Genomic DNA, 128,557 nt, shown 5'->3' with positions numbered 1-128,557 from the left:
AACAAACGGAAAGTAGGTTAATGCAGGAGAAATATCAGATTTCTCCTGTGTTAATCCCTTCATAAATTAAGTGAAGTCCTGTGACATTCTCCATTTTTGGGCTATCATAATTTGTTAAACAGACCCCAAAGTGAACTTAAGACGCCCTCACACACTGGCAGCGGCCTAACTACACATTTGTGGGCCTCATAATCAAATGTTGTAAGTGCCCCTATGTGATGCCAACTAGTGATAACTTCACATATATAAATGGGTCTTTGACATGGATGGCAGGCCCCCTTAGCTATGACTTCCTCCCCAGCAGCTGCTGCACCCCCTGCCCTTATATTACTTACACCATTGCACACTGTGATTTTGATGATGAATGAAGCGGTTTTAGTCCTAAATGGCTGTAAATCACAGTCTGTACTAGTGCAAAAACACTGCTGGTTCCTGTGTTGCTTTTTTAATAAATATGAGAAATAGTTCAATCCTTATCAATGCGATAAGGATTGAAAAGTATTTTTCATTTTATGCGGTGGTTGATAAATGTGCCCCTAAATCTAGATTGTGTGTGAGTACTGTTACACAGGAATCTGATGTGTTCATGTAAAAATTACTTCCCTGACAGTAACAGGTTTATCTACTAATAATGAATTTACCTGAAAGATATTTATTTATTCCTACTCTTAACAGCTAATTTACATAAGACCACCTTTATTCAGTAAACATTTAAAGGACATTAATCTTATTTAGTTGAAAGGGTCAGTGGAAGTAGTGGTGGGTAATAGGTATTTGCTTACAAAGAAGAAAAACATTTGGACTGCATTATATCATTTTTATATATTAAAATGCAAATGTTCTCTTTTCTTGAAAAAAATCTGAAATGTTAAGAGGTGTTTTGAATGTATATAGTTACAAGTAGTAGTCTAAGGGCTAGATTTACTAAGCTGCGGGTTTGAAAAAGTGGGGATGTTGCCTATAGCAACCAATCAGATTCTAGCTTTCATTTATTTAGTACTTTCTACAAAATGACAGCTAGAATCTGATTGGTTTCTATAGGCAACATCCCCACTTTTTCAAACCCGCAGCTTAGTAAATCTAGCCCTAATAAGAGTTATGCCACTAATGTCTATTTATTAAAAGAGTGTGATCAACTAAGTAACCCCGTTTGGTGTTGATGGTCATATATCCCTATCTAAGTAATGTAAATAGACATCACACACCAACTGATTGCCATTAAAATCCTAGTTTATGCATTAAAGATTCAGGGTCCAGTTTTTTTCAAGACAGCACTTTTGAAAAACGGAACCACTGTGTTACCAAATCTTGTTGTATTAAACAGCATTTTCATTGCATTCAGACTGGTATACAGTGGGTTGCTACATTGTTTAAATATCTATTTTTTTTATCAAAAATAATAAAAAACAAAATCAATGCATCAAGAGGAGCACTTGAACTCAGTAGACAGTATCATAATATAATTTTAGATATCTGACTTGCTAAACAAAGGTACACTAGCTATTTGGTTTTGTGCAAGTTTTAATACGACTTGCAGTAGATGTGTATGACAGTGGAAAGTATGCAGTGTTGTCACATGAATACAGTGCACTACAGCATTATAGGACAATTATAGCACACCCTGGATTTTTCCATTGTCTCATGATAGATCTTCATTGAGTAAAGCATACCTATTACATTCTAACTTTCTTACTTAATTTAAGTTGCTAGCTAGAGTTTGTTCTCTGTTTATCACATATCCAGATCTTAGAAGCACTGTTTATACAGCATTACAATTGACAATGTTACATTTCATTACATTGTGCTTGTTGTCGTTTGTTTTCACTGGTTGGCATATGCCAGCTGCCAATGTGTTTAGCTGAAACTTCGTAGCAGGTGGTTTGGTCAGTATAACTTGGACATGAGTACTAGGCAAGGCTAGAAATCCTTCTGAGTACTGTTTTGATTGCTGTGAGTATTCCTCCATAAAGAACAAGTTACTCTTCAGGTGTAAGCTGTGTCCAGCAAACAGTTACCATACTACAGACAAAGAGTATCACAAGAAAATGTAGGGTTGAAGCAACTCATAATTTATCCATAGTATGTCAAATCTATAATATATAGATTAAAGGATCATTCCATACAAAATAACATTTCCGTTTTGGGTGGCATATTCCAAGTAAGACCAGGTCCCAAATGGTTGCTTACCAGAGGTCCAGCGTTCAGGTTACTGGCAGGTAACCTGAACGCTGGACTACTGGTAGCCTTAGATAAGCAAGAACCCGAAAAGACTATTTTGAAAAAGAATACAGAGATTTATATTGAGATTCTAAAGGAAATCAAATGAAGCGGAGTGCAGGGACTGGCCAAATTAGATTGGATTCTGATGTTAGTTGGCAAGTTTAACATGTACTGCAACTGCCAATCCCTGTTTTGATAGAGATGAGAGCATTCTAAAGTACTTACACAGCATGTGACATGTCTCAAGGTCAATTCTGGATTTAACGTTTGCCCTCATAACCTGCATCTCTGTGCTCCCTACCCCAGTCCTTGCTACAGAGTTACTGCACATGGTCCTAACTTTGCCACAACTCATGCACTGTCTATATAAAAGATATAAATGGATAATATCAATATTATATTTTTTTTATGTTGTCATAAGTAAAAAGTGATAAAATAAGAGGAAGCCTGTTACTCTTCCTATTCTTTTTGGAACATTTAGCCATCCACTTACTGTACCCAAATTTTATATGAGCATGTCTCACATCTGTCTTGATTTAAGAGGGACAATCCTAAAGAATCGTACAAAAAGTAAATCAACATTTTATAGTAGCTTTATTTTATACATGGAATTAAAGTCATTCTTTTAAGCAATAAATAAGTTGGATACACATGTATGCAATCATACTTCAGATGCAAGAAATCTTTTCTTCCAGCGTGAAAAACCCAAATAATCCACCGGAACATGCAGGGCAACATAAAAAAACCCTCACAGAAGACAAACACTAGCTCCTGGCTGCAGGAACTCCCATCACATATTGAAAAAATGACACCCGCTTGGTCTATTTATAACCTGACACTTTCCTAGGTTATAAAAGTCCATGTTATAAATAGACCTAGCAGCTGTCATTCCATTATGTGCCAGGAGTTTATATTGCTAAGCATGTTACAGTGGATTAATTGGGTTTATCAAGATGGAAGAAAAGAAGATTTTTTTGGCCAAACTGGAATTAATTTTATAAACATTTTTTATGGACAACAACAGAGCATTGGGATAACTTTTTTTTATTTTTTTTAAGATTAAAATATTGGAATTCTTACAGATGAAGAACCAGATGACTAGTGAGAATTACTGTTTGTTTTTAAAAAAATATATTGGTGAAACAAGGTGTGTGGTTTATTTAAATTTTGTGTTGGGGCAATACAGGTCGCAACGGGCCATGGATGGCATGGGCATGCAGGCACTTGGGGTACTCTAAGTGCTAGCATGTCCTGGCAGCCATGGGTATCATATCATCATCGCACTGTGGGTTCCCCTGCTATAGGGCCACCCGCCAAGTGCTGGTTTTAGTAAAATTGTGGGGTCCCCAATCTTTTTGTGCCTAAGATTTTGCTGATTATATTTATGTTTAACCATTTGCCAGCACAGGTTTTCATGTGTTTTGAGAGGGGGGGGTGGGGGGTAGTTGTAAGCTTTATTTGTGTTTGCAGTTGTTTTTTATTGCCGTTTTGTGCCGGCGGGTCTGCCTGTGTTGCTTGTTTAATATTGACATTGAGACTGTAGACAGTCACAGTCTTAATATTTTAAACATGTGGATATAATGAATCTGTCGATATTTACCCTGTCACCATTCTGATGTCGACTGGATAAGTGTCTACAGATTCTCCGTCGGAAAATCGTGCCCAACCCCATTGACACAGAGTCAAAAGTTCAGAGAGGTAAGAAGATACAGGCCTGGTAGACAGTACCTCAGACAGCCAGGAACATATTTACCCAGGCAGTCCTTTCGACGATCTAGAGACAAAGAAAGAATGTTTAGACCCGAATATTGCCAATAATTCAAAAATGACTCACTTATCAGAGTCAGTGGTATGGGGCAGGATATCACATTTTTTATAGTATTGGATCTTAACAATCCAGAATCAGAAACAACCTGTAAGAAGAATTAAGGAACTTCTCTCTCAGAACCAGTGTGACTGGTATTAACAACGGACACCAGCATCAGAGGCTGGGGAATACAGATGACACAGGGTACCTGGGATAGTGAAGAAAAGGATCTTGCTATAAACATTTTAGAGATGAGAGTGGTCTGGAAAGCAATTTTATTTTTTCAGCCATCCCTGCAACAAAAATGTCTCAAAGTGTCCTCAGACAACCAAACAGTTGTTGCATTCTTAAACAAACAAGGAGGTACCAGGAGTACTTTTATCATGAGGGAGTTGACACCAATAATGCATTTGGCAGAAATCTACCTTTGTTCTCTATCAGCTTTTCAAGTAGCAGGCAAGGATAATATACTGGCAGATTATCTTGGTTGACATCAAGACAATCCAATAGAATGGGCTCTGTAAAAGGAAAAGTTACTAGTCGTTCAATCCGTGTGGTTCCAAAGCTCAAAAAGTTTATTTTGCAAACAAAAGGAAGTTAAAAAGTACCGCCAATACAGTACGCACGTGCGGCTAGTAGTAGCAAGACAGCTTCAATGAGAACACTCCTGCACAATCCAAAGTGTGGTATTTTTATACAGTACAATACAATGAATTACAGTAAGGTTACAGGTTATTGGTCAAAAGGTTGAGACCTCTTAATAACTTGACGCTCAATAGGTCAAACAGTCTGTTATTGTATTACATGTTACAGTGAATCTTCTTCATCTTCAGACATATATTCCTTCGGGCCCCTGCCACTGGGTCTTATTCAAACATACAATACATTATTGAGAAACTTACATTTAATACACTGGTAAAAAATAACTTATAATTACACATTTAATAAACAATGGGATGCAATGGGGTACATCCCATTGTTTAGGGCTTCCGGGGAGTCCGAAGAGGAAATAGGCAAATTTTATTTACCTGCTAATTTAATTTTCTCAAAGGACTCCATGGCATCCCTAATATTCCGACCCTTGTGTTGTATTATGTTTTCAGAAGCAGCTTAGGACGTTACTCAAAGACACAGAGTAAGAAGAGGAGTTAAATTCTATGCCTCAGGTGTTCTTCTTTCCTGTCTATACTCAGCTGAGTAGGATGTTAACCCCTTGGGGCTGCCATGGAGTACTTTAAGGTAAAAAAAAATGAACAGGTAAATATAGTTTGCCTCTTTTCCTAACACATTTCAGAAAATAAAGACAAATATCTGATTCCTATAGGTTACACTTTCCTCTGCACCAGATTTTGCAAATGCCCCCAGTATATTTTATAAGCTTTTCATCTTACATTTTGTTTTAACGTCTTTGAGTGTGAGCATAAAAGCCCCTTAGCCCTTAAAACCTGCTAAAACTGCAGTTTTTGCTCAGTTAAAGCAATATATATATTTATTTATTTTTAAACATTTTTATTGAAGACATTCAGACATCAATCATGGATTACTGTTCGTTTCATAAAGGAAGAGATACATTCCATTGTAGATATAATCAATATACATGTACATAAATATTGTTATATTCTTTCTGGGTTCCACTTAGTTAAAGCAATATTTAAGTATCCTAGGTATATAAAATTACTGTAACGCAAGAGATATCCGACATATTTCCTGTGTTCACTCAAAAAATGTTCACAAGAGCCTTCCCCGGAGCTTTTCGCAGCTTGTCTCAGATAGCGTTAGCATCTCTTTTCTACAGTAAAAGCCCAGCCAGAGAGGAATATTCAGACCTCGCGCCTGAGCAGTGAATAGACCAGGACAGAAGCCGGAAGTATATCTTTTGCCGCTGTTATCAGCAAGCAGCGAAAATATGACACTATTTGGTGGGACAGCTGCTTATCGAAACAGATGTCCCGGCATGCCTTAATTAGTAAACAGATCTGCTACTGTGAATGGTGGCAATAAAAAAATGTTGGTTAATAGAATAAAATTAGACCCCTTTATCCCCTGCATCTCCATGTGTCACCAGTTTGAATGTGGATGGGGACAGAACAACCTGTGGACAATTAGACCACTGGAATGCTCGCTACACCACATAGTATTTCATGCTGGTAGTCTGAGAATGGAAGGACAAAGTGCTTAAACAGTACAGGGTAGGGATGTGAGGTTCTTGTCAACTGGGGTAGGAACATGGTGGTGTCAAACACAGCTATACATGACACAAAGTTCAAAAAATTAACTTCTTAATGCTGTAAAAAAAAAGAAGCAACAAATAGTCTGTAATGTAATGAATCAACTATATCAACACTAACAGCCGTAAACTTCACTTAAACTAAAATAACATGTAACATGTATCTGTATGTAAGTTGTAATCAGGCATGAAGCTGGAGAGAGGCCCAGAAGGTCCAGTGGCAAAACTACTGTCATTACAGGGTATGTGGTGGCTATGGGGCCTGGAGTGAAGGTCCATCAGCCCCTGCTTTCCCCTTCTGAGCATGTGTAAGGGCCGGTGATGGGCAGTGACGTCCCATTTGGGCTTTATAGTTCCAGAAAAGAAAGCCTAAAACGGGGCTTCATTGCATATGCGATGGATCAAGCGCATGCTCAGGTGAGCAGAGTGGGGGCCTCAGGGATGGACCAGCACATTATATTTATTTTTAGTGGTCTACATGAAGAATTATTGACCATATTTCATGCTACAATGTATTTACATTACTGTACTTGATGTCACATTTCCCCAATTTTTAAAATATTATTCCAATAACATTTGCTGCTGAGCAACATTCTAAAGCATATTCAGCATCCAACAGTTTGGACACAATAAACTATGTAGCTGGAGGACTACATTACTATTCACAAGACTAATTTCCTCCAGTTACTAAGGGCTAGGTCACACTGTGGTTTTAGAATGCCATAATATTCTGACCAGCAAACCACTGCACTCTAAAGTGAGAAGAGTCTGAATTAAGCTCCCTCAGCATCAAAGGCGGAACAAGTGAGTTGTGGGCGACAGTACAGGCAAGCGGGGAGAAGGGAACTGGGGCCCACAGCTCGCTAGTTTCCCGTGCTCCATTTTCTCCATGGGCCCTGGTGCATCTCACCTGCTGCACCAATGGTAGTTACGCCACTGCTCAGCGTAACATGGACGTAAATGGGGAACACTATTCACCTTTCTCTCCTTAGAAATTCCGCTCTCAAACCACTGCATGAGACCCTATAAGATTAGTTGATATTCCAGTGATAGGATCCACAGTTTCCCACACTGAATAGCACAGAAGTGCAGTTACAGGGTTTAATGAACCTAATATCTGTATAATATTCAGAAAGGTTTGCTCACCATGTGTCCTGTCTAGAACACAGCATGAGCAAATTCTTACTGAACGCTTATTAAGCGCTCGTCTGAACAAGCCCAAAATGTGTCATCAATGCTGCATAGAAGTAGATCAACTTGTTTAGAGCTGTGGTAAATGCAACGTGCCTATAATATCCTTGCCTACAATGATATTATAATAATAGTATTTAGTGGTTATTAAAATCATTTTCCCCTTTGGTATTATTCTCATTGTACTTTCTTATATGAATTTCTCTAAAAATGTGTTATTTTGCTAGTGATATGTTTTGTAGGTGTGATCCGTGTAATCAGAAAGGATAATTTCTGGAAGTGCAAGTCTATTTTTGACATGATTCTTCTTTTGTCTTTTTGATGTAGGAGTATATTTGTTTTTTAGGTAAGCACATGAATTTACAGGCCAAGATGACAGTCTGTGGAGGAGAAAAATTATGCATGTTCTGAATGGAAGGGCTGGAAAATTCGTAGTGTTTGGTGCTGAATGTAGGCTAAGCTCATGAATGATCCTTATTATGAAAAAATAAGTTTTTGTGCTGTGGTATATGATAAGATGCAACTGAACAGGTGCACTTAGAGGAGAGCATTTAGAGAGCATTTCTCTCCCCACAAAAGAACATGATTTTTTATCCATCCTCGGAGGAGGTGAAGGCTAGGCCTCCACCTATAGTTTCAATGGGACACATTTTTATATCAGAAAGTTCATTTTGAACATTGTTATAAAACATACACATAAAGTGACACATAATAAAGACATTATTAAGTCTTGATGATGACTCCCTTTTAGATCTTAATGAGATGCCACAGAGCAGTATTTTAGGACGAAAATTGAAACAGTGAAATTAAAGGGGTGGTCCTAAAGTGTGATATTATAGACTTTTAAATTACATTTTTACTCTTTGCACCATGCATGTTTCCTGCAGGGCACACAGAAAGTTGCACTTTTATGGGGCAGTTCCAAAAGCTTGCGGGGATCGGTTTTGGAATGAAAGCATTTTTTTTCAATTATGCATAAGGCAGACATTTAAGCACATTTGCACATGTATAAATGTGTTGTACAAATAAAATAAACACAGAGGAAAAGGCAAATGCAAAAATATAGAGGCTGATTCAATTTGCTCAAGGTTCCGTAATAAGCTTACAGCTACGTCTATACGCACATTACCAGCAACTGCAACTAAAAGTGATTCAAAGCATGACGCAGTGACACCACATGATGCTACTGCGGCACTTTGCTGCTAATGGAATTGGAAATAGTGTAGTAAGTATATAATTAAAATTGCAAACACATCCAAAATAAAAACATTGCCAACATATCTGTTGCACCACGTGTAATGTCCATGTTCTGACTATTTAGCTCTGGCTTTTATTTGGACTTCTCTTTTTTACCAAACAGATAGCTAAATGGCACATTAATTTCCCACAGCAGAAGAAAATATTTTGAATACTACAGTCTTGTTATTATTTGCAATGTTGTTTGAATAAAGAACCAAGTGTTCCCTTACTGAGTGCTCATATTTCAGCAGTAGCATCAGTGGGCTCCTGGTACTGAGGTGTGCACTTAAGGAGGTTTTCTGTTGTCCCTCCTGCCAGACTGCATCCTGGCATCCTGTTGTGGAAGTGAAATATCTGGATGAAGTCAGCTAAATTAATTAATATTGGTTTAGCGTGTGATTGCAATTAGTACGGAACGTCTAATGACGCATTCACATGTTTAAATAACTCGCACACTTACATATACACTTGGAAATAGTACACATTTTCTAAGAGTTCCAATCCAAACTCGATTATTTAATAAATTAATTAAAGGTTATTTATACACAGATAATATTACAGTAAAGGCATTTATGGTTCAGGTCCTGAAAAATATACAGAGTTTGGTCTCAAATTAATCAATATTTCATCAGCAGTAAGCCTGGTTTCAACAGAGTAACGATCGCATCTAGCGTTCTCTATTTATGAGCAATATGAGATTAATATATTTAAAAGCACTTCTCTTATTGGTCAGTTTAAACCGGTTCTTTGGCGGGAAGACACGTAGGCAACAGTTGGAGTGAGTTGCCCTCACCCTTGGAAAAGATCAAATGAACTGACCCATGACCAGCAGTCTACTGGAATATCGTAAACTCTGGACCAATGAAGACCTCTCATAGTGTTATCTGTGCATATTTGTGACATCATCACTGTTTTTGTAAACTTAACAACATAAAAGCAGCCTCGGATACAGGAATAGTCTTTGTCTCTGCCAACAGACATCAGGATTGATGCACTGTTCCTGGATCAAGGGGTTGCGCAGCGTATGTAATGGTTGTACTTTGTATTATTATTGTGTTCTGCTAAATTTTGCTATTAAATCTCTTTTGTGCTTTGGAGCCACATTAATCGCATTGGACAATATTTATTGGTAGCGACAATATGGACACAAGACTGTGATCAAAGTTGCCAAACTCAAAGAAATCTTGACAGCAACAATCTGATAATTTAGCTGAGCATCACTACCAATTCAACACCCAGTACACAATTTCACCACCTAGAAAGAGGGTCAAGAAATCCAAAATTCAATATTTGTAGTGATGGGGTAGTCTGAGAAAATCTCTATCTAACTCTATCTTGTACAGTATGGGGTCAAAAATGAATGTAGGTAATGCAGAAAAAATCCAGCCAAGAGCTATCTTATTATACAAAGAGCCTACACTCAAGGGAGAGCCAGTGATCATTATCATCAGCTATTTATATAGCACCACTAATTCCGTAGCACTGTACAGAGAACTCACTCACATCAGTCCCTGCCCCATTGGAGTGTATAGTCTAAATTCCCTAAGATACACACACAGACCGAGATAGATTAAGGTCAATTTAATAGCAGCCAATTAACCTACTAGTATGTTTTTGTAGTCTCCAATATCATGGGATAACCATTTTTCTGTTATGTGTTTGTGATAAGAAAAGAGAATTTCTCGCAGAAGTACCTAGGTATTATAAGAGAAATTTAGATGAGAGACCACAGACTTTAGGGTTAAGAGAATAAAGAAATTCTGTAAAGAATGAAGTAGAGACCATGCATCATTCCAAAACAGGTGAATGCCACTATCTAAATAATACAAGTTTTTTTACTGCATTCAATATATGGCATATATACTATATCTAAAGTATACTGTATCTAAAGCTGCTATACAATGTTAAACACACAAATGCTTTGATGTTCTGGACTTTTCTATTCACTGGGAATTGTATGAACTACAGTATTTGTAAATGTATAATATTATATGCAATGTAAATTCTTTCTTGTAAGCTTATAAAATAAAATGAATTATGTATGCGACAATCTAAATGCTTTTTTAGCATAAAGGAATTGCAGTCAAGAAAAAAGCGCCAAAAGTTTGACAGAGGACATGGAGAGATTCATAAAAGCTGTCAGTTCCATTACATAAGAAATGCTTAAATTTGGTTAGTCCTGCAACCTATCAATTCACTAGGAACAAGTCACGTTACTGATTCATAAAGCACACAAATCTACCATATGGGCTTTAAAAATATACTTTTTTTAACAAATGGTCCGTCTTTTTCCTATCTGTAAATATTAAATTATTTAATATGTCACTGGCATAGTGCTTTCCACAAGAGCATTTCAATACAAAAGTAAATTCAATTTAAGTTTATTTTCTATCCTATTGATATTTTGAATATGTCTGTTCTTTACCCACTACTATTTCCTAACCATGCACTCCACCAATGGACTACGGATAGCCAACAGACTCTTGCTGAAGAATTACACGCAATCAATGAATGGTGATTGTTTTTCTCTGTCACTATCAGCTGCATAAGTAGGAATAAACTCTTAAGCAATGCTTACATTTGTGCAATGAATATTTACATTTCTCACACATAACATGATTTTATTTTAGTAAAAATGTTATTTTGCTATAGTTTTATTATACAATGTATAAGGCATACAATATCCACTCATGACAGGTTTTTGTTTAATTTGTAATGCTGTGAGAGAGAGCACTAAAATACAAAAAGCATGTGAACGTTACATTTTATGTCATTGGCACATCTGTATAGTTAGTAAGTGAAAAAATATTTAAAGAGTACCTGTTGCCTACATAAAATGGAGGCAGCCATTTTGAGGGTTGACCCAATATTCCTGGTCATACAGCTTACCAATTTACAAGAACCAATGACATCATGAGGTCTGATTAATATGCACAAAGCACTCTGTGTGTGGATGACAGTTTTTCAATGACATTGGGTGATTTTTCCAACAGTGCAAAACTCTTCAGACTTATTGAGTAGACATTGTACTGAAAGCTTTCAAAGCAACACAATAGGAAGAATTAACAGACTATTACATTAGTTTTAAGTATTACAAATGGTTATACAAACTAAACAATAAATTAGATAGGCTTTAACCTGTCCGCCATAGTATAAATGGTTACAGCCTAACGCCATCAAAATTATTTTATATACATACATATGCACAATACTCTACTGTAGTGGTAAACAAAGCAAACTCCACAACCTGCTCCATTCACTTATTTGAGATATAAAAATCTACATTATCTCACCGTTAATTCCTTTTCCTCAAAGTACCCCAAGGCATCCATTAATATGGGTATACTTCTGTTTTGTTTAGCTTTATCTATCTCTGAGTTTTCCCAGGCTATTGGAAAATAAGGACGCCTTGGCCAAAATAAGAGAAAAGCTATTACTTCTACTTTCTCCATCTTGATTTTCCTAAGGACATGAGGAATGAGAGGAAATGGAGGGAAGATATATCCCAGTTGGAACATCCATGTGACAAATCAATAATTACAATTCTATACAAAGGAACTTTAGAAAAAGTATATAAAGTTTATTTAACAAAACAAACGATTGCGCTGTGATAAAATAATCATCAGTTCTGAAAACTTTCTGACGACAAAGCAGACCTTTTAACAGAGGAAAAAATAGGTTGCATTATAATGCAAATAGCATATTACAATTGGTTGAGGTAGCATATATGGGCATTCCTTGGTCCTTTGAGTTCTCAAGACTGCAATGGGGTGGTTTTAAGAAACTTGGAATGTCCACTACAAATTAGGAACATCTGTACTTTGAATTAACTCTTCCACTGCTGCTTACATTACTCTCCTCAGCTCACACGAAAGGAACCAATTGACATAAAAAAACATCAAATAAAATGATACAATTAAACTAATATAAAACAATCTAATATATTTCATGCTAATATATTGGCTTTACCCAAAAATAACTTTGACTCATGGAATTGCTAAAGCTTTTATTCCTTTTGTTCCTGGAACTTTATGATTGTAAAGAAATCTGGATGCATTAGCATTCTGATTTATCTCCATTATGTCTACTTGTGGAAGTCCGAATTTGTTTACTACTAATTAGAATATGGGACAATTTTAACTTATTCTGAATAAAAGTTACATTTTATTTAATTTTCATCCATTATGGTTACATTGGGAATCCTAGTGCACCTTATTTATTAACTTCTAGTCTTCTCTCTTTAGTAATTAGAATACCTCCTGAATTAGACTCTACTCTCCTTGAAGGTTTTGTGTGCAGCTGAGAAAGTCAGCTAGTATGTTCTGCTTGCCTGTTACATGAAATGCTAACCGTACCTTTATATTCCTTAATGCCCAATACATAGTTTTTGCTATCTCTGCTATCATTGCTCTGCTTCTGGTTCCATCCTTACGATTTTTGAAGGCCACCAGGGTTCTGTTTTCTGAGAATACACTTACATGTTTTCACTGTAACTGATACTGGAAATGTTGGATTGCTTTCCAAACCACTCTTGTTTCCAAGATGTTTACTTGCAATTTATTGTCTCTGACAATTTTATGATTTGATCCCACGAAAACATTCTATGATCCCACTTCTTCAAGAGTTCCAGTTGGAGATCCCTCATGGTTTTGTCCACGGGACTACTCCAATTGCCGACACAAACACTCATAGCAGCCACAGTCCTTTCTTTATCGTTGTGTGATAATGGATCTTCAAATTCAATGCCAAATATAGAATTTTGGCACATCTTTTTTCTGCCGACGATATTGTCACAGAATTGCAGAGATGGCCGCTAACACGGGTCGCGGTTCTCCAAGACTGTCACCGGTGTAGCGACAGTAGTAGACAGGCATAGTCAGGCAATCCAGGTCAGAGCCAACCGAGAGGTGCAGTACACAGGGAGGATCCAGAGAGGAGTCAGGTCAAGCCAAAAAGTCAAACCAGCCGGGCAGCGAGGTACCAAAACGAAACACAGGAGAGTAGTCACAGGAAGCCGAGTCAGAACCAAAGAACACACTGGATAAGAAGTTCAGGAAACGCTGGAGGAGTGAACAAATACTCTGGTACTAGACATGTGTCAGAGGCTGTTTTATATACCCTAAGGTGCATCCTGATTGCGTTAGGGAGATTTTGGCGGTCAGACATGCTGGCTGCCAACAGGTGAGCAGTGATAGCGTCCCGCTGCTAGGCAACAGGACGTGGTTGCTGATAAGGTGCTGGCGTCCGTCTCCTGCACCAAGTGTCAGTGCGGAGACAGCGCCTGACAGATATCTTGTTTGATATGATGTATATTTGGACTCCTAGAAACTTTATATGTTGTGTTGATACAAGATTACTCTTTTTCTTGCTCATCACCCATTCATGTTGTTGCAGAAAACTTATCACCTGGGTTGTTCTGAGGCTGACCCTAATCTCTGATTCACCCACTACAAGAATATCTTCCAGATACGGCCGTATCTTGACTCCTTTTTTTCTTAGTTCTGCTACTAATGTAACTAATATTTGAGCAAAGTTCTCGTGGATGTCACCAGCTCGAAAAGTAGGCAGGTAAACTGAAATTGGTGCCCCATTATCCAGAATCTGAGAACTTTGCTGTGCTTTATTGCAACAGGAACATGAAAGGTCTATGGATGTCATAAAGTCCCCTTCACTGATGGCCCTTACAATGGAATTCACTGATTCCATTTGAAAATGGAAAAGAAGTCTTCTCAAATACAAAACTGTGCAAAAAGTTCCTGAAGCTATCCTGACAAGGGACAGTCTGCCTTCTTGCTCTGGGAAAACTTGACAAACTGCTTAGATTTTGATTAGACATTGAAGACTTTCTTTTCTGAGTGGACAAAGAAATTTCCTCTGGAATAATGACTGAAGTCAATTCTGTATCCCATCTTTATAATGTCCAACGCCCACAAATCTGAAATTAATTAGGTCCAAACTGATGAAAAAGTGAATTTCTGCCCCCTATTAATGATATTGGAGGCTACCCCTGACAATAGTCATTGTTGTGAAATATGATTTGTTCTGGCTTTCTTAGGTCTGAACGGTGGAAAGAACTGTCTATGTGCAATATAGAAATTTGTTTATAATTTGGTCTTCCTGGGATTATTATTATCGTAGATTTGTAAGGTACAAGTGCCCACAGTGCTGTATAGTAGGGGAAACAGTTCATACATACAACTGGGACATACAAGGTAGACAAAATAAATGCAGACATGAAAATAAATGGTATGGAGGACCTGCTCATTAGAGAGCTTACATTCTAAGTGGAAGAGGGAACCGCTGGAACAAGGGGAATGAGTGTGGCTCAAAGTAAAGATTGGGACAGTTGTGAGGATGCATTAGTGTGAGTAGTATCATCAGGAAAAGGGTAAGTTATAAAAAGAGATGGGTTTTTGGAGAGTTTTTGGAAAAACAGCACAGGAGACGTCTTGTAAAAAAAAAAAAACAAGTTTATACCTTTTGATCCTTTGATTCGTCAATGTGAGTGGTGACTAAAGGAACTTCCAGTACCAAAAGAAAATTTCTGCACTTTGGATTCATTCATTAAAGTACTTCAAAGCAGACAACTGTGTTTAATTAATGCTATAATTACCTTATTCTATTGAATTCAAGCTGAGCCGGGAGATTGCAAGTCGGATGTCATATGACAAATTTATTATACAATAGTCATGTACTGGTCATATTAAACCGCTGGCTACTGCACAAGAGAAGTTATAGTCACCCATTGCATGTGTATATACTGCCTCTCCCCTTCCCTCCTCCAAGCTGCCCCTCCCTTCCCCATAGGCTCCTTACTTTATTTTTTGTTTTCTGTGCCCCTTAATTGAAAAACCATAATAAAAACTACTGTTTAAAAAAAAAATAGAGGAGGAGAGTTCACCAACCGCTGCAGCCATAAGGCCCTTTGGGACAAGTATCTTCAGGCCCATTTTCGCACAAGCTTCCCCTCATGGAAAAAGTCACCTTTTTCCATGAAGGGAACCTTATCATCAGTCCTTTAAATGGTGACTTGCTCTCCCAGACCAAACCTGAAGACAAAAGACAAGAAAAAAGTGCTATATGCTATAAGTGGTTGAATATTTTAAGCGCCCAAAGGCCCCAGGCTTCTGGCTGGAATTTATAAATAATACAAAAAAATCTTCCTGGCCAGCAAAAGGCTAGGTAAAAAAGAAGTAGTGTAGTAAAGAGAAATTGTGCATGTATCATAAATCAGTGTGCACCTCCGTATACACCATGATTGTCAAGCATCCTCAAATTGTTCCTCCGGGGAGACATTGTACTGGGCTTTCCTGTTGTTGGTCTCCTGGCCAGAGAACCAAAGCCTCCTAGGACCAACACTACACTTGATCTTAACCTAAAGAAGTTGTTTTATTTTTCAGGTGCTTGCTTTCTACCCCCCCATACAAAAACTAAATGCTTACACTCAAAAAGTACACCAGGGTGCAGTCATTCAAGGTGCTCTCTCAAAGGTGAAGGGTCCCTATATCCCAGATGCCAGGGCCAAAGGGCCCCCATGAAGGCAGGTGTTTTCAGACTGCCCTTCACTGCAAGGCTAGGGGTCCCTATACGCTGGGTTTTTGCCAAAGCTTACCCTAAGGCCTAAACCTTCATATCTCTCCCATGGGAGAGATTCATAGAGATTTAAGTGAGTGTATACCAGAAAGCTATAGATTAACGTGGACAGGGTCCAGAAGGGTCCATCACACCCCCTAAAATCTAAAAGAATTAAAAAAAATAAAGTGACACATGCGTGAGTAAAAGTTAAACAAACATGCAGGACCTGATTCATCAAGACACATATCTGCCGATTTTGAGCATATCGTACGCAAAATCACTCTGCGCATGCCCAGATCTGGGATATACGGTTGTGAACGCAGCCCTGTCCGCTCAGTCTTCGGGCGCAAAGGACACTTACTACAGCCTATGATTTTGGGGAGTGAACAGGGTCGTTTTGCCAGTCACTGTACAGTAAGGACGTGCCAAACTCAGGCACACGCAGCCACATCCGAATCCAGCTCTGGCCATCTCAAAGTTACTTGTTTCCCTGCCCAGTGGCGTACACAGGGGGGGTTTCTGAGTCTCTAGAAATCCCCCCCCTGCGCTAAGTGGCCACTGTCCTATACAGCAGCCGCGGCGCTGTCAAAGAAGCGTCCGCGGCGGTGCTGTATTGTATACAGCACCGCCGCAGACGCCTCTTAGACAGCGCAGCGGCTGCTGTATAGGACAGCACTGGCGAAACGGAGCTGCTGCGCATGCGCCCGCGCAGCAGCTCTCTCTCGTGTTTTTGTTTTTTTTCGGTCGGCGGGGAGAAACCTCCCCCCCCCCGACAATCCTCTGTGTGCCCCTGCTGCCGTATCTCTTGCTACAGCTACAGGGCTACTCTAAGTCCTGATCAGTAGTGATGACAGTCTAGTATGCATGCTATAAAATGTGTTGCAATCACGAGCACCTGTAGAAATGTATTTTATGCTCAGTAGACATTGAGAACATTCTAATTAATGTATTTCATGGGGGAGGGGGGGTTGAGCTAAAAAAATACCACTTTTTTATCGTAACTGTTTTATCATTAATGCCGATATTATTAACAGGTGGCAATAATTACTTTTTTTTTTCTGTGCGTTCTTTTGCGAATTTATTATACACATTGCTATTAGACATATCCTGCAGCTTCATGTGTAGTAGAGCACAGCAGACCTACACCCGATTTCAACAGCACATGTATCTTGAGATCCGTACCTTCATGAATTCGGGAGTGCGCAAAGCCTAAACACGTGTTTAATACTAAACGCAGGTTGCGCTCAGTATGCATGCCTTGATGAAACAGCCCGCAGTGTATAAGGTCCCAGCCTTCATCTAGAATATAAAAACCCTGCTCAGACAGATGGAAAAAAAAATGCTGCATATGTGCAGGGAAGGAAAATTAAAGTGCAGTGCAAAGTGGCGTACTAGTTAAATGTTATTGAATGCATTCCCAGTCATTGGCTGCAATTCTTAAACTTTGTCCCTATCATGAACGCCCAGCCTATCTCAGATACAGCAATCTAAACAGCTGGCCGTGACTAGCGTCGCCTTAGTCACTTAGCAATGAATACACCTTTTCTGCCACCACAAAGGATTTATTATGGTGTCCTTATGTTCACCAGAACGACTTATTAATATTTCACACTTAAATCACTTACACATGTAGCATGAGCCTCCCTGGGCTTTGTAAGTTCACAAAGAATCACTTAGACTCTATACATATTTTATCTAGCATACTCTATGTCATAGAGTATGCTAGATAAAATATGTTTAATCTGAGAAATGTTTCCAAAGCTTATTTATAGAAAGGTAATAAACAGACATAGAATAGGTTTGCACAGATGAGTTTCAGAAAATAATATAGGAAATAAAACCAGAATCCCTACTTACAAGTTCAGGAATTGGCTTGTGAGGAGTACACATTGAGAAGAATGACACATTTCAGTCGTGGTAGACCCTCCTCAAAGAAATGGACAATCTGAGGGTAAATGTATCAAGCTGAGAGTTTTCTGGCAGGTTTAAAAAACCAATCAGATTCTAGTTATCATTTATTTAGTACATTTTACAAAATTCTAGCTAGAATCTGATTTGTTGCTATAGACAACATCTCCACTTTTCAAACCCACCGGAAAACTCTCAGCTTGATACATTTACCCCTTGATGCTTAAAACAAGGGATTTTTAAACCATTTCTTGTTGGGCTCTTCATCCCCCACCTTAGGAATTTTATTTTTCATCTAAGTTAGATGGATGCCCAAAATGACATGGAGTTTTCCCCAAAGTAAATTATCTATCACTAAGATATATGTTGGGCACCTCAGAGAATCTCTCAACTCTGATCTTTCTGCCTGGCTAACTCCTCTGCATACACAAACTACTGAGAGATCTGTCTCTGGACCTGGCTAGTTTCAAAAGACCATTGACACTTGCCTAGGTCAGACAGGTCAGTTAACAAAATGCACTTTGAAAGGTTACATAAAATATTCAGAGTGTTATATATAAATTCAACAGAAAATAACAATCAGCCATTAGATATACTACATAATCGCCACAGTCCCTCTCAACCAAAAGGCTATGGCAAAAGAAGCATAGTGCAGGAGAAAAAAACAAATTAAAAACATACATATGACTTAGGACAGTCAAATGTTGTGGAAGGGAACATAAATTAGGCATAAATTATAAGACAATACATGACATACAGCATATGTAATGGTACCCTACACCATTCGTCATACACTGCACTATTCAGTTAACAACATTTTCAGCAAAGGTCTGGTTTGGGAAAGGGGAGAACACTTCTTTTAAAAAATAAATAAACTGAACTCAATGTGCAGGCACCAATCACCCAGTGTAAGTGTAGAAACACAGCGCAAAGTGGGTGTCTTTGGATGCTCCCTAATCCCCCATAACTATGAAGTGCTGGGGGATTACCCCAATCTTTTGTCTGGACGTACACAAATTGTCTTTATCTTACCCAAATGGCCAAGGAAAAAGAAAAAAGTGTTGCTACTGAATACTGTGCGAGTGTGCTAATCCTCATTTTGTGCAACATGCTTTCCCATCACATGTGCCTTTTTTGGGCACAAAGCTTATAGCACCCAGGCCTTCTAGAAACTGGCCTTCTGGTCTTAGGACCAAGCTAGCCTGTTTATTATGAGAGGGGATACCAAGCCCTTGTAGAACAGATATTACAAAAAAAAACCAACACAAAAATGTAAAAACTAAAAAAAATGACAGGGGTGCAGTGGAACTTTAGTCCCCCCCCTTAAAAGAGAAAGTGCCTTTTTGTCACCAGCACCGGAGCCATAAGGCCAATAGGGGGCAAAGGTTGTCAGACCCTCTTCAGCGCAAGGCTAGGAGGGCCTCTTTTCCCTGGGATCTGCTGAAGCTTCATCCACAGACCCAAATCATCTCTCATAAAGGTGAATCTCTGGATCCCTTAGAACCAGTGAAAAAAAGAAAAAGAAGTGCGGTTGACAAAACAGAAGGTATAATAAATAAATAAAGCCAAGTGAGTATGGCCCCAGAAAATTAAATTAAATAAAGATATAAAATTCTCTCACACAGCCAAAGGAGGCAGGTGCAACAAAAGAAGAGTGTGCAATAAAATTCACATTGCAGTGTTCTTTCACAGTGCGAGTTCCACTTCCCTGTGTGATTTTCAGGCAACCCCGGCTGTCTCTGCTGCCTCTGTCCAGAGGGCTAAGGCAGTAAGGCAGTAAGTTAGAAACTACACTTGAATGTAGCCAAAAGGGTTAAATAAGAGGTTAAATTATAAAAAAATAGAACTTATAAAAATATTTTTTATTATTTTATTGAAAGCCCAGAACAGCAATTGTTTTTATATAACACACATTTAACTACCTTTTTACGTCAATTTAGCCTGTAATGCATACTTGCCAACTCTCCCGGAATGTCCGGGAGACTCCCGCATTTTGCAAGAGTCTCCCGGACGAGTGTGGCAATCTCCCTGATAGGAAGTGGGCAGAATTCGGTTTAAACGCCGCGATTCACCCGGAATCGCGGTGTTTAGCCTTGCCCCCACTGTAAAATGACGCGATTTGCGTCATTTCGTCACGGGGGGCGGGGCCAAAATGACGCGATTTCGGCGCCCCGCCCCCTGCCCGCTACGTCCCAGCCGGCATCTCCCGGAAAAAGAAATACAAATATTGGCAAGTATGCTGTAATGTAATTTTTTTTTACAGGCTTTTCATATTCTATTTTTATGATTGTCAGATTATGCGCAAGGCCCTCTTACCTCTATGTCTATATCTACTGTTCTTGTATTACTGTGCATGTTCCCAGTTGTAAAAGTGCTGTGGAGTATGCTGATGCTATATAACTATAAGTTAATAAATTATTATTATACAGTATTTTATGCATGGAATTGCAGCCACTAGAGGGCACACCTGCCACCACTTCAACAGCCAGAGCATGCATTATCATTGAAAGGCTGCTGCAAAAACCTAAATGATAGGGAGAATTTAGACTAGAAGTACCAGTGGGTCAGGGACTGATGTGAATAATTATTCTCTGTACAGCACTGCATAACATGGTGGTGTTATATAAGTGACTGGTTATAGTACTATACAGTATATTATAAGAGGAAAGTAAAGGAAATGTAGGGGGAATGGTATATAAATTAAAGAAAGCTGGCTCAAAAACAAAGAATTAGACTATCTACACTCTTTGGGGCATATTCAATTAGCTTTTGGATTCGCGGTAACGCGCCGGAACAGCCGCGAAACGTAATACACGGTACCGCAATAACGTGGATTTTCGTTCGCAGCCCATAGGGTTGCGAACGAAAATCCGCGTTAATGCGGTACCGTAATACCCGCAAGAACGCGCACTTTTCGCGGCAACACGCGTTACCGCGAATCCAAAAGCTAATTGAATATGCCCCTTTTTATTTAAATTATGAATTCAGAGCAGGATGAATTACAAGTAACATAACAGTCTTTATAATAAAACTTTAGCAGTATCCTCCTGTAATTATTTTTGTGGACACAGGGTGGAGTCAGTAGAACATACAGTGAACGTATGTGGAGGAGGTTAAAGTAGCAGGAATGAGCAGAAGGATTGGCTTTTAAAGTTCTCAATTAACATTTTCACAGCTATTTGAGACTACCATGGACCAGGACCTCTCCTCGGCATAGTTGTGTCTACTGAGGTGTATTTTAATTTTAGCAACATAATCTCTGCAGCTTCATTTCTGTTCTTACCACACACTATGCTGCCCTGTCTCTTGGCATGTGGAGAGACTCCCAATGCTAGAAAAAGCAAAATAAAACTGCTATAAGATCTGGTAGCATGAAAAGCACTTTAATATTCAATATGAAGTAAAGAAGGCATGACTTAAGTTGCCTGCACTCTGTGCATTCAGGCAGGTGGCAGCATATGTGCCCCAAAATTGAACTTGATAAGCTTATTATTGGGCATGGCAGAAATGGTCACAATGGAGCTAAAACTGATCCCTCAGATTGTCTCTCATGATCAAACTTAATGTTGATCCTATCAAAAGCCTGGGTCAGTCTGTTTGTGGCCACCTTAAGATCGCCTCTCTGTCAGCTGCAGCGAGTAACTGCACAGTCATGCCCTATAATGAACTTCAGTTAGGGACAGTTTCATCTCTAGCAGCTGTATACACTGGTGCTGCAATAGTCTGGCTTTAGAGCTGTTCAATCAACATGAATATGTGTATATTTATATAAAATGTTAGATTCAAAATATTTGTTGGAGATTTAATGCTGTGCCAGCTCTTAATTCAGGAAGCAAGGACAGATAACCTGTGACCTACAGAACATATTTGGGTACAACAAGGACTGCCTAAAATGGAGAGATCCAGGGGAATGACTCTAAAGACTAAAAGAAAAAAACATGTAAAAAGCAGTAGAAAGTTGTTGCTGCTTTGGTGCCTACTGATGACACAGTGAGCCAATATACATTTCAAGGAGTACATCTAAGAGGGCTGGATCTCTGAAGCCTAATCTTAGGGACACCAAAGACTGTCTTCAACTTCGACACCATAATGTTAAACAAACGGACATTGAGCATCTGATGGAGTGTCTAGAAAAAACAGAGATCTCCACTTCAAAAATAGAGCAAAGAAATGCAAACTGACTTTTGCGTAGTCCAACAGCAAAATGAACATATTTAGAGAGAACACAGTGCTCAAAGGAGTAGACTGTAACCTGGCCTCCACTAGTGTAGTGTTAAATTAAAAATTGCATGGGATTCAATCGTGGCCCTGTGGAGCTCAGAGACTAGCTGTCATCTTGAGACAAGCAATCCAAAAGGCTATTATTATGGTTAGATTTTTAAAAACGGCATGAAAGGATGTACACTGAGGGGAGTTCAATTACCTCAGAAATCCAGTCGGAGCCTTCGGTATTACGGTAAGTTAAACCTTGTTGATCTTTGCTCACATCTCTATGAGGTGCAAGCAGAAGTCATGGATGTTTTACTACTCTAACATCCCACAGAGTCTTATTGCGTCAGGCTCCGACTGAACTTTGCAGGTAATTAAATTTCCCCCTGCAACTTAAAGCAAATCGGATGTATGAACTTGGCTTTATTATAGAGGTGCGCGTGACACCATAATCTTCTGGCCTCAATTTGAGATCACATCCCTAGTCTGTGCTCTTGGAATACGCTTCCGCTATCTCTTAGTCTGTGGCTTCCTACTTGCCTCCATTGCCCTAATCATACCCAGGAGTGTTACATAGCAATGCTCTGGGCACAATAGCAAAACTTAGGGGAGGGCTTAGCGGTGTCAGTACACCCTCCTAATGCCCCCATTACGCTCTTCTGAGCATGTGGGGTGGGCAGCTGGTGCATGTGCAGTGAAGCCCCAAACAGAAAAACAGAACCGCTGCCTCGGGGGGGGTGGACTGACATTGCTGGACCCCCTCATTTCTGGGCCCGTAGTGGACACATCCCCTACAGTGGCAGTAGTTCAGCCACTGCCCACATCACAGTACTGTGACCTGCACTCTTGTCTTCACACCACCAAACAAATGGACAAGGAGCACAAACTCAACCTCTGAATCTGCTTCTGTAAACATTCTGATGATCTGATTGAATACAGGTTGTTGGATCGCTCTCCTCTTCAACACTGCGAGCATCTTGCTGAGCAGGAGATGAAGATAAATACCAAGAGGTGTGCTAAACCTAAATGGACTTTAAAAATGAGAAAAAATGGTATTATACATCAATGTAAAGTAGAATATGGGTAATAATACACTTAAATAGTTATGTTGCCTAACTAGAAATATATTACACTGAGGAGTGCCACTCATTATAACCAGCTATGCCCATATGTTATATTGACAGGGGCGCACGCAGGATTCCCCCCCGCCCCCAAAGAAAAACATGTGAGAGAGCTGTTGCGCATGCGCAGAAGCTCCGTTTCGGCAGCACTGTACTATACAGCAGCCGTGGCGCTGTCAAAGAAGCGTCTGCGGCGGTGCTGTATACAATACAATACAATACAATACAATACAATACAATACAGCACCGCCGCAGACGCTTCTTTGACAGTGCCGCGGCTGCTATATAGTACAGTGCCGCTATGTAGGGGCACTTCTTTAGCGGAGGGGAGGGGTTTCTGGAGACCCAGAAACCCCCCCTGCACGCGCCCCTGATTGAGGAATACCAGCTATACATATACAACTGTACATTATACCCAGGGCCATCTTTTCCATTGGGCACGATGGGCAGGTGCCCGGGGGCCCCACGAGCAAGGGGGCCCCATAGGCAAGGCTCTTAATAAGAATAAATAATCCTGCAAAAAAAAATCCTGCAAAAGAAAAACTTCAAGGGTCACTGAGCAAGTACATTTAAAAAAAGCAGTGCATAGAGGCCCCTATATATATATCTTTATCTATATAACTATATCTATATATATATATATATATATATATATATATATATATATTATATATATATATATATATATATATATAGGGGCCCTGATGCACTGCTTTGCCCGGGGGCCCGTAATGTTAAGATGGCCCTGATTATACCCAGCATTTATACCCAACAGTGCCAAATACAATACAACCTGCCATGCCCATATATTATATGAAGCAGTGAAAGGATAATATTTTTCAGGAATGACAAACACATTATAATTAGCCATAACTAACACATTATAGCCAATAACAATTTATGTAGAGGCACAAAGGAGAGAACAGGGGAAAAAATTGAAATTATTCTAGGACACATTTATAACAAAAAAAGGGGGACATACCTTCTAAGTTTCTCAGTTTACCAAGTAAAGTACCACATTTTCATTATTGGAACATTGAACCCTAATTTTCTTTGGGTTCAGTTGCAAAGCACCAAAAATAAAATAGTGTAATTTTATTATATAGTAAATATTACTCTTCAATAAATATTATCTTTATACTAGGCAATAAGAACTGATTGCAATATTATAATTTCCCAGGGACACTGGGCATCTCTAGAGACAGTGTCAGTTTTTAAATATTAACCAAATGTACAGTGTAATTCTTATTCTGTGTATAAGATACAATTCAAATCATCTATTGTTGTCATCACAGCTTTATAATCTATTATCTATTCAATTAGTGTTTAAAATACATAGTACTGCGGCACTTTTTATAAGCTCCAAGAGCCCCTAAAGTGTATAAGTGTATGACTGATTTACACCGTACCCCATGTAGCACTCAGGTTCACCTGCTCAGCAGCAAGGAAATTATTCTAAAATCTCGGTATAATTGCATCCATATATATAATACTTTATAATTACATTTGGTGAATTTTGAGAAACAGAGACAGTGTTATGGTCACACATTTCAGGGGCGCATCTTTGAAGATCCCAGTGAATTGCGGACAGTGCACAACTATGTAAAATGAGCCTTCTTTACCTTGCCCTTAAATAAAATGGCCTCTACTGTTCCCCTTCCTGCCTTACGTACAGACGTCTTTTCTTGTGCTGCCAGGTCTGCACTGAGCTTTGAGTACCCGGATGTGACAGTGTTCCAGCCGGGCCGCCGTAGAGCCGTTACGTGGCACTAGCTGCTCGCACCCCGGCTGCCTGGAGAGGTGACGCCTCTTTAGGAGTGAGGCCCAGACTCCGCACAAAGCTTCCTGGTCGGTGCTCGCTCGTCTCCCAGCATCTTGTCGCCATGTTTACGATATCGGAGCTCGTAGCCCTGGTCGCCTTCTTCTCCGCCACGGCCTCAGGTTACTTCGTGAGCATCGACGCTCATGCAGAAGAATGCTACTACGAGCATGTGACGTCCGGGACCAAGATGGGCCTGATCTTCGAAGTGGCGGAGGGGGGCTTCCTGGACATCGATGTGGAGGTAAGAGTGGCCTGACATAATACAGCACATGTCATAGAGGTGATGTGCCGGCCCCCACTGGTGTATGGGAGACTGGACCTGTCTGTGTCACCGAACCTGTGCGGTGCTGGATACCTGGATACACAGAGCAGGATCCATCTCTAGAATGGTACAGAGTTTCAGGTCACTTGAGATATATATATATATATATATATATATATATATATATATATATATATATATTATCGCCAGTCTTTGTGGTGGGACTGTCAGAATATCCAGCTGTCACTCTGTCAGCCACCGTCATTGGTCTTTATGTAAAAGGAATTATTTGAACTACGAAATAGTATTCCTTAATTTTTTTTAATGTGCTACTGTATAATTAGTTTTTAAGAAATGTTATTGTTCATGATATTACCTTGGTAGCATCAGTTAAGCTCTTGTGTTGTACAGAGCCAGATGATCATAAAATAATACAATCAAATAAGTTTTTTTTTTTTGTATTTTCTAAATTTAAGTATAACAAGGATATTCTCAAGACCAGTTGACAGTTATGTTGAAAATGTGTTTTGTGGAGAGCACTGTACAAGGAAACATCTGTTCTCATGTGTTCAGTGAAGGGAACTTACTGCAGTTGCGCCCCATGCAATATTTAGGTCATTTTTAAAATAAGCTATTTCCATCCACTTTTATCTTAAATATGAGAAGTCTGAATAGGTTGTATATGCTGATTTACATTACTACTGCTAGTTTTACTGACAAAAGCAGCAGTAGTTTTGTATAAATTGAGATAAAATAAACAACATTTGTTTAGATTGCCTGTCTAGTCTTAAAAAATGTGTAATATGCTGATTTATACCATGCATTGCTGATAGGTTAGTTTAGTCACTGATCAATGTTGGTGATATGGTTGTCTTTGGTAAATATGTAAATGTTTTTACCATTTGCTATGACAATGAAAGAGGTTAAATATGGACATGAAGCAGTCTAAAGCTGGGTACACACTACAGAAATTTCGACCAACTTTTAATGCCGAGCGATTTTACATGCGATTGATAGTCCGATCGCTCGGTCCATGGACTGCATACACACTAGCCTTGTTTAGGACGATAAAGGGAAGAGCGGACGTCCATTTAGCGACTTTTTACAGACATGTTGTCGTGAGCAATGACTGTAATTTCGTACTCACTGTTGTGGATCGGTCGGAAGTTTATACACACTACACAGCGGAAACGAGATTGGATCGAAAATATTAAACGGTACGACCAACCAAATGAGGCGAAAATCGTCCATTTGGGCAGACTTTCGACCATCGTGTCACTGCACACACTGACCCGACTTATTTTGAGCCGATTATTGGACGAAAACAGTGTAGTGTGTACCCAGCTTTAGAGGCATATCTTGGATACCATTCGCCAGCTCATGTTAGGCCATTTTTTATTTAGACCAGGCTTAACTATGTTAGGAGTCTATCATTTTATTTATCAATGCATATAATAGCCCTTAAATGTAAATGTGTTTGTCACATCTGAAACCAACATCATTGTATGCAAAACAGTTACTTATAACCTAATCCTGCTGTTATTGTTACTGAGAGCATTCATTATTTCAGAAAACAAAAGAAAAACTGCCTTTTTATTTCAGATTACTGGTCCTGACAATAAAGGAATATATAAAGGAGACAGAGAGTCCAGTGGAAAGTACACCTTTGCTGCACATATGGATGGAACTTACAAATTTTGTTTCAGTAACAGAATGTCAACAATGACTCCAAAGATAGTGATGTTCACTATTGATATAGGAGAAGCCCCGAAAGGCCAGGATATGGAAACAGAAGGTGGGGATTTTTTTTCATGATATACGTCATGGAATATAGTGTATATATAATCTTATTATGAAAAGTTTGCATAGTTATAAAAAAATCTATATATACTATATTTTAGCCCTAATTGGCCTAAGCGCTTATAGAGGAATATAAAATTTCTATATACCTGTTGCCTGAGCCACGAGCAAAAATTAGCGTTGAAATTACCATACAAACTGTAATAATGCGCACTATTACCGTAGTAGTAATATGCTGGCCACGTTACTCTTGAGAGCAACGCTGTCAATTGAGTCTGATCCATACAAAAAGTCCCTTGGCTTGACAGAATGTAAGGCATTTACAATTGTATGTAAACTTCATATAGGTGAGTGTTGCCTAATTTCATTTTCAGCTTTAAAATCCATGCTTAGGGGCAGATTCAATTGTCTGTGATTTTCCGAAGAACAACATGGATGCGCTGTTTTACTGGTATTACGGTAAAAACCAACACCGATCTTTGCTCGCACCTCTATGGGGCGCAAGCAAAAATCAGCGTTACGTCTATTTTAAAAACGAAAAAAAATTTGCACAAGGTGTCTCGCAGCTGTTCCGGAAGCACCTCCCACAAATCTTTTTATTAGTTGAATCTGCCTCTTCGTGTCTTCAATATCACCCGTAAGCTAATGTTTTGTTTTTCAGCCATCTGGGTAACACAGAATAATGGGATATAGCAACTCCCCTCATCAAACCCCCCTTCATCAGCAGAATTGTGAGGGTCCCTTTCCAAGGACCCCTGCAATTTTGGAGTAATCGCGATTCACTAGCTGCACAGGATCCTCTACCCGATTCGATGTGTTGTTCGTGTCTAACAAGTGCCAATTACACAGAAACTCAGCTCTGTCTATTCAGGGCCTGTATTAGAAATGAACACAGCACTGTTTGACAATGCAGGATATTTAAATAGCAATGTGATTATCAGGTAAAGTGCCGGTGGGAGCGAGTACTTCTGAACTGTTGGGGTCCCTGGCATGGGATACTGTAACTCTGTTTGTTGGGAGAGGTGCTGGTGAACATTCTAATTTGTGTGTGGACATATCCTTTTAAGTCCCACCCTCAAGAGGCAGCACACTACAAGGAAAAATATGACACCCCCCACGTGACCACCTTAAGCCTAATTAATATTTTTGTCAATCACTTTTTTAAACTATCTACCCAAGCACCCTTTACCTGCATTGTGCAGAGCTGCAGCAAGAGGCCCTGCTGGGGTAAAACATTTACACTTTTAAAACTGCAGTCCATCTCTGACTATGTAATCCAGAAAGTGTGGGGGGGGGGGGGGTCATTTTAACACTAGAAATACATCTGTGAAGTCCTGCATCAGCATAGTGACCTTCTCCATGCTGTTCTTCCTTCTGGTTTAAAAACCAGAAGGAGGACAGGCTGGTCGATTTGGCTTCCTAAATTTCAACCACTATTGACGTTTTGTTGTGTTGAGAGCGCAGACTGAATTGTTGGATTACTGAAATTCAAAATTCTCCTACCTCCTCCAACAGGAGAGATCACCTTTTGATTAGGCATGGGGTGCTAAGTATTTCACAAATGGTGGTGATCCGTATACTTTACCCCCACAGTTCTGCTAGTTGTGGGGAGGGATTTTTTTACCGTACAATTTTCAGTTCTGGGTAGCGTTTCATGGTAGTAAGAAAGAATCAAATTCTCAAAGATAGTGTTTTCGTTAGTCACTAAAGTCCAATTTCCTCAGTGAAGGTAATTGTTGAAACCCAATGCCTTATCCCATTAGCAGATACGTCATTCTGGTTTAACAAGTTCTACACATGGGCATTCGCTTAAACTCCATTAATCACACACGTGCTTTTATCTGTTTTTATCTCTCATAATTCTCCTAGGTGGTGGAGATACATGGGATGGTATGTCTTTTGCTGGCTGAAAACTGATTAGTTCCTCTACTGTTTTGTGTAGAGAGTAACATTGTTCTGTGCTTTCCTTTTCTAACCCCTCCTCTGTGTTGGCATGGCAGTGATGTGTGTTGATGCAGACACTGGGAGAATAAGCTTGGTAACTTACCTAACAAAGACCTAACTTTGAGGTTCCTGGAATATAGCAGTGTGTTACTGAAAACTGGCATGCCGTTTGATTTGTTTTCTTCTGACAGTATTTTAGAGGGCAAGTCCTAACTGGATACTCCCGTTGCTCACTTTATTAAAATATGGAAAATCAAAACTTAAGACTTTATTCTGTTAAACTTGTATAACTTTTAATTTTTTCCCCCTACTTTATTAAATTTCGTTTTAAATACCTTGACTTTAACCAACCCCCTCTATTCCCTATAATGGTATCTTGGTGGTGAGACCCAAGTAGCTTCTAAGATAAACAGAGTCGACAGAGGTCTCAGCTAAGTATAGCAAATTGTGGGGGTTCCCAAGTGAGAGACACCCACTAAAGTAAAGTACTCTCATAAGGGAGAGAGGTTGGCTGCTTACATTTAATATTAAACCCAAAAAAACCTTTAAAGCTTTATTTTACTTAAGCGTTCTTTTTTGCCTGTGTTTGAAGATGGTGGTTATATGCAGAACTCTGCACATTAAAATTACAGCATGCACCCATGTAAAGCAAAAATAGAAGTTAAACTACATATTAGATATACATAATAAGCACTATACTGTTCAGCATTTACACCTGTACTAGAGCTACCACTTCCTCAACCAATCGTATAATTATAGTCTCTCTGTTTGCAGGTTCTATACATGCATTTCATTTAATACATTATTTGTGTGGTTTATTACATTTGAGTTTTCTTTGAGATTTTGATTCATTTTTAAGTAAATGATCAAATTTGCTCAGAGCATGTCTTGAATTGTTTTACTGTATTTGGCCCATTAACATCAAGAAGACAACATAGTTTCTGTTCTCCATACAGTGGTTGAAAAGATACTTTAATTCATGCATGCCCATGGCTGCCTCTTGGGTTATGTGCTGATTGTTTGGGATTTTAAACTGTATCATGTTTGTGCACTTGTCATGCAGCACACCAGAACAAGCTGGAGGAGATGATCAATGAACTTGCGGTGGCCATGACTGCTGTGAAGCATGAGCAAGAATACATGGAAGTGCGGGAAAGAATACACAGAGCAAGTGAGTCATCACTATGGTTTCTTTAGTGACCTTACCGGGGGAAAAAAAAAAAAAGTTTTAAATATATTGATTTATGTTACAATTTATTTTCTGAAACACTGGAGATTGTCTGTCTTTATGGAAGGCATCATTCACAGGTTTCTAACTTCAGTCAGCAGACACACACACAAATATTACAAGTTTTCACTTGTATCAGGCAGTGGATGAGTCATTCTGACACACCTGGATTGTCTAATGGATTATTAAACCATTCTAGGTGACAAGCCCTGATGTGAAAACGTAAAAATCCAATAAGACAGATGTGCCATGAGCTACATTATAGCTACTTTATTACAATTGTTTGTTGCTGTTAGAGATGCTACAACTGGCAGCATAGTGTTTGCCAAATCAGTTAGACAAATCCGTAAGAAAATTCACTGTTGAGTCTTGAATTTTTGACCAAGTAAAAAAAACAAAAAAAAAACAAGATCAAGCTAAATTTGAGAAAGTCAAACAGGTTTGACCATGTGAGAACGGAACCATCTTGAACATTTTAACCTTTTTTTTTTCTCAATGACAAAGCTCTGATACAGTCAACGAATGTCAAACATTGTAGTGTTCACATTAAAAAAAAGTAAATTTTTTTTTTTTTTTATTTAAAAAATCTTATTTAAACAGTGTTTACAAAAAAATATAAAATGCCACAGATTTTAAAGAGAACTGCGAACGAAAGCCGCAAATTTTGATCCCCAAATTCGAACATGAGTCATTTGCAATTGTACCGTGAACGTGTTTGCGGCCTCTGCACTGGTGAAATTCTGTCGACTTTCAAAACCGTGCAAAATTTGTCTCCGACTGCATATGTTCTAAGCTGGTGCTTTTCCACATGTTTGCTAGAGTGTAAAACCCTTTGTAATGCTTACAAAACTGAGGACTTCTGAAGAAAATATTTGTTAAGCTTGTCTTCCTTCCAGGAGATATGCACTTGTGTTTGTCAGTCTTATCAATTACCTGGGTATAACTGCATTATGCAACCACCAGCATTTTTCCACTGGTTGAAGGAAAAATGTTCAGCTGTCAGCCGGTCAGTTGTGGATGCCAACATCACAATGATGGACAGTTCCAGTGCTGTTACAGATATTAGTACCGGGCCTATCAGCATTCACTAACTGTAGGTGACAGTAAGTACAAGGGAGACAAGGCAAAGCTTGAATATAAAGAAATGTAAAAGTTTAACTGGGATATTCCTCTACATCAAACTATGAAGAACTACTTTTGTTCTTTAAATTTACTGGTTGATCTGCTACCATAGGGGCAGTACTAGAAATGTAGAGACTATTAATATGGATGTGTCTGGTCTGGTTTATATTGACTTGTTTCTGTTTTTCCAACAGTTAATGACAACACGAACAGCAGAGTGGTGCTCTGGTCATTTTTTGAGGCCCTTGTACTTGTTGCTATGACACTGGGACAAATCTATTACCTGAAGAGATTTTTTGAAGTCCGACGAGTGGTTTAAGAAGTTATTTTTTTGTGGGGGCATTTTTTTATTATTATTTTTTTTCCCCCTGATGAGCCCAAACTTGTTTTTTTTTTTCCCCCCCTTCTTTTCAACTTTTATTTTGCAGGTTTTTTTTTTTTTACTTTTTAAACACGCGTTGTAGCATAAATAAACATCATGCTGCATTTGTTCAGGAAAGTCCCCAAGAAATCACAACTGAAGTGACATTTTTGGAAAGATTCTAGAGCACTCTGTGGTACCTGTCCGGATTGGAAGTAACTAGTTACATTTGTTTTTCTTCCCACTTTATTTTTGCAAGGAGGCTGTTTTGGGTTTATGGAGACTAAGAGCCAAAGAGGTCCCTACATGAGATGGCTGAGAATAAACCACAAAAATGTAACCTGCAAATTAACATCTCTCTAAACTGTAAACAATAATATTGACTCCTCTATTGTACATTGTCTGTAGTTTCTAATAATTCATAACCTAACAAGTTCTGCCGACAAGAGAGTCTTGCGCTTCATTGTTAAAAGTCGCGCACAAAGATGCACCGAAATCTGGATTTTAATTATGGCAAAATCAAGTGGCCTTTTAGCCTTAAGCTAAGACAATTAATCCTTTTATTTTTCAGAAGCACTTCTGTCACAGAAAGGGTTAATGCTCTCTAAAAGATAAAGTTGCTTTAAGGCAGCCTATATTTGCATCTTACTGCTGCCTTATTGCTACCTGTCATGCAAATACAATTTTATTTTAAGCATCATTGAGGGTGCACTGCCTTTGCTAGGTGTTTAAAGACTCTGCTTTTAGCTGACCAACTTGTAAAGGGATTTTCCACTTGATTTGTTTTCTCTGTCCCACCTCCTTTCCAGAGTAGTATAGTATTATTTAAGAAACAAACCTTTTTTAATAACTGATTCATCGCTGAATGTCTGAAATTTTGCTGTAAAATGTTTACCTTATACAGCCATTGATTGAGTTCCTAGGATCCATTTGCTCCACGTACCCCCTGCCAATTATAATGGATTACAGTGTGTTATAGTGTGACTACACATAATGAGCTATTCTAGAATGTGTTTACTTTGCTGTGTAGCTTACTGCAGACTATTGTGCTATCTTATCAACCAGCAGTTGATAACATTGATGGTGCTGCCTGCTCTATTCACTCACTTCAAATGTATCCTCCATTGCTGCCCTCTCCAACCACAAGCCCACTGGGGTAAACACCCTTAATAGGGTTACTGGACTGGAAGTCTCCTGTGCATTAGGAAAATATTACGCTCCACATCACAGCATCTTCTGTATCTTCAGTTCTGTCTCCTGAAACTTTTTCCATATGTATTTGTGAAGCTCTTAAAGCCATCTTTTCCTTAAGTTTAGTCCTTTAAAACATACTACTCTGAAAAGGGGGTGAAAGAGGCAAGATCACATATTTAAAAGGAAAAATCCTTTAAAGAAGCAGCTGCTTTCTAAGCTAGAGACAAAAGACAAAAAGTTGACAAATTAACAATCATCCTCCGATTTATTGGTTAGTTCCAGTCTTTTTTGTTTTTGTAAAACTGCTGTAATAAATCCCTAAGTAAAACAGAGGAATTTGTTGATTGATCGATTTCCATTTTAATAATGGGGGGGGGGATTAAATGGTTTCTGGTGTTGGTGCAGATCAAGATTAAGTTGTGAATTATGTAATTTAGCTGTTTGTATTTCTTCTCTTCTCCCTCTCGACACAGAAGCAATCTTTACAAGCAACCAAACTGTTTTGTACAATTAAGTTGTTTTCATATGGGTTTCCATGTTTAAATAATGTTTTCAGCCCTGGGCAACACTTCTCACGCAGCAGGTTTAAGAAGAATGATATAGTCCTTTTGTTAGGACTGTTGCTTGCTGATTTTGACTTCAAAATTGATTTGAAAGATGTACATTTAAGAAAAAAAGCTTGTCTAAATATTTCCCAGGTCCAGTGAAAAAATAAACACATTCTTTAACAAAAATGGTGCATTTACTGTGCTTTGTGCAGTGTAACACATCCATCTATTAAAGGTAAAATTTCAGGTTAGGTTTTCTTGTTTCACATAATATGAAAGGCACACTTTATTCTGCACAGAACATTGGTTTTCTTTGTGTTTTCTGGCGTCTGTTGTGATTAGAGTCCAAGACCAGGTCTGTAAGGATTGGCCTCTCTCCAAGTTGGAATGGGACGTCCACCAGACAAGGGATAGCCTTGTGGGTGTGGACAGACGAACAATCTGTTTGTCTAAATTCTTCTGAGACCCTGACCACTTTCGCAAGATCTCTGCCTGAAGGGGATGGGAGTGAAACTGCGCAAAAGGAACTGCCTCGAATACCGAGACCATTGTCCCCAGAAGCTTCATGCAACTGAGTACCGAGACTCTCTTTTGCAATAGCATGGCTCTGGTCCTTTTCTGCAGAGCTAAGACTTTTTCTGTTGGAAGAAAAACTCTCAGAGACTGAGTATCGAAAAGCAGACTCAAGAAGCGCATCTATTGAGTTGGCACCAGCGATGACTTGGGTAAATTCAACACCCAGCAGTGACTCTGAAGAAACTGCATAACAGTCTGAATCTGTTGGGATAGAAGAATCGCAGACGGTGCCTTCAACAAGAGGTCGTCTAGATAAGGGATACTTGTTATACCCTTCTGGCGCAAAAGACTGGCTATGACTGCCATAATCTTGGTAAAGACTCTGGGGGCGGTAGCCAGGCCGAAGGGGAGATCCCTGAACTGAAAATGCGCCTCTCCTACTGCGAACCGAATGAGACTTTGGTGTCCCTCCCAAATAGGTACATGCAGGTAGGCTTCCTTGATGTCTAACGATGCCAAAAACTCCCCTTTTTCTATCCCTGCTATCACTGAGCGTAGGGATTCCATGCGAAATTTCTGAATCTTCAGCTGCTTGTTTAGTGACTGAAGATTCAGGATGGGCCGGAAGGATGCATCTGACTTTGGCACCAGGAAGAGGTTTGAATAAAAACCTAGACCCTTTTATAGAGGAGGGACCTGAACTATTACCTGTGCAGTAAAAAGCTTTTGAATAGTTTCCTGAAGTGCAACACGTCTGAGGGGACAAGAGGGGAGAGGCGTGACGAAGAATCTGTGACGGGGGGAGAGTGGGCTAGATCTATGACATAACCCCGGGACACAATTCCTCGAAACCCAGAGATCCGTCATGGACATCCACCACTGATCCCTGAATTGAAAAAGTCGTGCTCCCCCCGAAGAACTATGTCACGCGGAGGGCTTGTCTGCTGGACGAGCAGAACCTCTCCTCGCTGCACCTCTACCTCCTCTGCTTCTATTAGCGGATGCCCAAGACACTGAGAACTGTCCTCTACTAAAAGAACCTCCCCCTCGGGAAAAATTCCGAAAGGAGCGAAACCTACCCTGACGGGGCCTGTTTGAGACCGTGGGAAGACAAGTGCTCTTTCCCCCCCGTAGTCTCCTGAAAAACCCTTTTGAGCTCTGTCCAGAATAGAATTAATCCGTCAAAGGGTAAATTCTCTAAAGCTCTTTTAGTGTCTGCGTCCACTGACCAAGTCCGTAACCATAGGTTACGACGAAATGCTACAATAAGAGCAGAGGCCTTAGCATTCACTGATACTGCATCCATGGCAGCGTTCGCTACATACTCCGAAGTTTCTAGTACATGCTCAGCTAGATTAACGAGCTCTGTACGCGGAGTGTTATCTCCAAGACCTTTAATCAAAGCCTCCATCCATAATTGCACCGCTTTGTTAGCCCAGGCTACAGCCATATTAGGTCTAAACATACTTCCCACAGCGGTGTACGCTGAGCGAGGAGCTAGATCACACTTCTTATCAGTGTAGTCCTTAAGGGCTATTCGTTCTTGAACAAGAAAAGCCGAAGATGAAGCTAACTGGGCTACCGGAGTGTCCACCCTAGGCAAAGACTCCCATTTTACTGTGTCCTCAGGAGGCAGAGGATAAAGGGTCTTAAATTTTCCCGCAATCATAAACTGCTTATTTGGCTTCTGCCAAGCTTCAGAAATAATCTCCAACATTTCTGCAGAATGCGGGAATATTGCTAACTGTGCATTAGGTCTTTTAAATAAAGAGATACCCTTTGGTGCTGAGGGCTCCGGATCAGCCAACCCTAAGGTATGCCCGATTCCTAAAATAAGACTATCCACACTCGTGGAGACTGAGTCAGAATCCTAGAGAGCCTCCCCTTCCGGGTCTAAATCTACCTCACTGAGGAGAGATCAGAGAGCTGATCTATGTCCAGACCTGCATCAGTAATGGCTCTCTTACTCCTCTGGGAAATAGAAACTAACCTATCTTCCCTGTGGGTAGACCCTGCCTGTGGTGTGGAAGCATTCTCGTCAGACTGACTGCCTGCAAGTGTAAGTGGGGTAGTATTCTTACGTACCTCTGTTACCCGCAGCATTATGGCCGTCAGTTTCTCCACAGCCGAAGAAAAGGACTGCATCCAGGGCGGTTCTACCACTGCAGAAGACCCCTCCTGGGCTGAGCTGTCTCGCCTCTGAGCGTCCGCAGTACAAGCTGCGCAAAGGGTGTTTCGGTCTGTGTGTCCAACAGAAAGTTTTGTGTTCCATTTAGAACAGGCATAATACATTACAGAAGGCACAGAGTGACCCTTGCCTTTAGCTGTCCCCTTCTCCGCCATTGTCCTGCTTCTTAAAATTATTATTAAAAGTAAGGCAGACAAACAGAGAGAATAATAAGTACTGGAGACTCCTAAACTAGAAAGTCTCTCACACTATAGGCACTCCTCACCAATGCAAAAGCCTGTAAAGTACTGTCTGTGAAAGTTTTTACCTCAAATAATTCACAAAAACAGATATAAACCTCCACACTGACTATTATAATACAAGCCTGTATCAAGTAGAAAACAAATAATGGCGCTGGGGAGAAAGTGGTAAATCATCTAGAAATAAACTATAAAAATGACATACATAAAATATAAAATTCAATTTATTGTGACACAATCACTACATCAAACAAAATATCCCCAAGGGAAATACATAAAAAAAGCTGGTATAGATGAGAATAGACTCCTTAGTGACTTAAATGGAGGAACATGGATAAAAATAAACTCATACCATACTATATCTATTGTATAGTCACACAGATTTAACTGTATAGGGCTCAAAAAATCATAATGCCCAATCAGAAAAGTATTGGTAGACGTTTCCAATTAGATAGACCTCCAGAATTGACCAAATAATGAACAAACAGCGAGGAGTGTTTATATATGTTGACAAATAATCCTCTGTCCAGGCAGCGCTGAACTTCAGAGAAAATTCTCACTCTCTGGAAGTAGACCTTACCCACATCTATAGTAAGATAAAACTTCCGTGGGATGTAGATGATAAGTGCGGTGCAGTGAGAATCCACGGGCTTTGCCCGTTAGATGGTAAAATATATATAATAGTACTCACTGTTCTTGCCGCATCATGTATTCAACAGGTCTCTGTACAGATCGTATAGGTGCACCTACTAAATCAGTTGTCCGGAAACGGCTGCAGTAAACAACGTTCCTCCTCAAACTTTAGTTTCTATCTCCACAGTGCATATAGGAGAGTCTAGGTTCTCAAAAAGTATCCCAGATGACTGATAGCTGACACGTTTCGTCCCTAGGGTGGGACTTTTTCAAAGCCTGTATCAAAAAGTCTGTCCGCAGAGGAAAGGCACAGCAGAGACTAGAGAACCGTTAAACCGCTGTCTCTTCAGTTTCCCCTCACCAACTGACAGAGCTGCGCGCTGGAAAAGAGCCTTGAAGGAAGGGGGATATCTAGTATCAACTCCTCCTTCCTTCTGTTTCTGCCCGCACTGCTGGCCTCCGCTGTCTGGGTCCCATAAAGACCTGGCAAAATGACCACCCAGCAGCGCTGGAAGCCCAGAAGCACTTATTCCTTGAAGCGGTCCGACTCACCTGCTACGATAGTGAGCGCCGCTGTATTCCCCTTAAATGAAAGCTCGTTGTCTAGAGGCGAGCGGGAAAACTGCCGGCATGGATGGCGGCGGGGGAGGAGAGGCTGTTACAGCATTGCTCCCTCTGACCGCTATGGAGGCATCTTACCTGTCGCGGATATCCCGCTAAACTGTCTACACCAAACATAATTGCACAGCCTTGTTTCTATTAAATTACACAGCCCCCCTCCTATGTATGGAAATGCCGGCAGTAGGTACAAGGTAACAGAGCACTAGGCTTCTGATACCTGCGCTGGGGTCCCCAGAGAGCAGAGCTAGGTCTTACTCACTGTTTTCCTGGGTCTTGTATTGAACCCTGCGCTGTACCTGTATAAGGAAGAAAATAAAAACATGAAAACCTATAACTAAACAGGTATATGCAGGAGCCTATACCTCAGTGACCTAACTCCAAGTCACTTAAAAAAAACTGAGGATCTCTTGGGAGAGGAGGGGCATAGCAGGGGAGGAGTCTAAAGACTTAGCAGTTAAAGTGAGAAGACTCCTGAGCCCACTACTACACCCCAATGTCTTGCAGTGTCCCCCAATGGCAGGAAAGAGAAAACAGTATTAATCAATATAGTTTCTTTCATCCAATTATTTGACTTCAACAGCTCCACCCTTTGGGAATATACCTAACACTCTCACCCCCAAACAAACTTTATTGCAGGATCTCAGTAATACGTTTCATTGTTCTGTAATGTATGTCCCCCTTTACGTATGACCACACTCTCTTTTATGGTAACCTGACTGATACAGTCACAAAATCCTAGAAACAATTTTCTTTTCCTATGGAACATATACTTTTGGAGCTCAGAGATACCTTTTTGTATACCTTCCACCCACACATGTAATACATTATCTGGATGGATACAAGGTACGATAAAATATGTAACGACAATGTAGAGTATTCTATTAAAGTTCTTCATGTCTAACATGTTCATCTGTCCAAAGCATATCATTAAGCTTAGATGACATTTAAATAATATATTTTCACCAATAACATCATCCTATGTCTGTCAACAATGTCATTTATGATCTCCTACAACCTATGTCAGTAAATACACTCTAATAATATTAACAGTTTTTCGTCAACACTGGTGGGTCGGGCTGTTCTATCTTCCCAATCTCCCAATACTCAAGCTTCTTTGTACGTGAAACAGTGATTGGCCTGCCGAATATAGGGAGACACCAAACTAGCTGTATTACCTTTCCCCTACTGACCTCCCACCTCATAATTCAGGTACCTTAGGAGGGAATATTTAGTGGAAAGAGAACTAGTCCTACTTAATATAATCTCTGAGGTACGTGAGAGCACACCCAGCACTCAGTTTGGTCTAAAACCTCACCCACCCAAGAATGATAATCATTCTCAAGGATGCCCGCTGAGGTCCGAATTATTACTGGACTGGTATTGCTAAATGCACCTCTCCAACTATGGGGTCTAAGTACTTACGGAAGTAATATTCCTCAGACAATAGCCCCTCACAGTGTCTGTCTGCTACTCCTAAGGACGTGTTGCTGGTCGTCAACACTTGGTACCTGTCTATCAAACAACCCAAGTGTAGGAAATTACAGTTCCACAACATACTCTCACAGTCCAACATCATTACAGTGTAACACCTCAGGAGACAGTGTTTCAAACTTTCTCTGTTTCTCTGTTGCTGTCTCACTATTTGCTTTTCCTTTCAAGATCTAGAACAGTCTCTTCATTACAAACTCACCACAGGAAAAGTCAAAAGTATTTCAAAAGGTGACAGGTTAAGAGGCAGCTTAGGAGTGATTCTGATGATATGGGGGACTAGTGGTCAAAGCTACCAGCCACTCCAATCTAGTCTCAACCGTCATTCTATTCAATTCGTTCTAGCTCGTACTGTTTTACTCTATTTTTCCACTGGTTTGTGGCTGATCAAAAGTATGTAACTTACTATCACTGCTCATACATTATACAGTTGTTACCAATAAAATGAATACCCCTATCACTTTCTATAACTCTAGGGATACCACATCTACTAACAAAAACCCTGAGTATGACACAGCAATATTAGAAACATTTCAATAAACCTTTACCCAGATATATTTCATCAGTAGATACTTGAGAATCCTGCAAGGTGGCAATTTGATGAAGTTGATTTGTTTTACCTGGAGAAAGTCCATCTGAAGGAGGGGTATGGCTCTATTGGTATTAACTTCCTGACATTTTCTCTCGATCAAGTAAGGCAGGACATTGCCTTCCTACTAGCTTGAGAAGAAATGTCTGATGCACAACACTATGCTATTATCAGCTTGCACATACCTTCTTTACCCAGCTGAGTCTGACCATGTGTTGCTTCAACTAGGCCTGGAAGATACACTCTGGGAGCCACAGGCGTACCTTGTCCATCTCTCCAGAGTCCAGAGGACTCCTGACCACATCCCTCTACTTCCAGGCCGCTCTTTCCTCAGGTAACACAAATCTCATATATTAACTAATTTATGTGTGTGTACATTTTAAAACGATACAAAGAAACAAAACAAAACATTGATTTGTCCGTTGTCATGTAAAAACCCTGCTGCCCAATTGACAGCTATGTCCGCCCTGTTATATCATGTACAGTTGTGTGTAAGTTTTAACTTAAATAACCGCTACTTCAGTTGGTAACTGTGTCACTGTCACAAGTCCTTCATGTAATGTGAGTGTTCTACTTATGTACTGCCTGTTACGGCTAACGGTCTTATCATAAACCAGTAGAACCAAATGGACAGGTCTTCACCTATAGCAGCCTCCTTTCCCATAGAGCTCGTTATGCTCACAGGTACTCGGATGCCCCCAGGTCTTATACTTAAAGTAGTTCAGGTTTATGAACGTACCGTAGCGCAGAGTAGCGGGGTGTAGAATAAGCGTAATCAGGAAACAGGCCAAGGTCGTAGGTCCGAAGAAGGTAACGTGGTTAGAAACAGGCAAGATGTCAGGGCTGGCAGTGATCAAGGGAGGTCCGGGTCACAAAGCAAAGGTCAGGGCAATGAGCAATCAATCAAGGTCCAGGTTCCAGGCAGAGGGTCAAAAACACAGAAGTAAATCCAAAGGTCAGCAAACAGCACAGGAGTAGGCAAGCAGACTGGCTATAACCAGCAGAGAAGCTAATCCCTCCCTGCCTTAAATACTTTGATGGGCAAATTGGAAAGGAGGAGGACTAGCTGACAATCAGCCTCAGGAGGCTGCTAATTAATTACTAGCTTAGAACTAGCACAGGTAATATCTAAAACCAGGAACATGTATAAATATATAAATGAACAAATTAAAATCATACGAGAGCTCCCCCCGGAGTTGGTGGATGTCCCTACACCCTCCTACTCTATGCCACAAAGATAACCCCAAAGAATAATAACAGTGCATTGTAACTAATGCACGTGCCCAGCTGCTACATAACGCCAGGATGCGGCGTACTGCCGCGGCTTGTGACACTGCCATTGTCATAAAAATTCCTCAGTCACCTCAATGTCGCCCCCTATCCTGGGAAAACACTGAAAACCAATGTATATCAATTGATTTTCCCTCCGCCAACTCACATACCATTATTAATCCCATAAGTTCAGCTACCTGGCTAAGTGAGGAGGGCATAGGGGTCAATTTTTATAGCACCTTCGTCAATTATAACAATATCCAGTACATGTACATGTCTATCTAACGGTGAAAAATATAAAACATGAAAATGTTACATTTTCTAAAGGGTTTCACTTATGTCAGGTCTTGTGGCAAAAATCTTACTCCAATGTTCTACACAGAGATGCATATCTTTATGTCTACCTAATTTACCTTCAGCGAGTCTCCTGTCTCCTTCCACCCTTTGTGCATCTAGAGACACACTTTGTACATGAGACAAAAAGGCAGATACCACATGCAATCTATAAAACACGAATCATATTTCCACAACAAAACTTCTGCTTAAAATGAGCAGCTTCTATAAATATAAGACAAACCCTTCCGTGACTATGTCAGTGTAGTGTGTACACCTGATTCTGTCCGATGTCACAAATGTCTTAGCCCCACGAGTGTCTATGTGTTTTTTGTATCTCTTTATGAGAAAATAATGAGATACTGACAGAGATGTAAAGGATGAGCAATAGGACAGCAAAGAATAATAATAACAAAAGGATTTGCAGACAAACAGAAAAGCAATGAAGGAGATTTTACAGCAAAATGACAGCTGGATTGGACACTATGGAAAAATGGCCCTATTATTCCACTAATCCCCTTAGCTATTCACTAATATATGACCCCTTCCCATTCTTATCAAGTTTAACAGGGAGTTACATCACCCATCCAATCCAGTGTCATCCATCGTTAGCTCTTATGGAACTTGGTATCTTATGATCACAATAACTATATACCTTTGCAATGGACTCGTGACTATAATAGAAAAGTGCAAAATTAACCCTTTGTGACGCATACTCTGTATCTCCAATGTGTGTCTTCCTGGAATACATAAATCAACATTAGAGCAGAATATGTACACACTTTATTATAAATAATGAATCTCAGCCACATAAGTTATCATAGACCACTGCACCAAGAAGAAAGAGTGTTTTAATGACCCATTGTTAACTTGTCTTTCAAGGGAAATTTTGTACCTCTCCTGTAATCCCCATTCTTACTAAGTATATATTTCTTTGTCTATCCTTATCTACAGAAAAAAGGAATAAAACAAAGTTTGTTTCAAATAACAAAGAAAAACAAACATTTTCATTCCTTATCAACGTCCAGCGACAGGAAAGTAAACACAAGACAACAGAGGACAAACAAACAACAAAAAGAAAATATACATTTAAGTTAATTTCTCTTTAAACCTGAACAATTACACTTACCACAGATTAACATTTACACCTGCCTGGTTGTAGGATTACAAGTATGACCTTACCCCTTGTGTTGTCTACTGTTCTCCCGCAAAGTATTTGCTGCTAAGATGTGTGCGGGTAACTGTCGTAAAATTTCTAAACCTTGTGTGTGTCTACTTTGTGAGTATCTATGTGATTCCCCCTTAGGTGGCCCAAATCTCTTTGCTTCCTCTCTTGTTCTTTCTGTACAGTCCTTTGCTAGGTGTCCTGTTTTAGTGCATCTAAAACACTTCCTCAACTCACGTTGTTTCCTTTCCTTATACAAAGTGTTATTATACTGTGGTCGTGTGTGCAGTCCATCTAGTGCTTGGATACTTACCGTCATTAACCTATCACTTTATGCCTCTTTCTGTTTATTTATATTTCTATCATGTTCTATAGCTGACTCTCTGAGAGCATCTGCTGTGATCCCTCTCCAGTTAGGTAATGAAGTTTGCACCCTGATTTTCAAATTTTCCTTGAGGCCATCCATTAAAACTGAAACAGCTAGCTCCCGGTAGTGCACATCATCCTTTATGTCTGATAACCCAGTGTATTTGGCCATCGCTATCAGAGCTCTAGAAAAATAGTCTGCTGCATTTTCACTATCCTTTTGTTTGATAGTAAAAATTTTACTCCAGTTTACTACCACTGGAAATTATATGGCCAAGTGTGAGATTATATGTTTAATATTTTCCTGATTATCATCATCTGTTAAGGACTTATCTTCCTCTAATATACAATCCTTAATAAACTTTTGTAAATCAGTATTGAGAAGAAGACAGTCCCTCAGCACCACTCGACAATCTTTATTAGTTGGCTCATGTGCATTACCAAAATCTCTAACAAATTTCGGACATTTGGACAAATCTTTCCTAGGTTCAGGGAAATCAGACATAATTGAACACAGGTAGGAAGAGGAAAGGACAGAAGTTTCTTTATTTAGGTGCACAGAATCCTCTATAATTAGTTATTCTACTACATATGTATTCGATTCATCCTTTTGTTAAAATATAACCTTTACTGAAGTTGATTTAAAAAGCGAAAATGTGGATTAAAAAGTATACTTATAAAAAGTGATCTTGATAATAAAAGCTGGAAACACTACCATCCTGTACCTATATACTCCTGCTTCATGGACTATATGGTATGAAGATGTTAATTAATTTAACCTGCAGTGCTATGGAGAGGTCAATTCAATATATGACCTGCAGTAGCAAAAAGGTGTTGGTCTATTTTATTGATTTACATACATATATATATATATATATATATATATTTATATATATATATATATATATATATATATATATATATATATAATGTATGGATAGTATATGCCAGTCTACATAATAATAGCTCTGGATATCTAATTGCAAAGGATTGAATAGTGTTAGCCGTCCAATTCTTCTAATATCTTCTATAATTGTCAAATCAAAATACACACACCCTGCATTGAGTATGAATGGTAGTATAATCAACTCTCTCACTACAGCTGTTTGAGGTCTAATAAGACTATTCTCAATATTCTCCGCGAATCTCGCTTCTGAATACACTAAAGTTACGGGGTGTGATTTGCTATCTGCCTCTTAGTCCCCTCTATCTTTGGGTATAATGGGGTATAGATTGCAAAGTTAAATTTCTTCAGGTATGAGGATTGAGTGGTTCCAGCGGTAACGCCGACGTGCGTTTCGCTATGTTGCTTATTCAAGGCAAAAAAATAATTGAACACAGCACAGAACTAGTTCATGGACAATGCATTGCTACATGTTTTATGGGAACTACACCATCTTTGTCCGCTTTCCCATTGGGAACTGCTATTGTGCGGACAGGATGTAAACTGTTTCAGTACAATGAATGTTCCCCCGCCTATTACTTTCTCCACTCCTCTCACCAATTTCAGCCACTGCCCCTGCTGGTGGGACCGCTCCCTTTCCTTGAATAGCATGGGCAACGGCTGCAACAACAGTGGGTTCATCATCTTCTTCAGAAACATTACAGTTAAAATAGCTTATCACAGGAGATAAATTACTGGATTTATTTTTATCATTTCTGGTATCGACTTTATTTACTCCCTCAACTGCATAAGGCGTCAGGATTTCCCAGGTATGACCACGGAGAGAGCGTAAGTGGTTAAAGTGGCTTTATTAAGAACACAAATAACAGTCCACCATGGATTGTGGCACAGATATACAGAAATGAAAAGACAGAGCAACAGTTCAATGGGAACAACAATATAGAAGACTTAACAGATCCGTAGATGGTATTCAGCGCAGCAGGTGTAGAGAGAGCAACAATAGCTTGATCTTGGAATAGCGGTGCACTACAACCATGGGTAAGTCTCACAAAGGAAGTCCAGTCCTGATGAGAGACCTGAACTCACAGAACTTGGTAATGCAGACAGGAGCTGACAACTTGGTAATGCAGACAGTAGCTGACAACTTGGTAATGCAGACAGTAGCTGACAACTTGGTAATGAAGACTGGAGCTGACAACTTGGTAATGCAGACTGGAGCTGAGCACATGGAAATGCAGACTGGAGCTGAGCACATGGAAATGCTCACAGGAGTGACCTGATGATCTGGTCCAGACTGTTTGAAGCAGGCAGGTTTGTATAGGCCTCATGCAACTGAAACCACTCTCAGTGATCAAGGAAAATAATCAAAGTAGCACAGTGACCCCTTTGGTGGGCAGTGGTACTACACGTAGAATACATAACAAATCCAATAAAGTCACTGCAGAATGCAAATCGTGACAGCGGGGACGCGTTTGTGCTCACCTCTCCTCGCTTCGCAGCGCTTCCTTCCGGTGTGCACGCGCTGCCTTGCCACATGTTCCCTTCCAGTTGCCACAACTTTAAGCAGTCGTTTTCAATTCTCGTTTTTGATGATCTAATCAAACATACTTTATCTCTAACATTATTTAACACCTCTGAATCGAAGCTACCAATCTTTGGAAAAGGTCTCACACAATCCTTGGTCATCTTGACCCATTTGTCGCAGTACGCCGTTGCGTACGCACCATATTTCTAAAACATAAGAAACCTTGTCAAACCAATTGGCCCTTCCTTAGCCAGCAACTCATCGACCATCTCTAAAGTTTGCTTAGAAACTGGGAGAAAAAATATCAACCCTTGCAAATCCTGTTTAAGTACTTTAAGACTGGGAAAACTGAATATTGAAGAATATCAGCCTTTCCAGCTAATTTCCCCTACACCGTCTACAATTGGCAAAATCAAGTGGTTATACCAGGGTTTCCCAAACCCAGTCCTCAGGGCAATACTATAGATATATAACAGACTATCAAAACTATCAAAACGACTGGCAACAATACCGGAAATACACATATGCAATGCAGGAAATTAACATACACTATGCAAAATTAATCACATTTAAAATGCAAAATGACAATAAAAGAAACAGTTATTTTTCTTGTCCCTAGATTCAAGTTAGCACTCCTTGGATTACACAAAAACGGACATTCGATTTCACAACACAGAATGATAAACAGGTTTTGAACACATTGCATTCTTACCTTTGTTGAGGAACCGAAATCCATAGGCTTTGCGAATCTTCCGGTAGCGTAATCTCCGCTGCAAGCCCCCAAATTTAGTTATTTTATTGTTTACTAATAATCATTGTCTGCTGCGATTTGTGTGGTTCCAACTCACAAAGCGGTTTATTAGCAAAAGAATAACAATTAAATAAATAAGTGCAGCCGATACATACGCCGCGCTCTGCTGGATCCAGCTTTGATTGAAACCAGCTGGATTCAATCCTGAAGTCTGTGGTCAAAGAGACTGAATGCTGGTTCCAGAGAGCAATATATATACATTTGGTGTTACAGTAAATACAATACAGAATACTTGGCATGTTTCCATAGGTTTAGGCTCCAGGACAGTCCAGTATAGTGTAGTTCATAGTTCACCCTCCAAGGGTGAGGGTCAGCTCTCCAAGGGTGGGGGTCAGCTCTTCAACAGCTGCATACTAATCTTCCCGCCGAAGATTAGTTTTTCTAGTATTTTCTGCGCAGCTAGTTCAAACTGGTCCACTCTATTTACATTACACACACACACACAATACCATTCTGATCATTTATTCCCTATAGTCCAAATCTTGAATACACAAAGTACGATCCTTTATGCGATTGAACCGGATCACTAAGGATAAAAAGGGATTAGAATGACACCAAACATGATATGTTTCCTGTAACCTGAACCATAGATCTCAATAAAGTACTTCTAACATTATCATATGTAACTATAAACTCAATAACATTTGTTCAAAAACATCTATGGGTTGGAACTATTATAAAATGAACTATGTACAAGTGAATGTGTAAGTGTATGTGTGCGTTGTTTATCATGTGATTGCGTCATAACACGTGGCGTGCTTATCGCAATTGCACGGTAAAACAATATTAATCAATATAGTTTCTTTCATCCAATTATTTGACTTCGACTATGTTATAATCATTTGTGTTTGGCATGCCTTTCTCCAGCAGTTCACTTTTGCTGAGGCCACATACTAAACAAGTATATTGTACCTAATGTCTCCTGCCTGATGAATACTTATTCTGGTTTTCTGTATTTAGTACCAAAAGAATCTAGGGGGTATATTTACTAAACTTTGGGTTTGAAAAAGTGGAGATGTTGCCTATAGCAACCAATCAGATTCTAGCTGCTATGTTTTACAATGTAAATAAATTACAGCTAGAATTTGGTTGCTATAGGCAACATCTAGACTTTTTCAAACCCGCACTTTAGTAAATATACCCCTAGAAGTTTGAATCCCTAGTAATGCAAGACAGAAAGTGCAGTGGGGTTGGAGGACCAGACACAATGGCCTCTTCAGGACAATTATTTTAGACATGGGGCTAGATTTACTAAACTGAGGGTTTGAAAAAGTGGAGATGTTGCCTATAGCAACCAATCAGATTCTAGCTGTCATTTATTTAGTGCACTCTACAAAATGACAGCTAGAATCTGATTAGTTGCTATAGGCAACATCTTCACTTTTTCAAACCCGCAGTTTAGTAAATATACCCCATGGTCTCTGATTTGCTTGAAACCTAGGATAAACATTAACCAGCCATCAGCTGTTGCATACACTTCAAAAACTTAAAAATGAATCCAGTATTTGTTTATCTGCTATTTGATCATTGTTCCTCTGGATCATTAAAGTGATCTTGTGAATTGGTGTTCAACCAAGCCGATGGGCGCAATGCCGAATGCTATAGTCTGGCAATGCTCTCCTCGCTCGTGCCGGCAGCATGTTGAGCAGCAACACACTTGCCTGTATGTAAAAGTGTGCAGTGGGGAGGGCACTGGGGAAAATCACTGCATTTGGTGAAACTCTGCTATGGATATGTGTAACTTGTAAAATTATGGAATTAGCCGTTAATATATATTAGTCGTTTATCTGACCATTTAAAAGGGACAGGTTGTCTTGTGTTATGTTACCTGTTTAGGTGATAAGAATACCCTACATTAAATGGCTTTAACAAGTATTTTTCACATTTTATTTCCTTTTAATCTTGGAATCAAAACATAGTCACGACTTGTGCCACTGACCATCATAATGTAAGATACTAAAACTAAAGCTTTTTCTAAATTACAAATAAAAACACAATAGTTCATTACATAAGTATTTGCAGCTTTTGCCAAGATATGGCTAAATAAATCAGTAGTTTTCAGAGATCACATAATTTATTGATGAGTCCACAAGTGTTTCATAATAAATATACCTATATGTGAGAGGTTCCACAGCTGATTAGTGCATTTCCAACAACCTTCATTATGAAAATCAAAGAACATTCAAAGCAAATCTGGTGCCTTTCAATAATTCCACAATCAGGAGCAGGATATTATAAGATTCCAAAGCTCTAATATCCCCTCAGGATCCTGTTGAGTTAATCATAATAAAAATGAAAAGGCTATGGCATAGAAGTGAAGTAGTCTAGTCCAGAACATCAACAGTAAGGACAGCACTTTTAAATAAGCCCCAGAAATCCATATGGCAGCTCTGACAATACTGTCTTTCATAGCAGAGATATTGGAGAAACTACATAGGAAAATAGCCCAGGATGCACAAAAAGAAAACCTATCTGGAAAGATATGGGGGATATCTCCCAGAAGACTGTCAAGTATATTATCAAAAACTGAGAGAAAATGGCATAACTGAATTTTTCTAAACCATCCTCCCAAACTGAGTGAGTGAGAAGGGCATGTGTTAGGGGCACTCCACAGACCTTCCCTTTAGGGAGACAAACAAATAGAAACTCTCATGAAATTTCACCTAATATAAGACCCACGATTCAACATCTTGGCCTCCCCTAAGCACTGTTCCCCAGATGTTCTAAATGTCATTATGTAAGGGTCTTTAGGGGCACCTTACGAAGAGATGTTAAAAAAAGTGTATGCATGCAGTGGTGATGATGGAATGGCTCATTATGATAGGAAGGCATTAAAAGAGGGGAAGTGGGATGATTATGAGAGAAGAGCGAAAGAGGATGAAGGGGGGAATTAGAATTCTGAGGGGAAAGGGGATGATGATGATGGGGATGGATGAGCAGAGTAATGCTCTCAGTTCCATTATTCTAACACATAAAATAGGGTAGGAATTTTCACAAACATAACAGTGCTGTGTGTATATCTACAGTTAAAAGAAAATCAGACAGATATCAATCTGCTAACATACACATGTAGAAAATGTATTTATTTTATTTTGTTCGGGTGTGTATTTATAAAGGCAAGGAGCAGTATTAGCTATTTATATATATATATATATATATATATATATATATATAATATATAAATGTCTAGTGGCGTGTGTTAGTCTGTCTGTGTGTGGAAAAAATAAAACCAAGCTGCAGCGCCACCTGCTGGGCAGAGTTATACACTGACCTACTAAATTCTTAGTGTGTGTGGGGAAAAAAATTCAAAAAGGGCTGAAATTTGGTAGGGCTCAAACTCATTTTCGTGAGGTAATTTTACCTCATGAACACACATGTGTAGAGGCGTGCGTTAGTGTGTGTGTGTGTGTGTGTGTGTGTGTGTGTGGAAAAAACTATTTTCTCAGAAAGGGCTCATCCAATTGACCTGAAATTTGGTATACTGACATTATTTGATAAAAAAATTAGAATAGTCAAGTCAGTTAACTTCCATCATCCCCCCTTCCCCCAGTGGGAGGGGTAGTAAAGGCTAAATTTACGAGTTGAAGGGTCAAACTAATTTTCGTGAGGTAATTTTACCTCATAAACACACATTAAAAAGGGCGCTTGCGTCGGGAAGTAACGCTTTCCCCTGAGGAGGCCTGGGCTAGGCCCAAATGCATGACAAGGACCTTTTAAAGACCTTAAGTAGCTTGATTTGACTAGAATGCATGAGTATCAATTAATTGAATGCTGAAATCCAGGTACTGTGCCAGGGATAATAAGTTCCAGGGGGCACATATTTAAACATGGGACTATTTTGGGAAATTATAGACCTTAGGCATAATAAATACTGCAGCCCCTCCTCTATTTACAAGGTTAAATAGTAAGTGTATCTGTCCCGCTGATGGGACCACGATGCCGTATTGCAGCGTTACAATTAACAAACTATTTTGTCTTATCTTAGCCGGAACCAGGAACTACTAGCTTAGGTTGCTGAGGGGACTCTTTAGAGGAGCGCACTGGACACACGTGTTGATCCTTTAGTTGCAGAAAGATGGAGAATGCTACAGAGGGGACATGGGACTCTCTACCTCAGAAATTAAACGCCAAAATCCGACAGACACTGCGAGACCTGCGCTTCACATGCATGACACCAGTACAGGTAAAGTAGGAGACCTTTATTTAGACCCCTCGTCCTTCTTAATTGGGGATTTGAGCTTTTAGTAAGAGAGTCCCTTTTATACTTGCTAAATACTTAGCTTTCCAAATAATACTGGATAGAATTGAACGGAAGTGGTTATGTGCAAATGGTTTAATTGTTGTATAAGTGGCAGGAAGAGCTGTCTTACTCAGACATACCATGACCGGGCTCTGCTTTACAGATCTTGGTTGGAAAAATACATCCATTTGTCTGATTAAACATGACCACTGTTTATTTGGTGTCGTATTGTCCAGTGACAGGATTCATGCTTCATTGGAGAGGCTTATTTGCATGTTGTACCTGGAAGTATAGCTGCAAATCTCTTTTCATTGTTTAGTGAGTTTCTAATGATCAGTCTGCAATGGCACAGAGCATGAAAGCAGCATTTATAGTGAAGTGGAAGCCAGAGATTGTAAACAATTGGTTCAGTACCTCACAATAATGATGTGACCCTTATGCTGGAATTTTGTTGTCAGGAACTGACAGCATTTACTGACAAGTTGTGTCTTTTTTTTTTTTTCTTACTGGGGAAAATAATACTGTTTTTTTTTTTTTTTGTGGTCAGTAAATTTATTGACTGTTGGTAATCCTGATTTATACCAATTTTTAAGTAATTGACCCGGTCTATCCATGTGGCCAAACATAGATAGTATGAATATCCACTATCTGTTTATGCAATTTTCCTGTGAAGCACTGAGTGCAACAAGTAGGACTCCCATACATTTGAGACAGAATACAGGTATGTAAGATTTGGACACCAATATATGACAAAAAATAAGTCGCTCCTAGCTTTTTTTTGTAGGTGTCAAATGCAGTAAAAAAAAAATCACAGGATCCAGTCACTGCATATCAATGTACATAAAAAAATTGAAGTTTGTTTCTGTTTTGCTACTGGGGAAATGTGTATTTTATGATTTACATAGTATCATAACTCCAAGAAACAAGCCATAAATAGAAATGTGAAAAGAACACTCGACTTTGAAAACAGTGAATAAATATTTATTGTAAATATTTCAAAGGACCGGGTACATTTGGTATAACAATTAAAAAGTATTAAAACTTCACGTAAAATAATGAAGAAAAACACAGTAATTTGTTGTTTTAAATAGTTGGTTGCAGGATATAAACTGTCTACACATGGTGGACTTTCTGTGACTAAAAGTAATACACCTGTGCAGTATGTATGCTGGCTTGAGGGGAGAAGAAAAATATATTATCCTAATTTGAGCAACATCACCATTCCTATATACTGTATGTACAGTATTTTGGTAGTTTTGTATTACCAAAACAAACACCTATACTGTACTGAATATTTGCAGTAATAAACAATAAGAGAGAAAAACTGATATACAGTTCAAACTAGGCTTACGATGGGAACATCTTGTACTTTAAAATCAGAGAAATTTGCCCTTTGAAACTAAATAAGCGATGAGTGGACTGTGAAAGAAGTGTAAATTATTTTAGATGACAATAATTAAATACCTTATTCTATTTATGTTAATAGCATGTTGCTGGTCTGTACAGAAACAAGTTCTGCAATACCAGTACCACTTTGTTTAAGGTAGTATAATTTAAAAAAAGGCAAAATAAAATTAAATTTTTTTTTATTTTTTTTAGTTCAAACATAATGCAAAGTTTTAATTATTTTATTATATTTTCCTTTTACAAATCCTAACTCAGTTGATATGCTCACAGATTAGTGAGTGATGCTCTGCCTCTGTGTCTAATCTGAGTTATGCCTTAAACATATGAGTGAGTCCTGCACATGTGTATGTCAGTAAATACATGTGGGTGCTTTTACCCGGGATTGAACACTTCTTCTTTTTGAAACAGAATCATTCTGCTAAATATTGACACTAATGAATTAGCATGAATTAATAGAATTATATTGCCATCTGCAAGTACAAGCATGGTAGCAGATCAAATCACAATACCTTTATTTAGAGGGGGTTTCCACCTTTTAGAAGGCTTTAAATTCTTGGATTGTGCTTTGCCAATGGATATGGGACTAAGCACCTTTCTAGATGTAGCTGTATCCAGTGCAGAAAGCTCAGGAAAACTGTCATATGGGGTAACACAAATGATGGAAAATTGTATTTTGATTCTTGCCATTTACTTGGCGATTCCTTTTGGCAGGATACTACCCTTAATATAAAAAATAAAATCCTATCGTTCTGTTGTGTTCTGCATGACTAGATGAAACAATAGGGTGAGAAATTAAGCTGCAATATTAAGCTGTCACAAGTACCAGGGAAGAAAAAAACGACAGTACACATGTATACAATGTTCAATTATTTTATTACCCAACCCCTATATGACTTTTTTCTTATTCTGAACTGGATATCTACTCTATCCACAGCGTGAACCAAATTTGAACAGACCAGCACAGGCATACAAAATGGTTTAACATTTAATGAAGAAAAAGATATGTTACAAAGTCATACCAAACAATTGTTTCAGTGTCTCAAACCTCAGGGTCCCTGAAGAAAGTTTCAGGCACTGAAACTTTGTTTCATGTAGAGTTGCATTTGACAGCACAGGTTTCCTGAAGCCCCACATTACTATTCAGTTCTTCTGGAGTAGTGCCATGTGCAGGCTGTCCTCATTATCATAATCACATCATTGGACAGTTCACTGCCTCCCATGAATATACTGATGTACTGCCTCCACCCGCTGCAAAGCAGGGTACACGATAACGAATAGGAGACCAATAATGATAATAAAAAGGTGCTCAGACCCTATTTAAACACACTTGCAAATTAAAATTTACATTAGTTTTTAAGTAGATCTCTGAAGCTTTAAACAGTGAAATTCAAATGTTTATTTTTTGTTTGTTTATTTCTTTCAAGTCTGCAACAATCCCTCTGTTTATGAGCAACAAAGATATAGCTGCAGAAGCGGTGAGTATGGTGACATTATTTGACATGATTTAATAGATATGTGATAAAAGGAAAGAAATTAAATTAGACTGTCAGGATATTTTTGTGTATTATATTTGATGCATTTCTTTATAATACATTTGCTTACAGATAACTGGGAGCGGGAAGACGTTGGCATTTGTAATTCCACTTTTAGAAATACTGCTGAGAAGAGAAGGAAAGCTGAAGAAGAATCAGGTAAGCTGCAAGCAGAGGTCCACGGTGTCGTCTTGAGTTTACTGACGTTATTGTTTTAAAATAGTAAAACCAATCAGTCACTCAAGTTGAATAATCTCTGCAGCCTGTTTTGAAGGGGGTATATGATATCTCGGGGGTTGGTGACACATGATTGGTTGGTCATAGCACCCATCCAGTCACGTATCATTCAGGCTTCCAACTTCCCCCTTCTTAACACTCCTGCGGAATTCTATAATTTGCTGGGAAATGATGGTCCCTACTTTGGAAACTGCACCATTACATTGTAATCTGTGCTGGTCACTGTAATTTGGGAGAATGGGTTAAAAATCAAAGCTGTGTTAAGGTAGGTGTGTCCTGATTGATTGACTCGTCCAGCTACTGCATTCGGTACACCTTTACCGTAAAAATGTTTAAAGGTTTACTTTGACACTGTCTTCCAATCCCGAATGGTTTAGACCTCCAGCATTCACATGTATACTTCCAAACAGTGGTGACCAGCAGTAATTACAAATTAACAGAGGGGGTCCTAATGGAAAGATCTCCATATATCTACCACTAAGGACAGGCACTTATCAAGAGCATAACCCCTTTATTTCCACTTTGTTGTACTAAATAATCAACATACATAAGAATAGAAGAATCTGTGTATCATACTACATCTCTTTGATCATATAGTCTGTTCTTTGAAATGACTGATAAAAATTGTGTTTTATCTCTGGGTCCATGCTCTCTTATAATGTTGGTATCTTGAAGGTCATAAGAACAGGAAGTGATCTTAACGTTTTGCTTTGTCTGCCTCCGGTCAGGTCGGTGCTATAATCATCACTCCAACCCGTGAGCTTGCGATACAGATCAATGAGGTGCTTTCATACTTCACAAAACATTTCCCACAGTTTAGGTAAGCTAGTCTAATTTTGCAATACTATATTTTTCCCTTTTAGGAGTCACTGCCTTAAAGGGATTTTGCACTTTAAATAGTATTTGGCACAAGTGCTATCTTTTCTATAATGGGACTTTGTTGATAGTGCTTTTCCTGTTACCCCCACCGTTTGCAGCAGTTACATGTATCCTGGACCTCTGCTGATCAGTTTTGTCTCTGCTTTGGCACAATACTCATTACAGTGGATGCATTGCTTACATTGGAGGCTCTGAGCTTAACAGTGCAGTGCTTGTATTCAGTAGGGTCTTGTATTTGAAAAAAATACATTAGCATCATATCATTAAACACCAACAAAAGAAAGTAAGGATTACATGTGAAATGTTTATATATAATAACTTTTTTTTTTTTTCTTTCTCCCTTTTAGTCAGATACTCCTTATTGGGGGTAGTAATCCAGTTGACGATGTGAAGAAATTTAAAGAACATGGGTAAGTGACTGGTATGATAGACATTTTGTCTTTGTTCCATACTACACAGAAAATAAAGACTGAAGCCGAAAGAGTAAAGGGATTGTACACCCTCCCACCAGTAACTCCATTCCCTGCTTTTTACAGATATTAGGAGCAGAAATGTAAAGAATGGAATGGGGACATTCATTGCCACAGGGCGGAATATGATTTTGTGTCAGTGGCTCAAAATATGTCACCCTCATAGGCACTAGAACAATATGACGGAAATTGCCTGTTAAAGACTTAGAAACCATGGCTTGACTGCCATTTGACAGGTAGGCTGTGAATAACTGACACCTCTTAGCAACCGATGCAACCATTGAAAAAGTCAGTGCAGTTCCCAGTTTGTTTCCAGAATTGCAGCAGTTGCTAAGTTCATAACCTATCAAATGACAGCAACAATGTGTTTTCTGAGTCTATCAAAAGGCAGTTTCCAATAGAAGTCTTAATTCAAGCAGTATGAGATTTTTCAGTAAGTTGTAGCACCCAGCATAATGTTTTAAACAGACTAAATACTTTTGTGTGTGGAGTTACTCTTTAATAGAATGAGGAAGATGTTCTAAGAAATGTTGAGTAAAACTAGAATTAAACTTTTAAGGCGTGGAGTATTGTCCGAAAGGACAGCACCAGAAAGAGTAAAGTAAGAATGAGGAGTGTGCTAGAGCTCAAGGCTGACTGATCAGCGTAAAGACAAGGCAGCACCTCCACAAACGTAATGGTGCTTAGTTGATGAGATATCAAACAATATTTAAAATTAAAGCCAGGATCAAATTTCAATCAGGATTGTTTAACATAAAAATCATATCTTGGAATAATTAAATATCAAAAGGAGAATGTTAACTAAATAAGTACACTTGAACCATGTTGATTGTATTAATGATTATTGCCATTTTGTTTAACAGTGACATTCACCTAGCCACTTATCTTAAATTTGTTATTTACCAAATCCACTTATTGTGAAACATGATGTTGCTGTAATATACTTGAAGCTGCTGTGAATCGCTTCCATGTCACTACACCAATGTGTCTTACATCACTCTTACTCTCAATAGTGGAAATATAATCGTGGCCACTCCAGGGCGGCTGGAAGATATGTTCCGGAGACAGGCAGATGGACTGGATTTAGTTAGCTGTGTGAAGACCCTGGATGTTCTCATTTTGGATGAAGCAGACAGACTTCTGGATCTGGGCTTTGAAGCAAGGTGATGCATCTTTTTAAATATTTTCTAACTTTTGATCCAACACGCAAGCAAGTGAAACTTATTATAACTATTGTGTGGGGGCAGCAAGTAAACATGTGGTCAGAAGAATATGGTAATATCCATTAAGATCCTTTCAATAGACGTTTGGTTATTCTTGGGCTGTCTGCAAATTAGTTTTTTTTTAAAAGGTTTATTTTGTAAAAGATCGACCGAGCCATTAATAATACACATGACAAGCAAATATAGACATCATAACCATAAGAACCATTGTTTAATGCCATGTAAAGCAGTCCACGAACAGGCCCAGGAAGGCTTTCAAGCAGGGGTTTTACTATAAAGTGGGGGGCTGATTCAAAGGGATGTAAGGGTAACCAGGTTGAGCAAGACAAGGAAAGAGGGTGGATGGACCAGGTCCAGAAGAGAGTCAGACCATGCAGACCATTAGTGCAGCTTAGTACAATGTTGTAGTACTTCACTCAAATCGCCAGGGCATATGTTGGGCTTTATAGAGCGTTGCTCACTGTTCTCAGACCTCAATAAAGGATTTAGAAGAATGGTTATTGATACGTGATATATTCCATTGAGAATGTGTTCCAAAATTTATTGAGAACCGCCTAGTAGCATTGATAATTTCCAGTCCGCAGCTAGCTGACAGGTTGTTGTCATCAATTTATTTTGATGTTGAGTTGCTGTCGGAATTGAGAGTGAAAGCCAAAAAAAATAAATTTTAGGGAATACAGGTCCACCATAAGTAGATTTCTTTTTTCTTTTTTTTTTCTTTAAGTTTTTTTTTAGGACATTTTCTGTCATTATGTTCAAGACTATAGCATCACATACATTTCATTTGACATTCTACTGCTTTATACTTATAATTCAGAAGTGCTATGCAGGACTAATATAGAGATGATGAGATACAAGAGCAAGAAGGACTTCCTGTGGCGCACACACAGTTCAGTCTCATACAAAAAGTAACAGGATATAGATACCTAGCTGTAGTAAATTGCAACGTTTAGTTGTAGTAGATTAAGTTACAGGTTTCAAGTTTACTGATATTTCTGACTTTGTGAAATTCCCAAGATTTACATATAGAGAATAAATCTAGGTATTACTCTGGGCTAATGACAGTAAAGCTCCAAATTATAGTTTTTCACAATTCAAATCCCAATCATTGCAGTAAAAATCTCATACCTCCTAACTGTCAACTGATTTTGGTGGGAACATTTCGATTTGTGGACCTCAAAAAGGGAGTGGCATAAGTGTTTGATATTTCACCCAAAAGTACTCTTTCATCCTTGTACTTTAATTTGGTTCAACTTAATTCGAAGATCTCATTGGTTTGAACAGGATTCTTCAGCTATGTTCTCCACAACAGGTTTAGATTTACAACCCCCTGTAGCAGGTCAACTCGAGAAGGTATTCACAAGTTTTTAGACAGTATCTGTCCAGTAAGTGCAAGGGGGTCTGGTCATGGCCTGGTCGTTGCCTGGTCGACAGGCTCTATAAAGTCTCGCCTTGCTCTCCCCTTCACAGGGATGTCAGTATTTGAGCTGGATAAGGTTATTTTCCAGACTACAGACAGGAAAGACACCTTTCTACTTCAGAATCTTACAGTAGTGGAAGTTGCTCAATCAATTTATAGGCTCATAGCAGGTGCTTGAAAGGGTGAAGTTATCCTAATAGGAACAAACACAGAAAAAATTCCCCTAGCACACTGCTATAGCCAGCAAAAGACCTGCCATTTCTACTGTAGATAATAATGCAAAAGTTGTAGTTGCACACATTTGCAAAAGTATGTTAAAGCCACCCACCATCATTGTGTGTTTGTACCTCAGAATCTTACCAGACTCCTTTCTGTTCACAAATTTACATATAGAGGTCTCCACAAAGCGTTCTAAGGTTTACACTTCTCAGGCTAGTAAAAGCCCCTCTGGTCAGCAAAGACCTCCAACAAGTCTTTGTTTATTCCTCAGGCCCTGAGGGATCCTACCTTAGTGAGGGAACTCAATGCCTGCATCTGAGCTCTTGTGATAGAAGTAGGGGCTCTGGTCTCCCTTGGAAACTCTCCTTCTATTAATGTCTTGGAACTCTGAGCAGTTTCCTGGCCTTTCAGAGATATCTATTGCCTGGTGGCAAAGGCAAGGTTTAATAACTTTACAGAAGGTGCTCACACCAGGGGACCACCAACAGAGCCTCAGAAATGGTGGATGCAGACATATTTTGAGGTTGGCAGAGATCAGCACTATCCTGTTGGCCATTTCCATTCCATGTGATAGTAAAGTGGAAAACCACGCAAACACAGGGAGAACATACAAACTCCACACAGATAAGGCCATTGTCGGGAATTGAACTCGTGACCCCAGCGCAGTGAGGCAGAAGTACTAACCACTTAGTGCTAGCCACCGTGCTGCCCCATTTGCGCTTCCTGGACATTGTACTTGTTCAGAGAATTTGTTTGCAGCGCTCAAACTTTTTCCGTCCCATGTTTCTTCTGGGGCTTTCTGTTTGTCTGAGTGGGTAAGGCAGGCTTTCCTTAGTCTATTTTGCGGTAGGTGAGTGAGGTGATTTGATTTCTTCCTCTTGGGTAGTGGTTACTCTGTGCTTAGGTTTTTCTTTGCCCTGTGTTTTTGTGTGTGTGTGTGTTTGTTGTTTGTTGTTGTTGGGTTTTTTTTCAGGGCGTTTACAGTTTGAGGATTGGTTCCTCACCAATTCTATTGCATTGTGAACACAGCTCCCTGGCTGATGGACAGGGTTATGTAAGAATAGGAAGGGCATTTCTTCTTGAGTCCAGTGCCATGTTTCTTATAGATGGAGTCTGGTCCCCTCCTATTGGGCCGCTTATAGGAAGTTGAAAAAGTTCTTCTTTTTTTTTTTTTTTGTTGCAACATTCCAGCTGTGAAAATTATACTGTGCATCTGATTTTATTTCTAATTTTTATGATCCATGTCATTAATTATATCAATGAAAAATAATTATAAAATATGAATTGTTTTCACATGATTCGTTTATGAATGTCATAAAATAATGGTATTTTTTTTTTTTTTTAAATAGTCATTCAACGTTTTTGCTGCAAGTTTAGATACGTAGCCAGCCTTATAATGCTTCATTTCTCTGGAGCCTAAACAATAGTTTAATTTCTGTTTCAGCATAAACACCATCTTGGGCTTCCTACCCAAACAGAGACGGACAGGACTGTTTTCAGCCACTCAAACCCAGGAGCTGGAAAACCTGGTGCGAGCTGGGCTACGCAATCCTGTACGAATCACCGTAAAGGAGAAAGGCGTGGCAGACACAAGCACCCAAAAAACACCCACACGACTGCAGAATTATTATACGGTAAGGCCTAATTAGGGTGGCTGCAGTATATTAATGAGGGAGGAGACAGAATCGGCAGCATTCTAAGAGGCATATGCAATTAGCTTTCCCGTCCGCGATTACACATGGCTGCATGGGTCCCGATACCGCAACTTTGCGGATTTCTGTGCAGACCCCATAGGGATGTAAAGGGAAATCTGCTGTGTTGCAGTACCGTAATGTCACTTTACATGCGCAGCCGCGGACGGAAAAGCTAATTGAATATGCCCCTAATAGTTTTAAAATAAAGGTTGCCCATGCTACTGTTTGAAAATTTTTAAAAAAAGAACTCTTCTATTTTTATTCCACAGTCATGAAGGCAAATCCTCATTTGGAACCAGATTCATAAGAATGTCATTAAATTTCAATTTAAATTTCATATTTAAAATTACCTGTCTAAGGGGGGTATTCAATTGTTAGCGTTAACGGGAAAAAACGAGCGCTCAAAAAATGTTAGCGTTAATACGGTAATTACTCGCGGAATTTCAGCTTGCTGCTCCCTGAGCGGCGAGCTGAAATTCCGCGAGTAAACTACCGTATTAACGCTTTTTCTCGCGCAATATTACCGTATAAACGGTAATATTTTTTGAGTGCTCGTTTTTTCCCGTTAACGCTAACAATTGAATACCCCCCTTATAGCCAAATTATTGAATGCTGGGATTATAGAAAGAGTAATTTCAGTTTAAACAGGAAAAAAAACAACATTAATTATATCATGGATGGGCAACAGGCAGCCCTAAGGCCTCATGTGGCCCTCTGAGTCTTCATCTGTGGCCCTCAGCTCCTTCCTACGTTAATTGACAGATGTGTTTCTTATAGCTTGTAACACTTGTTTAAAATACCTGCTGATGTGTTATTACAGATAGGTGTCTCTTTCATTGATTAACGGTTTTGTTTTTACTTATTGCTGAGATTAAGGGTAATGTGCGGTGCTTTGGAGGTCAGAGGACCACACCATGTGGTTCCTGAAGTTTTTCAGGATTCCAATCTCTTATATGATAACGTTCCGAGACTGATCTAGTCCGGCACAGTAATCACTAATTTGTTGTTAAATCTGGAAATGGTATAAGCCAGTGGTTCCCAAACTTTTGCAGTTTGCGGCACCCTTAGAGTCTCCATCATCGCCACGCACACTCTGTGCCCCCCTGCATCATCGCCACGCACACTCTGTGCCCCCCTGCATCATCGCCACGCACACTCTGTGCCCCCCTGCATCATCGCCACGCACACTCTGTGCCCCCCTGCATCATCGCCACGCACACTCTGTGCCCCCCTGCATCATCGCCACGCACACTCTGTGCCCCCCTGCATCATCGCCACGCACACTCTGTGCCCCCCTGCATCATCGCCACGCACACTCTGTGCCCCCCTGCATCATCGCCACGCACACTCTGTGCCCCCCTGCATCATCGCCACGCACACTCTGTGCCCCCCTGCATCATCGCCACGCACACTCTGTGCCCCCCTGCATCATCGCCACGCACACTCTGTGCCCCCCTGCATCATCGCCACGCACACTCTGTGCCCCCCTGCATCATCGCCACGCACACTCTGTGCCCCCCTGCATCATCGCCACGCACACTCTGTGCCCCCCTGCATCATCGCCACGCACACTCTGTGCCCCCCTGCATCATCGCCACGCACACTCTGTGCCCCCCTGCATCATCGCCACGCACACTCTGTGCCCCCCTGCATCATCGCCACGCACACTCTGTGCCCCCCTGCATCATCGCCACGCACACTCTGTGCCCCCCTGCATCATCGCCACGCACACTCTGTGCCCCCCTGCATCATCGCCACGCACACTCTGTGCCCCCCTGCATCATCGCCACGCACACTCTGTGCCCCCCTGCATCATCGCCACGCACACTCTGTGCCCCCCTGCATCATCGCCACGCACACTCTGTGCCCCCCTGCATCATCGCCACGCACACTCTGTGCCCCCCTGCATCATCGCCACGCACACTCTGTGCCCCCCTGCATCATCGCCACGCACACTCTGTGCCCCCCTGCATCATCGCCACGCACACTCTGTGCCCCCCTGCATCATCGCCACGCACACTCTGTGCCCCCCTGCATCATCGCCACGCACACTCTGTGCCCCCCTGCATCATCGCCACGCACACTCTGTGCCCCCCTGCATCATCGCCACGCACACTCTGTGCCCCCCTGCATCATCGCCACGCACACTCTGTGCCCCCCTGCATCATCGCCACGCACACTCTGTGCCCCCCTGCATCATCGCCACGCACACTCTGTGCCCCCCTGCATCATCGCCACGCACACTCTGTGCCCCCCTGCATCATCGCCACGCACACTCTGTGCCCCCCTGCATCATCGCCACGCACACTCTGTGCCCCCCTGCATCATCGCCACGCACACTCTGTGCCCCCCTGCATCATCGCCACGCACACTCTGTGCCCCCCTGCATCATCGCCACGCACACTCTGTGCCCCCCTGCATCATCGCCACGCACACTCTGTGCCCCCCTGCATCATCGCCACGCACACTCTGTGCCCCCCCTGCATCATCGCCACGCACACTCTGTGCCCCCCCTGCATCATCGCCACGCACACTCTGTGCCCCCCCTGCATCATCGCCACGCACACTCTGTGCCCCCCCCTGCATCATCGCCACGCACACTCTGTGCCCCCCCTGCATCATCGCCACGCACACTCTGTGCCCCCCCCTGCATCATCGCCACGCACACTCTGTGCCCCCCCTGCATCATCGCCACGCACACTCTGTGCCCCCCCTGCATCATCGCCACGCACACTCTGTGCCCCCCCTGCATCATCGCCACGCACACTCTGTGCCCCCCCTGCATCATCGCCACGCACACTCTGTGCCCCCCCTGCATCATCGCCACGCACACTCTGTGCCCCCCCTGCATCATCGCCACGCACACTCTGTGCCCCCCCTGCATCATCGCCACGCACACTCTGTGCCCCCCCTGCATCATCGCCACGCACACTCTGTGCCCCCCCTGCATCATCGCCACGCACACTCTGTGCCCCCCCTGCATCATCGCCACGCACACTCTGTGCCCCCCCTGCATCATCGCCACGCACACTCTGTGCCCCCCCTGCATCATCGCCACGCACACTCTGTGCCCCCCCTGCATCATCGCCACGCACACTCTGTGCCCCCCCTGCATCATCGCCACGCACACTCTGTGCCCCCCCTGCATCATCGCCACGCACACTCTGTGCCCCCCCTGCATCATCGCCACGCACACTCTGTGCCCCCCCCTGCATCATCGCCACGCACACTCTGTGCCCCCCCTGCATCATCGCCACGCACACTCTGTGCCCCCCCTGCATCATCGCCACGCACACTCTGTGCCCCCCCTGCATCATCGCCACGCACACTCTGTGCCCCCCCTGCATCATCGCCACGCACACTCTGTGCCCCCCCTGCATCATCGCCACGCACACTCTGTGCCCCCCCTGCATCATCGCCACGCACACTCTGTGCCCCCCCTGCATCATCGCCACGCACACTCTGTGCCCCCCCTGCATCATCGCCACGCACACTCTGTGCCCCCCCTGCATCATCGCCACGCACACTCTGTGCCCCCCCTGCATCATCGCCACGCACACTCTGTGCCCCCCCTGCATCATCGCCACGCACACTCTGTGCCCCCCCTGCATCATCGCCACGCACACTCTGTGCCCCCCCTGCATCATCGCCACGCACACTCTGTGCCCCCCCTGCATCATCGCCACGCACACTCTGTGCCCCCCCTGCATCATCGCCACGCACACTCTGTGCCCCCCCTGCATCATCGCCACGCACACTCTGTGCCCCCCCTGCATCATCGCCACGCACACTCTGTGCCCCCCCTGCATCATCGCCACGCACACTCTGTGCCCCCCCTGCATCATCGCCACGCACACTCTGTGCCCCCCCTGCATCATCGCCACGCACACTCTGTGCCCCCCCTGCATCATCGCCACGCACACTCTGTGCCCCCCCTGCATCATCGCCACGCACACTCTGTGCCCCCCCTGCATCATCGCCACGCACACTCTGTGCCCCCCCTGCATCATCGCCACGCACACTCTGTGCCCCCCCTGCATCATCGCCACGCACACTCTGTGCCCCCCCTGCATCATCGCCACGCACACTCTGTGCCCCCCCTGCATCATCGCCACGCACACTCTGTGCCCCCCCTGCATCATCGCCACGCACACTCTGTGCCCCCCCTGCATCATCGCCACGCACACTCTGTGCCCCCCCTGCATCATCGCCACGCACACTCTGTGCCCCCCCTGCATCATCGCCACGCACACTCTGTGCCCCCCCTGCATCATCGCCACGCACACTCTGTGCCCCCCCTGCATCATCGCCACGCACACTCTGTGCCCCCCCTGCATCATCGCCACGCACACTCTGTGCCCCCCCTGCATCATCGCCACGCACACTCTGTGCCCCCCCTGCATCATCGCCACGCACACTCTGTGCCCCCCCTGCATCATCGCCACGCACACTCTGTGCCCCCCCTGCATCATCGCCACGCACACTCTGTGCCCCCCCTGCATCATCGCCACGCACACTCTGTGCCCCCCCTGCATCATCGCCACGCACACTCTGTGCCCCCCCTGCATCATCGCCACGCACACTCTGTGCCCCCCCTGCATCATCGCCACGCACACTCTGTGCCCCCCCTGCATCATCGCCACGCACACTCTGTGCCCCCCCTGCATCATCGCCACGCACACTCTGTGCCCCCCCTGCATCATCGCCACGCACACTCTGTGCCCCCCCTGCATCATCGCCACGCACACTCTGTGCCCCCCCTGCATCATCGCCACGCACACTCTGTGCCCCCCCTGCATCATCGCCACGCACACTCTGTGCCCCCCCTGCATCATCGCCACGCACACTCTGTGCCCCCCCTGCATCATCGCCACGCACACTCTGTGCCCCCCCTGCATCATCGCCACGCACACTCTGTGCCCCCCCTGCATCATCGCCACGCACACTCTGTGCCCCCCCTGCATCATCGCCACGCACACTCTGTGCCCCCCCTGCATCATCGCCACGCACACTCTGTGCCCCCCCTGCATCATCGCCACGCACACTCTGTGCCCCCCCTGCATCATCGCCACGCACACTCTGTGCCCCCCCTGCATCATCGCCACGCACACTCTGTGCCCCCCCTGCATCATCGCCACGCACACTCTGTGCCCCCCCTGCATCATCGCCACGCACACTCTGTGCCCCCCCTGCATCATCGCCACGCACACTCTGTGCCCCCCCTGCATCATCGCCACGCACACTCTGTGCCCCCCCTGCATCATCGCCACGCACACTCTGTGCCCCCCCTGCATCATCGCCACGCACACTCTGTGCCCCCCCTGCATCATCGCCACGCACACTCTGTGCCCCCCCTGCATCATCGCCACGCACACTCTGTGCCCCCCCTGCATCATCGCCACGCACACTCTGTGCCCCCCCTGCATCATCGCCACGCACACTCTGTGCCCCCCCTGCATCATCGCCACGCACACTCTGTGCCCCCCCTGCATCATCGCCACGCACACTCTGTGCCCCCCCTGCATCATCGCCACGCACACTCTGTGCCCCCCCTGCATCATCGCCACGCACACTCTGTGCCCCCCCTGCATCATCGCCACGCACACTCTGTGCCCCCCCTGCATCATCGCCACGCACACTCTGTGCCCCCCCTGCATCATCGCCACGCACACTCTGTGCCCCCCCTGCATCATCGCCACGCACACTCTGTGCCCCCCCTGCATCATCGCCACGCACACTCTGTGCCCCCCCTGCATCATCGCCACGCACACTCTGTGCCCCCCCTGCATCATCGCCACGCACACTCTGTGCCCCCCCTGCATCATCGCCACGCACACTCTGTGCCCCCCCTGCATCATCGCCACGCACACTCTGTGCCCCCCCTGCATCATCGCCACGCACACTCTGTGCCCCCCCTGCATCATCGCCACGCACACTCTGTGCCCCCTCTGCATCATCGCCACGCACACTCTGTGCCCCCTCGCTCTGCATCATCGCCACGCACACTCTGTGCCCCCCTGCATCATCGCCACGCACACTCTGTGCCCCCTCGCTCTGCATCATCGCCACGCACACTCTGTGCCCCCTCGCTCTGCATCATCGCCACGCACACTCTGTGCCCCCTCGCTCTGCATCATCGCCACGCACACTCTGTGCCCCCTCGCTCTGCATCTCGCCATGGCCAGGAAGAGTGAAAAAAATAAACAAAAAAAACTTACCAATCCGGCGGCACCCAGCATCCTCTCTCCTGCCGCTTGTCACTGAATGTCGGGCGTTCAGTGACAAGCGAGGAGGGAGGGGGATTCTACTTTTATTTTCCCTATGTAAAGATTACAGGGTGAATGTAGAAAAAAAAATCTTGTTATAAGACTATGATGGTGGTGGTAAGTCTTCTTCTTGAAGAGCTAACCGTTCAGACAGTTGCCTTTGATGTGGCACTTCTCAGCTCCATTATCCCTTTATCTCTGCTGTCAATCTTATTGAAATGTGTTAGTCCTCTTGAAATATAGTAGATTTAGGGCGGAGGAATAAACTATCAGGATCATAAGTGTCCAAAATTATCAACAGGGTAGTTATCCTAAGCTTGCTCATAGCCTTTATTAAGGGATAGCATATCAATATATGTATAACCTATACATTCTACAGTGCCAGGCACAATAACGGATGGGACATTTGAGGCTACAGTGTTATTGGTATGGTCAAAGACGGCCCATCAGAAATAACCTGCCTCTCTTAAAATGTTGCCTTGTGGTTTGATGCCTTGCCTCATGGTTTGTGCAGTCCTGGATATGGTTACCCATAATCCTTTAAAGTCAGCTGTATGCTGAGAAAGGAATGGAGGATTTGTGTGGTATAATATTTTCTATCTAGCATGATAGTGGAACAAAAATCATCATGTCGACATTCTATTTCCAAATGTTCTGAACAGATCTGCAAAGCGGATGAAAAATTCAACCATCTTGTGAGCTTTTTGCGGCAGAGAAAACAGGAGAAGCATCTTGTGTTCTTCAGGTAATGATTAGCGAAAGCAAAAGCCTTGAGGCGGAGGGTTAGTGATTTGTCTTCTCTCAATACAATGCTGCTCTCTGCTTATGTGTGCAGTACCTGTGCCTGCGTGGAGTATTATGGGAAAGCCTTAGAAACGTTTGTGAAGAATGTGAAGGTCATGAGCATCCACGGCAAAATGAAACACAAGCGCAACAGGATCTTCACAGAGTTTCGGAAGCTGGACAGGTGAGAAGCGATTGATGGTTTATTGTACTGCAAACTGTGTTACTTATTGCTTGCCAGTTTAGCCTTGCGTTGTACAGTATAAATGTGTTTGGCATTATCTGTGACTGAAGCAACTGTCTGGTTATTTGTGTTTTGTTACAGTGGTATTTTGGTGTGTACTGATGTGATGGCAAGAGGTATTGACATAGCAGAAGTAAACTGGGTATTACAGTTTGACCCCCCAAGCAGTGCCAGGTATGTAAAATTTCTTAGTGTGGCAGCTCTTAAATACATTTACGTTGAGGTGGTGAAAGTGTACCTCTACATTCTGTATACTGGACATCACCCATCAAATCTAGGCTAAATATTTGTAGGATTTATTCACAAAAGTTGCAGAAAAAAGTTTCATCGTTTTGTAGGATTGTTTCATAGAAGTTGTTGCTTCTCTGTCACTTTTAAGGAATTTCCTTCGTTGTAACTGACTAAATATTTTTTGTTTTAAACAATACTTTTTTTTTTTTTTCTTTTACTGAACAAAAACTGACAAATTTGTGTTTAAAAAGATGCTCATTATAAAGTCTGTAGGCATTCTGCCAAATTCAACAAATATTGCTTCAGTTCATATTTTGCAACAATTAAAGACTCTTTAAAGTCAGATCTTTGGTGAAACCTGCAAAGCTTCAAAAATCATTAAAAAATGTATGGACTGACCTTCCAAAATAAACTTGGCATACTAATCACAATAGTAAACATTTGTGTTATGCAGAAATATATTTCTTTTCTTTCTGATTTAATCACAAACCTAAACCACCTTAATTGAATATGGGTGAATGTGGCTCTATGTTTCAAAGTTATTTTCATTTGATAAAATGACCCCCGATTTACAATACCTGATAACATACACTATATGGACAAAAGTATTTGGCCACACCTGTTATTGAATTGAGGTGTTATAATTAGACCCGTTGCCAGAGGTGTATAAAATCAAGCACTGGTTCCATAGCTGAAGAGTTCCGAACTTCCACTAGCATTAACGTAAGCACAAAAACTGTGCGGTAGGAGCTTAATGGAATGGGTTTCCATGGCCGAGCAGCTGCATGCAAGCCTCACATCATCAAGACATATGCAAAGAGTCGGATGGAGTGGTGTAAAGCACATCGACACAGTTTGGGGAAGGCCCTTTTCTATTTTAACATGACTGCGTCCCAGTGCACAAAGCAAGGACTACAAAGAAATGGTTTGATGAGTTCTGTGTGAAATAACTTGATTGGCCAACATAAAGCCCTGACTTCAACCCCATCGACCACCTTTGGGATGAACTAGAACGGAGATTGCGAGCCAGGTCTTCTCGTCCAACATCCGTGCCTGACCTCATAAATGCTGTACAGAATGAATGGGCACAAATTCCTCCAGAAACACTCCAACATCTAGTGGAAAGCCTTCCAAGAAGAGTGGAAGCTGTTATTGCTGCAAAAGGGGGTCCAACTCCATATTAAAGTATATGGGTTTGAATACAATGTTATTACAGTCCCTGTTGGAATAATGGTCAAGCTTCCAAATACTTTTGTCCATATTGTGTATTACTTATACATGAACACACATGAGCGCCTTTGCTGCACCTTGGAGAAAAATGGTATGAACATTTTACTGTTTGTCAACTATATTAAAATTAGTTCACATTAATTATACAGTATAATAGGCATAGACTCTTAATTGAAGAATTTACACTTCCTCTGTATGAGATGAATTCCCAAGGGGGGCAGTGTACAGAAAACAAAAAACAGGCAGATTCACAAAGAAATGCATTAAGTAAAGGACCTTGTGTACAGGCAAAGAAAATAAAACAGAAACAAACACAAAAGAGTCTGAGGAATACAAAATACTATAAGATGTTCTCCGATAGGGATTTAAATGAAGTGTACAGTAAAATACAATGTTACCATCACAAACACCCGATAGCAGCTGCACAGGTTACCTAGGTGTAGAACAATGAAGGGTTTCACTCTGTAAGTATGTGATACATAATGTATTTAAGGCATATTCACCCTCTATTGTGAAACCATAGAGTTGCCTGGAAGCTCTGCACGTAGAGAAACTCTAAAAACCAATCTCTAGGTATGAAATGAGTATATTTCACTGGCGTAAATGGAAAATATAAGAAAAAAAAATAATACCCACCATATCCAATTCACAGTTACCATTGTAGCCTGTGTCTTACCTCATAAATATATACCAGTGTATGGTGTTGGTTTACTGAATTGAAGTGGAAGCTGAAAAGAAAATGCACTAATTGGGAGTGAAAACTATTCACATGTGCAAGCTAAAGGAATGCTGAAACAAACATCCCGGCACATATACAATAACAAGCCAACACCATGCATTACAGGTAATAGTTGAAGATAAATGTCATACACATCTGGTCAGGTGAGAACTATGGACAATCCAAAAACTGACACTCATGCACTAGAATTACACAGTACAAATGTGTAATATACATACATAAACATAATTGTACAGAACACTGGCTTATGATAACAATAAAGAGGTTGCTTCTATGCATTTTTGGGTGTTAGATACTTCCTGATCTACCTGCTGTGGTTACCTTTGTTCATTTTAACATATTTTTTTTTTTTTTTTCCCTTCTCGTTTTTTGTGGTTTTTTTCTAAGCTTAAAAAATGATACATGTCTGTGACTCCCCAGACCATTCTTACAAAGCACCTTTGGCTTTCTAAAAAAAAAAAATTGTAAAAAAATAATAATTAGAGAACAACCTAAATAAATCGGCTCAGTACAACAGTTTCTCATGGTGTCATGTGGTGCTTGTGTGTCAGTCTGTTTCCAACCGTCACATAAATATTAGTACAAAAAATATAATGGAAATTTTACTGACATACTGAGATGAAACGAAAGTGTGTGTGTGTGTGTGTGTGTGTGTGTGTGTGTGTGAAATACACTTTTCTCTATATATGTCTTGGTCCCCAAGGGCAGAGCATTAAATATTCAGCCTCTTACCAATGCATTTTTTTTTTTTTTAGTGCTTTTGTTCATCGCTGTGGACGCACAGCGCGGATTGGTCATCATGGCAGTGCACTCGTATTTTTGCTTCCTATGGAGGAATCGTATGTCAGCTTTCTTTCAATAAACCAAAAGGTGACCTCTTTATATTTTATGTGTGTGTGTGTGTGTGTATATATATATATATATATATATATATATATTATATTTTAACCCGTGCATGATACTCATGCATTTTTTTGTAAAATAATGTCAGTATACCAAATTTCAGGTCATTCGGATGAGCCCTTTCTGAGAAAATAGTTTTTTCCACACACACACACACTAACACACGCCGCTACCCATGCAGAGGCGGATCTAGAAAATGTTTGTTCCCTGGGGGGATGTTAGAGCGGGGCGATTTAGGCCCCACCCCCTTTCCGACTTCTGAGGCTGCCGGGGGCTGCACAGTATGTGCAGGTCCGCTCGGCAGTGACAGGCAGGGACAGTGTGCTGCCCGGCTGCTCTGATTGTGTGCAGCCGGGCAGCACACTGTCACTGCCAAACGGACCTGCACATACTGTCGGCAGCAAACCCCTGCTAGGGGGGGCGATTGCCCCGGTCGCACCCCCCTGGATCCGCCACTGTACACATGTGTGTTCATGAGGTAAAATTACCTCACGAAAATGAGTTTGACCCCTCAACTCCTCAATAATGTCAGTATACCAAATTTCAGCCCTTTTTGAGTTTTTTTTTCCACACACACTAAGAATTTAGTAGGTCAGTTAACCCATGCATGATACTCAGGCATTCTAGTCAAATCAAGTGTTAAAAACTCCCCACTGTCACCACCGGCAACCACCAACCACTCCCAACTGTCACTTCTCCTTCAAGAAATATATAGGTCAGTGTATAACTCCGCCCAGCAGGTGGCGCTGCAGCTTGTTGGGTTTTTTTTCCACACACGCCACTAGACATTTATATTATAGATATCTATCTTTTTGAGAGGAAATAATGGGATTGTTTTCAATATTATTTATATTTTTATATGGCTAAACCTGCAGGAGAAGATTGTACTTTATATCGTGAAGCTATAAACACACAGAATATTTCTTTCCTTCGGATAAAACATGCCAAACAATGTAGAAGTTAGTTGTGGTATAAACATTGTAGATCTACCATTTCAGATGCAGCATCAGTCTTTTATCACATATATTTTAAGGAAGGTATTGCCTAAAGCTGCATACAGGGTGTCTTAAAGCTCAGCATCTTCTTTTCTTAAGTCTGCACTTGCAGAACCTCCATCCGAATAGTTTCACAGCAAATGTAATATTTCTATTATATTATGTTGTTAAATGATATTATAATCTCCACATCCTAGCTCCTCTACATGCTCACTAATACAGTTAGGAAGAACAGGCGTATGTTTTGCCAGCTGGAAGCAGTGAGCCCTACACAGAAATGGACTTGGCTTCATGTGTGATATTCTATATCATGTTTCTTTGTTTCTTGACACATTTCAGCTTCCTCCTCTGGTATCATATTTTCCATCAGAAGGAGAAAGTTTGCAGCTGCTGTTATTTTTTACTGTCACTCATGTAGTATTCCTGTGATCCACAGTGCCCAATGCAGGAAATGACCGAGCTGAAATGTACAGTGGATCATCTGCCAAAGTTGAAGACCATGGCGTTGAACGATCGGGCAATGTTTGAGAAAGGCATGAAAGCGTTTGTGTCCTATGTACAAGCTTATGCCAAACACGAGTGCAATTTAATATTCCAAGTGAAAGGTAACACATCTATTCAGGCTCATCAGCCATTATCTCTGTTTATTTATGTTTATAAGTGACCGTGCACAAAGTAGCTGCTATTTCATTGCATGTAGACATTATAGTATACAGTTAGCTTATTTATAAAAATATCAGTGACTAAAAAAATGGCCTTTGGGGCTTAGAGCACTATGACTGAATTTTCCTTCTTTCCATCCATCCCCCTCATTTGTCCATCTCCACAATTAACAAATAATGCTGACGGCTGCAGGAGAAGCTGGGGTTGGTACAGTCATATAGTACTTTCTTGTTGCCACCAAATATGGCTCTGCATATTATTCTTGAGATCAGATATTGATCTGTTTTGTGTTCTTGGTACCAAATATTGTTCAGCATATTTTTCAAGTGTTACATTGGAAAACACAGGAACAATTATAAGCCTTGAAAGGTTGAAACTGAGTAAGTAGATCGAAGTATTACATTTAATTTGTTCATGTTTTTTGCTTGTATAGATTTGGATTTCTCCACTCTTGCCCATGGCTTTGCTCTGCTGAGAATGCCCCGGATGCCAGAATTGAGAGGAAAGGATATTTCTGACTTTGTTCCTACTTGCATCGATACAGACACTATAACATACAAAGATAAAAACCGAGAAAAGTGTAGACAGAAGATGTTGCAGGAGAGAAAGCAGAAACTGGAGGTTGAGGGCAGGAGAAAATTTACAAAGAACAAGGCCTGGTCAAAGCAGAAAGACAAAAAAGAGAAAAAGAAAAAAATAGCACTTAAAAGAAAACACAAAGAGGTAAAACTACTGAAAGTTCATCTTTTTAAAAGCAAAAAATAACCTTCAAGGGAAATCATTTAGTAAGTGACAAATGCACATGATACATGATTTACATATTGGAAATTTAGAATGTTTTTTCTTTTAAGCTAACCATTTCCTTTTCTGTTCTTTACGACTTGCTGACTTATTAACTTGCAATGCATTTTCCAGAGCTCATTCAATTCAAATACTTTTTAAAAGATCCAAGACTTAACATATCTATTTACCACAATGTTGGTGTAATATAGTTGTTGATATGTCCTCTGCTTGCTGTATATTGCAGGGCTCTGATATAGATGATGAGGATGTGGATGAGCTGCTCCGTGATACCAGATTACTCAAAAAGCGAAAGAAGGGTAAAATCACAGAGGAAGAATTGGAGAAGCACCTGACATCTGTTGGAAGATCTGATAAATCTGACCTATCAGATTGAGCATGAGCCTATGTTCTTCTTGACTCGTACAGTTATTCAAAATGATGCTGTTCCAATTTCCATTGCTGGCAGTGGGCCATTTATTGAATATTTTGAGTTCTCTACAATTCATTAATTTATTGTACATAAAATCAGACTGTATGTATTCATTATGTTTTGCCTAGGATTTTGTCACATTGTACAAAATTGTTTTAGATGTTAACTGCAAATATACATTTTACAAACAATAAGAGCTGCTTATTTATAGATCAAAAGAGGAAAGCTATAGCCAGTGTTCTTCAGCCTATTTTTAGAATTACACAAATGCTTTTCCAGTGTATCTTTGTCCCCTAATCCTTTGGGCCTTCATTCTGTCTTGAATAGCGCAGGTGTTTCTCAATGCATATTTTGGAAGTACCAACTTTTGCAATTGTGATTATAATACATCATCATTCATTAGAGAGGGTTTGATATTCTTTTTGCCAAACATGAAGCCATGCATGAAGAACATCTTTAAAATCAGTATTGCTATTTTAATCTACTTCTTGTCTGTAAATTAAGTTATTTAATATTTCCTTTTGATACATCAAAATCTGTACAGTTCACAAAGCCATTTTAAATATAAAACCGGGAGCCTGATCTGTTTATTCCCATCAGATTTGTAATTACTTGTTAGTCCTGGTGGGGATGGGGGCATGTGTTTTTAGGACTCCTGCCCTGAATTGTGTGTGTGTGGTTTTTTTTTTTTTCTTCAGATTTTACTTTTTTTTTTTACTTGCCTGTGTTGGTCTCAGGGATACCTCATCCATGAGTGGATAGCCATTGGCCTTCTTCCACTCCAGGTTCCTAACTGGGGTGAGTAGTCTGCGGGCTTCCTTCACCACCAACACCTCTGCACTATATTCCAAAGTGAAGGAGACACTGATGCCCCTCCCAGATGGGAACATGGATGTAGGCATCTTTAAAGTCCAGGGAAGTAAGGAACTCTTCCTGTTTCATGCCTGCAGGATGACAGACAGATTAGTGAAGAATCGCCAATGTGGGAAATGGAGCAGGTCAATCACATAATACCGGGTGACAATCCCTTGAACCCAGGCATCGGGGCATGATTCCAGCCATTGTTCCTGAAAGTGCATAAGGTGGGCCCCAACCCCACAATCCCGTGACTGGGAGACCCATCATATACAGACCATCTCTGTTGGCCTAGGGCGTCTAGAAGGCCCTCGACCTCTACGGAACTCTACCCTTGTGGAAGAGGACTGCCCCCTTGGCAATCTACTAAAGGGGCGAAAGGACCGAAACCCGGGATGGTTAGGTTTAGTGTCTAACTGGCAAAAAAAAGAGCTCTTGCCACCAGTGACCACCTGAATAATCTGGCCCAATTGGGAACCAAAGAGGGTTACACCGTCAAAGGGTATTAGCTCTAGCGTACGTTTGGAATCTGCATCTGCAGACCAAGAGCGTAGACCTAAGGTATGCCTTGCCGCTACAATAAGTACAGAGAGATTTGAAGTAACTCAGATTGCATCCAGAGATGCTTGACGTAGGAAGCCAGAAGCCTCTCTAATGTAATCAGCTAGAACAAGTAAATCAGGCCGCAGCCAACTTTTCTGCAGACCCTTGGTCAACTGTTCAGCCCATGCCTGAATAGCCTTCTTTACCCAGGACATAGACATGCCCAGTCTGAAAAGGCTGTCCGCTGCTACATAAGCTGAGGTCAGCCTGGTAATAGACGGTTCCACAGCAGGAAGAGTCTTCCATTTTGCTGCCTACTCTAAGGGTAAGGGGTAAAAGGGATTTAATGTTTTCTGGCATATGAAAACGGAGGCCAGGTTTTTCCATGCCTCCGATATCAATCCCAACAAATGGGGAGATGGAGTGAAATAGATCACCTGTTCGATCAACAGAGAACCTAGCAGAATCTGAGATCTCTGGATCAGCAAACCCTAATGTTTGACGAACCCCTAAATCTAGGTCGTCCACGCTCTGAGCAGTGGATATATATTGTCAAGGCTATAAGAGTCCTCCTTACCCTACTCCCTCAACAACTCGCTCTACTCTTCAGAAAAGAGGTCAGAGTTTGAATCCTGTGTCCGAGCTGCCTCGAACATGGACGTTAGCTCGTCATCCTATAAAGAGCACTAAGCAGGCGTTCCATGGAGTAAGAGGCCCTAGCTAAACCCTGGGCGGACTCTGCCAGGGAGTGCGCCAAAGCAGTCTCAGCCTGGGATACCCCACAAGAGGGCGTTACTATTTGCGAGGATGGATGGTGTGGTACAGAAATAGAACGTTGTAAATGCTAAGGCCTCTGCTCTTATTGTAGCAGCTCGTCGTAACCTATGGTTACTGACTTGGTCAGTGGACGCAGACTCTAAAAGAGCTTTAGAGAATTTACCCTTTGACGGATCAACTCTTCCGGGCGGAGCTCGAAAGGGTTATTCAGGAGACTACGGGGGGAAAGAGTACTTCTTTACCCACGGTTTCAAACAGACCGCGTCAGGGTAGGTTTCGTTCCTTTCTGAGTTTTTCCCGAGGGGGAGGTACCCTTAATAGAGGGCAGTTCTCAGCGTCTAGGCCATCCGCTAATAGAAGCAGAGGAGGTAGAGGTGGAGCTAGGAGAGGTTCTGCTCGTCTGGAAAAGTCGCCTACCTCACATTGAGATGTCATTAATTCCAGCACAGTGATGTGATTTCTGGGCCTTGATTTTGACACCTTGTGTCAGCGGGTGTTTCTTCCATAGGACAAGGTTCTCTTGGTCATGTCGAAGACCAGATCTCTCCTGGTGATGTAGGAGAAGTCCCTTCTCTGCTACATGAAGTTGCTGGGCACCATGCTATCCATATTTGAAGCAGTTCCCTGTTCCCAATTTCATTCCCAGATGTTCCAGAGGGAGCTTCTTTGGAAGTGGTCGAAATCCCCTCTTTCTCTTTCCTGCCATTGGGGGACATTGTGAGACATTGAGGGGGGGGGGTGGTATAGTAGTGGGCTCAGGAGTCTTGTCACTTTAACTGTTAAATCTTTGGACTCCTCCCCTGCTATGCCCCTCCTCTCCAGAGAGATACTCAGTTTTTTGTAAGTGACTTAGAGTTAGTTCACTGGAGTATAGGCTCCTGCCTATACTCTGTTTAGTATTTAGGTTACATGTTTTTATTTTTATTCCTATTTAGGTGCAGCGCGGGATCCCATACAAGACCCAGCAGAGTGAGTAGGACCCAGCTCTGCTCACTCTGGATCCCAGCGCAGGTAAGTGAAGCTTAGCGCTCATTTTACCAGCACCTCTGCCGGCATTAGTTTCTAAGGGTCATTAGAAAAGTTTATTCAAAGAAGGTTGGCTGCAGAACGCACTGTGAAGTAGCGACCGGGGAGTGAAGCTGCATCAGCCTCTCCTCCCTTGTCGCGGTCAGCTTGCCGGCAGGTCCCCGCTCTCCCTGGACAGTAACGAGCAGTTTGGGGGACAGAAGCAGCGCTCACACTCGGGAGAGGTGAGTTGGCTGCAGCGAGGACTCGCGCTGCACTGGGCACATTGAATAGTGCGCGCCATACACTCCTAGGCGGCCATTGGTGGATGGGGCCAGTGAGACTTCAGGAAGCAGAGCTGGCAGCACCAGGAAGGGGAGGAGTATGAGCACAGCTTCCTGCCTCTGGTCTTCCCGCGCGGTGAACGGAGAAGTCACTACTTAAAGTGTGCAGCACTGCCCCGGGATCCCTCTGCTCTGTCTTTCCTCCTGGGATATCCATCTCTGCCCTAATCGTTACAGGCTTGTATGATTATAGAAGCATTTGTGGAGGTGTTATATGTTAATTCTCTGGTCTTGTGAGTTATTTCATGTAATAGGAATTTTCACAGACAGTACTATACGGCCTGTTTAATATTTGGAGTGGTGCTCTTTGCAAAGACTTCCTAGCACAGGAGACATCTATTCTGTCGTCTCAATTTGTCTGCATTTCTTTTAATAATTATTTTAAGAAGCAGGACAATGGCGGAGAAGGGGACAGCTAAAGGCAAGGGTCTCTCTGTGCCTGCTGCAATGTATTATACCTGTGCAAAATGTAACACAAAACTTTCTGTTGGCAACACAGACCAAAATGCCCTTTGCGCTACTTGTACTGCGGACGCTCAGAGGCGAGACAACTCAGCCCATGAGGGATCTTCTGCAATGGTAGAACCGCCCTGGATGCAGTCCTTTTCTTCGTCTATGGAGAAACTGACGTCCGTGATGCTGCGGGTTATAGAGGTACGTGAGAACACTACCCCACTTACACTTGCAGGCAGCCAGTCTGACGAGAATGCTTCCACATCACAAGCAGGGTCTACCCACAGGGAAGATAGGCTAGTATCTATTTCCCAGAGGGGTAAGAGAGCCATTACTGATGCAGGTCTGGACATAGGTCAGCTCTCTGATCTCTCCTCAGCAGAGGAAGGTGAGGTAGATATAGACCCGGAAGGGGAGGCTCTCTATGATTCTGACTCTGGCTCCACGAGTGTGGATAGTCTTATTTTGGGAATCAGGCATGCCTTGGGGTTGGCTGATCTGGAGCCCGCAGCAGCTAAGGGTTTCTCCTTATTTAAGAGACCTAAGGCGCAGTTAGCAATATTCCCGCATTCTCCAGAAATGTTGGAGATTATTTCTGAAGCTTAGCAGAAGCCAAATAAGCAGTTTATGAGGCCGGGAAAGTTTGTCTCTTTATCCTCTGCCTCCTGAGGACACAGTAAAATGGGAGATTTTGCCTAGGGTGGACACTCCGGTAGCCCGTTTTAGCTTCATCCTCGGCTATCCTTGTCCAAGAGTGGATAACCCTTAAGGATTACACTGATAAGAAGTGTGATCTGGCTCTTCGCTCAGCTTATACCGCTGTAGGAAGTTTGTTTAGACCTAATATGGCTGTAGCCTGGGCTAACAAAGCTGTGCAATTATGGATGGAGGCTTTGATTAAGGGCCTTAGAGACAACACTCCGCGTACAGAGCTTGTAAATCTAGCTGAGCATGTACTAGAAACTTCGGAGTATGTAGCGAACGCTGCCATGGATGCAGTATCAGTAAATGCCAAGGCCTCTGCTCTTATTGTAGCAGCTCGTCGTAACCTATGGTTACGGACTTGGTTAGTGGACGCAGACTCTAAAAGAGCTTTAGAGAATTTACCCTTTGACGGATTAACTCTATTCAGGGCGGAGCTCGAAAGGGTTATTCAGGAGACTACGGGGGGGATGATGTGGTATAAGTGAAGATGTTTATAGTGTCTTTATTGGGGCTTTATTTTTTATTAAATGTAGGGGGTTTGAACGAGAGAGTTGTGGTATTGTAAACTTTTTATTTTGTGGACTTACATGTGTCAACAAGTGACATGCACTTGGAGAACACTTCATCATCATCATCATTTATTTATATAGCGCCAACATATTCCGTAGCGCTTTACAATTGGGGACAAACATAGTAAACTAATAAACAAACAAAGAGGTGAGAAGGCCCTGCTCGCAAGCTTACAATCTATTGGACAATGGGAGTTTGACACATGAGGTAAAGTCTACATTTGCAGTCGGCCCAGCCAGACTGCAAAGGTAAAAGTGACTCGTAAGCTAAATGATCCTGTCACACAACAATGTTGGTTAAGGGGTAGTTGTATAACAGGTGGTAATAGGGTAATGTAGTGAGGTTAAGAGGGTGGTTGAGGAATATTATAAGCTTGTCTGAAGAGCTGGGTTTTCAGAGAACGCTTGAAAGCTTGTAGACTAGAGGAGAGTCTTATTGTGCGAGGGAGAGAATTCCATAGAGTGGGTGCAGCCCGGAAAAAGTCCTGTAATCGGGAGTGGGAAAATGTACTGAGTGTGGATGAGAGACGCAGATCTTGTGCAGAACGAAGTTGCCGAGTTGGGAGATATTTTGAGACAAGAGAGATGTATGTTGGTGCAGCTTTGTTGATGGCCTTGTAGGTTAGAGTATTTTATATTGGATTCGGTAGAAAACAGGCAACCAGTGTAGAGACATACAGAATGATTCAACAGAGGAATAATGATTTGCAAGGAAAATCAATCTTGCCGCATCGTGCAAAATAGATTGTAGGGGTTTGAGTCTGTTTTTGGGAAGGCCAGTAAGGAGGGAATTGCAATAGTCAATGCGGGAGATATGTGCATGAATTGAGGTTTTTGCAGTGTCTTGTGTGAGATGTGCGAATTCTGAAAATGTTCTTTAGATGTATGTAACATGATTTAGATATAGAGCCAATGTGGGGAACAAAGGATAGGTGTGAGTTAAGGATTACACCTAGGCAGAGCGCTTGTGGGGTGGGATTTATGGTCATGTTATCAACAGAGATAGAAATGTCAGGTATGCTCTTGTTGGTGGGTGGGAATATTATTAACTCTGTTTCAGAAAGATTAAGTTTGATTTGGCAAGAGGACATCCAGGATGATATGGCAGAAAGACAGTCAGTTACACGGGACAACACAGATGTCGAGAGATCCGGAGAGGATAGATAAATTTGGGTATCATCCGCATAGAGATAATCCTGAAATCCAAAGGAACTTATTAGATTTTCCAAGAGAAGAGGTATAGATAGAGAACTGATAAAGGAAGCGGAGCAGAGGTGGTCCCAGAGAAATTAACAGTGAAAGAACGATTAGAAAGGTAGGATGAGAACCAGGATAGAACAGTGTCTTGAAGCCCTAGGGATTGCAACGTTTGTATGAGAAGAGAGTGGTCAACGGTGTCAAATGCAGCCAAGAGATCCAGGAGAATTAGGAGAGAGTAATGGCGTTCAGTTTTAGCAGTGATCAGATCATTGACAACCTTGGTCAGCGCAGTCTCTGTGGAGTGTTGAGAACGAAAGCCAGACTGAAGAGGATCCAACAGGTTGTTTGCGGAAAGAAAGCGTGTGAGGCGAGTGTAGGCAAGTCTCTCTAGAAGCTTGGAGGGGCAAGGGAGTTGAGAGATGGGACGGTTGTTTGAGAGAGAGTTTGGGTCGGAGTTTTTTTTTTTTTTAGAATAGGAGTAATCACTGCATGCTTGTATAGTGATGGAAAGATGCCAGTAGAGAGTGAGAGATTACAGATTTTAGTTAGAGGTGAGATGAGCACAGGAGACAGGGATCTACCAATTTGCGTGGGAATAGGATCAAGAGGACAGGAGGTAGAGTATGAGGATAAGAAGAGAGTAGAAATTTTCTCTTCATTTGTGGGGTCAAATGAAGAGAGGGTGTCAGAGGTTGGGGGGAAGGAATTGAGCCAATTGCTTTTCGAGGAAGATACCAATTCTAGTCTGATCTTATCAATCTTGTCCTTGAAATAGGAAGCAATATCCTGGGCACTGCTAGTGGATGGAGGGTTTGGGGTGGGAGGATTGAGAAGAGCTTTAAATGTCTTAAAAAGGCGTTTGGGGTTGGAAGCCTGAGCATAGATAAGAGATTGGAAGTATGTTTGTTTTGCAGTGTCCAGGGCATTTCGATAGGAGCGATAGATAGAAGTATATGTGCAGAAGTCAATAGAGGTGCGAGTTTTACGCCAGTGACGTTCTGCTTTACGGGAAAGTTTTTGAAGATATCGCATTGCTGTATTGTGCCACGGCTGACATCGAAGTCAACGTGTAGTATGTAGTGTTCAATGGCTGTTGCTAAGGTTTGGTGAAAATAAGGTACTGCCATCTTGAGGGAGGAGGATGTAGAGATAGGGGAGAGAAGGTGTTGGAGAGAGGTGGAAAATTATTGAATATTAATAGAATTAAGATTTCTGCGGGTATGAGGAGGCTTGGTAGAGTTAGACAGTAGAGAGTTTAGAGCAGTGGGGGTGAGCGTGTAGCTGATAAGGTGATGATCCGAGAGGGGGAAGAGTGTGTAGAAAGTGAGCATAGTCTAGAGAAAACAAGATCAAGGCAATGGCCATCCTGATGAGTAGATGATTCAATCCACGGCGAGAGGTCAAGTGAGGAGGTTAGAGAGAGTAGTTTGGAAGCAGCTTTGGAAGGTGGGTTATCAATGGGGATGTTGAAATCACCCTGGATGAGGGTGGGGATGTCTGAAGATAAGAAGTGAGGGAGCCATGCAGAGAAATCCTCAATAAATTGTTGGTGTGCTCCAGGGGGATAGATCACCGCAACACGTAGAGAGAATGGATTAAAAATGCGAATAGCATATACTGCAAAAGATGTGAACATGAGTGATGGGACATTTGGTAGAACTGTGAACGTGCACTGTGGGGAGAGAAGTAGTCCAACCCCACCTCCTTGTCTGCCTTCAGGTCTGGAGGTGTGGGTGAGTTTGAGGCCAACATGTGAAAGTGCTGCAGGTGAGGCAGTGTCTGATTGCATGAGCCATGTTTCAGTTATTGCCAGAAGGTTGAGGTGTTTTTGAGAGGAAGAGATCATGAATGGAGGTAAGTTTGTTACAAACAGAGCGTGCATGCCAAAGGGTACATTTAAAGGACTTTGGAAGAGAGGGGAAGCAGGTGTGGTTCTCCAAGTGCCAACATGCCCTGGCTGCCATGGGTATGCTGGTGCTTGTAGTTATACAAGCATCAGCAAGCCCACACTGTTTATGGCACCCTGGCTGGCTGGGACTTGTAGTTCCACAAAACAAAATGGGATCAGTTTTTGTTTTTTACATTTATATAGCCGTTATTACCCTACACCCACCGCCCAGGGGTGTAGGAAGAGCCCTAGTGCATTCAGCAATGGGCTGGTTGTCCCTAGAGGGGGGAGGGGGGGGGGGGGCAGCTTGTTTATTTCAGCAGACCCCACTCTCTAGGAAATCCAGCCCAGCGCTGAACAGCCTGAGGGTGTTGTCACTATGGCAGAGCGTGGTCCGCTGCTATAGTCCCACCCACCCCAGGCTGGTTTGCTTAGTGCTTGTTAAGTGAAAGTCTGGGGGACCCCATGCAAAATTTTTCCCCGATTTTCACACAACCAGCAGTAGGTTGACAGCACTAGGGTTAATATTAGCCGATTGGGGGACCCCATGCTTCCCCCCTTACTGTTATCTATTTTTAACACTTTTGACAGCCACCGGACCAACGGCTCTATAGGTATTGAACAGTGATGTGTTTACTAATCTCGCGGCTCGATAAGGACAACACAGGAGAATTGGCTAAACGCGGGAGTGTTTGACATCGCATCAAATCGCCAGAGATGACCAGCGATTTTGAAGATCGGGGTAAAAATCACAGCTTAATACATTTGATAACTCAAACTTTGCCCTGATTTTAAAACACTGAAAAAAATCCGCCCGTGATACATTTACTCCCAGGTATTTTATCTTCTTTGTTGCCACTTAAAGTTGAAGGTTGATTTAAGGATTTCTGAGTCGCCATGGGAGACATGTAAAAGGATGGCCCTCTAATCTTCAGCAAATCATTTTACAGCCAGATATTTTACTGTTCCTGCTAGAGGTTGGAAGGCAAGATTCTCAGTGGGTTTATGACAATATGACGTCCTTTGCGAAAAGCGAGATCTTAAAAGTTGCTGTTCCCCACCTGTAACCCCTGAATGTTGGGGGGGGTCAGATCTAATGTGTGTTGCCAGTAATTCGATTCCAGGGTAATGGGCAGTACTGTCTGATCCCATTGTAAAGAGGCCTTATCAGATGGGGTGCTATTAATTACAATTTTAGCTGAGGGGTCTGCATAGAGGTTCATTGTGTCATTTTGATAATCCTGTTATGCCGAAAGACCTGAGCTTGCTTTATAATACTCCAGAAGATTATGTTGAACGCTTTCTCAGTGAACAATGAGAGAATGTGTGTGTAGAGGACCTACTGTGATATATCGACGAGGTTGAGATTAAGGATGGGCAACTATATCATTGTGTTACAGAAGTATATTATTAAGGCACCATGCCATAGGTTGGGTTACTAAATTTGCAAAATCTATAGATATGGTGACATGGTCAGACCTGATTAGTGGGTGGACCTGGGCCGACTGCTAGAATACACATTTGAAAGTATGAGACGTGAGAGTAATGGTGTGTTATGGGGTGTGGTGAGTGTTTTGCAAAATGTGCCCGGGTGAGTATAGTGACTGGAAATTGAGGCTATTCGGAGGGGTATGTCCACAGTCCCGGCAAAATATTTTCTATTTTGTATTAGTATTTACAGAAGATATTTGACACAGTGATGTACACCATAGGCTATCTTGCGTGAAGTAGCTCGGTGCATACCCAGAAAGTAGGCAGACACATATGTTCCTATGCAGACTTGCGTGCTTCTGGCACTTATGTCCACCTGCAACTGGAGAGGTGGGAGGTGGCAGAAAAGGGTCATGCAAATGCAGACCAAGTACACTAAAGTGTAACTTTCGCCCACTTTTGTGTCCAACTCTGCATCAGCTCCTGTGTTATTAGTATATGAAGCACTGTAGTTAGATTGTTCTGGATTGGCTGTTTTGTGTATGTCCTTTTTTTATAACATATGTTGCTAATTGGATGGCAGTTCCTTACTGGCTAACTGAATAGTGTTAGTCATGGTACCCAAGTAGGCTCTGAAGCTTGCATCTAAACCTATAGTCAGGCAATGCAGGTTATTGAATTGTTTTTCCTGGTTTATCAGTTGTCAACAGTTGCTCTGTCTAGTGAAATTTGTGTTTTATAGGTAACAGAGTGAAAGCTATAAACACCAAATTAATATGCAAGTCAAGAAGAGGGCACTTTTATCTTCTCTTACTTTAGGCTAATGATCATAGCAACCATCAAGAGCATTTTGTGGAAATGCCAAACAATACCTTTTGTACTCTCCATCTTTCTATTGTATGACACTCCGTAATAGTATCCAGCCTTTGTGTATATAAAATGTCCTCATTTCTGTTGCCCAATTCAGCTAAGAAGAGTCTGATATCTGACCCTTAAAGCATGGCCTGCTGAACGGATATACCAGATATATATGTACAGTGTGTGCAAAATGGTATACTCTTGAACAACAACATGAATAACTAATAAAACAAGCAAGTTTAATAACTCACAGGGATATTTTGCACTGCATCTAATACTAAAGGGAGGGGTAATTTTTAAACAAATCTTTATGTAACAAAGACCTCATATTTACAAAACAAGCTTGTGTGTCACTTTTTAATACAATATTATAAATACAGTTTGATGAGTTCATCACTTATAGCAGAAGGAGTCAGCACTCCCAGATCTGTAAAAAGCAGTGTGATTAGGGAGGGCGAAGTGTAGTCAATCCAGGGGTGCTCTTTTGTGAGGTCCTTTTTCTGCTGCTGTGTGTCTGCTTTGTACTAAAAGAAACAAAAAAAGGTGTTGGGAAGTTAATATATAAAGCATGATGTAATAAGTTGGAAAAAGAAAATGCTCCAGGCTTGTAACAGCACTATAAACAAAAGGTAATTGATGGCAAGCAAAAAGTGCTAATCCTGTTCAAGAGAATCACCTCTGCCGTGCAAGGTTTCAGCTCAATCACAAGCAAAACATATATGTCACAAATTACTAACAATGTGGAATGTCTCACCTTAAAGCTGTCTGGTACATCTCTTTGATTGAGTGGGAAAAGTCGCACAAACTTGAAGCTTTCCGCCACCACATAGAATGGTTTATTCTGAGCTTTCGCACATACTGCCACTTGATTAGTGCCAATCTGCAGTGAAGTCAATAACATGCATTTAGCTTCTCATTATTAAGTGGAGCATGTCGCTGTAGAATACCAGTATATGGTTTTAATGCAATAACTTAGAGCAAATTAAGCAGAAGACAAACATTTAAACATTACGGGCCTGATTCATTATGCAACGCAACCTGCACACATGTTGCATTTTTAAAACAAGTACGGAACTTGAGTGTATGCGTGTCTATATTCAACTCCAAGTGCATCTCAAGATATTTTTCCATTTGAATCTGAGTATAAGGATGCTCTGCCTAAACAGTGCTTGTTGTATGTTAACAGACAGGAGGATATGTGCAATATAAATATAAAGTCCTATGAGAACACATGCAGTAAAAAAATAAAAAGAAATTATCAACTTATAATACTATAACCATTAAAAAAAAAAAAAAAAAAAAAAAAATTTTTTTTTTTCTTTTACATCTATGATACTGACACAAGCAACTTCTTGCTTGGAAAACCAGTGCTTGTTATTGTTCATGTTACAAATAGCACAGCAGACTTTTGTCAGGGTGACATCAGGCGATGTAGCTAGACACAGTTCACCTGCCAACAAGCTTGCATTGGTCGCCCCAGCCACAAAAGCAGACAATGTTTTATCCTCATAAAATGCCTATATCAGAATGTTCTTGATGCATATGGTACATACAATGGTATATATAGTTCATCTTCTTTGCATACACATGTTCTGTGCTATCTAGTGAAAATACGTGTAGTTTTTAATACAAAGACTATGCAGTGGTCATCACCATCAGTCAACACTTACACCTGTCCTGTAGCTGCGGCAAATTATATGGCTAAAACAAACAAAAAAACTGGAAGAATGGACTACAATACGATCTGCCACAGGTCTGTTAGCACTGGCATAAGTAAGTCACCTAGCAATCAATTGCTTAGAGGACGGCCATCCTCGTTTAAAGGAGTCAAACAAAACAAATAAAGAATCCGTGCGGTGAATCTTTGATGTCCTCCTGACAAATTCTTAGAGCTCTGACCACATCCAGAAACTCCATGGAACCTGTCCCTGAAGGCTGTGGGCCACCTGTGAATACTGGAACCACTATTTCTTGGTTAACATGAAAGCTGGACACCACATTTAGTAGGAAAGCGGGAACTGTTCTGAGGACCGCCCTATTCTTGTGAAAGATAAAATATGGTTCATGACATGAGAGAACACCCAATTCGGAAACTCTACGAAATACCACTTTCATAGTCAAAAACTTTATTTCTGCAGTGCGCAATGGTTCAAAAGGAGGCCATTGAAGCATATTAAGCACCAGGTTAAGATCCCAAGGGCTGTTGGTGGAACATATGAAAGCTGGATATGTAGGACTTCTTGCAAGAAGGTCCCAACATCCGGAATGTCTGTCAAGCACAGGTGAAAATATACCGAAAGGGCCGATATCTGTACTTTCAGTGAACCTAGACGAAGGTCCAGATCCAAGCCATCCTGGAGAAAAGCCAAAAATCGTGGAAGATAAAAGGTGGCAGTGTAACATGGTAGGCTCTCCTACCATCTGATGTAGGTTCGCCAGATGCGGTGGTAAATACAAGCCAAAACTGGTTTTCTAGCCTGAAGGAGGCTGTTCACTACTCGTGGAGAGAACCCTCTGGACCTTCACAGGTTGGCCTCAACAGCCATGCCATTAAATTGAACCGAGGCAATTCCTGATGTGTGAATGGTCCTTGCTGAAGGTCTTCTCGAGAAGGTAATTTCAGACCCGGACCTACCACTAGCTACAGAATTTCAGAATGCCAAAACTCGCCTTGGCCAAGTGGGAGCCACTAGTATGACTGGGAGTCCCCCTTGCTTCTCTCGTTGAAGGACTCTGGGTATCATAGGGATGGGAGGAAATGGGTATTCCAACATGAAGTCCCATGGCATCGTCATTATGTCGATGGCTAACGACATGGGGTCTCTTGCTCGAGAGCAAAACTGGGGTACCTTCCTGTTGTGATGTGATGCCATTAAGTCCAGGTCTGGGATCCCCTCATCGTAGGACCAGAGACTGGAAGATCTTCGGATGGAGCGACCAATTGCTTGGTGTCCATGAAGTATAGTCTGGGCGCTCTGCAAGGCCATTAGCATGGCTTTTAGCTCCAGAATGTTGATGGGGAAAGAAGCATCCCGAGCGGTACAGAATCCCTGGGGCTGTAACTGCAGTACCACAGCCCCCCATCCTGTCAGGCTGGTGTCTGCCCCATGGTCCTGGATCTTCGTAACCACAAAAGGACCTTCCCACTGTCAGATTGTCCTGGACCGTTCCACCACCTTCGCCTCTGGTGACAATTGTATCTGTTGTCCCTCTAATTTCAAATGTGATCCTGAACACTTCTTTAAGAGGTCCTACTGGAAGCAGCGCGAGAAGCTGACCATAAGGAATGGTCTCGAAAGTGGATACCATGTTTCCTAATAGACGCATGCACAAGTGGACTGACGGTCTGCGGCAGGTCATAACCTAAGTCGGCAGGTTCCTCGATTTATGAGCCATCCGTGCGTCTCCAGGGTTCCGATAGTGAGGACCAGGAGATGATTCAGCAGGTGAGCTGAGGAGGCTTTTATGAGCAGATCCTCCAGATAGGGTAGTATTTGCACTCCTCTGGCATGAAGACAGGCTGCCATTACTGCCATTATTTTTGTAAACACTCTTGGTGCTATCGAAAGGCCAAATGTGAGAGCTCTGAATTGGTAGTGAGATGGTCCCACTGTGAATCTGAGAAGGGCCTGATGAGCCTTCCAGATAGGTATGCATCCTTGATGTCTATAGACACCATAAAGTGATTTGGTCCCACTTCATTAATAACCCGAGGGATTCCATTCAGAACCTGACCACCTGTAGGTGCCATGTTTAACTGCTTTAGATTTAGAACAGGTCGGAACAAGCTGTCCACCTTTGGGACCAAAAAGAGATTGAAGTAGAATCCATCTTTTTTGGTGTTCCAGAATCTGGCGGATGACTCTGGCGGAAAGAGAGAGCCAACACATGTAAGTATCGCCTCTTTCTTTCGAGGGTCACGGGGTAAGCTGGTTGCAAAGAACCGTCGAGGTGCCGGACCAGATAGGTCTATAGTGTATCCTCTCATAATGATCCCCCGAATCAAACGGTCTTCTGAGGATGCTGCACAATAATCTCTGAACAGTAACAGAAGTCCACTCACTCTCGCAGCCGCAAGGAGGGGAGGCGAGACTGTCAAGCTGTCTTTCTGGAAGCTTGGGAGATGGACATTTCGTGGAGGAGGAAGACCTACCTCTACACGATTGTCCTCTAGAGGCCGAAGTTCTCGGTCTATGTGTCTGGCCCCGGCCAGTGGAGCCCCCACAAATGGACTGTCTAAATTAACCAAACCTCGGTGTCCTAGGTTTTGGGGCATTTACTGGGAGGAAGCTGCTTTTGCCTCCTGTAGCCTGGCAAATTATGCTGTCCAGTTCAGGGCTGAATAACACTCCCCCCAGAATAAGGGAGTTATTTGAACGACTTTTTTGATTTTGTGTCTGCATCCCAGGGCCTGAGCCATAAAGTTCTCCTGGCCGCTACTGCGGTTGCACAAATAGATGAAGAAATGGAGGCTGCATTCTGGGCGGCCCTGTATAAGTATCCGGAAGCAGGGTAAGGGGGAGCAATTCCGAATTTTGCAAACAGCGCAGCTAATTGGTCAGCCCATGCTTCCATAGCCCTCGCAACCCATGCCGTTGAAAACATAGGTCTGAATGATGTAAAAAGGAGTAAAAAAAATAGTATCCCCTGCTAAGGCTATGTGTTATGCAATTAGTATTCTATATTTTATTAAAAATGCTATTGCAACAACAACTTATATTTCTGTATCATAGATAGGGGTATATTGAAATGAAAGAAAAGTGGTACTTAGCCTTCTAATCAGGCTAAGAAGTCTTATGGAGCAGGAGAGGTTTGTCAGCAACTCAGTGTCCCAGAGAATGTCTGCTGCTCTTTTTCCCGGGCAGTGATTCCCCATCTTTAGGAGGGGACTTGGTATATTCCAATATTGCAGCCCCTGTCGTTGCGATTACCGATGCTCTTTGCCAGTTGTGGCAGTGCTGGTATATTGGTCTTGAATAAGCGTGGCAGCGCTGAGTAGTTTTTAAAAGAATAAAAGGAAAAAATATAAAATAAAACTTCCGATGTTAGTGAGAGTCGTCCGGCTCTCACTGTCTAAATAAGTGTGCTCTGTATAGTTAACAGAGCACACTGCTGCAACAATTTAAGTTAAAATTTAGTAGAAAAAGGAATAATTCCTTCCTGTCATTTAAAGTAAGCCCCTTGGGCTCTTAACTAAGACTGGAGAGGCTACAGGGGGTTGCAGACGGGAAGGGTTTGTCAGCTTTGATACATTAACAAAGTTAACCTGTTAAGTGCCAACTCCACCTCCACTCTCACAACCCATGGTAGCCGTGTCCTCCAGATAGGATGAAAGAAAATTAATTTAGTTTTGCAGCAAAGTGATGAATCCTAGATCATAAATTAATCAGTGAAAGCTTGTTATATATTACTGGATTTACAGAACAAATCTTCGTATAACCAATATAAAACTTATATGAATATAAAAACATACAAACAATATACAGAAAATATTATGCGCCATAAAAAAAAGATGCCACCTGTGTCATGTACTACAACCAGAAAGGACACAGAGTTGTAGGAGAGGACACAGTTTGCCGATGTGGAGGAGTTTAAAGCCCTTTATACTTTTGAGTTTTTCAGACTCCATCTGACCATCTGGATTTACAGTTATCGTGGGGGACGGAGTGGCAGGAACACCACCAGCCTTATCGAGTGTGGATCACCGGCTCATCAGGCTCCGCTATACCCAGAGCAGTTGAAATTGCTTCAGATGAAATATCCAGCTATCTGGTAAGGTGCTTGCTTACTCTTTACATGCCTCTCTATGTCCAGATATTATTACACTTTCTTGGACGCACTGACTGTGTGCCTAGGACACTGAAGAAAACTCCACTTACTCACGCCTATACAGACAATATGTGATGAATATTGGGTTATAATCTGTGCAGCAAGCTTATTTGTGCCGAGAGCTAAATTGAGCTCCTTCATTGATTGACAACTATAAACCCGTCTGTGGATCTATACTATTCAGTTTTGGAATTGGGATGATTGACATTTTGGGCTCATTATTTCTTTTTTTACCCCGATAGATAACACATTGGAGGACGATTTTTCAGCTTAATTAAGCCAACCTATAGCTATATGGTTGCAATTATGGGTTGTAGTACATGACAAATGTGGCATCCTTTTTATGGTGTATAATATTTTCTGTATATTGTTTGTATATTTTTTTAATATTCATATACATTTTATATAGTAATAAATTACCGCAGTATATGTATTTTTGTGGTTTAGGTTTACCACTGAATGTGGTTTTCATTAAATTGTTGTTTTGGGGAGACTGCAGACCCCTTGCAATTGGTGATCCCAACCACAGCCTATCAAGCGCCAAAAGATATCTTGTGTTTGTTTTGTATAACCAAGTATTCAATACCCCTGCTATAAAAACAAATTTGCCTAACAAAACCAAAAGAATAAGGAATTTGATCATTGGCAAATTAATCCTTGTGATCCCTTGACTAACACTGCTTCTGGGACAACTGGTCTAATATACCCAAATTGAACACAATTGTTTTGAAACCATGGCTTCTACTGTGTAAGTCTTATCTGAACAGACACATGGCAACCAGTAAGAACTGTTTGGTGGAATAAAGAGTCAAAAAACAAACTTAGATCACATCATTTCTGGATTTTGTGGGGGGGAAAAAATTCATTCAGATAACAAAAACTATTAAATGAACTCTAAATTACCTTGTTAATGATTCCTCCACTCTCTACTACTCCTTCAGCTCCTACAATCACCAAGTCTACTTTTTCCATTATATAACTGACAAAAAAAGAAATCATGTAAGTTATCACATTCACAAAAGTTCAGTCACTAAACCTCTGAACTGCCGCTAACTCACCCAACTGCAGCATCCAGGATCACGGTTACTGGAACATTAATATTCTGCAGAGCATTTGCCATATTTTTCCTATCGGACAGAAATGGACATCAGTTGTGATTACTACAGTACAGTGTTCAGCATTTATACTGCTCATTCAATTAACACCAGGGGGTAAATGTATCAAAGTGAGAGTTTTCAGGCGGGTTTGAAAAGTGGAGATGTAGCCTATAGCAACCAATGACATTCTAGCTATCATTTTGTAGAATGTACTAAATAAAATGATAGCTAGAATCTGATTGGTTTTTCAAACCCGCCGGAAAACTCTCACCTTGATACATTTATCCCTAGGGGGTAAATGTAGCTGCGAGTTTGCGGCGGGTTTGAAAAGTAGAGAAGTTGCCTATAGCAACCAGATTCTAGTTATCACTAATTTAATACATTCTACATGATAGGTATATTCTGTGCACAAAAATACATGTCACCCTCTTTACAACACAATTCCTCACCATACAGTTATGGCCTATTTTTAACCAGAAACTATATTCAAAGAGCACTATCCAGGCTAATGCCACCAGTTATTTGCACTATATTTTCTGAGAAAACGCATATTTATTTATGATAAAGTGTCAGGTTTCCACATCTGCACGATAAAAGAGTGGGCAAATGGAAAGTATTTTTGTAATGTTTTACAACTTTCTATTTCCCCTCATGCCCTCATGGTCATAACAAGACCTTATCATGTATTGTGTGCGACACAATACATGATAAGAAGGTCATGCCATTTTCTACCAAACCCTCCACACTGATCTTTGCAACCCAGGATGCACTCTCTAATTCCATTACTGAAATAAGCACAGCTCTGGCGCCGTTCAGTACTGAACAGTGAATATCCCCAGGCAGCTGAACATAGATAAAAAAAATTGCTAACTGCAGCATATGCTTGCTTGTCTACAGAAAGAGATGCAACGCCTTTTATCCCTGTTATTCCTGCCCTATTATGGAATTCAACAATGTTGGCATTATGGAGGTGGAGCTTTATAATAAGAGATGACACAACCAGACATATATTCTTACCCTGCCAGGTCTGGCTGCGATTCAGTGACGTAAACACTAAAACGCTTGTTTGCGGCTGCAGCTTCTTCCAAGACCTTTAGGACCACCCTGGAGTAAGCATGAGTTAAAATTTTCTAGAAAGAGAATAGGATTGAAAATAATACATAATCATGTTACAGTCATTCATATGCAGATAAGTCTGAAGTGGGAGGGGCTATACCAACATGTACCTAATCTCAGCCTTAACATTTTAAGAGCAGTATAGGGATGTGAGGCTCCTGTATGGGGAAAGACTGTGGTGTCAAAAGAATCTCTTCATAAAATGTTGTTCATACATCCAACTTGTTTATAATAGCATCAATAGCATGCTCTAATAAACAGATGAGGTTGTCACTCAATGTTACCTCAAAGACCAGTCTACATATGTCTAAGCCATGATCAGCATGTCCGCCTGCCTACCGGACATTAGTAAATGGCAAATTAAATTTCAAGTGTCTTAAATATTAAACAAAAAGTAAAAGATATTAAGAACTTGTCTTATTTTCCATAAGAGGGGAACACTACAGATATGCATGCTATAATCATGTATCTGAGATGTGACATGATTAAATCTGCTACTCTACTTGCATGTGTTCAGTATTTTAACATGAGTGACAACTGTTCTACATGTGATACATTGTCCATCATCTCTAAAACAACCGCCCATGGGATTTTATAACAACAGTACTGCATCTAGCTTGCAGATTTTAAGAGGGACAAGCTGGTATGACTTGTTTATTATGGATATGAACATGGAAATATCTCATACTTACAGCTCCATCTTTTATAAATGGGCAGCATAGTTTGGTGATCTTGTCCCGTGATAAAGAGATCCTTTTTAGAAAGACCTCCCCTCTTTCACTCATCCTTTCTTTGCACAAAGCATAATTCTGCAGGAGAAAAAAATGAATATGGCTAAAACTTGCAAGTGAGCAACATTATTATCAGGGACTGGACACGTGAAATACATAATCTGGATTTTTGCTTTGTGCATAAAATGTTCACCTCTTAGGGCTAGATTTACTAAGCTGCGGGTTTGCAAAAGTGGGGATGTTGCCTATAGCAACCAATCAGGTTCTAGCTTTCATTTATTTAGTACCTTCTACAAAATGACAGCTAGAATCTCATTGGTTGCTATAGGCAACATCCCCACTTTTTCAAACCCGCAGCTTAGTAAATCTAGCCCTTAGTCTGTTTCAAGTATAACAATGGTAACGTATAAGTATATTACAAGTGACTGACATGTGGTAACCATATTATGTACAACAGGTAGTATGTTATTCTATTTAACACTGGAGTTAAAACAGGTTTTTTTTATAGATACTAAAGCTATATAATCATATATACAGCTATTGTACTCTACAAGTTAAGAAGATTTTACAGATTATTACAGTTTAAGCGTTCTTCGTGCATTTTCCATGAGATGAATTTGGAAGCACTCTTCTGTGATTCCTGGTCCCACAAAGATATATTTATAAAACGTATTGCCATCTACAAAAATAATGACACTGATGTATACGAGATAAAATACCCTCTTCTGTAGATCATTGTAATATTCAGTTAAATTAGCATAATAACGCTGCAGGCTAATCGTTATTATACAAAGCAAAAACAAAGAGGTCACATTAATTTCCCTTATAATTTACAACATGTTATTTATTAAGTTTTAGTAATGCCTGACAATAACTTATAACTACCTACTATTTATTCATTTCTATGGTTTACTTTAGTCATAATATATTTACACAGATATTCATTGATTAGAATAAAGAACTCTAGAGTAAACAATCACCCTGTTAATAGTAAAAAAAAAAAAAAGTACGATAGAAATTGTTTGTGATCACTTACAGAATGCTCCAGTTCTGAAGTGAGAGTGATGAACCTTAGAAAGAGTTCCCCTCCGGATGAGACTGCGACAGAAGAATCCACTTTAGAGAGTGTTTCAATTGAATTTTTTAGACTTCCAATCAGACCTTGTATAGTTTCACCTGTAACACAATTACAACAATTACATGGGGTTGGTTTTAGACTTTTACTTTAACACTTCTAAACACAAAAGGAAGAGATATCCAGTGGATGAAGTGAAGTCAGATGTTCAGACAACCTTTTCATTTTAAAGGAAAATGAAAGCCCATTGACAGTTGAAAAAATAAATAAATAAATATATATATATATATTTATTATACATACACACATACTGTGGTGCTTCTCTATCTTACATTATTCTGGGACAGCAGAAAGACAGAACTTGTGTGATAGGCTTGTAGTCTTAAGACTTGTGGACTAATATACAGTTGTTTCTAAGCATGCATAACAGATGTGAGAGGCCAGGCTATTATCTTTTCAATCTTGACATGTCAGCTGACATCCCCAGTTCATAAGTAGATAGCAGAAACAACTTTATTAATGTATTATTCCACCAGAGGGATGGACACAAATTTATAAAGCTGAAAATAATTTTAAAATTATTACTTGCAGGATGTAAATAGAAAATGCAGAGAGTTTCCTTTAAATGATGCTGCATTGGAGGGGTATTAATTGGAAAAGATTTTTATATAAAAATATATAATTTGCTCGTTAAAATTTTGGTCATGTTGTACAACCAAAATCAAAGCATTTGTGAGAACCTTTACAACATATTATTGCCATCAATCATTTTGCAGTATATTTTGTTTTTATAAAGAAGCACTTGTTTAAAAGGTGTAAACTAGCATGAAAAATCTTATGTTTCCATCTCACACATACAATAATGCTCAATGGCTGCTTATTGCTGTACCTTTATCCTTTTTCAAAAACTCCAGCAGGGTTCTGATCGCTGCAACAGCAGTAGCAACATTGGGGTCCTCCTTCAGCTGACACTTAAAATACTCAATTACTTCTACATGGATAAAAGAAAAATAAATATTTGCCAGTTTGTTTCAAGACTATAAAGGTACAATGGACATAATGTGTACACAGTGACATCATACTTTTGGTTTTGCAAAAAAACATATATGAAAAAATTTGTAACCCAATAAAAAAAAAACCACACACTAATTCTGCTTCACACTAATTCTGCTTCTAAACTGAGAAAAGTGAAAATGGGCATAGGAAGACATTTTTGCAATTCAAGTAACTATAGCAGTATACAGAGTTTAATAAAATGTTATACCCAGTTATAAGAGGATATATACATCTAGGTTGGTTTTAAACATCGTGAGATCATTTGGTTGGTCAACCAAGTGGGGCTTACCAGGTGCTGCATTACAATTTTCAAAAACAACTAAAACAAAATTACAAATTACAATGCAATAATTTTAAAGGTGATCCCAGTACTGGAATATTTTATTGCATTCCCTTGCATTTCAGATATTAAAATTATGCAAAAAAACATGAATTATAAGGCTTTACACTAGTGTTGGCAAGTATGTGAAGCCGATAAGCCTAATGTTACTATTAAGGAGATGTGTACCCCACATGTTATACTATAACACTGTAAATCTGTAGCAGTTACCGGTCTCGTTCATGGCTGGTGTCTGTGCCCCTCCTAGAGCCGCTGGTAAGATAGAGAGTGTAGATGGGGGTGATCTAGGGAGAGAGGTGTCACTGCAACTGCAAGATAATGATCCTCACGTCACCTAGCAGAGAAAGGGTTAACGGCAGCATGGCGACCTGCAAGTCCCGCCCACTACGTGTGACGACATCAGAGAGGGACGGAAGTATGGTATCTCCATTCTGTGGTTAGTGGCTTATTATGGCTTCAGGTGAGTGTGTCCAGTGACATGCGGGGAAGTCATGTTGTGTGACAGCTGTATGTACACCTCTGCTGCGCCACATATACTGAGCGGCCATGTTCTGTGCACATACAGGAGAGCATGAGATGACTGGTGGACATCTGTAGCTCATACAGGCTACATGCATATGATAGTATATAATAGAAGCATTCACTGTACATGTGTTAGCAAGAAGCAGACATTCTGTAACATAAGATGTGCTGGGTGTGCACATTTTTAAAGGGTTGGGGATATGCAAAATACATTCACAGCACACTGTCATACAAGTATGTGCCACTTCAGATGTGGCACTCACCTGTGCCCTTACATAGGGCTCCAGTAAAGAACCCTATACAAATAATATTCCAGCCTTAGCCCCACGCATTGTATCAGGTTGAATCACCAAGCCATACATAATATTGTACCTGTCTGTGCCCCAGGACACTGTTCTGCCTCCATTGCTTCCATTCACAGAATTCTATAATGCTGCAATATTACCGTGACAAGATATTATAGAAACCTGTGCCGGGAATACATACCAAGATCCAGCCCTAATGGTTCCCATCCAGTTAGAGCAAATAAAGGAAGACATGCAATTTGTCCAGCCCTGGCTCAGAGCACATCCACTATGTGAACATAGCACATGTGCTTCATAAACCACAATGTTAATGATAATTATATAGACATTGAACACAGTTGTTCAGCAATACTGATATAGTAAGGCTCATTTATGAACTTTCAAAATACCTTTTTTATGTGAAGATGTGTCTATCTGTCTGCATAGAACATATATAGATGCACACACACATTCCTCTTTTGGAAACTGAAAACGTGGATGTGCTAACTTTTGCAGGATTGTGGGTGTGCATGAAAATGCATATGGTGGAAAGGGTAAAGAAAAAGTCACTTTGAAGTCCTTTTTTTTTCTTCTAAAATACTGTCAGTTTCAGCTCCATTAATGCTTTTCTAGTGACTGGCTTTATTACATGGGTATTAATGTAAGGATAAATGTGCATAAATACCCATGTATTATAGCTATTCACAAACAAAATGATAATCATGTGGGTACAGTGAGAGGTACATGAGTATGCCCAGCTTGCATTTAGCTATGACGCCTTTATCCACTCAGCTACCCCCATAGATGCTGCCACCTTGACATGTGGATTCATGTTCTTTGTGTTAAAACTGTCGCATTTGAACAAAAATAGGCGCATGCCATTGTGAAATGACACAGCCGCTACGGAGGCTCATTGCTATACATCTATGACCCTTACTACACACACTCAATGACATATTTGCTATTGTTTCATATGGTTGCTACTGAATATGTTTTTGTTTTTTGTAGAAGATGACGTTAATCTTTTAGTAATTGTGGTTGATGTGAATCCTATATGGTGGGGCCAGCAGGCACTCAATCAATCCGTGGTAAGTATTTAGTCACCAATCGGTTACATTCCTCTGCAAACTGTTCTCAAGCTTTTACATTTTGTTCACATTTTCTTTCTCTTTACCTAATAGGTGACACTGCCAAAATGCATCGACGCTGTTATGGTGATGGGGAATTCACACTTATTTATGGGCCGTAATAATAAACTTGCTGTAATTGCCAGCCATTTACAAGAAAGGTAAGGTGCTATTTGTTAAAATGGAAATAGTGATTGTAGTGACTTCTAGTTTAAAAATACAGTGGAGATCTGTTTAGCTTGTTAAATTATTAATACACTGTGGTACAAATATATGAAAGTAAAATATGTGGTCTTAAAACTAAAATTAGTATGAGGTATTTTACCTTATGATCTAAATACACATACAGATCTAATCTCTATAAATTAAGTCCCTTCGTCACTCCATCCTCATCAGCTATTTATATAGCGCCACTAATTCTGCAGCGCTGTACAGAAAACACACTCGCATCAGTCCCTGCCCCATTGGAGCTTACAGTCTAAATTCCCTAACATACACACAGACAGACAGATAGAGAGACTAGGGTCAATTTGATAGCAGCCAGTTAACCTACTATTATGAGTGTGGGAGGAAACCAGAGCACCCAGAGGAAACCCACGCAAACACGGGGAGAACATACAAACGCCACACAACTAAGGTCATGGTCGGAATCAAACTCATGACCCCAGTGCTGTGAGGCAGAAGTGCTAACCACTAAACCACCATGCTGCCCATCAGTACTTCTTACTAATATATCTTGACGTTCTACCTGTAGCATATACATATGTTCTTAATATCTAGTTTTGATTGTGTGATTTGTTTTGCAGCCGCCTCCTTTTCCCAGGCAAACAGTGGAGGTGTGGGGACTTGTCTGGAGAATCTGCTGTTCTGGAATCTAATGCATCTGGCAGTAAGGACGGCAAATATGAGTTACTGTCTGCTGCCAATGACCTGATCGCTGATGACATCAAAGATCTCATGACCAGAAGTAGGGAATGTGTAAATGGCACTAGTCTATTATTTAAAACGAAAAGTTTTTCTTCAGTGCTCTTGAATTTCAAATGAATTTCATATGTATGTTTTACATAAAGCAAATGTTCTGGAACTTTTTGGAAAATTGATTTAAGAAATAATTGTCAGTCATACACTTTCAGTTTGTGGTAGGAAGAGGATTTAGCGCTTTTCATACTATTTTTATATCGAGAAATATGTTGTGGATTGAGCCGTATCGCTTTTCTTTACAGCTGGGGAAATGAAAGGACAGCGGACAGACACTGTCCTCGCAGGATCTCTAGCAAAAGCTCTGTGTTGTATCCTTTTCAACCGACATAGAATGGGAATAAGAGACTTGTGATGATATATTCAGGCATCAGACTTTGTTTTTTTGTTTGTGTAAACTACATAAAGCAGAATCAAATAGTTATCTTAAATGGTTTATGTGAACCAGCTACAATTAATGTGCAAATATATATGAAAAGTTTCATCAACATACGTAAAGAAAATTTTATATTTTCATGTACACCAAGCTTCCAGTGGTATCATAAGTCTGCTTAGGAAATTATGCCGAAAGGAATCTAACAAGAGAACATACAATTTAAAATTTCCTCATACCTTACTCATGTTACCTTGGCTTCATACTAACAGCATTACTGTTAACTGTGTCTGTGGCTGCATTTCTTAATGTACTTTGTGGGATAACATTTTCAAAAAATGATGCATGGACCTATCCATGTAGGGATATTGTTTGTAATTTAGTACATTATTTTTCTTAACATAGGTATTCCAGATATTAACAGGATAAACAAAGAAACTAAAGGTATTTATGTATTAAACATAAGTGTTTTTAGTTATTGAGGTTTGCTGTGTAGTCTCAGTACAAATGTTATATCTGATTTATTTTTTATTTAAAATACAGCTGGGCAGGAAGTGAAATCCAGGATACTGGTAAGAATGTGAAGTGGCTGCAATTTGTTTGTATAGATCTGTAAAGAAATGTATTTGTCTCTATTTTCCATTAAGACTTTGTGCTTTTGCTGTAGGTCATTAAGGCAGCAGAAGATAGTGCCTTACAGTATATGAACTTTATGAATGTCATATTTGCCGCACAAAAACAGGTATTTTATTTTGTATTTGAAAAGCTTTCTTAAGTTGTAACTCTACCATGGTCACTGGGTGTATTTCCTTAGTCCTCGATATATAAAGAATATATAAACAAGTGTATAAAGCACACTGGCAATTATCTTCTATGGGAAGCCAACTGAAGAAACATGTTTTATCTTTTATTTTACCCCCAGAACATTCTCATTGATGCTTGTGTACTGGACTCCGAATCAGGACTTCTACAGCAGGTACAACTTCTCTGCCAAGTATTAGGTCTAATTGGGGGTGTATCGGATTAGCATACTGACATGTCATTTGCTGTACTCATAATACACGTTAGCGTAAATTAATTCTCTTCTGTGCTACGATCACAAATTATAAGTGTTCCTGTCACCTAAATACAAAATGATGTTTGCAAACATCACAAGTTTGTGACACCACAGTCTTTAGTGTTCAAAACATGACACTGATTTGTACAAACTTACCTTGCATGGGATATCACCAGAATTCAATTGCATTGGCAAAGGAAATCTCAGTGATGTCGATACTAGAAATTTCCTCCATGCTAGCAAACCTGGGTCCAGATTGGGATATTTAAATCTGCTATTTCCATGCAAGGCATACTTGTTAGGTTTACATTCGCATGGATTTAATAGTAAATTCTGTTGTAGTTACTAATCTATGACACCTAAAGGTTAAAAAAAAGTAGTAAGACAAAGGTTTAAATGTTAAAGCAGCATTCTCACATAGAAGATTTGTTTCCTTTTAGTATAGTAAGTTAAGTATTTTTTAAGCATGCATCTGATCATTTTGCTTAGCCATCCTCTCATAAGTCACTATTTCCTTTTTAAAAGCTCTGTTGTTGGGACGCAGTCAGTTTGCTAAACAGGCTCAGGATTCTCAGCATGTCATATGAGGAGGGACAAGGAGAATGTATCAGTGCAGATAGTTCAGAGGGGTGTTACAAGGCCTCTCTGCTCACTACATCATGTGACTGTGGTTGCCATGGTAGTCTATGACCTACTAATTGTCTACGCAACATGCTTATATCTCTGAGGCCATCACATCATCCAGCATTATTTTATAGTAAAGACCCAAGTACCACAAAAACAAATTAACATAAAAACCTTTCTATGCCGTCCCCTGAAAAGTTCTGCCTTAGGTATGTGCGTTGTTTGATTATATAGTAAATACAGTTCTATTTATATGAAGATTTTCTGTTTCCACAATTAAACAATCATATATGTTAACCATTGGCTATGTAACATCTTTTGGCCAAAGACAAAGCAGAAGCAAGCTGGCAGTAGTTATGTGTACATGCCAATTCTATCTGTGCTTACAGGCTTGTGACATAACAGGTGGCATATACCTGAAGATACCCCAAGTCAACTCTCTGTTGCAGTACTTGTTGGTAAGATATTTTATATATTGAAGCCCTGCTGATAAAACAGTCCATATATAAGTTCCTTTCTCTTTTAGTTTTAAATCTTTGCATTCATATATCTCACACATAATTATAGCAAAGAGTTGATTTTAAAATCTGGGTATCGAGATTATTTTGCAGTATAGTTTTCCACTCATTTGTTTTCTGATATATTTTAGGTCAATAAGGCAGCATTAAATAGAGCTTGAAATATATCATTGTTTCTCAGTGATTGCTGAAGATAGTATGACATCTTTCACATAACTAAGGAAATAGCATACTAGGCTACATTTCAGAAAAATATTTGGGCATTGTTACATGTAATTTATTTGCTTCTTATCCAGCTTGGTTTGTTTTGTAAACATATAAACATGTTATGTTATTTTATATGACGATTGTATTCTCTGTTGGACAGTGGGTTTTCCTTCCTGATCCAGACCAGAGGTCCCAGCTGAATCTTCCACCTCCTGTTCATGTGGATTACCGGGCAGCGTGTTTCTGCCATCGGAACCTGATAGAAATTGGTTATGTTTGTTCCGTCTGTTTATCAAGTAAGAACTGGCAGAGCAAAACTCGACTAGCTTATTAGCAGAAACATTGCAATCTCTTATCTTTATAACAGACAAATTTCTATTGCTCATACCATTCCATATTCAGTTACATTTTTTTAAATGTGCACATTTTGGATATGGGAATAAAATACACATGTACTATAAACATGTTTATATAGCAACGTATCCCTGCTCAGCACTTGTTTTGTGGTGGATAATTGCTCCCATCTAATGCCTTCATAGAGGATATTCGCAACTTAGCGATAGATCAGCTGTTGCTCAGCAATGAAAAAGTTAATTGTGTATTACAGGAATGTAAAACAGGCATGCAGCCCTACAGATACCCATTTCTGTTGCAGTATTTGCCATAACCTCTAAGGCAAAACATACACTTGTTAAAAAAGAAGACATGTCCTGAGGACTCTTCATCTACGATTGTTCAAGCCTATATTAGTAGACACTTCATTCCAGAGTTTTAACAGTTCATACATGAAAATACATTTTAAATGCATACACATGGAGACTCATTCTGTAATTTACTTAGTACTTGTATAGAAAATAATGTATAGCTTTGGACATGAATTTATGCACACTACTAGTCAAATGTCTATTAAGTTTCTTGTTGTTATCCGTTACAGCACCTTTTTGTGCACCAGTTTCTACAAATGTCCCCTGTGCTCACTGTCTCTTTACAACCAACTATCACAAATTTGTAGTTCATTGTAAATAAAAATAGTACAGTTTGTACATCTACAGAAAAACAGTGTTACTTTTCAAATGCTTTCCTCTAACTGCAGCTTGTATCGTTGTTTTTTTAGTATTCTGCAATTTCAGTCCCATCTGCACTACCTGCGAGTGAGTATTGTCTGCTATGTACTTCCTCATTTATGTCACAGATCGACATAAAACTAAACAGTGTATCTATTAAAAACAAAAAACATTCCTTTAAACACAACATTTTCTTCTCTTAACAGGACTGCCTTTAAGATCTCATTGCCCCCGGTTTTGAAGGCCAAGAAGAAGAAATTAAAATCTATGTTTTAGAAGTAGGACTGTTTGTTTTATAGATGACACCAACAAGGCTTGGATGAACTTCTCAGGCATTCTATAATAGTTAACACTATGTAATAAATTAAGACTTGGGTGTCAAACAGCTTCCAAGTTATAATCCTCTTGCCACAAGGAATGCAATGTGGAAGCAGAAGACCAGGAATCGTGGCAGGTGCACATATACAGCATGTGTGGCAATACAACTTCCCGCGTAAACCACTGATTTATATTCCAAAAGAGTCATTCACTTCTACAGGATAAACAAATGACAGTCCGATATTGCCCAGTAATTGTACTGTGGTAAGAAGGTGTTTGCTGGTTACAGAATATTGTGTCCCCAGAAGAATACTGTACTTTGATATTTTATTTGTTTCTACTATTTATATATCTATACATAAATGTAACCACTTCCCCGAGATCTCCATACAGCCGTATTTATTCTATAGGTTCCACCCCAGCTAAAGTACATTAAGTAATAACAGAACAATATAAATATTGGCGGCCCCTTATCGATGCTAAAAATAGTATCTTATACCAAATATACAATCACCTTATAGTGGATTCTTGTGAATAAACTAATCATTGGACACTAATGTGAATTAAGAACATACATTTTAACGATGTTGACTTCCCTTTTTCTGTGAATAAAAGTCCCTTTTCTTCCTTGAAGCAAATTCAAACGGTGTGTTATAGTGTAAAAAACACTTTGATATGTATGGCAAATGTCATAAAAAAGAAAAACAATCACAATATAGTGTAGTATTTTTCTACCAATAAATCTTTATATCTTAATTATCACCAAATGAATCCGTGATATTGCATAAAATGTGAAAACAACTCTAATCACCAACTTAAGCAATTGTGAACCACAAAAAAAGTGATAACAAAATTGCAGTATATAAACCTCCCTACATAATTGCACTAACTTCAGTACCTTACATAATTTTCTTCTTATAAACAGTCGGTCTCTATCTCCATCTGTATCAGCATTTTATAGAAATTATAGGCCTTGTATTGTAAACCCATTACCAGAAATCTTGTTTATCTCTGAAGAAAGAAGGAGAAACACAAAATCCAATCCTGGCATATTTCCCTTTCTAAAAAAATATATTTTATTTTATTAAATAATTACTTTCACATAAATACCATTATACATAAAATCAGGACCTCCGTTGGGGTGTTGCAAGTCCTCCTACCAGATAGGTGATATTGTAAGTGCAAATAGTTGTCTTTGGAGTCCTGGGATACTGTGCACCGCCATAGCAATTCCTATATGGTTTTAGGAGGAGAATACTGCATCACCTTCAGACAAGTCATTGATATGTTTCGACCTCCTTGTCTTTATCAAGGCACTGGGGAAATGAGAAGAACTCCATATTTTTATAGTAGTGTTGTACTAATTAATTAAAATCTCAACTATATAAAATTCCATTGTATAGTGATATTCAACAAATTAATCATATCTCATGTTTCTAAACAGTGAGGGGATAAATCAACTGTTAACACTATTATGAAAAATGCTATACAGAAGGGAAATTAGATTTTTTGTTTTCACAATTAATATGCACTATTAACAGAATAATTAGAAAGGATCATGATTGATAACAATAGTGTATATCTTAATAACCAAAGTTATTATCTTAAGATCCTATTAAAAGTATATTCTACCTGAATAAACATATATTGGGTATATTTTCAGAATGTTCACAATATATATCAACAGCACCAAGAGGAAAGTAAAATGTAGGGGCTGATTCAATTAGTTACGAGGAATTGTAGTAACCTCTCGAAGGGGAGGGCTGTCAGACTTTAGCCCGGGGGGCAAGCACACAGCACTGGCCCATAAGTAGCGGCCCATCCTTGAAGGATGGTTTTTGGTACAATATATATTTATATATATATATATATATAAAAAGATGCTATGTTAGTGTTGCCTAATCCATATATGTATTTTTATGCCCAGGCCCAGAGCTAGATTAAGGCTCTGGGGGGCCTGGGCAATTTAGACAGGGTAACCCCCTATGATGTAGCATGGTTATTATTTTAGACAAATACACAAGCAAAACGGTGTGCACTACTGTTAGGTGCACACAGTTCTGCCTTCACGAGCAGTACACGGTGAAGCGGGACATACCTCCCAACTGTCATAAGTGAAACAGTCGCCCAAATTCGGGACTGTCCCACCAAATACAGTACAGTTGGCAGACTGTCCTGCTCTCTCCTACCTGTCCTTGTCACTTTCACCACTTGCGGCTGCTGGTTACTTTAGCTCATTTGCTGGTTGTCTGGATCCTGGAATATTGGAGGCCCTATTTGGGAAAAAAAATGGGTACATAAAATTTAGAAAACTCCGGTCCCAGTGTTAAATCAATAGCACCCACATTTTATAATTAGGCCTCCCTCCAGCCACAACATTAAAATAATAATATTCACATTTGCTAAATAGATCTCTTTCCATCCAACCAACCCTGACATTAGATAGCAAACACATTTAATATATAAACCTATTTCCCTCCCTCCAAACAGCCCCAGCAATGATTTCAATAGCATTTACATTTAACAAATATTACCATTTCCCACAACAATCACAGGCATTAAATAATACATAATCACATTTAAAAAATAGACCTTATTTTCCACAAACAGCCCACAATCAATAAATAGCTCCCAAACCACCCCAGCATTAAATTGAAGATCCAATTGCCCCATTATAAATTCATAGGCCGCATTAAATTAAATTTCCCCACCATCACCCTACAAATAAAGTAGCACCCAATAATTAGCCCCCACCTTCACTCCACAATTAAATTAATAGCCTACCTCCCACATTATATTAAGACACCCCCCCCTCCCTCCCTCCCACACTACATTCATTTACTGGCCCCCTCACACACACTACATTCATTTAATGCCCCCCCCCCCCCCCACACACACGCCGCATTCATATGTTGACACAAACACTACATTCATAGGCTGACCCCTCACACACACACTACAGCAACCCCCTTACTTACCTGGTTCCATCCGCGCGTGCGTCTTCCTCTCTTCTTCAAACATGGGACGGCACCAGCCATGTGACTACAGTAGAGAAGCACACAGAGCAGGGAGGGGAGACGGATCAAGGATCCGTGGCGAACCAGAGAAGGTGGCTGGTCCTGGGGGAGGGGCTAGCCAGCTAGTCTGACTGTAGGGACTGGCCCAAAATAAGCCCGCCCCTGGTTGAGATCAAGGGATCATATAGTGAAGCGAATGCACAACGCACGTTTCACTTCTCCCTATGTCAAGGTATATCTCTATACCTTGACAAGGTTAGATATACAATGATAATTTTGTAATGGACACAAACAGAGGTTTGGTCTCTGCACACAAAAATTAAAAAAATTACCTCATTGAGTAATACTCATAAAATCATTGAGACAAGACATTTATGTGATTTTATGATCTTTATTGAGATTTATTATAATATGAATATTATATATGGTTTAGGATGATATGGTGAGACTTGGTAGTGTATCTACCATTTTATTCACACCTTTTCATTCTTTTCACTCTTTATATTTTTTATATTTTGTTACAAGCTTAGAATCTGGACTAAAGGGAAATGTGTTTTAATAGTGTTTATAAAGAATTACGTTTTAATGGTATCTCAATTCAGGTCACTGAGTGCTCCATACAAAACATCCTTTTTCCTCTTTGGAATTTTTGTATCAGTATTGTCCAATGTTCTGGGTGCACCACCTGATCAAAAATATCATTCATCACATTAAGAGTTGAGGAAGTGATAGCCTGGTGTGCTGACATCTTTTCTTGTTGTGAAAACTGAAGCTTGTCACATTCATTGCAGGACTAATATGTAGATTTATTGCTTAGGCAACAAATTGGGTGAGGTAGTTGACCAGCAGAATAGTTAAAGATACATGCGTTAAGTTGGTAGAGATAATTGTGGCAGGCTTCTTACATATATCAGGAGTTATGTATAGAGCAAATATGATATCAGAATTATGAAAAGTTAAAGTTGAGTTAGATTGTTATTCAGGGAAAGTTCCACTTGGAAAACTGCTTAAGGCAGTGGTTCCCAAACTTTTGCAGTTCGTGGCACCCTTAGAGTCTTTATAATTGTTTCAAGGCACTCCTCCAAAATAATTACCGAGCAGTCCTGTTTTATAAGTAGTTGGGTCAAAAAACGTAATGAGTATTTAGGTCAGGATAGAAATACTTATTTAGTTGTATGCAAGGATACACATAAATCCAAGGGAAAACAATATTTTTATATATCTTTTTCAATTATATTTCTGTCAAAGAATAATTTACAACTGACTCACTCTGTGCCCCTACATCATCAACCACACACTATATGCCCCCCTGCATCATCATCCACACACTCTGTGCTCTCCTGCATCATCATCCACACACTCTGTGCCCCCCTGCATCATCATCCACACACTCTGTGCCCCTGCATCATCTACCACACACTCTGTGTCACTCTGCATCATCCACACTCTCTGTGCCCCTCTGCATCCACACTCTCTGTGCCCCTCTGCATCCACTCTCTGTGCTCCCTCTGCATCCACTCTCTGTGCCCCATCTGCATTCTCACTCTACCCCCTCTGCATCCTCACCCTGCCCCCTCCTTCATTCTTTTGCCCCTCCATTGCTGTTTCCTATCACTATTCCCCTCCGTTTCTTTACTTATCATACTTGACCTTCTTTCTTTTATTTCTTCTGTCTTTTCTTCTTTCTTCTTACCAACTTGGGGGTGCCTGGGACCCAGCATCCTCTCTCCTGCCGCTTGTCACTGAATGCCGGGCGTGATGACCTCACGCCCGACATTCAATGAGGAGGGAGGAGGATGCTGAGTCCCGGACATTGTCGGATTGGTAAATTGTTGTTTTTGGGTTTTTTTTCATCCCCTGGCCACGGCACCCCTGTGACAGCGCGGAGGCCCCCCTGGGAGCCGTTGCACACTTTGGGAATCTAGGGCTTAAGGAATGACTGGAGATGATATCTGCACCTCTGGAGTACTGAAATCACTTGTAATAGGTAAGATCACATGGAATGAACTCCAACTTAAGTTGTTCAGCTAGTTAGAGAGTTCTGCAGAATGACTTCACTTTATAGTGTAAACGATAGCATAAGCTACAGAACAGGCAGGCAAATGAAAGCAGGTGGCTCATGGGTGTATAAGAAAATGAATAGGAAATAGAATGCCAAATTCATTGGTACCTTAATATTATTATTCATTATATGGCACCTCAAGGTTTCTGCAGCACCGCACAACATACAAAATACAAACAGTAAATCATACAGGATACAACAGTACAAAGTAAAACGAGTATAACCAAGACTCCAATAGCTCCAAGCATAGCAAGTACAGTGACGTAGGAGAAGAAGAAATGTAATTGAGACAGAAGGGAAGAGGGTCCTGCTCTTAAGATCTTACATACTAAAAGGAGGGGAAACGGGCATCGGGTACAAGAGGAGTCAGTGGAGGGGATCAAGAGCAAGAGGAGACAGGGAAGTGAGATGTGAGGAGAACAAGGATGGAGAAGGTTAGGTGGAATGCTGGTAGGCTTTGAGGAACAGATGGGTTTTGAGTGTCTGTTTGAAGGTGCTAAGTTTAGGGGACAGACGGATGGAGAGAGGGAGGTCATTCCAGTGGAGGGGTGTAGCACGGAAGAAGTCTTGAATTCTGGCATGGGATGAGGTGATCAGTGTGGAGGAGAGGCGATGGCCGAATGCAGGGAACAGGCAGGAGTGTGAATGGAGAGGAGATTAGACATATAAGGGGCAGTAAAGTGGGAGAGGGCCTTGTTTGTGAGGGTGAGGAGTTTAAAGGAGTTAAAATATATATATATATATATATATATATATATATATATACACACAAACATGGTTTGGTATACATTGTGTCATTTGTGGTTCTTGTAACCAATATGCTGTGATATTGCATTGTATACAGTAAATTCTTTTAGGGATTAATAAATGTCCTCCTTCCTCATTATATGTTTTTTCATCTTTATATTTCTATTTAACTCTGTATGCTGCACGGGAAATGGTTTTGCTGATGTTTTCTGATTGTAGGGCAGACAGACATCTCTCGCTTCTTGTCAGGAGTTTTGAAGTCGGTCCATGCTGATATCTATCAATTGGTAACAAGGTAACAAAAAAATGCTGGGATTTCTGGAGAAAAGAAAAAATCATATACAGAGAGTTAATCTAATGCAAAATTAGAGCATCTATCTGAAAAAATATATAAAAATAAAATAAAAAAAATCAGGGGTCGGATTATTTGCATGACTCTTTCAACTAGAGATCAGTGGTATAACTGGAATAATGATTTACTGTATACCAGTGATGGGTGTCTTGATATAATTCAATGGCCGCATGTGTGGCCCTCCGATCTTCAAAAAAGCAGCATATTGCCCTTAATTTCAAGAATGAATAAACAGACTGAAAACTACCTTGGCACCCTACATCACTTGCCACAAATTACATCAACATTCCCCCATGACTCACCACATGACCATCAGTCCTCCCCCCAAGATGCCTCTTACATCCAATCAGACCTCCTCACGTGTCCAAAGTATATGAGGCATAAAATTGATGAAGTATGTTCACATATTACACTGATCCATATGATGGTGAAAAATATATACGTATATATTTATTTTTTAACAACTCCCATATGTCCCGACAACAATCTACATGATGACAGACTTATAATTGTAAAACCCTCATGTTAAAGTTTGTTCTCTCAATTCCTATCTTGGGAAAATACATCAATTGTTCTTTTATTTTGTAGTATAGTCTGAAAGCTATGATATAATATATAGAGTACTGTTGGGATCTGTTGTTATAAATTGGGAGATAGTTTATGTAAAAGCCTGATTATCATATTTCCTTCTTTGTTTAGTAAAAGTAAATTGGTTTCTCGTGCAGATAAAGAGCGGTGTGACAAACAGCTTTACTAAATTACTTATTTCTGTCACAGGGCAGCAGAAACGTTTATATCATCAATTTGTAAAAAATCATATTGTCAGTTGGGTAATATAAATAAAAAGCAGTTTGCATGGAATTCCCCATTTCGCTTTTGGTTTTATTAACAAATCGGTAATGTATATTCGTAGTATAATTTATTCTTTACAGTTTCCATTAATAACAACAGTTGAAATTCATCACTCAATATAAATGAAATAATTGAACATTGTCATATATTTATTTATCAAACCTTGCTGCTATGTTATATAGTGTTGTGTTCTGATTCTTCTACTTTGTGTATGTTACTATGGAGGGAATCTTTTCTTAACCTACTGTAAATTGATATCTGTATGTTATAAACAGAACATTTACAAAAATAATTAGATAACAGCTTTCCTTTCAATATAGCCCAAAGACAATTAAAGGACCATGTCAACCAGTGGCTACATTCTGAAAACCGTACAGTACTAAATAAAGTTGTATAGATGTATTATGTCTCTATTCCCTTCTCTTTCTCTCACTGACTCTCTCCCATTTCTTTAGCTCTCCCTCTCCCTCACTCTTTCCCCCTGACACTCTCCTCCTCTTTCTCTCCCCCTCTCTTTCTCTCCCCCTCTCTTTCTCTCCCCCTCTCTTTCTCTCTCTCCTCCTGACACTTCCCCCATACTTCTCCCCCTGACATTCTCCTCCCCTTTTTCTCTCACAGACTCTCTCCACCTCTCTTTCTCTCTCCCCCTGACACACTCCTCCTCTCTCTCCTTAACACTCTCCCCCTCTGTTTCTCTCCATGACTCTCTCCCCTCTCTTTAGCTCTCTCTCTCTCTTTCCCTCACTCTCCCTGACTTTCACCCCCTCGTTCTCTCTCTCCCCCTCACTTTCTCTCTCCCCACACTCTTTCTCTCACTCTCCCCCTGACACCTCCTCTTTTTCTCCTCCTGACACTCTCTTCCCATTTCTCTCTCACTGACTCTCTCCACCTCTTTGTCTCCCCCTCCTGACACACTCCTCCTCTCTCTCCCTGATAGTCTCCCAACCTCTCTACTCTCTCTCTCGCTCTCTCCTCCTCTCTCTCTGACACTCTCCTCCTCTCTCTCTCACTTGCCTGTTTAATTTCTTGCCCATGCTGGGTCTCTTTCGTTTCAACCCTTGTCTATGCAGAGAATACATTACCTTCCTAACTGGCTGGTCACATGACCGGTCCCTGGAGAGTGGACTGGGGGAAAAATGTGTGACAAGGCAAGAGGAAGGGAGGCTGATGTGCCACTTACTTATACCACTTTCATACTGCCGCCCCGGCAATATCCTAGGTTGTTAACCCGGGATATTGCTGCGGCACAGGGCAGTAAAGATAACAAGATTCCCGGGTCGGGCGGGTTCATACTGCACCTGCCCGACCCGGGTTTTAGAAAAAAAAAAGTGTTAAAAAAGATTTTAATAAAAAAAAAATACATAAGAAAGACGGAGACACCGCTGGCTGAAAATAAGTTAAGTAAACATTTCTTATGTATTTTTTATTAATTAAAATCTTTTTTTTTTACTTAACAATTTTTTTTTTTACAGTATGAATGGTGAGACCCGGGAATTTCACGGGTTGCACCATTCATACTGCAGGCTAGCAGGGTCCAACACGGGAATTACCCTTGCAAAATCCCGGGTCTAAGTCCTGGGATTTTAGACCCGGGATTTTGTGGTTGGACTATTCATACTGCACCAAGACCCGGGTTTTTCAGCGTGCCTCTGCAAAAACCTGGGTTTTTGGTGCAGTATGAATGGGGTATAAGAGACAATAAAATCTTGCAGATCCACTCAAGGAGAAATATAGTTTTGCTAAGTGGAGTTTGATAGAACCTGTGCAGCAGATCAGAATTTCAATGTGCAGCTTCACAAACCCTATTAATTTCAGTGCTGGCATTTGAAGCATCATGGTGCTGATCAGCTACTCGCACAGGCTCTTTCAATCTCCACTGTCCTCAGTTGTATTTGCAGGTAAAATCCGAAAACCAAAATACCAATTTATAATACACAAATTTCAATTTGAAACAAAGTAAGTGGCTTGTCTGAAATGGTCATCGTATCAAGATGTGTTTTACTTTCACAGACCGAGAATACATTCCATCACGGAACTCTTTTTAAAATGAGTTACTGCTATCCAAATTTGAGGTTATTTTACAGGACATTTACATATATTAACATGACTTGCTCACTAATGATGAGCACCTTTTTCACCATATAATTTTAATGTACATAATTTTACATACTTTTCTCATGGAAAACAGCCTATGAAAGTCACTTACTTTCATGTGGCCTCTGCCGTTGTACCATTCAGTACTGCTAGAAGTCAACGACCTTGCTTGTCCTGTTCTGTAACTGGATGCTGTTGACATAGTCTCAAAGTTCTGGGTACTTGATTTAGCAGATGAAATGTTTGAACAGTTCCTTGTGGATAAGCTCCTTCTGGATTCTTTATCTCCTTCCAGAGAAGATAAAGGTCTGTTTTTTGGGGCAAGCCTCCTACTCATCAGCAAAGCAAACTCTCTCTTCTCGTTATTTAATTGTGCTATTCTGCTCAACTGACAGCGATCTATCCTCTTCAGTGACTAAAAAACACAAAAAAATCAAGCAATCAGGACTGTAATAATACAACAATACATGATTTAAAGTAAAATAAAACATAATTATTAGAAATTATATATATATATATATATATATATATATATATATATATAGATAATGTAACAAAAGGAGGCATTTAGCTGGCAATATGCAGAGAAAGTATACAAACAGAATAAAACATTGGCACAGTTATGCACCTAGGTTGAGCTTAAACCAGGTAAAAACTTATGTGTAGTTTAAAGTTTTGTTAACTTACATGATTTCCTCTCAGCAAACAGACAGGGTGTGTATGTTAGTGCATACAGAGCCAGGGATGGGTGTTTCCTTATAAAGAGAGGGTGGGTGTGTCACCTGCCCATCAAGCTAAGGCTGGGGGAGGAGTATCATGTATAAAAGCTTGACTGTGTTACTTGTTCAGGGAGACCAACGCTGGGGAAGCTGGCTGGTCTGGAGAGAGACTGTCTATGTCTAGCTTGCGTTTAGGGTCTCCATATTTGCTGTGAAATCTGTACGGTGTCAAAACATTAACCATCTTGACAATAAAACTACATAAAAAGGAAGAAGATGTTCGCGTGTGCTTCTGCAGTAGCGGGCTCTTGCCACAAGTGGTGTCAGGAGTGGGATGCTCCGGGAAGCAAGTTTCCGCTACCCAACCCGCCCAGACGTCAACATTGAGGAAGTACTGAGAACCCTCGTGAATGTGGCCAATGCGCAGCAAGAGCAGCAATATCAGATGCTATGAGTCGCCGAGGCACAGGTGGAAAACACAAGGCTCTTAAGAGAAGAGTTAAGCCAGGTGAGGCATGACAGAAATGAACCACCTGGTCCGTTTCTGCAGAAAATTTTACCAGCTGATGACGTAGAAGCATATCTGGTGTCTTTTGAGAGACTTGCAAAAAGGGCAAAATGGCCTCCTTAAGATTGGGCTGAGACTGGCGCCATATCTGACTGGTGAAGCTCAGCGAGCTTATATGGATCTAGATGAGGAACGGGCCTCTGATTATTTGTGCCTAAAGTCTGAGATATTGGCTCGCATTGGAGTTTCCGGGCCAGGCCGAGCCCAGCGCTATCACCAATGGCGCTATGATAAAGTAAAAAAGGGTCAGAGCGCAAGTGGCTGAGCTTTCTACTAAAATTTTAAAGAAATGGCTGCAGCCTGAGGAGAATTCGCCTTCTCGGATTATTGAAGTTCTGGCGATAGATCACTGCATCCGGGGGCTGAACCGTGATTTGCAAAGGTGGGTTCTGCAATCAGACCCACAAACTTATGAAGAGCTTTCCACCTTGGTAGAAAGGTTTTGTGTGCTACAGCAAATGACTAAAGAACCTGCATTTGTGCCAAAGCCGCCGCCACGCCAAAAGCCAGGTTTGACAATCCTTACTACAGGGCCCAATGGCAAAACTGCTACGGACAGAGGGCCAGGTGCAAAGCTGTCTAATCTGAAGTGTTTTGAATGTGGTGAGCCAGGCCACTTTAAGGCAGAGTGTCCTAAACTACAGGAACTCATGGACAGTTCCGTGGCACATATTGAGCCTGCATTTCCAAGCTGTTTTACCATGAGTCCGACATCAGGAAGTCCTTGTTTGTTCCGGGTGACTGTGCTAATCAACCAAAACCTTGTTCTGGCCATGGTTGACTCAGGGAGTGAACTCTGATTGGTTTCCAGCTCTGCCTTACCCGAAACCATAAATTCTCGGTTGCCCAAGGTGAAGGTTCTTTGCGTACATGGCACGACAGAGGAGTATGAAAGAACAATACTACCAGTCACACTCAAAGACAAAACTGTTATGGTGGTAGCTGCCATAGCACCTAAACTCCCATTTCCACTCATTTTGGGGCGAGACTTCCCACTGTTTAATGATGTCCTCGGTGAGCGGATCCGGACGGACATGCCGGCAACTGATGCAACGGTCGGAAACCCGGTCTTAAAGGAACCGCCTAAGAATCCACAACATCTGGACATCGATCTTTGGGAACCGCCAAACCGGAATGCGATCCTGGGAGTCACAGCAGGAGTTCCACAAAAGCATCCACCTGCGGGGAAACATGGACAGTCCAAAATAGCATTGGTCGGGGATGTTGCAGATGAGCCCACCCCGCCTGTCAGTGAGGATACGGACTGGTCCGCAATACCAATTTTGTTTCCTCTGCAGGTCTTTGCTCGAGACCAACTCAATGATGCCACTTTGGAACATGTCTTTAAAAGTGTGACTGAGGTAAATGGGGTAGCGAAAGCCGCCCAGCCTGCAGAAGGTATACCATATTTTATTGTTAAAAATAATTTCCTGTATAGAGTTGCTAATGTATAGGGGGAAAAAGTAGAACAATTAATGGTTCCTCAGGTCCATGTACCCCTAGTGTTAAAAGCAGCACACACACACATGTCTGTGGGGGACACCTTGGGGAGAATAAAACACGGGAACGAGTTCTGCTTAGGTTTTACTGGCCCGGTGTACACATGGCAGTGAAAAAGTATTGCCGGTCCTGTCCCATTTGTCAGAGAACCTGTCCCAAACCCATGTACAGGGCACCTCTCATTCCAATACCAATAGTACAAGTTCCCTTTGAACTATGGACCTTGTGGGGCCACTGGAAAAATCTGCACATGGGCACCAATATATACTAGTGGTGCTTGACTATGCAACCAGGTATCCAGAGGCAATTCCCCTACGAAACATAAAGTCCAGCACCATAGCTAGAGAACTTGTATTGATGTTTACACGCTTGGGAATACCCAAAGAAATTCTCACAGATCAGGGTACTCCATTCATGTCTAAACTGATGAAGGACATGTGCCAGTTGCTAGGGGTTTATGGTGCTTCACACCTCTGTATACCATCCACAAACAGATGGCTTGGTGGAACGCTTTAACCGCACATTAAAGCACACGCTCAGGAAAGCAGTGGCTCAAGAGAAAAAAGATTGGGACACTCTTATTCCCTATTTAATGTTTGCCATCCGTGAGGTACCTCAAGCTTCAACAGGGTTTAGTCCCTTTGAGTTATTGTTTGGGAGACAGCCCAGGGGTATCTTGGATATGTTAAAAGAAGGGTGGGAGCAGCAAGGTCCCAGGGAGCCAAATCTGGTCCAATTTGTGTCCCAAATGTATGAGAGGCTAGGAAAGATAGGGCCCATTGTGCAGCAACATGTAAAAGAGGCTCAGGAACGACAGAGAAAAAGTTATGATAAAAGTGCTGTTGTTCGATCTTTCAAGCCTGGGGACAAGGTCCTAGTCCTGGTTCCCACCCAGGAAAGCAAACTTTTCGCCCATTGGCAGGGTCCATATGAAGTTCTAGAGGCTGTCGGTCCTGTCAATTACAGAGTCCGCCAGTAAGGTAGGAGAAGGGAAGAGCAAATATATCATGTTAACCTCCTTAAACCTTGGCATGATAAGGAAACCTCTCCTCAGGTAGTGAGTACTGCCATTGAAAAGTCTGAAGTGCCCATAGAGCCAGCTTTGTCCATTCAGCAGAGACAACAGACTGAAGGGTGGGTGTGTCACCTGCCCATCAAGCTAAGGCTGGGGGAGGAGTATCATGTATAAAAGCTTGACTGTGTTACTTGTTCAGGGAGACCAACGCTGGGGAAGCTGGCTGGTCTGGAGAGAGACTGTCTATGTCTAGCTTGCGTTTAGGGTCTCCATATTTGCTGTGAAATCTGTACGGTGTCAAAACATTAACCATCTTGACAATAAAACTACATAAAAAGGAAGAAGATGTTCGCGTGTGCTTCAGCAGTAGCGGGCTCTTGCCACAAGTGGTGTCAGGAGTGGGATGCTCCGGGAAGCAAGTTTCCGCTACCCAACCCGCGCAGACGTCAACATGGAGGAAGTACTGAGAACCCTCGTGAATGTGGCCAATGCGCAGCAAGAGCAGCAATATCAGATGCTACGAGTCGCCGAGGCACAGGTGGAAAACACAAGGCTCTTAAGAGAAGAGTTAAGCCAGGTGAGGCATGACAGAAATGAACCAGCTGGTCCGTTTCTGCAGAAAATTTTACCAGCTGATGACGTAGAAGCATATCTGGTGTCTTTTGAGAGACTTGCAAAAAGGGCAAAATGGCCTCCTTAAGATTGGGCTGAGAGACTGGCGCCATATCTGACTGGTGAAGCTCAGCGAGCTTATATGGATCTAGATGAGGAACGGGCCTCTGATTATTTGTGCCTAAAGTCTGAGATATTGGCTCGCATTGGAGTTTCCGGGCCAGGCCGAGCCCAGCGCTTTGGGTTGCATGGGGCACCTGCCACCTTCCAAAGGGCCATGAATAAATTGCTACGACCTCACACAGCTTATGCAGCCGCTTACATGGACGATATAGTGATTTATACCCCAGACTGGGGATCACATTTAGCCAAAGTTGAGGCGGTCTTAGCTTCATTAAGGTCAGCAGGGTTAACAGCTAACCCAGAGAAATGTGCCATAGCTATGAGAGAAGCCAAATATTTGGGGTACGTTGTTGGTCGAGGGCGTGTAAAATCCCAGTTAGACAAAGTGGAGGCAGTCAAAAATTGGGCAAGACCAGAAAAAAAGTCGCAGTTAAGAACCTTTTTAGGCTTAGTAGGTTACTACAGGCGGTTTGTAAGCCACTTCGCCACTAAAACTGCTCCACTTACGGACATGTTAAAAAAAAATTGTCCAGATAGATTAACCTGGTCTGATTTTGCAGAAACCGCCTGGTCTGATCTTCGGTTAGCTCTTTGTTCCTCCCCAGTTCTACAAGCACCGGATTTTACCCGGAGGTTCTTCCTTCAAACTGATGCTTCTGGTGTTGGCTTAGGTGCAGTCTTGTCACAGGAGAAGAATGGAGTAGAAAATCCTGTCCTGTACCTAAGCCGTAAGTTGCTTCCAAGGGAACAAAAATATGCCACTGTGGAGAAAGAATGTCTCGCCATAAAATGGGCTACAGAAGCTCTGCGCTATTATGTCCTAGGCAGAGAGTTCACCTTAATAACAGACCATGCACCATTGAGATGGATGCAGAACAATCGGGAGGTAAATGCCAAGGTAACCTGCTGGTTCTTGGCACTGCAACCTTTCAAGTTCTCAGTAGAACATAGACCTGGGATTCTACACAAAAATGCAGATGCGTTGTCATGAAAATATGCGCCCCTCGCAAAGTCCGCGTCCCCCTACTTGGAGACGCTAGGGGGAGGGATATGTAACAAAAGGAGGCATTTAGCTGGCAATATGCAGAGAAAGTATACAAACAGAATAAAACATTGGCACAGTTATGCATCTAGGTTGAGCTTAAACCAGGTAAAAACTTATGTGTAGTTTAAAGTTTTGTTAACTTACATGATTTCCTCTCAGCAAACAGACAGGGTGTGTCTGTTAGTGCAAACAGAGTCACCTGCCCATCAAGCTAAGGCTGGGGGAGGAGTATCATGTATAAAAGCTTGACTGTGTTACTTGTTCAGGGAGACCAACGCTGGGGAAGCTGGCTGGTCTGGAGAGAGACGTTCTATGTCTAGCTAGCGTTTAGGGTCTCCATATTTGCTGTGAAATCTGTACGGTGTCAAAACATTTACCATCCTGACAATAAAACTACATAAAAAGGAAGAAGTTGTTCGTGTGTGCTTCAGCAGTAGCGGGCTCTTGCCACAATAGATATAGATATATATATATAATTTCCTAGGAAAATACTATATTTCTAGAATCAAGCAGAAAATTTTATCATGTGAAAATTGCTAATAACAAATAGTTTTGCTCCAGAGACGTCCATATCCTAACAACTTCTTCCATCATTTACGTGACAACAAAGAGTAAACAAGAAGAGAACTAGTTTTGTTGTTGTTTGTGACTGACACCAGCAAATGAGCAAACAACAACTGAAACACTAGAGTTATCTTATGCAGCATTTATACCTATTATAAGAGAAAACCTTGCAAATATAACAAAATGAGCAGCATATATGGTTTTGATAATGAAATTAAAACACAATAATAATATGCATTACCCTAACAGCTCTGAGAAACTAATATTCGTGTGAGTTATATGCTTTTGTGCTCATTGACATGAATATAAACAAACAAACAACGCTTACGGAAGGCATCAGGATACTTAAAGCAACCTTTCCATTTATTATCTCAGATATTGGTGCTTATATCTGTAAAATTATACTTTTTTCAATAATATTGCACTACAGAAAACATTAACTTAAACATCACATAATAATATTAGCAGCCAGTATAGGAAAATTTTATCCATTATGTGTATGATATTTCACAGTATAATGAAATATAAAGGTTGAAAACAGATGTCTTTTTCAGGAACATTCCAGGTGAATCGTGGAAGATTTGTCCATGGAGATTGATCATCTGTACAGCACCACTTCTCTTATGCTGTATGTTAGATGCAATGCCGAGTATGCATTTGAATACTGTGTGCTGTATTAATTATAACTTATGAGACTAAATTATTTAAAACACAATAAAATTATCAAATATTCATGACCACAGTGCTATGTCTGCTTGCACATACTGGGTATAAATGTACTGGCATAGCATCAAAGAGCACTGGAAAATGTATTTAAATGTTATCAACAATAGTTGTATGCTTAAATGATGTGTTTTGTCATGTCCTGCATACATGCATATAACTAAAATCATCATAACTTGTCCTTCAGATTGAAACACTCTACAGCCAGAATGGTTCAGGTTTTGGATGAATCCTAAGATGTTAGCCTAGTGTATACAAATCCTTATTTGCCTGTGGACATAAAGCTATCACTTATATGACAAGTATTACACATTATATTTATTTTAATATTCAAAATAAGAATAGTTTATTCAGACAAAACGTTTTTAGATTTTTAAGTAGAATCCTACAATATGGATTTGGTGCATCCGTTCGGAAAATTGCTTAGAAATTCTGTAAAAACTCCAAATTCATCAAACAAGAGTGATCTATATCACAGATAACTGATCCGCTACATTATTTCATCTTTGCTTTTATACATATCACACCCTGGTTTAGCCATATCTAATAAGTCTTTAATCTACGCCTGCTGACATATACAAGTCTACATGTAAAAGCATACATTTAGTGCTAGATACGAATGAAGACTCACCTCTGTTAGATTCCTTTGCTCCTTCAGGAACTGGTCAATTACAGATTGCGGGGCACTCAATAAATCAGAAAGGCAGAGAGAATAAAATGGGTCATTTTTATACAAAAACGACAGCGATTCTCCAGAGCAAGAATCCATATTTAAAGTCTGTGATTTAATAATTATATAATCCGGCAACAAAAGATTTGAGATAAGCAAAGGATTGCAGAGAGGGTAAAGCAGATACTAACAATGCTGCAGTTGTTTGAGGAGAACGTAGTGTAAGTTTCTGCTTGTTCATGGCAGGGATGTGTGAAATTCTACCTGCATTGGTCTAAGCCACTTGAAGTTGACATCACCTCCCAGAAAAGTCTTGCTAGATTTGGCTATTCCCATTAGCCAAACATTTACTCAGCCTTTGGGAGGTAAAGCAATCATTTAAGTGCAGTGAAGCAAAGCATCTGATTACTTGCAGTGTCCTGCTGGAAAATGTCTCAGACATTTCACAGGTTAGAGCCCACAATGACATTCCTATCTGCTATGTCCTGCATCAAATGCTTTCACAGCCTCCTTGGCATCATAAGTTAAACATGATACTTGTTAGTGCTTCTCTGCACACAGTCCACTAAATATTAATCAGTGTATCCTATTGTTTGAATGAAACCTGTAGCTAAGTGTCGCTTGGAGAAACTATAGTGTGGTGAGTGGTCAACCAGTGCATGCAACATACCCCCAGTATGGTGTACCTGAGTGTGTAATAATATGTACAGTAAATACTCAGGGGTGCTCAAGTGTCACAGCATATATCAATTCTAGAGTAAAACCACTAAATACACACACACACACATATATATATATATATATATATATATATATATATATATATATATATATATATATTACAAATAACAATACACCTCCAATTAAGTGTGTACATAAGAAATAAGTGTATAAGTAATTGTGACTGACACAAATGTAATAATCCAAACAATGTTGATTACACTTTGGCTCTAAATATGTATAAACAGAGTTCTCAGTTGTAAAATGAACTATAAATTGCTCTAAATAAAGTAAGACATAGGTTATACTGTGCTAACTAGTTTACTGAAGCGAGAAACACATACGCAGACCTAGACTAGGTATGAGCCAAAACATTGGTCACAATATGGGATGGGCCCCATGACCCTCCCTTTACATAGCTATTTTGTCCTAACAACTAATATAGTATTTACCAATCATAATTAATATTATTATATTATGTTGCACGATTTTTATCATAAAGTATCTTAAGTAAGAATTAATTGCAATTAAGTATATTATTTATGAGAAAATGAATAAAAGGTTTATGCATGTCCTATTTTCCTTACTGTACAGCACTACGGAGCACTGCGGCGCCTTATAACTCTACGATAATAGTAATGATAACATTAGCATTTTGCACCCTATATTAAAAAGAATTAACTGATTTTCATCTGATAATAGTAATAAAAAGGATAATTATCTGCCATTTTGCACTTTCATAATTTACCAGTGTTTCTGTTACTCAGTGTGGAAGCAAATGCATCCTTTACACTACCCTATAACAATCATCATACATCAGAAACTTAACATAAAGTAGATAAATCATGCTATTAGCATTTTACTGTCATAAAGCTGGAATGACAATGATTTGAAAGAGCACTGTGTAGAGGAAGCTTTATTGCTACATAAGAGGTGGAAACTTTTTTGCTGTTAAAGTCAGGTGCCGTATCTAATTTCCCACAATAAAAAGCACATTGATAATAATTGATGAGCTAGGATAGGGAGATAAAGTGTCTTTTATAAGATCACAGACATTCCTGTGTGTTGACAATAGTCTATTTATAAGTGAGAGCTGAATGGTTGAAAGTAACTTTATGGGAAAATCTTACATCCATGCTTCATTAGACTCTTATGTAATAAGAACAATGGAGTGAAACATCCTTCATTACAGAGTTGATTCGTTTAACTCGTTACATTGTTTAAGATATAACAGATGTGTGACTGGCAGGGGTGTGGTGATTATGGAATATTCAATAAAGCCGTGTGTTCTTTCTTACGGTGTATAATAAGTAATTTTAGGAGGAGAATATATTTTATTCTGCAGTCAACATAAACCCCAAAATCGTAATAAAGAACATAGTAACTGTTAGGCTGCCAGGCTGATAACGAACTTGCAGAACAGATGACAGAGGTCTTCACCTATAGCAGTCGCCTTTCCCATAGAGGTTTATGCGCTCACATGTAGTCGGATGCTCCCAGGACTTAACTCTTAGCATAGTGTAAGTTCGTTAAACAACACCGCAGCGGCAGGTCAGAGGAGGCAGAGTAGATGGTAGTGGATGGTCAGAAGTAAGCCAAGGTCACGGGTCACAAGCGGATAGAATGGTCAAATAACACGCCAAAGGGTCAGGGTCACCAGCACGACAGCAGAATCCAGGAACAAGGCAATAGAGTCACAACGGGAGGTCCAATGGTAAAAGGGCAGAGTATCCACAGGAAAACCGGGACAAAGCAGGAACAGGACAGGAGCAGGTCAGCAACAGACAAAATCCACGCTATAACCGGCAGGGAGGCTAAGCCCTTCCTGCCTTAAACACTGAAACTAGCCAATCAGGGCTTTGCCCTGTAATTATCCTCAGGCCCTGTTAATTAATGAGCTGCTGTATTAGCCAGCAGGCTGTAGCGCTCTCACCCGGCTGCTCTGTGTTTGCTGGGGCGTGATAGCTATTAATTTCGGCGTCGGGCGGAATACACAAAGTGACGTCCCGGTCATCATAGAGACGGCCGGGACGCCAGAGACATGGGGAAGTGAGTCGCGGCTGTGCCCGCGGCCGCCGAGGCTCCTAACAGTAACCACATGAACACAAAATAAATATGATAAAAAAACATGGGGCCTGATGCTGAATTGGCCGCATGTGTAAAAAGACCCACTAGAAATGCATGTAAAAATAGAGTACTTACGTGCATATGCCCAGTGCTATGCATCTCAAGAGTCCAGGACTGCAACCGTAGCACATCCACGAGATTTACATCAGGCGTACATCAGATATACTTACACCTAAAATCAACTCAGAATAGACAGGGGTGCATAGCTTAAAGTACAATTGTCTTTGACTGTAGAGTGCAGTATACACAGTATTTCTGACTCCTTAAATAATTTTCTACATGAATACACTAATGTTAAATGAACACTGTGTATTTCTTGTGTACTGTCACATTGGGTTTGTTTGTAACATGATTATTACTACCTTATTGCATAGTTACCTACTCTCCTGGAATGTCCGGGAGACTCACAAATTTCTGGGACTTCTCCCGGAATCTGGGAACAGCAGTGTATACTTTCACATCCTGCCCACTGTATTAGTTAAGTGGGCGGGGCTTATAGACGCAATTCGCATTATTCTGGCCCTGACCCGCTGTAATAGGATGAAAATTGTGCTGTTGAGCAGAGGGCGGAGCTTAATAATACAATTCTCATGGTCACCCCCCCCAGGACCCGGCAGTGAGATCTCCCCTCCCAGAGGCGAGATCACATTTGTTGGCAAGTATGCCTTACTGTGTATGTAATGTATTGGTTGTCTATATACTGGACATAGAGAATGTTCTGTGACCACCCCATTTCTAAGCAAAAAACACTTTTTTAGTTTGGACTATTAGCATATATTAACATTATTATGTATATCTATACTGTACTGTCACTGCAACAATAACTTCATTTGAATACACTCATCCAATTTTTGTTCAATGAAAAAAAGGACATTAAAACAACGATAACAGAAGAGCAACATTTATATAACATAGCTCTACTTTATAGAGCAGAATGCATCAAGCCTGTTCACACAGCCAGAATATGTAGAAACCTCTATTGTTAATTCTACTTTACCACATTTAGTCTACATGTCCCTTTTAGAATGCCATGATATTGAGAAAAATATTAAATGGCGATTTGATGTAAAATCGCCAGAGAAGTGTTTCTTTCAAAATTGCCATTTACAAAATCGCTACAAATCGCAGTCCCGACATTTTTCCATTCTAACTGTACAAATCGCCAAATGTATATGAAGCTGCGATTTTGCAAACTCACAGAGTTTGAATTCAAAATTGCCATATATAACACACTGCTTTCTATATGCGATTGCCAAACACATCACTGATACACTGCAGGGCAATGTTAATATAACAGGAGGCACAATGGGAGGTTCAATTAAGCATGTTTTTGTTTTAGATGGGCAAAAATGATTATGATTTTTCTTACGGGGGACCATTTATTTTAAGAATAACTAGTGGCCCAAATGTAATTATAGATTATATGTAAGGTTTTTTTTTTTAGTTTTTTTTATTACAGAGGCTTACTATTCCATCACCAGGGGACCAATAATTATATTTGTGTGATGTGGAAATATATAACAACATTTCCAGATGGGGGTCACTACAGTCTTTTCTGTACTAATGCAGCAGCTGGGGTTCCTGGGAGACAAAACAACTGAGGCGGAGCGGTTGCTTATCATCAAGCTGTGGGGCAATTGGTGGGCACCACCTCCTGCAGCAGCGCGTGAACCGTCATCTGTTGCCCCCAGATTGGGATCTCTTCACTTCAAATTTGATGACAATGTTGGAGATATTGATGGACATTTGCAGGTTTTTGAAATGTCTTGTAGCCTCCATGACTTGCCTAAACAGGAGTGGGTAAAGTATCTGGTTCCCACGCTACAAGGTCGTGCAGTGGAAAAAATTATTATGATTTTTCTTACGGGGGACAATTTATTTTAAGAATAACTAGTGGCCCAAATATAATTATAGATTATATGGCCCCAGAGGACTGTGCGGAATACGACATGGTAAAATGGGCCCTCCTTAAGCACTATGTTATTACCCCGGAGACCTACAGGCAGAAGTTTCGGGCTAAAAGCACCCATATCAGCCATGAGAAATTTTCCAACTAGTTGGGGCAGTTGGCATTAAGATGGATTAATGGATCTGACGCCAAGTCCTGGGAAGAATTAGTGGACTTAATTTGCAGAGAACAGTTTCACCGCACCGGAGGTGAAGAAGTAGGTATTGGACCGTACCCCAGCAACCCTGGAAAAAGCGGCCCAGTTGGAGGATCAGTATGTGACAGTGAGGTCACACTGGAAGAAGCGTCAGGTTAACTGCCAACCCCAAAGGACTGTACAAACAGGGGGACACCCCTCTTCTACTCGGCCCCCAAAAGCAAGTACCTAACCCTTCGAGCACTATTCGCCAGCCACCGCTCCGCCCTTTCACTGGGAGTTATCAGAGACCACCGGAGCCCAGGCAGAAGAAAAAGTGCTACAACTGTGGGAAAACCGGTTATTTAAGGATGGACTGTCCCACAGCCCCAGCACCCCAGACTCATGCCTCTAATCCGAGTCCTGGGGCCCGGCTGACTTGCTTAACTGGCAAAGGTGAGCCATTAGAGACTGTTTCCACCCCTGCCAGCCCAATGGAGTGTGGCATGTCTGAAGGTGACTCAGCGGAGAGAGTCACCGGTGTGTCAAAAAGACCCCCCAAAAACATGTGGAGAAACCTGCAGGTGGTAAAAGTGGGACCCCTGCAGAGTGAAGGACTGAGAGACTCAGGGGCCTCAATTACTGTTGTGAGTCCCCATCTTATTGATCCTGCTGCAGTATTGCAGGATCGAACTGCCAAAATTACTGTGGCAGATGGACTAGAGAAGGAATTGCCTGTAGCAAGAGTGCATCTGGACTGGGGAGATGGTCAGGGTTGCGTGATGTTGCCGTTATGGATGGCCCCCCAACTGATGTGATTTTGGGCAGCGATGTTGGGGGTGGAATTGTGATCGCATTTCTCAACTCTATTACCCAGAGTCTTCAGGATCTACACCTGCACAGCCCAGCCCAGAGGAAAACACCAGAGCTGCTAGAAAACAGTCATCACCTGCAACCACTGCTTCAGCCAGCCCAGAGGAAAAGACCAGAGCTGCTAGAAAACATTAATCACCTGCAACCACTGCTTCAGCCAGCCCAGAGGAAAAGACCACATCTGCTATTTCTTCAGGAAACAACCAGCCCTTTGCCTCTGGAAAGACTACGTCCCCTAGTAACGCAGAGGATGTTGTCTCTTGCCAACCTGATCTTGTGGAGGTGCTCAGTGATGCTCCTGTCCCTAGCAGTATGCCAGCTCCAGCGGTGAGTATAGCTGACCACAGTGACCTCCCTTTGACTGACCCCATTTTGACTGACCCTAGTCACCCCAACATAGACCCCCCTGCAGTGTATCCTGACTTAGACGATAGTGAGGGCCGCAGAGAAGAGTTCAGGGCAGCGCAGCTCTCTGATCCCTCACTGGAAGGCATAAGGCTCCAGGCTGGCAGCAGCCTTCCAACGATGGAGGTAGGGAGTATGACTTGGCTAAAGGGTTGTTGTATCGTGTAGCTAGGAAGGTAGATGGGGATAGACCAGTCCGGGAACAATTTCAGATGGTGGTACCATGGGGCTTTCACGCGCAACTAATGTCAGTTGCCCATGAAATCCCTACGGCGGGACACCATGGCAGAGACCGAACACTGAAGCACCTGACACAGAACTTTTTCTGGCCTGGAATGTCTGATGACATCCTGCCCTACTGTAAGTCCTGTGATGTGTGTCAGCGTCTCGGCCGCCCCAGTGTTCGTGCTCCCCTCAGGTTCTTGCCAATAATTGGGGAAGTTTCAGCAAGTGGCAGCGAGTGGCTGTGGACATAGTAGGTCTCCTGTCTGTGCCCATGTCTGACACCTAATCCTCGCCCTGTGAAATAGGGCTGGTGTTAGGGAAGATTGGGTGGACATGTTTGACTGCTAGGGCAGAGAAGTGCCAGATGGGGATGTCAGAGGTACAGTACCTGGGTGATCGTGGTGGGGGAAGAAAGGTTAGGTCAGAACCAGCTAAGGTAAAGACAATCCGAGACTGGCCCCAGCCCACTACCCAGTTACATGTACTAGCATTCTTAACGACTGCAGGGGACTACAGACGTTCTGTTCCAGACTTTAGTACTTTAGCGAAGCCCCTGACAGATCTTACTGAGAATAAACTTCTAAAGGTAGTTGACTGGATACCCACTTGTGAGTTGGCGTTTCAGTCGCTAAAGAATCCCTGGTTCGTGCTCCAGTACTGTTGTTGCCTAATTATGACAAGGACTTTATTGTGCAAACTGATGCGTCACAGTATGGACGGGGAGCAGTACTTAGCCAGGTGGGGCCTGATGGGCAGGAGCACCCTGTGGCCTATTTGAGCAGAAAACTGCTAAACTGGGAGGTGGGGTATGCCATAATTGAGAAGGAATTTTTGGCCATTGTGTGGGCAGTGAAAAACTTCAACCTTATTTGTATGGACGACATTTCACTGTGGTGACTAATCATAATCCTTTAAAGTGGCTACAACACACCTCAGGGTAAAATGGCCGTTTTTTGCGCTGGAGCCTTGCACTTCAAATTTATGACCTTGACATAATTCACAAGCAAGGAAAGGCTCGCAGCAATGCGGATGGACTGTCTCGACAGGTAGATCTGGATCCTGCGGGTCACCTCCGGTAACCCTAGGAGACTGCGGACCAGGAGCCAAATCGTCGGATATGGCACGCTGGTTGTCACAGGGCCAAGGGGGGAAGGAGTGTGACTGGATCACAGATAAATAACTTTTGGTATAAATTTATTTTAAGGAAATAGCGCAGGGCGCTTATTTATATAATTACACATGCACTTATTTCGTCATCATCTATTCACATCAGTCCCTGCCCCATTGTAATCAGTCCCTGCTTACAATCTAAATCCCCTAACATATACACACACAGACCGAGAGAGACTAAGAGCAATCGTAATAGCAGCCAATTAACCTATCAGTATGTTTCTGGAGTGTGGGAGGAAACCGGAGCACCCGGAGGAAACCCACGCAAACACAGGTAGAACATACAAACTCCACACAGATAAGGCCATGGTTGGGGATCGAACTCATGAACCCAGTGCTGTGAGGCAGAAGTGCTAACCAGTTAGCCATCGTGCTGCATATATTTATTTTGGATATTGTGTATATTTTGAGATAGGAAATCGTTATTTCTGAGACCAGGGTAGAAAATTTGTTTTTCTGTTTTAACCTTTCTAAAGGAAATACCTTATTTCTGATGTATATATCTGATACAATGAGCCGTTGTGGACAGAGGTATTTTGTGTATTGGGATGTGTTTTGTATGGAAGTGTCATTGTTTGGGGTTTGTAAGGTTGCTAGTGGAAACCTCCAATTAGGCATATGGTGAGGGAGTCTGATAGCAGGAACTGCTAACTAAGTTTTGTGATGAAGTGTCAAATGCCTGCTCTGGCCAAAGGCCCAGCAGAGGCTCGTTACTGTGGCCTTTTGTCAGAGTGTTCAAACCTTTCTGAACATTGTAAACAGCATGTGATGCAGGACATCACAGCATCTCTAGAATTTCATAGATAAGTGTAAATATTGTTGGCTTTGCAATGCATGTAAATCCATGTTTGTGTAAACACATTGCTTCCTGATTCTAAAAATAGCTTGTGTCCAAACTGTATAAAAGGCACTGGTTTGTATATAAAAGTTGTTCTTCTTGTTTCATCTGACCTGATCACTGGAACCTCCAACCAGTGTGAAATCAAATAAACATCACTTGCTTCAATGACCTGCTTGAAAACATTTTCAATATTGCTGTATTCCTGTGACCTGCAGATTAGACGCTAAATCAAATCCATTCTCCGGCTGTTTCTGAGGTTGGACTCAGCTTTTCCGGTACCACCGCTCTGCCTGCTACCCTGCAGCCCTGGTCAGTTTGATAGGCCAGAGGGGGATCCATCCACAGCAACCCTGATCTATAGGAAGAGGTCAGGAGTACCTGCCCAGGTACACCAGCACTGGGGTACACTCTCAGCGTCAGTTACCCAAAAGAAACCCAGTTCTGATGCCAGTAAGGAGTCCAGTGGTGGCAGCATTTGTAAGCCCCTCCTACTGCGGCAAGAGGGTTGCATTTGGGATAACGATAGGGAATGGTGGCAAAGTAAGCCAAGACGGTTCCCAGCAGCAACAGACAGGGTGGCATAGGCAGTCCGTCCTGTCACACAGGGGCTTGAGTAAAGATATACGAAAGGTATTGTGGATTCTGAGGGAGTGAGGAAGGCGAAGTTTGTAGGTCACAGGGTTGATGATTTGGATGATATTAAAAGGTCCAAAAAAACACGGAGCCAGCTTCATCGAAGAAACTCTGAGCCTTAGAGTTCAGGTGGAAAGCTATACTTTATCGATGTGAAGAATAGAATAGGGAAAGCCTTTCAACGACGATCTGCAGAACGTTTGGTAGGACTCGACTAAGATCTCTTTGGTCTGAGTCCAAATGCGGGAAAAGTCTTGTGCCAGGGAATCAGCTGCAGGAACAGTAGAAACGGAAGGAGGGGACCAAAAAATGGTAAAGAAAGGGGAGGTACTAAAGGAGTCATGGTCACGGTTATTATGGGCAAATTTGACCCAGGAGAGTAAATTGCATCAATCAGACTTGTTTCCCGAGGAAAAAACAACGAAGGAACAGCTCAAGATCTTGGTTTACTGATTCTGTCTGACCACTGGTTTGAGGGTGGTATTCAGATCAACCCCTAAATCTTTGCAAAACGCTTTCCAGAAACTGGACACAAATTGAACACCCCGATCAGAAATAATCTCAAAGATTTACTTGATGAAGATGTGGGCTAATTTGGAAGCCAAGGGTAGTCTTTTCAAGAAAATGAAGTGGACCATCTTCAAAAATCTGTCCCCGACCGCCCATAGGATGTCGAACCTGTTGTTGGGAAGCAAGTCAGTAAAAAAGTGCATATAGATTCTGATCCAAGGACGCTCCAGAATAGGAAGTGGAAGAAGCAGATCTAAAGAGTGACGTCTGTGAGTCTTATGCTGAGCGCAGACCACTCTGAGAAAATCTTTTAGAAAAGAATCTGCAAGGACGGGAATCTCCTGAG

The 128,557-nt window shown here is 41.2% G+C and overlaps 4 protein-coding genes across 5 annotated transcripts; 3 read left to right on the top strand and 1 right to left on the bottom strand.

The window, feature by feature from the left end:
- The first annotated feature begins 25,239 nt into the window (after positions 1–25,239).
- On the top strand, positions 25,240–33,964 carry TMED2 (transmembrane p24 trafficking protein 2). 2 transcript variants are annotated; one of them, XM_075177300.1, is made up of 5 exons: positions 25,240–25,560; positions 27,184–27,376; positions 29,251–29,271; positions 30,389–30,496; positions 31,870–33,964. In XM_075177300.1, exons 1-5 carry the CDS (start codon positions 25,381–25,383, stop codon positions 31,992–31,994), a joined length of 627 nt encoding a protein of 208 aa, XP_075033401.1. In that variant the 5' UTR covers positions 25,240–25,380; the 3' UTR covers positions 31,995–33,964. The 2 variants fall into 2 exon arrangements, with proteins under 2 accessions (XP_075033401.1, XP_075033412.1); XM_075177311.1 differs by lacking the exon at positions 29,251–29,271 and having other exon boundaries at positions 25,244–25,560.
- Positions 33,965–50,443: 16,479 nt separating this feature from the next.
- On the top strand, positions 50,444–73,210 carry DDX55 (DEAD-box helicase 55). Its single transcript, XM_075177289.1, has 14 exons — positions 50,444–50,611; positions 53,500–53,550; positions 53,680–53,766; positions 54,573–54,664; positions 55,071–55,133; positions 56,207–56,356; positions 59,500–59,689; positions 66,678–66,760; positions 66,851–66,982; positions 67,124–67,216; positions 69,998–70,112; positions 71,577–71,745; positions 72,237–72,526; positions 72,831–73,210. The coding sequence occupies exons 1-14, from the start codon at positions 50,504–50,506 to the stop codon at positions 72,978–72,980; spliced, it is 1,773 nt and encodes a 590-aa protein (XP_075033390.1). The 5' UTR covers positions 50,444–50,503; the 3' UTR covers positions 72,981–73,210.
- Positions 73,211–83,862: 10,652 nt separating this feature from the next.
- Positions 83,863–95,275, bottom strand: EIF2B1 (eukaryotic translation initiation factor 2B subunit alpha). The gene is made up of 9 exons (XM_075177274.1): positions 95,099–95,275; positions 94,382–94,483; positions 93,454–93,593; positions 92,379–92,495; positions 91,588–91,700; positions 90,532–90,600; positions 90,377–90,452; positions 84,399–84,524; positions 83,863–84,168 (listed from the first exon to the last, which is right to left on the bottom strand). Exons 1-9 carry the CDS (start codon positions 95,109–95,111, stop codon positions 84,013–84,015), a joined length of 912 nt encoding a protein of 303 aa, XP_075033375.1. The 5' UTR covers positions 95,112–95,275; the 3' UTR covers positions 83,863–84,012.
- On the top strand, positions 95,241–102,598 carry GTF2H3 (general transcription factor IIH subunit 3). Its single transcript, XM_075177261.1, has 13 exons — positions 95,241–95,348; positions 96,703–96,782; positions 96,876–96,982; positions 97,628–97,788; positions 98,045–98,110; positions 98,587–98,616; positions 98,716–98,744; positions 98,840–98,914; positions 99,095–99,148; positions 100,243–100,311; positions 100,739–100,874; positions 101,693–101,729; positions 101,849–102,598. Exons 1-13 carry the CDS (start codon positions 95,339–95,341, stop codon positions 101,916–101,918), a joined length of 924 nt encoding a protein of 307 aa, XP_075033362.1. The 5' UTR covers positions 95,241–95,338; the 3' UTR covers positions 101,919–102,598.
- Positions 102,599–128,557: the final 25,959 nt, after the last annotated feature.

This window comes from Mixophyes fleayi, chromosome 1 (assembly GCF_038048845.1).
Source record: "Mixophyes fleayi isolate aMixFle1 chromosome 1, aMixFle1.hap1, whole genome shotgun sequence".
Classification (NCBI taxonomy): Eukaryota; Metazoa; Chordata; class Amphibia; order Anura; family Limnodynastidae; genus Mixophyes; species Mixophyes fleayi.
Note: the sequence above shows the minus strand (reverse complement) of the source record. Positions and strands in the feature narration are given on the sequence as shown.

Excerpts from the sequence above, each read along its gene's own strand:
- TMED2 (XM_075177300.1), top strand. The coding sequence starts at position 25,381 with ATGTTTACGATATCGGAGCTCGTAGCCCTGGTCGCCTTCTTCTCCGCC. Across the intron at positions 25,561-27,183 it reads TCCTGGACATCGATGTGGAG|ATTACTGGTCCTGACAATAA; the intron begins GTAAGAGTGGCC and ends TTTTTATTTCAG. Across the intron at positions 27,377-29,250 it reads CCAGGATATGGAAACAGAAG|GTGGTGGAGATACATGGGAT; the intron begins GTGGGGATTTTT and ends TAATTCTCCTAG.
- DDX55 (XM_075177289.1), top strand. The coding sequence starts at position 50,504 with ATGGAGAATGCTACAGAGGGGACATGGGACTCTCTACCTCAGAAATTA. Across the intron at positions 54,665-55,070 it reads AAACATTTCCCACAGTTTAG|TCAGATACTCCTTATTGGGG; the intron begins GTAAGCTAGTCT and ends TCTCCCTTTTAG. Across the intron at positions 66,983-67,123 it reads GAGTTTCGGAAGCTGGACAG|TGGTATTTTGGTGTGTACTG; the intron begins GTGAGAAGCGAT and ends GTTTTGTTACAG.
- EIF2B1 (XM_075177274.1), bottom strand. Across the intron at positions 93,594-94,381 it reads GTTTTTGAAAAAGGATAAAG|GTGAAACTATACAAGGTCTG; the intron begins GTACAGCAATAA and ends ATTGTGTTACAG. Across the intron at positions 84,525-90,376 it reads GTGGAGGAATCATTAACAAG|ATTGGCACTAATCAAGTGGC; the intron begins GTAATTTAGAGT and ends ACTTCACTGCAG.
- GTF2H3 (XM_075177261.1), top strand. Across the intron at positions 96,783-96,875 it reads AGGCACTCAATCAATCCGTG|GTGACACTGCCAAAATGCAT; the intron begins GTAAGTATTTAG and ends TTTACCTAATAG. Across the intron at positions 97,789-98,044 it reads CAAAGATCTCATGACCAGAA|CTGGGGAAATGAAAGGACAG; the intron begins GTAGGGAATGTG and ends TTTTCTTTACAG.